General features: G+C 45.0%; 1 protein-coding gene and 1 long non-coding RNA gene across 6 annotated transcripts in view; both read left to right on the plus strand.

Annotated features, from left to right (window-relative positions):
* The window catches only part of LOC125183058 (uncharacterized), a 17,276-nt gene extending 16,802 nt beyond the window's left edge, over positions 1-474 (plus strand). Inside the window, exon 4 of the long non-coding RNA XR_007164136.2 lies at positions 1-474. This exon is cut by the window's left edge and continues 1,434 nt beyond it. This is a non-coding gene — a long non-coding RNA (uncharacterized lncRNA).
* A 53,656-nt stretch (positions 475-54,130) lies between these two features.
* On the plus strand, positions 54,131-120,644 carry DDHD1 (DDHD domain containing 1). Of its 5 annotated transcripts, none has more exons than XM_066998619.1 (14): positions 54,133-54,978; positions 57,714-57,824; positions 69,220-69,393; positions 76,615-76,731; positions 81,801-81,929; positions 83,768-83,915; positions 94,543-94,649; positions 94,792-94,898; positions 106,621-106,883; positions 109,132-109,207; positions 113,774-113,923; positions 115,231-115,483; positions 116,786-116,968; positions 119,613-120,644. In XM_066998619.1, the coding sequence occupies exons 1-14, from the start codon at positions 54,249-54,251 to the stop codon at positions 119,792-119,794; spliced, it is 2,730 nt and encodes a 909-aa protein (XP_066854720.1). In that variant the 5' UTR covers positions 54,133-54,248; the 3' UTR covers positions 119,795-120,644. The 5 variants fall into 5 exon arrangements, with proteins under 5 accessions (XP_066854725.1, XP_066854720.1, XP_066854721.1 ...); XM_066998620.1 differs by having other exon boundaries at positions 76,630-76,731; XM_066998624.1 differs by lacking the exon at positions 113,774-113,923 and having other exon boundaries at positions 54,131-54,978.
* Positions 120,645-124,916: the final 4,272 nt, after the last annotated feature.

Here is a 124,916-nt window from a genome sequence, read left to right on the forward strand (position 1 = left end):
GTCAGAAACAAGAGCATATACTGTGTGTCTACCCAGCGACATGGAAGAAAAGACACTGCAAAAGCTTATCATGAAGAGTGTGTACCTTTTCTCCCAACAAACACCGAGGTAACTATGTGCTCAGATCAACCAAGAGAGAAGATGGGGAGTTTCCCCACTCACAAATGGAGATACATGAATTATTTACAGGGGGTGCACCTTATATTGCAGGTTCCCTAGAAAGCAAGCTCCTATTCTACAAAAGAAAAATCTCTTTTTTTTTTTTTTAACTTTATGAGATATCAAGTAGAATGAAGCACTGGGACAAAAGTTTCAAACACAATAGCTGTTACTATTGCTTTTGTTTGCTCAGAGGAGCAATCATACACAGCAGTGTCCAGAACAGGGTGCCTGTCAGTGAAGTCATCATGGGAAGAGATAGAGTTTACCTCTTTAACATGGGCTGAAAGGAATCTTCTTCTACCAATGCCTCTTCTTGCAGTTCTTTTTTGCTGATGACCTTTTGGATAGTAATAAACTGATCTTCAGCAGTTGTCTGGAAGATTTTCTTCTATGATTTCAAGCAAGTGATTTGAATTCTTTCTATTTTCTGATCTACAGAATAGAACTCCTATAATTTTATGGAGCTGTTACAAAGATAATTAATTTGTGTGAGACAGTCACGTATTAGGACTGTGAATCAAGTAAGTGTCCAGATAGACTCAAGGGAAGAGAAAAAAACATTCTTAGATTTCTAAGAAGCATTACTGTGAATGCACACAATAAAGCAAAGAGGTCAACAATACCCACATGACGAACATCCTACAAATGTTGGTGAACAGCAGGTACCTTTGCAGACACAGAAAACAATTCATAGATGAGTAGACAATGAGTTTTTCCAGGCAGCAGACCTGGAAGCTGACAAGAGGTTTGCAGATCCCTGAAATAATCACCAGTGAAACACAGAAGGGGAAGAACAGCAGCACAGCCCTGCTTAGTGCGATCCCAAAGTCATGACTAAGGTCACAACCATGAGTCCTGACCCCAAGTAGCCAAGGGTAACATCCATTCCACCCTAAGGCTCCTTCCTTCATTCAGAGAATGTGACCATTCACACATGCTATAACCTTTAGGCAGGATTGCACCTTTCCAAGATTATCCCCAGATCCTGATTTCCCACCCCATGGTGCTCTTTCCCTACCAGGTGCCTTCAGTCTGCAAAACAGACTTGTGCCGAGTGTGATGTTATAAGAGTCAGCCACTACACTTAAGCAAACTTTCATTGCCTCTAAGCTCACAGATATAAATAGGGGCTTTCATAAGGTGGTGCCCGCAGAAGAAGTTCTGGCACAAACAATTTTTAACATTTTGAATGAGTGGGGTTTGATGAGAAGCCCGCTGCCAGCCTGGCTTGGCAAGCTCTGCAAACCTTTTTGGGTTGAAACATACAGATATCCAGCAGGATGAACTGTTAGCCTGGCTGAGACCATTTCAGCTTATTTCATAAGTGACTTAGACAGATGTTTAACGGATTTATGTAAGGTTGGCTGAAGTCAAACACAGGTGTAAGAGATGAAAGGGGAATGGGAAAAATGCACTGTGATGATCATTTTTCCATTTCTGTATTTTTTTTTCCCCTGGCTGTTGATTCTAGTGCCCTTTCCATGCAATGTCTGTGCTGTGAGTCACTGAGAAAAAAAGAAACAAAAAACACTATTTTTATTTACTACCAGAAAGGAATGAAGTTTTACACAAAGCTGTGCTGTAGCTGTACTCACTCCTCCTATTTCAGCTTTCCAGTTTATTTTTGCTCTAGCTCAGCTGCTTTTTGCTCACAAGATGTGCTGAGCAGACATTGCCACTCTGAGGAAGGGGAGAAAATGAAACGTGTAGATGCAGCCTGCTCATTATTTGATTTCCCCAGCTTGTTTTACACGACATTTTCATGCATGCCTGTGCCAGCCTGGATTTGGGATGTCTCCAGCAGAGAAAGCATAAACTCTCACCTCCTGTAGTGCAGTTCTGCTGCTCAAAGGTGGGTCGAGGTGTGGTCCTTTAGAAGTCTTCACCAGCTAAACTTTTGACTGTGGAAGCAGAACACAGCCTTGCACCATGTCCTCTGCCCCCACCCCGAACAATGGGTGCTCACCACTGGGGAGATTTGGTGGAGAGAGGTAGAAAGTAAGAGTTGTGGGGGCCCTGGGGCAGACCAAAGTGGGTGCTCAGGGGTCCCACACTGCTGGAGCCTGTCCACATCCCAGCCTGCTCATGGCCACCCCAGTTGACAGAGGGGCTCTCTGCTGACCCTAGAGTTCCCTTGGGATTAAGCCTTAAAAAGCACGCCACAAGCACCCTGTGAGCTTCTGCAAACCCATCTGAAAATTGCAGGCTCTCCTGGCTCTCTGGGTGCACAAGGCAACGCTCCGTGGTGTGCTTCAGACACATGATTTAGGCACGGGTCAGGTCTGTAGGGGGGATGGGCATTTCTAGGGGTGTCTCATCTGCTGAACCATAACACAGCAGGTGAAGGCAAAGGCCAGTGCACGCACTTCTCTGGGTAAGCCACTGAAAAGTGCTAGCTGAGGGTGCTGAGAGGGTGTCTTTAGCCCTGGATGGCCAAGGGATGGCATTTTCCTCTTTACAACCCCTGTTCATACAGCTCCCCTTTGCAATCTGCTCTTTGCATTTGATGGTGCAAAGCGCAAAGAGGGAGGTGGAGGGGATGATGGTGGAGGGAACGACGGTCCTGGAAAGGCTTGGAGGAGAAGCACAGGAATAAATGAGACCTGGGGACAAATCCCCAGTGGTCTTTCCCCCTCGTTAACTGTGGGGTCGTGCCCCAAACCCACAGGTGGAGGCAGAGCAGCCCCACACACAGCAGGGCCCCGCAGTGCACCGGGGGCTGGCTGCAGAGGCGGTGGCAGAGCCAGGAGCTGAGCTCACATCTCCCAGCTCCCCAGCCAGTCCCCGACCCACGGGGCCATTTTTTCCTCTCCATTCTGCCTCATTAGCACCAGTAAGCACTTCTGTCATCGGGGACACGCACACTCTGGTGGGGAGTGTAACAGCAATGCCTATTAATAAATGATATAATACTTTCCAGTTTTCAAGGCTCTCCGCGGCATCCACTTAGCAGCCCTGGCTGAGTCAGGCTCTTTTATTTACACCCTCAGCACTGCCAAACCTGTTGTTTGCCACAGCCGGGGCTTGCCCAGAGGCTGCCAAAGGATTGCCTCAAGCTGGCCACACAGACAGGGACCGGGATGCCAGCGATGCTGGCGGTGGGGCAGGCATGGATGGAGCGGGAGCTGGTGCGGGAGGGTCCCTGGGCTGTGCTGCATGGGAGGAGAGGGGCAGCTTTGGAACAAATGTTTCCTATTAGCCCCAAAAGCCTCCAGCTCAGGGCTGGGGATGCATCTGCAAGCATGGAGCTGGGGCAGGCACTCGCCCGGAGCGTCCCAGAGTTATTGCTTCATTCTGCTCACAACAATGTCGCACGACGGGATGTGTTTTATGGGGACATTAATCCACGCAGCAATGGCCTTAATGCATCTCACCACCCGAGGTGTGTATTAGCTGCCTCTATAACATATATCCCAGTGGATTTTATTGCTGCTGCAGCATAAATCCTGAGGTTTTGAGCCTTTTAAACCTCTCCTGTTGAGCTCTGCACTTCCAGGGCCCAATCCAGAAGACGGTGGAAAAAGACCCAAACCCTCACCCTTACCCCTTCTCTCAGCTGACACAGCAGTTGGTTGGGAAGCTGGAGACAACAGAGCTATTCTCCTGTATTTCCATAGGGAAGCAATGATAATGAGGGACTTCAGTATGTTCTTTCTTCTCTTCTATTCATGCTACAGATACTCAGATGCTGAGTACAATGCTTTTCTGGTGTCTGCCGGGATCCCCAGTGCCATATCTAAGATCTGCCTGCCACCAACACCCCATTTACTGTCACCCTTCTCATCCTTGAAAGTCATCTGGAAGCAGCTCCCCTCTCTCTGTCTAGTCCTTGCTGAATTTATTCCTATGAGAACAGGGGCAAGCATAGAGGAAAAGGGTGGTATTTATTTTTGCAAGCCAGAAAAAAGGCAAAACCCCCAAAACTAATATTCTGGCTGTAGAAACAGTGATCAGAGGCTCTCCCCTGGCCCACGTACCATCCATGCAGCGTTATCATGCCCCAGAAGCATATTGCCATAATCCAGGGCTCCAAAGCCACGGCTTTTTGGCTGCAACTGCAAAAATCCCTCAAGGGCTGTCTTCCTCCAATTTCTAATCCTTGTGCTTTGAACCAAACTCCTCAGTCCCCTGTGTGAGGACCAGATAGAGCCTTGTGTTTGCCATCAGAGGGTCCCTGGGCTATTGCCCCCCATGCCCAGCCATCTCCTTTTGGGAAGGCGATGCACGATGGCCGCAGGAGGCTGTATTTTGATGCCCTTGTATGCTTCCCATGCTTGTCCCACACACCTGGGTTCATCCACCCTTGCCAAAAAAAACAACCCAGCACATTCCTCACACCAGAGACCTCCCAGCTGAAAAGCCATTTCCTTGCTGAGACCCAAATTGTTTTAACTCATTAAGCCTGCACACCTTGACCCAGCTGCCACTCTTGAAAGGGCCCGCACTTAACATCAGACAGGAATGCCGGTAATTTAGACGCTTAATGAGGTTGGGGAAGGGCTTGTCACTCCAACCACACGAAGGGCTAAGGGCTCTGTCCCTCTGCATCCAGGCCAACGCCACCACACAGGACACTGCCCTGTCCCCGCGGTGAAGAGCAATAGTGGCACTGGCCACACAGCAAAGGCAGGTTTGAAGGTAAGGATGAGGGAATTGAGGCTGGTTTTGGAGGATTTGGCAGGTTGGACCCATTCTGCCCTGGACTCCCTACATGAGCAGGGCAGCCTCTTGACATCATGTTGTAATTAAATCTTCACTATTCTTTCTCACACACACACACACACAAAAAGCTTTAAGAAACAAGATTTTACCAATTAAACAAATCACCTGGCAACCCTGACAGCAGATATTTTTGTCTAGGACAGGCATTAACTAATCTCCCAATGTTTACATTTAGGCTGGTGGCCACTTGGCTCAGAGAGGCCAACTCAAAATGTCAGAAAGCCATAAATTTCTGGATGATCTGTTTTTCGTGTTTAAGAGAACACCATGGCCCGGGATTAATTCTCTCTTGGGCTGCATCCACAGAGGAATATGGTTTCTTTCCTAGGACTTTCCATCCAGGGAGGACAGGGACTCGGCGCCCGTACATGGGGGGCTGTGGTAGACTGGCTCACAGGGGAGGCAGCCAGCAGCCCAGCTGGGGGTTACATTTTGTACCACCAGCCCCAGTACTGCTGACCCTAAGGGTGCTAAAGTGGTGGGAAGAAATCCCAAAGAAGGACTTTTTGGAGCAGGAATTAGAAGCCAGACAAACTCACCTGTTCTGGCTGGCATGGCTGACTAAGGGTAGCAAGAGAACTTCCTCTGGCATTTTACTTGAGGCATAAGCTACATTAATATAAACACCTTTACGCAAACACTTACTGGATTTCCAATAACCAGTTCACAGGGAGCTTTCCTGAATATGGAAACTGGATTCAACCAAATAACACCACCCAGCTGTCTCCATCAGTTTTAAGAGATGTTGTTTGAGGACCCCATCACACAGAGAGAACCTGAATTTGCATCTGTATGAAAGCTACCATCAGACTTCCCTCCAGATGCTAGAAAGCCTTACTCTGTATTTAACTCTTATTTAACAGTCCTCCCATGGAGTTGAGTAGCAGAGAACTTTTCCCATCTATTCTTGAACGGGTTGTAATTGCCAGCATCATGGAGAGATGTCCCACCAGCTTATGAGTACATGCTAAAGAGGGAACCCAACACAATAGTATGCGAGGAATGAGAACATTTCTCCCACTGCTTCCCCTTGGGATACAGAGGAGTCACCATACTAAATGCAATTCTTTTCTGACTGGAAAAAAAAATCCTGAGCAACTGCAAGACAATAGACAGCCGGGCCTGGTTGTCTCTCCTTGCTTGCAGGAGACGTGCGGTAGATATGTAAGGCTATTCTTGCTGCACGCTGAACTGGCAGTGTCACAGAGAGATGATTTCTCCTCTGCTTTGTGTCCAAAGATGATTTTGGAAGCTGAAATTTCACTGTAGCCATGAATGAAAACAATTCTTGAAGGCCAGCTTGCTGTATCGCTGGGTTACTGGAGATATGTGTGCTTATCTGTTTTGGCTATCAGAGTGGCATAGTTTCCTTCTCTGTCATGGAAACTCCTTGACCAAGCAGGAAGGAATGGAAGCTGTAGCTGACCAATGAAGTGGTTTGCATGTCTCCGCTTCCCACTATTTTGGACTTGGTCACTGACCTCACACAGCGACTGGGAAGATGAAACTGCCCCGGCATTCCCACGCGGGCTCACACGAGCCATCGCAGCCCGGTGCACCCTTGCATCCCACTCCCATACGGCCACGTCATGAGTGTTGCCCTCAGTATTTTTCCAGGTTTTCTAAATACAGTCCAGAATAACTGTAGAGAAAAATAGCTTCAAAGAGCCTGATTCTACTCAGAAAGTGTTGTGTCTGGTTTCTGACATCAAAAAAAAACCCTCCAAGAGGTAGGAGAAAATGACTTATATCCAAAGTTTGGACAAAAAGGAACTTTAGGCCTTGAGGTATAATAAAAGATGTTGTAGTATCTTTAAAGGGCAGCAGATCTGTGCAAGAAGAGTACTGGAGCCAGGGGTGTAGGACTGAATCTGGCTTATCTTTGTAGATTTCTTCCACCTTCCATTGTCACACTACCTACAGCTTTCAGTGGGGAGGACATCATAGCTCTTTTGCTCTCCTTGCATAAGTCCTCCTCCAAGCCTTGAACAAAAGAGCCAGCACATGGGAAATGCAAGGATATATCCGAATTAATGAAATTTCTAACCTTTTGCTGCAAGGGGAAGGTCCCATCTCACAGCACAACTGGCATCACACCAGCAGATGCAGCTGCTCACCCAGTGGGGGAAGAAGAGTCACTCGAGGGATGTGCTACCCGTGAGCATTCCCAGGTCTGCTCATGATGGGGTATAAGGAGCCTGTGCACCAGACAGAACTGAAATCTTAGCAAGAGGGAGGAAGCAGGTGGTTAAATACAGAGACTGGACGACGTGACATAAAGGCAGGCTTGAAGCCATGTTTGCTGGCACGAAAGGCCAACCTGTGAGCAGACCCCAAGACTTTCAGGGTTTTCCAGCATGACCCAAACCCAAGGTCATCCCAGCATGTCACTGAAGACCTTTGTGCAGAAGAAGCAAGGAGTGTGGGATCAGCCCTTCTCCTTTATCAGCAGGTTTTTTGCCTCTTGCCAAAGCCTGGCTAGGTAGCAGGGAGCTGAGCCAGGGCATATTTTGGTTCAGGGCTGGCTGTGACTGCAGCTCAAGCCCTAGCCATCCCAGCCAGAGTTCAGCAGCATTCAAAGTCCAGGTTTGGCTGGGCTGTGGCTCAAGAAAGAAAGTCAATGCTCCAACGGGTTGTGCTTCCTGCGGGATGAGGCTACTCCATGCACAGTGCATGAGATTGCATGGGAAGAAGGAGAGGATCTGGGGGGCACTCGTCTATGAAGGAAGGACTGCATAGTTTTTGTTTAGTCTAGTTATAAATGTCATACGTTATATATCCTTCACCATTTCCTCGTTAAGACCACTTCGCTAATGGCTATCTGCAGCAGGAAACTTTTGTGGCTAGACAGCCAAAATTTTACCTTCTTCACTTTCAGCCCTTCCTTATAACTCTGTAATTCCTCAGGATTTATGTCATTCCAATATTTGTTTCATTCTCCCTCAGTTGCTGCTAGCCAAGCCAGTGATATTTCATGTATTTTAATCTTTCTTCCAGAACTTCCATTTTTCCAAGCTGAATCTTTGTGCCTTTTTTTTTAAACTTGATGTTCATCTCATATGCCAGGGAAGAGCTAAGGCAATATTGTATTATATCCAAAATTAAAATTATTTCATTAGGGTAGCCAACTGGGCTAAAAGAAGAACTTGTCTTAACTAGAGCTGATAATCCTCTTTGCCTTTTATCTTTGATAACAGTGACAATGACAGAGACCTAAGTTGCTAACTCACATTGCTGATGGATTTCTCTTCACATAATTCCTATAAATAAATAAAGGCATTTGGGGTGGGTTTTTTTTTTTTTTTTGGTATTGCTTAAACTACTCTTACATAAGCACTAACTGTGTCACATAACACAGAGAAATAATAATGAGAAGGTATTTTTGTCAGCAACACTTAGATCAGTTACATATATTTTTCTAGTCATTACTGTGTATATACCATTTTTGTGTATACAGAATTTAAACTTTGCATTTTGTTGCCCCGTGTGCAGAGGAACACATGGCTGAATAAATCCGAGAAACTGTTACACAAGTGAACAGATCCCACAAAGATCAGCAGCAGGCAATTACTAAATATTGAGGGAAATTGTTTCATATATCAGCTGATATGTCATGTTATTTTAACATTAAAGAGAAAAAAAAAAGCCGTTTGCATAAGTGTGTGGCCATATCAATAAATTATTTTTTTGTTGCTTCCAAATCCACTTGTACTAGCCTTTTTCCAGAGGATAAGACTTTACTTCGAATTTTGCTGTAGTATTGGCCAATAGTGCTTGCTTGCAAAATCTTTGAATGGCAGAAGAAAAGGCAAAAGTCAAATGATAGTTATGCTCTTTAGTTTGCATTTAACAAACAAACAAACAAAAATCAAGTTATTTACAATATTTGAAGGAATAAACAGAGTTTACTAGTTCTCTATAAAATTTTCTTTTTCCTTATATGGCTCATCTTGCTCCCTGGAAGCTACAGTTTCTATAACGCATATTTTTCTGTAAACAAAATATTCAAACCTAATCTTGATAGTATTCGTGAAAAAAAAAAAAAACAGATAAATTAGCATAATGTAGGTCTCTTGTAAGCCACAGAAAAAGTTTTCTGTTTTCTAAAATAAGTTTTACCTTTTTGAGCAACAATATGACAACAACTATTTTTTTTTAGAAAGAGATCAGTCAAGAACGTTCATGTTGCATCATTTAGAAACTGGCTGAGTGACGGGACAGAAACTCCTCAGAAAAAAGTATTGACTAGAAAGTGCCTCAGTTATCTTTACCTATTGATTAAGTGCATTTGTCCTTTCTTCTTTACATAAGATGTCGTGACTTTGGGACTCATAGTGGGTGTAGTAGAGCTGCCCCAAGATGCATATACCCACTCAGGAGGATGAACCAATATTCCATAACAGGGGAAGGAGAGGGGCGATGTCTTGGCAGAGCAGCCCTTGATTTCTGGTGCCTGTGGTGTCACAGCTGTGGTAGCGCTGCTCAGAACTTCCTCTGGTGGTGGCTCAGGGTGGGAGATGCATGCATGGTTCCCTGAGCGCTGCTCTCCGTGGCTGCCCAAAGCCGTGCGTGTGATTTTCCATCTCGTTCACCCTTGGGAACGGAGCCATTTATCTTTATGATGCTGAAGGCTCCACAGCCCTTCCCTGCTGGTGAAGGGGCCCTACACACACCCCCCTCACGGGTCCTGCAGACTTCCCCCGTCCCCTCGCCCCTGACCACAGTTTCCCCCAACATTCTTCTCATCAACCCAGCAGCCCCCTTCTCTCCCCATGGCTCCAGCCCCTTTCATCTCCCGCTTCTCCTTAATTCATGGGCTACCTTTGATTTTCAAATGCTCATATTCCAGTCCCTCCTTCTCTGGTGGAAACTTTAACAAATGCACCAACATCTGCTATAGTTAGTCATCACACTTAATGTACAGGATATTCCAGCTGGCTTCACTCTCCTTTTATTATGTATTGGAAAGAGGTTTCATCTGTGCTCCTCTGGCTTGGCCAGACACATGCCCAGACTCACCTCCACGTGCCGTGGACACAGCTGGGGTGCCATGGGGTGCTGCTTGGCTGGGCGCCCATGGCACGTCCCCACACCAGGACCCCTCTGCACCCCACCTGCCCGTACAGCCAAGGTGGGACATTCTTGGGCTGTGGAGGAGACATGGTGATCCTTGAAGGCAGCCAGAGTCAGAGCAGCTGGTAGATAGGTAGATACCCCCAGCTCAAGCATTTTCTCAGGGCTGGAGAGATGACCCCATACCCTCACTACCTGTGCAATCACCAGCCTGCATTACAAGGCTGCCTGGCTTGTGGCTGGATACACAGGTATGGGACATCTGCAGGATTTGCAGGTAAATCATTAAAAGCTTGTGTTTGCCTTCCAGGCAATCAATGCCTTTGCTGAAGATGAAGACTGAGCAGTCACCTCCATCCTTGACCCCAGGAAAGGGGCTCAGCTGCTTGGCAGAAGAAGGGAGCTGAAAGAACGATGGAAATCCCAGCCCAACGCCCTCATCTCATGGAAAGCATGAGACAGAATGACATCCCACACCATCACACGGGCTTCATCCACAGCAGCCTGAAAGTGTGAAGGCTGAACGGCTGCAAGGTTTGGAGGTGAAGGTATCTAGAGCAGAAAACAGTTGCGGGCAGACAAGGAGGTGAGGGCAATGAACTGGGCAAGGACTTGGGGGAAAGGAGAGCAAATCTGTTGAAAATAAAGAAATGATTTTGTTAAAAAAAAATTGAAAAATTGATGTTTGGGTGCAAAATTGCATGCCATCCTTTTCCTTTCAGCAAGTGTCCATCAGTTTTCTTACAGCACTCTGGTCTTCAACCAGCTGGGTTGGTCAAGCGTTGGCAGTCACCGGCTGTTCCTGGATGGCATGACTTTTGTTCAGAAAGATAGGCTATGAAAAGAAGTGGTCACAAAGTTATTGCACAAAGCAAAAATAAAAACGTGAAAAAGGACTTCTTGGATTTTAAAACTTCAAGGTGCACATGTTGAAGCGGTGGCCTGGCTGGAAAGCGAGCAACTGCAGAGCGTTTGAAGCATGTTAGTCACATCAAGTGTGTGGTGAAGAAAAACACAACTACAAGAGAAACACATTGAGGCCACGTATATCCCGAAACAGGTCTTGTGGCTGACTTCACACATGATCTGTGTCCTCGGGAGTTTCCATTTAATTCCCTTTGCAAGACAAGTGGTTTATTTGCTTTCCTAGATAAATACAGACCCACGTCATGCACTTGTTCCCCCGACAACACTTTACAAAGGAGCATTTTTCTGAAACGTTTGATCGTCTTCAGAAAAGAAATAGCAGATGGTTAACACAGTTGTCAGTTTTCTCTAATTGTAGGTGAAACTCCCAGGTCAGGAGGATTTCCAGCTGCTAATGTATTTTCCTCATTGTTGGTGTGAAATGAGTAAATGTAGAAACTGTGCTCCTGAACTCTGAGACTTTGATATGCCTCAGTTCTGGGGTCTTCTGGTAAATGTTATTCAGGGTGAATAAAAGCTGCCTAGGACAGCTGTGCAAATTTCAATAGATTTGATGGCAAATACATTAAATCCAAATAAAAACCTTCTTTGCCTATTTTCCCCTTCATTGCAAAAGACTTTCCCATCTTTTTCAGAGACCAGCTGTTTTCACATTAAAGACCAGAGACGAAGGTGACCTGAAAGCATTGTGGTTTCTTACCAGATGCAATGACATCTGTTCCAAACCAAGCAGACAAAAGATGGGTTGCGGGCAGATTGCACACAGGGGTGTGTGTCTTGGACCTGCCTTGGACTCTGGGGAGTGATGGAGAGGTGTGAAGGAAGGGTCTCCTGGCTGAGCCCAAGGTGAGCCATGCAAAAAGGAGCCTGGAGGAAAGCTTGTTTCCTTCTTTCAGAAGGCTGAGACTGTGGGATAACAAAATGGTAGACCTTATCTATGTGATCGATGATAAAGAAATCCAAGTGGAATCTATTTAAGGCTAAGTTTGGTACTTTCAATTTGAAATATTGACAATAAGTGGAGGAGTCATTCCCCTTAAAGAGAGTGACATCATCACAAATGGAGCTATAGATGCGCTTCATAAATTTCCCTGACGTTACTGCAGGTGACAGACAGTGTCTTCTAGGAAATGGAGAATGTTCAAGGAAGCAATAAATAACCTCTGCACTGCTATAACCATAAAATTGGACTTGACAAAATATAAAAGAATCCCAAGAAATTTGTTGGGAAATGGCTGATTTACCAGTGAAGAACGCAAGAAGAACACACTTTCCAAAGAGTAGATCATGAAAATATTGGAAATAGGTAGTGTTAGAGAAATAATTACGTGAGAGAAATTTCTACATGGCTAAAAAGGTGTGGGCAAATGAAGACAGATAACTCCACCAGAGGAAAGGTTTATCCTTTCCTGAATTCATGAACCCAGTGGCCTGCTGTTGTGAGCATCATCTGAGACTTTAAATTTGGTAAATGCTCAACTATCATCCAATTTATTTTGGAAAATCCAGGAAATGATTAATGCAGGTGCACTAGCTGTAGCGTCTTAGATGCCTGGATGTGCTTTACTTCAGGCATCTACTGTTTTATTTTAATGCTGGAATTTCCAGAAAAAAAAAATGCAAAGAGAGTTTTATTTTTACTTAATTACATACTTGAAAATAGGTTGCAGCCTAAATACCAGGTAGCAAAACTGTACATATTTTTAAAGAATAATCTCAATATGCTGTAACATGAGTACTGTGTCATTGCATAAGCTCTGGCATATGGGAGAGCAAATCCCAAATATATGAATATTTGCAATGGAGTCTTCCTTAAAAAAAATAGGAAATTGGTAAAGTCATGATAACTGTTGACATGAGTCTGCCAAAACATATGTTGATTTTAGCCTTGTTCCTCTCTAAAAAGAAACGTTAAATTTTACATACAAGGAAAACATGGCTATTTTTAAAAAAGGGTGCAATACTTAGCACTATACCATAAATTTCTTCTTTTAGAAAAAACAACCCGGTGAAGCCTGGAGTAGTGGCAAAACCTCCCAGGTTCAGAGGGGCAGCAATGAAACGGGCAGGGCTCTGCTGATAGAAATCAGAACAGCCCCGCCGATCCCCACCAGCTTCTGCCCTTCGTCCTGCAAGGCCATTGTTTGAATGGCCAGGCTGTAATTTAAGCCAATATGTTACTGTAATTAAAAAAATACACAAATGACAGAATTTGACTCGAAACCCACCATCCTTCATGGTTTACATTTCCTACAGAGGGAGTTAACTGGTAAGATGTACATGTTTATTGGTTTCCTTCTTTGTGCTTTTACAAGTATTTTTCTCTTTGATGATCTAAACCATATGTCGAGGTACTTTGGAGGATTATTTTATCAGTTCCTCTACAGTATGAGAGAAACACCAGGGCAGAGCCCATAGGTTTGCACACATACACGCTACTAAATCATTCCTGGTTCCTGAGCAGCCAAGCTGCCATATTGATAAATAGTCCATGTCACATTAATTTAATTCTGAATCACTCTGAGACATCGTTTGGTTACAAATATAAATTTTGTGGTGTAATGGAATGTGTTAAGCCTTTAACAAATGAACATTTAATGGCTGCTCATGAAAAAACATAAATAATCAGAAATAAAATTAGCGGGATTGGTAATGAGCATATGGAGCAGGGCAGTGCGGCCCTGCTTCCCCAGGGCAGGGGACAGGTGGGAGCAGCATCCAAGTTCTTTCCTCTCTTTGGTGGCTTCAACTGGGATATATAAATATATAAACTTGACCTAGAAAGCGTTAGTTTTTTTTTTTTTCCTTTTTTGATAAACCAAAACTGAAGAAATAATCCTTTGGGCTATTTTTTTTTTTTTTTGTAATAACAACAACAAGGCTGGCAACTTCACTGCACCTGTCCTTCCCTCCATTCCTCTCTACCTTTGCTTTATTACTCTTATTTCCAGGTAGCCTTTCACTTATTCTCTTCCACACCCAGCTGAACCCCACTGATGTCCCACGCTCAGAAAAAGAACTCATTTTCTCGTCATTGCCTCTTTGCTAGCTCTTTTTATGTCTCATCTTTGTGTCAACATTTGCACAATGCTGGGCATGGCCAGCAGATTTTTGTATTATTTGTGTATATATATATATATATATAAAAAAATACATATATATATATATATGAAGGATATTTATATATATATATATACATATATATACTTTTTTTTTTTCTTTTTTCACTGAACCCCAGCTGTCAGGGCCTGTTAGAGACAGCAGCTTGTGAGGGTGCTCTGGCCTTGCTGGGGTTGTCTGTGCACCAATTTTTGGAGAACCATGCAAGGATGGGGATCCATTAGTCCCTGGGTCAACTCCAGGGCAAGATGTTAAGCACAAAGGTGTTGTGTGATTAGTGGCAGTCACTGGAAAGAAGTTTTAGTATCTGTGACTATAGGCAGTTGGTGGACTTCAGCCAAAAGGTTCTCTTTAAATATCAAAAAGTATCCCTAAAATTGCAAGCCTTTTGAGACCACGCGACTCTGCACGCTGCCAAGAAAAACAACACGTAGCACATAAATCTGAAACAATCACTTCTTCCAGCTATGAAGGGACCAAATGACAAAACACTTACCTAAATGCTTTTTATTTGCATTAACTTTTATTCCGAAACGAGCTGAAAGCCTGGGTTGTTTCGCCTCTGCGTGTCCATGCAGGGCTGCTGTGCGAGAATTCCCATCCCTGGGGCAGTGGCTGAGCTCCCTCGCACCCCTTGTGCAAGGCTGAGGGTGGACATAACTCCCCCTGTGCACCCCTTGATTTCTCTCTGCTGCTTCCCCTTCCTTTGGACACGGGATGGTAATTTGTGTGTGGCTAAAGCGCTTCCCCTGGCCCCAGCCCAAGCACCGGGGGCTTTGCTCCCCATGTCCCCATCTGTGCCACTGCACAGCGGGTCCTCCTGGCTGTCCCTACCGACTGGTAACAGCCCCGGCTCCTGTTCTGTGTTTTCCCCATCCGAGGCACGGGATGGTGATATGTTCTCAAGGTCCACTGTAAATCAGCGAATCTCTCTCCCTAGGATTTGCTCACGATTTGAAAAGCTGACTTGAAACAATTGCCTTTCCCCTAGGGCACCATATGCAACTTCAATATATTAGTGGCGAAGGAAAATATGCTGTGCTTGGCGTTTACAATTCCCACTCTAATTTACCAGACAGGTGTTTTTGAGGAACAGCTCATCTGGCCAGGAGAAAGAGGGTCGCTGGGTTGAGGTTTTTTTTCCCTTCCTCTTATTTTCATTAAAGGGGCAGACTTGCACACAGCTCGTAGACGGGATCGCTCAGGGGAGCGTCGTCCCCCCCACATTGACATCCATGGGGGAGCAGGTCAGGAAAAGATAGCTACAATAGCTTGGGTCGAGCCTAAAACCATGATTTTGTATGAAATCGATCCCTGATTATCAAAGGTGGCTGATGAGCTAGACTGCCTCCACTGAGACCTCAGCCCAGGAGGGCACCAGGAGGTTCCCATTTTCCTGAGAAACAGCCATTTTCTGAGACTTTGTATGGGACGAGTACCAACTTCACTGGTCCTGAAACTTGTGACTTGCATTCCTGTCAGCCAGCCAGCAACTTCTTCCTTAGAGAGGAAAAAAAAGTAATAAAAAAAAAAAGAGGAGAAGAAGAAAAAATAAATTAAGCTAAACTAAATTAATCCTGTTCTCAGAGCTAAATATGGTCAGGACATCTGTGACCTCCCCCGACTTCGCCCTGGCTGAGCGGGGACAATAGCTGCCATGTGCCACCCTTTATTGTTGAGCCTGGAAAAGATTTCTAATCCCGGAATAATGTGCGCGTGCACCCATGCACGTAGGCACACACACACACACACGCACACAAACTCTGTTAAACTCGCATTTTACATCCAAAAGGGAACAGTTGGCAGCAGGGCTGCCCTCGCAGTGTTGGAGGGATAAAAGAGCCCCCCTCGGCTTCATAAAATCCGTGTGTACACAAGGGTTTTTCTTTCGTCTACAGATGTCCATTTCTAGTGTTACAAGGTGCAAATTCCGAGGTTCGGCAGGCGCTGGGAGCTGTGTTCTCGTGTTGAAATGCCGGTATGTGGTCCGCGTGTCTCTGATCTCCAGAGCTTCCTAGCATGACATCTTTCATCATCATCATCAAGTCGGAGGACGTAGATACATGTGGCCACCAGATTCCCTTCCAGCGGGAAGACGGGCCGCATCCTGTAACGCGCCTCGCTCTCCTCTTACCGGCGATGCTTTAAAGTCGCTCCCGCCCGGCTCCGCGGGACGCCTGGCCTCGCAGCACCCAGCCAGGCCAAGTCCCTTGAACCAGGGCACGAGCCCAAGGAGGAGCCTGGGGCCCTCTCTGCAGCCAGCGATGCCCCAAGCTCTTCCCCCAGCTCTTTGAAGGCACCGGCGAGGGTCACCCTGCCGTCCCCCACCGCTCTGCTCCTCTCGCCCTGCACCGAGCCTGGGATGTCAGGAAGCGGTGGCCTTTTGTGTTTTTTTGGAAGGAAGTGGTTAACTCTTCCTTCACCGCCCCGCGACGGGGCTTATTGGCAAACACGCTCTTCAGTCAAGAGAGAAAGAGACCACAGAGCTGGCTTGCGCGGGAGGGGAACGGGGCTGGGTGAGAAGCCTGTGAGGACTGACCATGGCCGCCCACCATGGAGGGCCCCCTTCCCTGGGCACCCCCCTGTCAAAGCCATCTCGGCCACCCCATCGCACAGGTCCCACCGGCTCCCCATCGGAGATGTCCCTCCAGGGCCACCGCTCGCGTTTGGTGGATGTTTCTCATTCACATCAAAGTGGAAGCTGCAGCAAGTGTGCGTCAAGTCAGCTCTGGCAAGTCTTGTGGCCCTCCCTATTTTTTTTTCCCTTTTTTTCCCTTCCTTTTTCTTGTTGCTGCTCAGCCCTGCAGAATGTAATTAGAAAATGAGCCATTTATAAAACAAATGTTTCCGGGAGAAACTCCCCTGAACACCCGTGTCATAAAATTATTGAACGCAGCATCTGAGAGCATTCAGGATCCAAAACTTCCTCGGGGCTCACCCCTATCCATTATCCTGTCGCTCCTTCAGCTGGGCGGTGACATTTTACTGGCGGCACCCTGTTCCCCTCCAAAAGAAGTTGGCCTCCTGGCTGTTCTGCTAATAAACCAACGCACCGCTCCATTGGTGTCCTCCTCCATCTATTAAAAACCGTGGTGGGGATGTGGCGAGCCCCAGCTCACCTCCTGGGGTGGGCTTTGCTCCCCCATCCAGCACATCCCTGGGGACAAAGCGGGGTGATGTCCCCGACCCTGTGTCCTGGTGGTGTGCTGAGCAAAGCAGTGTGGTTTCCAGAGCTGGGATGTCCCTTCCTTCTAGAAACGCCCATAGCTTTCGCTCAAGGTAAGCACTTTGGGAGGGAACGTCCCGTCTTTCACCCTCCGCTGCGACTGGCTTTGCCCAAGGACTCAGCTCCCACCGGAGCGCCGTGCAGCTCGCCAGACTTTCCAACACACTCAGAACCTACAAAGTGCTTTGAGATCCCTGCCAGCTCCCTCTCTGGTCTTCTGGCGTGGTTCGAGAGGCAGATATTAATCTTAACAGCTACATGCTGGCCGGGCCCTGGTTGCCTAAGAGATTCTCCCTGAATTTATTTATTTGGATTTATACAAAAGAGCATAAAAAGGAACACTCCTCCCAGACTCCAGGCTCACCAGCCATAAATTACAAAAACAACTACAATGAAACCACCCACGGTACCTCCCGCCTCTGACACGACTGTTTTCCTCCAACACCCGGCTCCGCAGCAGCAACGTCCAGCGTCTCTGCATGCCTTGGCATTCCTCGTGGAGCCGTCAACTGCAGCTGGCCCACGGCTCGGCGCTCTGGGAAGCCCTGTCCTCGCTCCTTCCTCGGAGCTGCTGGGGTTGGCGCTCGTGTGAGAAGTGGCCGAAGCAGTGGATGGGATTTCCAGCAGGGTGGCACTCTTCACAGTCCACGTGGACAAGGCTAAAGTGGCTCAGCTTCTGAATTCGCCTAGGACAGACATGGCCAGAGAGACCTCAAGAGGTCTTCTAGTCCCCATGGGTCTTCTCATCCACCTAGCCTGCCCTGACACATAGCTAAGTAATTTCTTCTTGAAAACCTCCAGTGATGGAGTTTCCACCACCTCCCACACAAGGAATCCCAGTTCTCACCCTCGGAAAATGTTTCCTAAAGCCTGACCTCAGCCACCCTTGCCCTTAACCTAATCACTTTATGTGCTATCCCCAGCAGGCACCGAGGGCTGCTTCCTATCTCCTATCCAGTGAGGAAAGTCAAAATACTTGAAGGCTGTTATCATGTTTTCCCTCAGTTTTTTCCTCTCTAGACTAAACAACCCCAATTTTCTCAGTGTCTCCTTGCAGGTCATGTTTTCTAGAGCTCCGTTCCTCTTTGTTCTTCTCCTCTGGACCCTCTCCAAGGAGTCCGCATCTTTTCTCAAGTGCAGTGCCAAAAGCTGGATTCAATATCCAGCCGAGGTCTTCCTGGGGCTGTGTGGAGCAGATGGATAACTTTGCATGTCTTCCGCATAGCACTGCTAGTCTGATGTCTGTTTTGCTTGCAAAAGGCAGAGCACTGGTGACTCCTCTCCAGTCTGTGATACACTATTCCCTCCCCAAATGCACCAGAGCCCCAGAGAGGGTCTCTCCTTATCAGCAAAGTCTTCTCTGATTGAAGGTTGTTTGGCTTTGCTTTCCAGCTCGTTTTGCTGCTCATGCTGAGTTTTGGCAATTTTAGCAAAGTAGAAGCAAGCCCTTGAGCTTTGGGTGCCCCAGGGCCATGATCCTGCTGAGGGAAGGAAGACAGCCTATAGCTCCTTACACATATTGCCATGAATTCACATTCTCACCCCCTCACTTTGCTTCAGAGCCCAGGGGTCTGTCTCAGGAAGGTGGAAAGTCTCCCAGGGCTTGCTTCCTTCCCTGGTGCAGCTGTGCCCCAGCCCCACCAGGATGCCATGGATGCTGTGCTGAGCTGATTATTGAGGCCATGCCCATCCAGCCCAAGTTTTCCATCCCACACCAGCACATCATAAAAAATACCTTCTGCCCCGTGATGTTATTCCTTATTATTCTGCCTTGTTATTCCTTGCAGGTCTGTCTCTGCTGTAGGCTGCAGCAAAGGGCAGAAGAGAGAAGGAGGAAGCAAAGGGATTCCTACCAGTGTGGGCACCCTGATCTTGGGGCTCAGCTATCCAGGCATGTTCCCAGCACATGGTGAGGTTGGGGCCAGGAGGACGAACTTCTTGCACTCCCTGTGCCAGACTGCACCACATCGAGGGACTGAGCTAGTGCATCAGCTGCAGGTGGCCACATCGTCTAGGAAATGACCTGATAAACACAAGTGCTGTAGAATCACAGCTAACTCAGGCTGGAAGAAGAATCTGTGGGTCTCTAATCCAATGTCTGAGCTCAGAGCAGGACGCCCAGAGCTTTATCCAGTTCAACTTTGAAAACCTGCTCCAATAGTTGACTGCCCTCAACACGAAAAATTTTTCCTTATATCCAGAAGTCACACTCAGGGATCACACTTGGTATTTTCTATCCGCACATTTGTTCCAATTCTAAGCTCTAGACATAGTCTTAAACCAGTCCTAAGACCTTAGTTATACCTTTACTGCCTCTTTTGCCCTTAGTGTAGTCACAGAACGGGATTGAGTGACAAATGGGGGTGCACGTGGTGCTGTAGGATCCAAGTCACTGTGTTAGCAGGAGGGTGAAGCAAAAAGAATGCGCTGAAGGCAGCAGGTGAATCTCAGCTCATGCCCAGGGCCTCCCCACAAAATGTAGCCATGAGTCTTTTGAGCTGAAACCACCTCGTTGGTAGGCGTTGGTGTAAATTCTTGCACAATGGGATCTGGTCCTGGAGGGGGTCTTCAGATACCGCTCCAATTTCACAAAATACGCAGTCTCAGACAGACACGCAGGCTGGAGTGGAGGCTGCAGGTGGAGTAACACCATTACAGAGCTGTTGGACGCATCCCAAGCCCCAGGAGCTAGGGTCAGAAGAATCAGAATTAAATTGAAATGGGAAAGAAATCCAAACCAGTCCAGGGTGTGTTCATTCAGGATATTCTTTCTTTCACTCTGCCCTACAGTCAAGAAATAATGACGCAGTTATAATTCAAGCATGGTTATGTTTGTAGCCCTTGATTAGATTCAACTAATTAGATTCAGCAAAGATTTTTCTTTCTCTCTTCTGTTTTCCTTTATGCTCTTCAAAGTTGTGGTGTCATTTTGGGTGGGTGAAGGCTGCCAAACAGTTAACAAACTAACCAGCAAATTCCCAGAAAGATCGGCTTATTCTGCCCCGTGCCCCCAGCATGCCGAGGAGAAGTACTGGGGAAAACTGGGCTTCAGCTTGCTGTCGGCATTGCCCAGTCCCTTGGGACTGTGTTTGAGCTAACAGTGAACCTAGAAAAACTGTAACTGTGACAGTGCAGGAAGGCTGGTGGGTCATTTGTGGGCTTTGTTTTGGTTTTTTTTTGTGTGTTTTTTTCACTGCTATGCTATGTTATGATCCATTTTTTTGTGCCCTAGCCCAAGGGAGGATAGGGCTGGAAATCCCAGTCCCACTGGATCCAAATGCAGAAATCACCTGGCTCCATCAGAGCAGGATTTCACACCAGTGGAAGCAAATTCTCCCTTCCAAGACATCCTTCCCTTCAGTAATCGAACTGACAAACCATTAGCTGTCGGGTAGGAGGGAAAGTGGTGCTGTCACAAGAAAGCCCCTTCAGCAAGCAGGGCTGCATGCTGTACTCAGGGAAAAGAGTAAGCTTCAGAAGAAAATAAAAACACCTAAAGGTTTTGCCTTGGCTGATCAAAGACATCTGGGAGCACCATGCATAGCTTTAGAAGAAACCCCAGCAAGTTGCTGCTGCACAAACAAAAAAGCAACAGATGAAAAAAAAAAAAAAAAAAAAGAAAAAAAAAAGGATTAATGCAGAGCAATTTTCTTGGGCTTGGAGTCAGCCAGGAAATGGCAGAATAGCAGAGAAGGGAGACATCTCGGGCTGTCCAGACCCCATGGTGGGCTCTGACAAAGCCACAAATCGGATCGCAAAGTGGTCTGGCAAGGAGAGGGAAGGCAAACGCTAACAAAAGTCAGGAGGCCCCATGGGGGCTGGTGGGCTGCTATGGGTACTGAGTGCCAGCACAGCATCTGCCCCTGCTAGGTCTGTAATCCAGCATGGACGGGGGGCACCAGCACAAGATCAACAAGTTACAGGAGGCAGAAACAAGTTGAAGCTGCATAAATCGAGCTTCTCAGTCTCACTGGAAGGTGCGACAGCCAGAGGTTTCCACTTAAGGACTCACGGGAAGAATTGCTAGATTTGCTAAATGGCAAGTTGAATTTTTGAAGGGTTAAGGCCACCAAGTCCTCTGGAGGTAATGCAGATGTATTTGGACTTGCACCTCTTTCAGGTACCTGCATCTCTGGTGGTCCCCACAGGCGTTATAACCGCTAGGAAGAAATGGGCAAATTGAATTTTTGGTCTGCTCCAAAAAAAGGTCTGGCTCCACCGTGCCCTGCGCTGCCCTCTCCCCGCAGATGTTACCTTGCTACTAAAATTACACTTTCTCAGCATAACCTGCCTCATTTAAAATCAGGGCCAGCTCCCTGTAACACTCACTCAAAAACCAGTATACCTAAAAAAATAAATAAATATTTTTTGTTCTTTATATTTTCTGAGTCTTGGAGGTGTCTCAGGTTTCACACCTTATTTGAGAAAACTTTTTGAACAAACCCTGAAATTCTCACTTCGTCACATGACGCCAAGCACTGGGACTTAAGAAACACCACAGAGCTGGCAGTAAAATCCCACGAGTTGGCAGCTCTGCCTGTCTTTAGGCTTTGCTCAGAACAATCAAGTTCAGATCTGCAGTTCCTAAAAATACCAGAAAAATCAAAGCACTGCCCAAGCGAATGCAGAAAAAAGCTTCATCCCTCTGCAAAATATGGACAACGCAGCCCGTGTTTCCTCCAGCCTTTGCTTCTCTGCAGGAAAATCTCCCTCAGCCAAGGCAGCAGTCAGCACATTGGCACCACCAAAACCTCCAGGAAGGACCTTTGGCCAACTTGTGCATCTGGTGCTGAGAAAAACATAGAATCACAGAATGGTTTGGGACCGTAAAAGATCATCTCATTCCAGCCCCTGCCATGGGCAGGGCCCCCTGCCCCCAGCACAGGCTGCCCCCAGCCCCATCCAGCCTGGCCTTGGGCACTGCCAGGGATGGGACAGCCACAGCTCCTCTGGACAGCCTCGGGATTTTGGCAGAGAGGCAAGACCACTGTCCTGGGTGATGTCTGTTGTGGATAGGCTTTGGGACCTCCCTGATCCCCCTGAATCATTATACACATTGTTGTCAGATTGATTTGGCTGCGATGGATCCGGGTGCTGGCTCAAGACATGCATGAACATACCCGCACCCAGCCTCGCTCCAAACACAGCACATTGGGACAAGGGGACAGTCCCTAAATGACAGGGGGCAGGAAGGGGGGGAGCTGGCACTGATTAACCCATTTTCACAGGAAGAGCAGCGAGGGGGTTCCCTGAGCCGGGACCAGCCATGGGGTGGGACCCATGGGTACCGGCAGGGCGAGCGGGTAGACGCAGGCGAGAGGCGTCACGCATTCCTCCAAGCATCTCTCACCTACAGCTGGGCTGGAGGAGGAGGTGGCCAGCTCGCCGCAGAAGGGAAGGGTGTGTTAGAGCTGCGTCCCAGCTCCCCTGTGAGCCAAACTACCGTTTGATTAATCAATCGTTCGATCCAGCTCCCTGCCTCCCTCTGCGTGCAACAAGCATGAGCCGAGCAGCACGCACTTGTGGCCTTCAAGGGCTGGCTTAGGCAGCCCCTGATAGTGCTGTTTATACAGCTTCCCGATGGAAACAATGTGGATTTTATTAAACGATCCCATTAATGTTTCTCCATGTTGTCATTGCAGACTTCAAACGATGATTTATGTTGGCTCGTCGATCTTTGTCCTCGCAGCCGCACCGCGAGCAGCATCCAAGGACAAAGTGTTCCGGGACGGGACGGTGGGAGCCCTGCTGCTCCTGCTGCTCCTGCTGCTCCGGCTGCACGGCTGGGATGAGCTCTGCTCCACCAGTGCCACACGCCGGGGAACAAAGGGGACCGCCGAGGACAGCCACGGGGCCACCTGGGACCACCCTTCGTGCCGCAGGGTGCTGTTGGTCTCCAGGAGGTGAGAGCTGGGCAGAGGAGCCCGCAGAGCTGCAGGTGATTTTGTTACCCTATTTGTAGTGGCACAGCTTCTTGTATCCCAGAAAAATTGTACCTCTTTGTCCCTCACTAGTTCTTAGTCCTAAATACTACATTTATACTGCCAGGTCACTTTTCCACTGTTTGCCTCTTTTCCTCCCCATCATGCCATGACTGACTCTAGCCCAGAAACTATTTCGCTTTCTTGCTGCCTGTTTTGCATATATGCCAGTTTGCACCTCGGGTGTGAACCAAATAAGCCACTCAGCAGTGAAAAGCCAGATATAGAGCAGAAAACCATCCTTTTGGAGACCTACAAGCCACAGATCGTCACTCATGGCCGAGGTGCCACATGGCAATTGCTGGGGAGAGTGAGCAGTCAGTGTGGATGGAGCCAGGAGGGCCACATACCCAGGCCAGCTGTCAATATGCACCGTGGGAGGTGTTAAAAGCACTGCAGAGTTCACTTTCTTCAATACTCACCTGCATCACTCTGGTCTGATCCAGGGGCAGAATTCAGGTCCTCAGGCTGTGGGATTGAAGCATCCCCAAGACACAGCTTCCCATCCGAAAATAAACGGGGCTTTCACAGCGGGCACCGTTTTTGTATCCATGCATGAGGGCTTTGCTCACCCTGAACAGCTTCTGGATGATCTTTGTCACTCGGTCTTCCTGCCAGTGAGCAAAGAGCTCACCACCCTCAGTCGGACCACTCCAAGGGCATGGTTTGAGATGAGTGCTCTGGGCGGAGGTCACAAAAACGCATCCAGCAACTGCAGGACTAAAGCTCAGGCAAGGAAGTCTGCAGCTAAGCTGCCTTTCCCGCGCCTGGGACAGCAGCACGAGTCTGCTCCTGACCCTCCTGCTTCAGAACGGGTACTGAGAAAAGGCTCAAGCCTGCTCTGTCTCACACACGTAATGTCATGTAACTACCATAAAGCAGAGCTCCTGGGCTGCTGCAGTATAGGCTGTGACTTTGCCACTGATTTTGTCAGCACCTGCATGCACCAAAGGTTTTCACCCCCAGTGCTGTTACACCAGGGACTGCAGGGTGATGTTGTATAGAGGATAATTGAGGGAGTTTGTGCAGAATAGCGAAGGTGCATATTTTTTCTTTAAAAATCACTAAAAAGCTGAAAGAAAAAGGCAGAGCCAGACTAAAGAAAAAAGCCTCTTGCCGTTGTCCATGGGTGAATCTACGATCCCTGCAGCACCAACAGGCAAGGACAAGCCTGGCTTTGGCGAGCTCTTGTCTGGGACATGGTCATCACCAGGCACACGAGGTCACCTTGCAGGGGACAGCAGGGAGATGTTTCTCCTGAGCTGTCTCCATTTCCACAGCCTAACAAAAGCCCTGCAAAAGTCAAATAAAGCCGAAGGGAAGACTATATTGGGAAGGGACTCATATGGCTGGCTGGGAAACGCAGGGCTTTGAACGGGGCTGGGGCGGGACAGGAAGAACATTCCTTTCTCACTACAAACGCCCGAGCAGCTTGGGAAACATCCGACGGGGCCGCCCGCTCGCACCCTGGGGCCGGCGGCGCGGGCCCCGCTCGCCAGCAGATGCGGAGCCGCGGCAGATCCCAGACCACCACCATAGCCGGGGGCCGAGGTGCCCGGGAGGAGGCAGCCTGAGCCCCAGATGCTTTGGGTGGAAGCCACCAGGTGGCTGCATGCACCAGGCTCTCATCTCTCATCGCTGCACGCGTGGAAGAGGAGGGCGAGGGGACATGTTTTGCAGCTCCACATGGCGCTCGCGCCCCGATGCCTTCCCTCGTTCCTGGGAAGCAGGGGAGGGGTGCAGGTGTTCTCTGCTTTCACCCCAAACAGGGCTTTAATGGACCCTTTCCCTCTTTTCTGGGGGGCACGGATGGTTGGGAGCAACTTTGGGGCAGATCTCCGCAACCTTGCTCCTCGTTGCTCTGCCCCTGCCTCTTCTCTGTCCCGCTGTTTAACTGGGTTGTCTGTCCTTCCCCAAATTTCTCATCTGTTGTCAACAGCAGGGTCTGTAGATACATGGAAGGGAAGAAGTTACCCAACCCTGCATCTCCATGCTGACAAAGTCGTCGCTTGAGACATCAAGGCCACCCAAAATGGCCAGATGAGAAGAGCAACTGCTGAGCTAGCCTCAGGCTCCCTCCATCCCCATTGTGTGGACCTCTTAGACACCCAGGGCAAGAGGCGAGGACAGTGGCCCCAGCCCTGCTCCCCCACTGCTGCATGTGATGCCACCAAAACCGGTGTCTGAAGATACCCGGTCCTGCAGTGTTTTTTTGTGTATTTTTTTTTCCTTATTTACAAAGGGCTGGCTTTTCCTTTTGATAACTATCAACCGCACTGATGTGCTTTTGTTCCCTTTGAAGTCGCTTGTGTCTCAACACATGTTTGCTGCTCCTTTGAGACACGTTTTTGTCCCAAACTGCTGAGGACACCCATGAAGAGTCACAGTAGGGAAGCGGCCCCACCCCAGGGAAGCTCTCTGCTCCTTCCCAAGCAGATTCTTCTTTCCCACCAAGTGCCAAGAGCTCGCCTCCTGCAGGTGTGTGATTGTGTGAGCTACTCCCGTAGAGAAACCCATAACATCTGTATTTCCTTCTGATCAGCTGGCTGATGGCACAGCGTTTGGCATTTTGAAATTCACTGTCCTGGGCATGTTTTGTTCCACAGTTTTGAGTGCCTCGGTGACACGCAGCATGAGGCCAGGCACGACAGGAGCCCAGGGGGACCTGGAAGGGAGAAAAAGCCTTGGGTGCAGCTGGGGTTGCTCAGGTCGGGGCCAGGCAGAGCCCAGCATCCCAGAGCCCAGCCTTTCCCTCGCCGCAGAAAGGCAGAGCACATCCCTCCCGCGGCGGTTACAGAGCAGAATTCCCCCCTTTATTTTCTCTTCCCAAGGAGAAAGGAAGGTTTTTGGAGCTGCTGAGAGAGGCGTGATAGTTCAAATCAACAGTTTGCTGTTAGCGCTGAAGAAGCCCGCTCCGCACATTAGCCGGTAAACAAACCGCTCCAAGAAAGAAAGGCCTGTTTATAAAAGCTCCTCTTGACATTCGCCTCCTCAAACATAGCAAAGCATGTGCTAGAAATAGATGCATGAATGATCGAGTCTGTTTTGAGTCTCCTCTCTTCAACAACCAAGGAAATCCCTATGTACAAACATTTAAACTGTAACATCTGGAGCGCAGTAATTTTATCTTGAAGATCCACATCAAACAAACCTGCAGCTCAGCCCAAGAAGATATACAAATACTTCCCCAAGGAGAGCCCGGTCTTACAGCTTGGGTACCAGGAGACGTGTGATTTAAAAGAAAGATAATTCAGCATCCCTTTATCCACGCCTGACAACTATGCCTTCAGAGGGCATTAGCATGAAATTATCGCTCTTAATCATACCCAAAGTAAAAGAGATTTGTCCCAATTATTCAGTGCAGGCCTCGAATAACCCAGTTTAAAATTTATAACCTGAGAAACCCTATGCATCATTTGCAGCTAGAGCTTTACCCAAGAAATTTCACTTTGGTTACACTATTTTCTGTTCAGCTGAATTGCTAAAATAAGCACCCAGCCATATATAGCACAGTACGTTGGCACTCACAGCAGTGGGGAACGACTGGATTCAATTTTCCATGGAAGATGACAATTAAAATTGCTTTCTTTGGTATATCCCATCCTTTCTGTTGTTTTTCTGTGCTCTCCAAGTGCAGAGCAAATTTAGGACGCCGAGCTCCTTTTCCTTCAAAATCTCACTTCCAGTTTCCATCTTATTAAAGACATGACTTAACTTTAATGTGTGTAACATAAACGGTATCATAAAGAGGAAGAATTAAAACAGCATGGGAACATTTGTAGTTTCAAGAGGGGGAAATGGCACAGCTTATTTCCTTTTTGGTTGTTGTTGTTTATCCAGCGGATAAACCTTGGCGTTCCTCTCCTACCGAATGCTTAGCCTCTCTTGCAATAATTGGGAATTCCACGTTTTGCAAAGTTATTATATTATATCCACAAATAATCCATCTTGTCAAGTCCATCTCGTACATCGAAGATAAAGTTGGAGCTGAGTCACTGCAGACATCTGGAGAAGGTTCATTACTTGTAATTGCGAGCCCCTCTGTTAATGCACCCCATGAGAAAGGAGCTGACAGGCTGCATATTTCTGCAAACTGTTCCCAGAAAGAACCAATTTCCTGACTTCCATGTGGTGTCAATAATATAGGCATGAGATGGAGCAGTGCTTATGAAATATTAAATCTGCTTACAGGACCCAGCTATAAGCAAATGCAGACCACCTGGGAGATGGAGGCTTGCGCTGGGTAAGCAGAGTTTGGCACTCACCTGGTACACGAGACCGACGGGCTCTGATCGATGCATTTTGGCTTATTTGCCCCAAAACTTCCTGACAGGAGGGGAGGGGAGGGGGGAGCGAGGCAGCGGATGGAAGGGGTAAAACACATTTCTTCACGTTTAGGATTCAAACCTTTCAAATCACTGACATTATTAAATTTACAATCACGAGCAGCCAGAGATCTTATTATTCATCGGCGAAAAAAAGGCTGATATTTCATGGCTTTTGAGTTAGATCATTTTGCTTCGTGCCAATGAAAACAAAGCATTAGTGTTTTGATGTTTTAATATAATGATTTAATTCTCTCATTGATATTAGAACCCAGAAACCCAACAAATGCAAAGACCCCTTTAAAATGCTCGAGTCGGGGCAAAGGCTCTTAAATCACTTCGGCGCCCCGACCTCCCGTTTCACAGCGTGTATTTTATGCCAGGGCCTTTGCGACAAGGGCATCCTTGTTGTCACAAACGTGCAGTTTGGTATTGCTAACCTGCATTTGGCGAGCCTGCCTGTGCAGACTGAGAAACATCTGGGCTCTTTTTGCTGGCAGTTCCCTGACCCCGGAGCAGATCCGGCAACATGAGCAGCAGCGCAGTTCTTTCACTGGCTTTTCCCCAGTTTCCCATCTTTTGTGCTCTGCCCCCAGAAGACAACCCAGCACCCAGGGCTGGGAGCATGTGGAGACGTGGCACCATGGGCATGGGGAGAAACCGTTTCTAACAGCATCGTGCCACCGCCTACGCTGAACTCCCTGGTGTTCGGAGCTGGGGATGAGGAGTTGTCTCCATTTTCCCAAGCTGGAGATAAAAGAGTGGAGATAAAAGATGAGGGGAAGAAGGATGGGAGAAGCAGGCTTCTTGGAGAGCAATAGCAAGATGCCAGCAAGCCTAACGAAAACTCCTCCCATTAAATTTTGCTCTGTGCTGCATAGAAAACAGAGACAAAATATTGCACGGGGCTTATTAGCTACACCTACCTGCAGAAGATGTCACCTGTGCCGGTGGGGACAGGCACTGAAGGCGGTGGAGGATGAGAGCTGCACGTGGTCCAGCAGAGCAGGAGCTGCCCCAGCCCCAGGTGGGTGTAGGGACGGAGGCTCAGGCCAGGCTGGCACCTCTCTGCCCTGGCCACCCCACATCCACCCCACTGCTGGGGGGCGGCGGGGTGTCCCCCCGGCCCCGGTCTGGCCCTGTGCTCTTGAACTGTGCAGCACAGCCCAGGACATGGAGATTTGGGTGCAAATCTCTCCTCCAGACTGCATTGGGGCTGAGAGCATCCAGCAGGGCTGGCTCGAGGCACGGGTGAATTTGGCCCCCCAGGCCCTGGCTGTAGCAGGGCACTGCAAGGCCTCAGGCTCCTGGTGCCAGTGGAGAGCTGGAGGTGTGTGTGTCGCTGCCTGTCCTGGCAGCACCCGAAGAAGCACATTTCAGATCTTCTCCCACTCCGCTTCCTTGTCCTGAGCCTCCTCCCGAGGTCTGATGAGCACAGGCTGAGAAGCTCTGAGCTGGCTTTGACCCCTGTTACGTGGCTTAGACCTAAGGGATCTGATGCTGCAAAGGGCTTCCTTGTGTTTCCTGCTGTGTCCACATCCTGCATCCTCCTGCCATAGGTCACTTCTGGATGCAAAGTCTATCTGAGGATGGGCAACCCCATGGCCAACCAGCCATTGTGTGCTTGTGTTGAGGCTCAGATCTCTCCCACGCCATGCAGGCAGAGTCTGGGATGTGACCACAGCGATGCCCTGGTGCTGACAGACAAGGGCTGAGCTGGCACAGGACTTTGTCCAGCCCCTCGACCATGCAGAGGGCAGGCTCCAGTGGGTCAGTCTGGTCCCCTGGGCTCAAGGCGATGCTGGAGTGAGCAGCTGCAGCCCTTTAATCATGGGGATGCTCTTCCTGCTTGCCTTGTCTCTGGGTTCCCATGGGGACACCGCTGACATATCCACACAGGACCAGCGTCACTGCCTGCAGCCTGGAACGGGTGCATCAAAATCACAAAAAAAAAAAAAAAAAATGTCTTCCAGCCTGTATCAAGCCAAATGTGAAAAAACAAATGCAAAATTTTGCTTCTTTTTATGTCTTTTATATACAGTCCACATATACAAGCAAAATTGTTTTTACCTGCCAGGGAAGATCTGCTGTGGCTGTGCAGTGCTGGTCTCCTGTCTGCCGCTGGACATCACTGGAGGACGTGAGCCTCTGGCTGCCACGTCCCTGAGCCTCCCTAAGGATATTTACCAGCATTTCCAGCTAGTTACAGATGCCACACTCTGGCAATATGCAATGTTTCATGCTTCTCATGCAATGGGTGTCCTGAACTACCCAAACAAGACAAATTGAAAATGAGAATGAAATAAACAAGAGAGGCTCTTTGTGCTCCTCAAAAGAAAAAAAAAAAAAAAAAAAAAAAGGCTCTGGTTTAATGAGGGATGGAGTCTGTTGCTCCTGACAGCAAAGACTCGTATTAAGGGCCTGTTTTGAAGAAGGCTCATCCCAGCTGCTGGCGGTACGAGGCAGCATTGCCCACCCACTGATGGTTTCTCACTTGTCAGCATTTCCACAGACAGCTGTCGATGCACAGCCCGATAAGATGCCATGCGTTCAGAAGGCCAAGCAAGCACCCGTGGGGAGGGGTTACAGCCTGCTTCCAGGACACCTACCAGCCTCAGCAGTTTCCTTTTACACCTTCTCTTCTCCCAGCAAAGACCTGACACTCACAACACGCATGGGATCAGGACCTCTCTTTGAAGATTGCTGCCCTGAGCACCGTGGCATCCATCCACCCATCCCAGCACACTGTGGTGCGGCTCAGTCTCCCCTCCTGGCACTAGTGGGGCAGGGCTGTATTTTGGGCTTGTGAGGGTTTGGGACACCTCAGCTGCTCTGTCTGGCTGCCCATCCCAGCTCTCAGCCCCCACATCCTTCCACCCTGGGCCCCATCCTGCCTGGCGCAGGGCGCAGAAGAAGAGCAGACAAAGACAGGGACATGCAGCACTGAATCTCACCAGCCGCTTATCACCTGGGCGAGAAGAGCCTGGTAACAGGCTGTTATCTTTAGCAGAAAGCAGCAGCAGAAAGGAGACACCAGGACTCGTTCCCCAGCCCCAGGTCACCTCCCTGGCCCATGCTGCTATCAGTTATCGGTGTCTGCAGCTCTCCAGCTGCTCAGTGAGCAGAGATACTCCTCACCACCTGCAGATCGCCTTACCCACCCACCCACATCCCAAATCAGATGGGTGCCCAGGACTTTCAGTGCACCTCAAGTCTTCTGCAAGCAGAGGTTTGAGCTGCAACTCCCTAACCTATGCTGATTTACCCCAAAACAGGCCTGTTCCCTCTGCACTGTAATGGGGCCCTACGTGCCTACGTGTCACATCACCCCCAGCCTCCCCTCTGCTTGTTCCTGATGGATTGTAGGGACTTTTTCAACACGTTTCCTGGAGTATTATAAAGCGTTATCTGAATGGGCCTCTTGCAAAAAAACACCATAAACCAAAGCAATTCGGGTAACGATGGCCTTTTAGTCCAGTTTATCCCACACCAAACTCCATAAATGGCAACTTTGAAAGTTTCCCAGACCTTCACAGTAGACCTTGGAACTGTCTGCCTGATTTATCAGTTGTTTCACGACACATACATCTCCCCTATATAATCCTAGTGTTTTACTTATAAGCCGTATTATAACTGGGAATCAATCTTCTTTATTTGAACACTTAGGACAGATTCACACATCATTTCACCATTAATTAGGATAGACTCAGCCTCGCAGATCCTTGGGGTTTCAAGCCTGGCTGTGGTGTTTCACTTCTTTGCCCTGCTCACATCACGTCCAAGACTCGCGGACTTCGGGGCTTTCTGCGGCGGCTTGAAGAAGAACACAGGTTGTTTCACTGCTGGTTATGAGACACGCTACCCGGCTCATTAATTCACAACAGCTCTTGTTTTCTCTGCCTTTTTCATGCTGATCCGATGCGTTTGTGAAGTCTGGGGTTGTACTGCAAGTGATTAATGCTGCAGTAAAGTCTAATAAACTGAGATTCCAACAAAAAGTGTGAAAAATGTAATCTCTAATGTTCTGAAAGCTTACATATGACAAAACCCATAAATCACCCTAGAAGTAGTCATTATGGTGAGTTACTAACTAGATTATACAGCTGCATTTGTCATAATTTCCCATTACGTAGAGAATAAACCTATCAGCCTGATTTATGGCAGAGGCCTTCACAATATGGGAACTGGGACCTGTGCTGTTCTGTGGCAAACGAAGAGAAATGTTGTGTCTGCTCAACGGGAGGATGGAAAAGGCGGGAGGGGAGATCTTCCTTTAGCTCATTATCACCTGAAAGCACTGACTCGGGGTCGATGAGGCCATGGAGTGGACTTGGGTCTGTGTCTATGGGATGGCAAGAGCAAGCAGCCAGCAGCCTGTCCCAGCACCAGCAGCAGCAGCAGGACATGCTCTCCACGTGTGTGGGGAGGGCAGGAGCTTGGAAGGCTTCTGGGGCAGCCAGAGTTGGTTATAGGGAAAGTGTGAGCCTGTCCACTGTTACAGAGCCTGTCCACAAACAGAATTTGGCCAATTCAAAGAAATGGCCTTGTGCCCGAGGACAGGCTGCATTTCTCCAGAGGTCCAGTGCCTTTTTCAGACCACTGCAGACCACTTACATGCTCCTACAGTGACCTACATGTTGCCATGCCACTCCGGATTGCACGAGAATTTCTGCAGTGATTTGAGATAATTCCCTGTCCCTCTACAGAGGCGAACGTCGAGCTGAAGTGGCTGATTTACTAGCGAGCACAGCTGATGAAGGCAACATCAATAAGGACACTTGGCAAGCCCGGCTCCGCACAACCAGAGCCTGCCTGTCTGTGGTGGCACAGCCTGTAATTTGCTAACACTCATCTGCTATATGCAGCGAGGATAAATATTGACAAACTTTCCAAGGGTCTCCGCTTATTCGGCAGCTGCTGAAAGCACCAGGTGGTTCGGTAGCCGGGTGCATCTGCCTGCCACCGCAAGCTGCCACCCACCCCTGCGCCAGCTCAGAGCCGGGAGCAAGGACGAGGCTGCTCGTGTCCTCTCCTTCCAGTTAAATATCACAGGGGCCAGTAACGCCAGCACAAGGCTCAGAGCAGCAGTGTGAACCCCTCCTTGAATCAGTTTGCCGCTAGGGTTTGCACATCGCAGATGTGATGGAAAAATCAGAGACCACAAAGGTGCTGGGGATCCCCAGGGGCTGCAACCCAGAAAACTCCACTGTCCCACCTTTCTCATGGGTCAGGTGGCTTGATAAAAAGCAAGACAGCGTGTTTTTTGGTTATTTATGGAGAACTCCCCCCTCTGCGCCACTTTCTGAGGGCGGAAGAAGCACAAAGGTCCTTAAGAAACACTGGACAAAGGCAGGTAGAGGTGAGACCATGCTGCCACCCCTTTAAAAATGAGGGGCAGGTCTTCTGAGAGCAGTCCCCGAAGCCAGCACACGTAATTTGTGCTTGCTCCAGTGCTGGCAATGGGGTAAGTGTAACCTGAGCAACATGCCATACCTCTGCGACACCTGGAAGGCGACCTGCTGGTAGTTATTGCTGAACAATTCTTTGATCTACCAGGTGGGAGCAAAAGGAACAGATCCCACGTGCTTCTCGGGAGGCTTCGCCCCTCTGAGCTCTCCCAGCCCATCTGAGTCCATCCAGCTCTGCCTCGGATTCCCACCCCAGCAAAGCACCTGTGGAGCTGAAATCTACCTTGAAAAAGAACCCCCCCAAAAAAAAATAGAAATCAAACAATCAAACAGGAGAGGAAACTTTCTTTAGTGGCAGCCCGGAGAGCTGTGCTTTGGCCAGGCAGCAGAGCCCTCTTCAGTCCAGCAGCCGGTAGTGAAGAGCTGCTTGAACCAAAGTGACCTTGCAGGCACTGGCAAGCTCCCAGTTGGGCCAAGCTGGGATTTAACTGGTGCTTGGGTCCAGTGGCAGGAGACAACCAAATGCACCCAGTGCACCGAAGCTCTCACCATAGATAGAAGACAAGCATCTGCCAAAACCAGAGGGTGGGAAATGCATCGTATAATTACAAATTACAATTCGAGAAGGAAGCATTATTTCACAGAGAAATCTTGGGGCGGAGGAGGTAAAAAGGGGAGAATGGGAATAAACCCACATTCTGAAGCTAATAAACAAAAAAAGTGATTTAACAAAACATGTCGTCATGTGACAAGGTAGTTTTTCTTGCAAGCAGGTGCACCGCAGTTTTAGAAATATTAAATCTTAAGAGGTTTGCATTGCACAATAGATGGCAGCCAGAAAGCATGTTGATGTTTTTTGGCAGTGTTTCAGATGTCATGGTATTTTTTTTCTTTAAAGATTCCATCAGCAGGAGGGAAAGCCGTGCCAAGGAAAAGGAATCAAATCTGGATGCAGCAAGACTCACATTCAGACGGAGGCTCCCTGCCAGATGCTACAGGGCCAAATCGGAAACAACCACATTGAGTTCATTACGGCAACTGCATAATCAAAAGCCTGCATAAAGGCAAAAGAAAAAATTAATCTGTTTAATACTTAGCTAAATTCTCAACTGTTGAAATAGATTTGAAGAAAAATTCATCACGATCCCCTCTTCCTGTGGAGAAATTCCTCTCTGTTCTCCGAGACGTCCATGAGGTGGCAGGAGCGCACTCTCCTCTGATGGCCAAAGGGACCGTGACAGGGGTCCCATTTCCACACCGGGAACCTTGCTCCAGCTGCAGGCACTGCTGAGAAAGCACCACTTTATCCTCCTACTTACTCCTGCTAGAAAGAGATGGAGGAGCAGCACCGAAGGGCACAGCTTCAGAAAAGGAAGCGACTGATACCTCCTTCCCAGAGAGGTGGGAATGGCTCCATTTGCTCCTCTCACTTTCAGCCCCCCTACGCCTCTTCGGGGAACACATCCCTGCTCAGTGCAGACCCTGGCTCTGTGTGTTCGTCCCATGCCATGCCTGGAAATTTGTGTACAGGCACTCAGAAACTGAGAGTGCACAACGAGAGAAGGACCCGGACACTCGCCAGGAAGAAATTTCTAAATCACAGCCCTGGCGTGCACAGCTGGGGATCACTGTGGAAACAAACCCTCAGGGATGCCCCAGTTTTCAGCCCTGTTTATGATCCTGAAGCCTCCGCCCAACGGGGCACAGCTGTTCTGGTTGAGCATGGCCCAGAGCAGCCCAGCTTCTGTGCCCTGGGACAGAGGATGGGCTGGTAGTTCTGCAAGCCTTTGGCCAGCTGCAGAAGCGACATCCCAACCCAAGGCTGCCACTAGTGGCTGCAAACAGCTGTACTGCGGGGCAATACTGCCCTCTGCAATGACCAAGGGTTATGCTGGTTAACTTTTCTCTACATCTCCTTTAATCCTCACGTGATGGAAACCTCTGTTATCTCCTGTCCATTGAATTCTTTACTTCTGTACCTTCTTTAACCGCCTCCTGGCTTATGATCTTTGTGTTTCACCATCCCTGATGTGATCTGCAAGATCACTTTCCTATTCTCTTAATTCCTTGTTTGTTCTGCGTGGTACATTAATTGGTATCTTAGCGTTTGGTTGCAGAACGAGTTTCATAAGGAGATACACAGGCACAATGCATCAGATTGCACAAGTAAATCATCCCAAGGAGATGATGTTTGCTCGTGCCCATGGATAATTAGCTTTGTGGCTATGGATAATGCTCAGAAACCAGTGGAACAGGAGCAGTGTGAATCCACCAGCATATGAGCTCTGTGACTTGGCTCCTCAGAGCCCCAGGGACAGCAAAGGGATGTCACTGGGCTACAACAGCTTTGAAGACGAGGAGAGAGTAGAGCAGGAATCATCCCTGTCTCATGAGGACCACATAATTCCCAAGGTTAGTGCCCCGTTACATACAAAATGCAAATCCACAAGACTTGGTGCTCAAGAAAGCTCTAAGCCAGTCTTGAATGCTCAACCTGACTTGAATCATTGCTGCTCTCTCCAGTGTTTAAATACAGTACTAGAAAATCTCTGCCAAATGCATAAACCCCATCCCAGTGCCCCCTGATGTCAGAGGGAAGGTGCCTGCTAACATTGCTGGTCTTCGGACAGGGCCTCAGACGAGCAGCTGTAAGATATTAACCGGCAGGCTCAGAAATTCATCTTTGCTTTAACGAAGTCTAAACCTTTGTAAATAACTCACGGTAGGTCAGGGAAAAAAAGCTAGCAGCTCCTATCTGGCTGTGTTCCCCTGTCCTGTAAAATAAGCTTACACTCTTAAGAAAGAGGAGAGCTCTCTCCACAAATTCACCCCGAGCAGTGGCAGTTCCCATTTCACAAGCCAAACCATTCGAGAAGTGCAAAAATTGCTGTGATGCTTCCTCACCTTTTTCTGCGGCCGATAACAATTTCCTCCTTGTTCTGCTCGGCGTCCCCACCACGGCCGTTTCCTACCACTCCCGACTGCCAAGAAATCCCTCCCGCTGCGGCGAGAAGCGTGACAGCTCCGAGGAGCTATCTGCTCGTGGCACGTACGAGCACAATGGAGCAGGGAGGAGGAGCAGGTACCTCTGCCTCCGGCAGGAGATGTGCGGGGCCAGCTGGGGGTACCCGGTACAGGGGGCAGCTCTGCCCTAGCCTTGGGGTGTGGGTCCGTCCCACCTTCCTCTAGCTCCAGTTGTGTGAACCGTGACACAGATCATAACTGAATATATTTTCTTTTTCAAGGTGTTTCTGAAGCAGCAGGTGCTCATCTGTTATCGGTCGGTGCTGCAGCAGTCCGCAGCATGATTATTATCACCACCTCAGCTGGGAAAACACCAGCTCAATGAGGAAATACTGGATTGGGTCGAAGACGGGCAGCAATAGCTTCACAGTGCATGGAGATCTCACCAAAATGTGGAAATATTAGTGTATTTTCCATTATGCAAATAACAGGATACCCATGTCACACTGGCATATGCTCAGCAGCCAAGAGAGGCTGGGATCGAGCGTACCATGCTGTCACTTGTGGGGAAAGCAGCCAAAGGCACGGGCACTTTTCTTGCAGATTGGCTCTCGACCAAATGGCTTTACAGCAGGACTTCCAAACCAGTACCTTGACCACCACATATGCTTTCTCTATGGTCTTACGATCCACCCATGTAAAGGCTCCTACCAGGATCTCCCCATCCCTGGAGGCATTCAAGGCCAGGCTGGATGCGGCTCTGGGCAGCCTGCTCTAGTGGTTGGCAACCCTGCCCAGAGCAGGGGGTGTTGAAACTAGATGATCTTTAAGGTCCTTTTCAACTCAGGCCGTTCTGTGATTGTACGATCATTCATTTCTGCCCTAACCCTTTTTTCCAGTTGACGTTTCTCTGGTCTCTGTGAGGACCCAAACAAGGCCGAGAGACCTCAGGCCTGGCTCTGCTCAGCACGACAGGCCTGCACAGAGCCCAAGCCCTGCTGGGCCAACTTGCAGGGACAAAGGGCATCCTAGGGCTGGTTTAAAGTGCAGCTGAAAGAAAGGTGGTCTCTTCTGCAATAAGGCCCCATCTCCCTTTAAAACACACACAGCTGGCCATTTAACACAGCGAGTGGAAGAGCACAGCTTTGGGAGAAACTCCAGACAGAAGTGGTCGTAGCATGAAGTGGGCAGAGCACCTGGCTGCAGATTTCCGTTGAATTAGGCTTTGTAGTAAACTAAATCATAACACAGTGTACTACCAGAGGCACTGCTGTTTTCCTATCAACAGGGATTACATTGGTTAAACCATTTTTTTATACTGACTAATTGAGGGAGGCTCGGAGGAGCCAGGAAATGAAAGGGGTAATCAGATATTCCGGAGCTCACACACTCCGAGCACACATGCGAAATGTTCAAAGCGGAGCAGTGCAGGTGCATATTCCCAAATGCAGACTCGTGTCGGGCGATTTAAAACTGGGCTGGCAAATGAGGGAGTTTTCTGTGGGAGCTACTGTGCCTTCATGCAACTTCCAGGCTCCAGCTGCCATCTCGTGGCCATATGAGACATCTTCCTCTTTCTGCCTTCTGATCTACCTAGCGCAGCCCAAACTACTTTTCCAGGATTGGAAACATCAAAAAATTCTGGGAAATGTTTTCCTCAGGAAAGCCCTAGTTGGAAGCCCCGTATTCCCAAATGGCAGCAGTTTTGACCTTTTCACCACGCATTAGAGAGGGTACTTTATTTTCCACCAAGTGACACTTGAAAAAGGTGGAATCCAAGTAGGGGGAGTTAACATCGCTTGTCACCCTTGAAAGCTGCAGGGATGTTGAAGCAGTGCTCAGCGATATGCTCAGGCCTGAACTCCCCTGACTGCTGGTTAACACCCGCTGGCTTCAGAAAGCTGCAGGGTCTGGGAAGCCAGCGGGCCATGCCACAGCTCACCACGGCCCCGCTCAGCCAGGGACACTGCATGTGCAGGCCCCTTCCCCTGAGCTCTTGCTCCAGCCCCGCTCTGTGCAGCAGGTCTCAGAGCCCATCTGCTGCCCCAGGAAAGCCAGCGAAGCTCTGAACAAAACCAGAGGTCAGTCTGCACAGAACAGTTTGCAGGACGTTGAGTCCTGAGGGAAGCTAGTGAGAGTTTGGCTGTTTTTGTGAGGTTTTTTTGTTTGTTTGGTTTTGGTTTTGCTTCAACAGAACCAAGATTTTATCCCTCTTCTCTTTTCCAAGCTCATTCAATGTGATTCAGCGTGTCAGTGGGACTTACAGGTGCTCACGGGGCTGCTCTGCTCTGGTGTAGCTATTAGCTGATGTGTAAAACCACAATGTTCTACCCATGTCCTGCTGAATGTCATCCTGGCCAGCAACTACCCTACTCCAGGGCCTGCCCAATTCAATCTGCTCATACTTAATGGCATCTGTGCAGTCTCCATTTTAAAGCCCAGGGTTCGTCATACATTGCACACTGATAAGCATATAATAAATAAATACATGGTACATGTGCGTTGACACGAGATGTAGTTGGAACAGCCACTTGAGAGATAGCCATCAATGGCATCACGGTTGAAGTTAGTTAAGAAAAATGCTTCAGGCTTCAAAACCAGACTTCTTTGCTGCTGGAGGCTGTAGGCCAAGGTTGGATGGTGCTTTGTCAGAGATGCTTGCACAGCACCACAAGTCATAAGCCAGGATGTGACAGCTCCCATCTGGTATTTGCTGCCCCTTGTTTTGCAAGACTTGAGTTAATCAGAAATCTTCAGTTGAAAAACAAACAGCTGATGGCCCACAAAACACTTCCTTCATCTGGTTCTTTTTGGAGGCAACTGCAAAGGGGACACAAGTCATATGCATGGTCCATGGGCCCTAATACAACTCATATATCCTGCTTCCCACCATCATTTCTCATCTATCTTTGGTCTGTTGGCTGTAGACCTGTACCAGTGCTGTGACAGAGATTGTTTGGCAAAGCTTGTGTCCCATGCCAGGTACCTGAGTAGTCCTAGAGGCAGCAGGCTGCTCCACGTCATGTTGTCCCAACAGCAGCATTGCATAGTATAGGATATGCAGAGTTGATACTCTTAGCAGAAATGCTGCGTTTTCTACAGAGGAACATGACTTGAGCAGTAGGTCCTTCCCTAACACTGACAAATCCTGAAGTCCAGAAAAAAGCTTGCGTGCCATCAGATTAAGGTGCCTAACTATTCTTTTCAAACTTGAAGTCCACACATCAACCAGTAACTTTCTTTGGTTCATAGGAAAGGAATCCTGCTTGCAAAATTATTTTATGGATGTTTAGAGATGGGCTTGCCTTAGCTGACTGCACTGAGATGAATGTGGCACACCAGTAATTCAAGAAATAAGCCAAGATAGGGTGTTTCTGTCACGTCTTAAAGAAGTAAAGCCAGTGAGAAACAGAAATTGCCTGGTGATCTCAGGGGGTTTTTTTTTGGCTTGGTTTGGTTGGTTGGGTTGGTTTGGTTGGTTTGGTTTTTTGTTTGTTTTTTTTTTTTTCAAGGATTTTGCCTTGCTTCATTAAGTACAGCTGGATGGTGGTGCATACCCACACGTAACACCACCCCAGGTGCCACTTAACTCCTTGGGCAAGACTGATCTCTGATGCAGATGCCTAGGGGCAGGCACCAAATTTAAGTTCGAGACCTGCATCACCCTGTAGCTGGTCCAGGCCTACTACAAAACATCCTCAAAAGGACAATTTTATTTTGAGTGTCTCCAAAGTAAAGCAAAGGTCATGTCCCTGCTGGACCTTTGAACCAGTCGTTACTGTAAAATGATCATGGCTGCATTATGAAAGGACCTAATATCAGAAGAGGCAACTTTCCTTTTACAAGTCTGTCGTTTGGAGGAATTATGGATTGAGCCTTCACATCATATGACAATAAAAAAATCCAGAAGTTTTCCCCTGAAAAACTGGGATCTACAAACAGCAAAATTAACAGGACCTAACAGCTGAAATAAAGCAGTAAATGTGTAAGGAGGAAAACAATCTCTTAAACTGCCTTCTAACGCCCCAGAGAACTACCCTCTGTTACCAGTCAACAGTACTAGGTCAAATTTCATTACCCAGCTCATGGGGACTAGAGTAAGTGAGATGATGGAAAAATTGAAGTAATGTAGAACCCACTGTGTAGATTCACACTGACCCACCCCAAAATATCTGCTCTGTGCTACAGGAGCCCGCAAGCAAGCACCCAGAGCAGACAGTCCTGGGCTGAGCAGCGTATCTGCATGGCACACCAGGTCCCTGGTGGGCACTGGAAGAAAAGGAGTCTGGGAGCTCATAAACACTTCCCTGCAAAAGGTTTCATCACACCCCCAGCAAACCAGGTGCACCAAATATTTTGGGGTGAGCCCTGATTATTGCCTCTCACGGGCTCAATCAGCCAACTCGTTGTTTGTGCAGGATTGATGCAACGCTCCTGTAATCTCTCCATCTCACAATGGCCAACCAGTTCCTTCTCTGCTCAGCCTGCCTCCAGATCAGATGAAAGCATATGTCATGTACTTTGCTCAACTCAGAGATAAAAGTCACTGGTAAGAAAGGATGTCAGCTGTCAGGTAAGCTGGTTTTGTAGAAGCATTTTTTTGCAGGAATGATTAAAAAACGTTTGTGACCATTTTGGTGAACTTGGCTTCAGGATAATAACTAAAGGGATGAGCTTCAAAACATGAAATATCAGCAAAGATTTGGCAAGGAAGTTCTGCCCTTCAGTCTCTTTGTTTTGCCATTGGTCTTGGCCCTGAGATCACATCCTCTGCTAGTCACAACCACAACTCCACAATACCTGACCTACCCTTCTGCAGAGCTGTGGGGACCGTCTCTTAATACGTGGGTACATGTCTCATCAGCACATGTTTACCTTTGTACATCCAGAATTTGGAGCCCAAAAAAGTTGTGTGCTCCTGAAAATGGCACTCAGATGTGGAGAAGGGAAATCTGCCCTTTCCCATTCTCCATCTGGATTTGGTGTGAAGGTTTAATCAAGTTCAGTTCTCTTGTGGTGCACAGAGTCGATGCCAAGTCTAGGCACAGGCTGGATAAATAGTTGCTGAGCACCCCTGCACGTTTCCGAGCAGAGTTGTGCAATGGATCTGATGTATTTCAGCGATAACAGTGGGGATCCTCTGCCTTTCTCAGGGCAAAATAGGCTTTGCTAACACGTTAGCTAAGATTTTATTGTAAAACCATGGCAAAATGAGCCATGTGATCCATGCTGTATGAATGAAATTCCAGTCTGTAACTGCTCGGGCTGCAGACTCCCCACCCTGGTTTACAAGCTGTCCTACACCATGCTCGGCTCTGGCTCGTGCTGGCAGATGGCAAGGCTGGGGCCACACTCAGTTTACTACTCCAGGCTCTGGTATGTAAACCCTGTCCTCTCCAAAGGGTTTTTGCAGCAAGCTTGGTCTTGCCAGGTGCCACGCACTCCCGGTTCCCATGAATTTCAGAGGAAGCACTTGGCAGTTTGCAGGGCTTGGCTCATACCATACGAAGGAATGTCTCAGCATCTGTGGCACTTGGATTAGCAGGCTTCATGCTGCCAAGCAGAGCTGAAGCCGACTCCTCACATCTTTGATTAGATCAGCCTCAATCATTAACATTGCCTAATACAAAAAATTTCAGTTTACGGTCATTGACCTTCAAGAAATCACATGTGATTCAAGTTTTGCAGTGAAAGTACGGTATCTGCTGTGTGCAGAGCAAGGGTTTGGGTGCAGTTCCAGTTCCTCAGGACTTCTATGTACAGTCTTATACGCTGCAGATGATGTCTTGAGGATGTTGATTGTCTTACAAAGAAAACATCCTGCAAAAAGAAGGGTTCTAATTGCTTAAACATTTCCTTTCTTCTGTCAAAGCCGCTAGATTCCTGCAGAGACCAGAATTGCATCTGAAAAGCACAAATTTTGTGTGAGAGACTCAGATAAGTGCTGGTTTATTGTAATTAGACTTATTACTACTTATTACTAAAATTTCTAAATCACTTATTGTATTATTTCCTGGTGGTATTCCACAGAAGCTACATGACATGAAAAACCAGCACTTTGCCAGCAGCGATGAAGGGCTGGGTTTCCATGAGCTGCTGGTGAGTAAATCTGGACATGAAAATGTGGAGACAAGATGGGGAAAAGACAAAAAAAAAGTATCTCATCATTGCAGGGTAAATTTGAAAAGATCACTTTCAATGTTGCTTGTAAGGAGCCACAGGAGGTAGGAAGTTTAACTCTCTGATCCCCCTATCACGTCCTTTTGGATAATGCTGGATGCTCAGTTGCTGCAGATGGGCTCCAAATGCTTGGGACGGTCTTGCTGTGGAAAAGCTAGCAAACTCCAGTGAAAAAAAAAAAAAAAGGAAAGAAAAAAAAAAAGAAAAAAAAAGTCTCCTAAGGCACTTATTTAAATACTTGGCAGATTTTTATCAATCAACTCACAAACAACATTTATCTAGCACAGAAATGCAGCCAGCTTAGCTGTACTTAAAAATGTCTGGACTTGCCTATCACAGAGCATGGACCCAGTTGTGCCTTCCTGGAGCTGGGTGAAATGTCTGCACTAATGTCTTCTCTCCCCAGCACCACCTCCCTCCTTCTGCCAAGAGAGGAGCAGGATGGGCCAGGAACGGGGCTGCAGGGGACGCGAGCCTCAGCCCTTTCATGCAGTGCTGCTTTCATCACAGAGAAATTTCCCCGCTCCTTCTTTAAGAGGCGCCCTAAGGACAGAAGGAAGAGAAGGAACAGCTGCTGTTTGAACAAAGTTTGCACTGCCAGAAAGCTCAGAGAGCAACCAGATACCTTCTGAGCTGGGTTCATGTCCAGACCCTACAAAAGACCCCTGTGTCTTCCACAAGCCATGCCATCATTCAATACTTTCGCTTTACCCTCTGCCAATAGCATAGTAGAGATTGCACATTTTGGGGACAAACATGGTTGCACCTCTTTGTTTGGCACCACACATAGCACTGTGGTGCTCTGATTTGTCTAAGGCCTTTAAATCATTCATAATCATGTTTATTAAGAGCCACTAAAGCCTCTGGGACATGGTAGGTACATTCCAACCTGACCAGGCATTTCTGGGTTTCCAGCTGTGCTTTTGCTAAAAGACAGGGGAAGCATGATCTGAAATAAATGAATATCATCAACTTCAAATCAAAGCATGATCGAAAAACCATTTCAGAGCTTAAAGAACAATTAACTGAGTAATGTTTCACCTGCTGGGCTGAAATCAGCCCAGAAGGAAGCTTGAACTCCCCAAACTTGTTACCTAGAGTGATCTTTCCAGACACATTAAGGCAGTCTCTGTTACTCTGTTGGGTGGCCGTGGGGTGAAGGAAGGAGCAGGTTGCACGGAGCAGGAGCAGGGTGGCGAGAGGGCTGGGCTGCTCGGTGTGGGGCGACCCTTCCACCAGCCTCATGCCTCGGGGTCAGTGGATAGGGGCTGGCTGCAAAGAGACTGCCCTGACTTTTGCTGCACAGACAGAGGAAAACCCACTGCAGGGCTGGGTGAAGGGGACAGAAAAGCTCCCTCGGGGTATAGAGGGCAGCTAGAGGGGCCTCAGGTGCCAAGGTCTGAGTAAAATGAGTAAACCATGAGGGGCTGGTCCCAAAGCACATGCAAGCCCCTGGAAAGGCTCCTGCTGACTTGACTGAACCAAACCCTTAGAGAAGCTCGCTAATGAATTCATGTAAAGTCGAAGAGTCCTTCCACTCGAGCACTATTGACTGATTTATAACAGGCACCAGCATCCAGAGGTGAAAACAAGGAGCTTCTGCTGGCTGCTCCGAGCACAGCATTTTTGAGCTGACCTGATGGAGTGGAACCCAAGGAAGGGGCGAGCTTCACGTAGGAGGAAGGGGGCACTGCTGAAAACACGAGTGGAAGCCAAGGCCGGTGGGAGCTGAGCTGCGTGGGGAGTGTTTTGTTCAGGGACACAGAGCTGGGTATTGTTTGCCAGTATGTCCAGAAGCCAAAGAGCCCTCAAGTCCCATAAAAAGAAAAAGCTGGATGTGAGAGAAAGGGAGGCAGCATGGCACTAAGAAAAAGACACAGGGCAGGGGGTTGTTTTTTGTAAGTATAGCATTGCTACTAATTTAGATGGAATAAATGAGCAGGAGCATACCACAGAAATAAGGGAAACCACCTGGAGAAGGCCTTTCACACTGGTGATTGCCATGGGGTGACTGATAAAGGAGAAGGGATTGCACGTTTGCAGTGTCTGCGTTTGCTTGTGTAGATGTATCCAAAACCATGGCCGAGAGCCCACTGCTGGGACACCATAGCTTAGAGGATTTTCAACAGTCCTCATCCTAAAAGCACACGGTGAAGGTGCTCAGACTCTTTTCAAAGCAAGGATGTTTAATGATCAGGGCAACAAGGGGAAAAAGCAATCTAATACTTTGATCCAGATGAGGTGATCACATCAGACAACAAAATCCTACAGAAGTCTGATTGTCAGGGAGAGCCCATCCTGTAGGCATTTATTCTGCCACCATCCCCAAAGGGGATGCTGATGTCCTTGCTTCTGGTTTTGGTCCCACCATGTGCCACAAAAAAAGCCAAGATCTCTGGCTTTCTGCAAGCAATATAAGAGATAGGCTCTTGCTTTCTTTTTACAAAAAGATACAATGAATGCAAAGTAAAGTAGAGAGAAATGACCGATAAAAAGTAGAAATTACTGCTTGACTTTGACTCTCATTTGTGATTTGGCTGCTGGAGAAACAGACACTTTCCTCATCTTAGCAGCAGCCCTCAAACCTAACACATTTTTGCTAGCTTTGGGCTCTCTCCTTGGATATTGCTTTCCCAGCATCAGACTTACAACAGTTGCAAAATATGGATTCTTGGTTAACTCTGCCAGGTTAGAAAAGGAAAGAAGGAAAGCAGATGCTATTGATGGAGAAGGAAAAGGAAAACAAAATTCACAAAATAGTAGGAGCAGCGGAAGTTGTCCCTCATTTTGAGCGGTTTTCAGGGCATAGCAAAAAGCAGCAGGAAGGACAGTCACCTTCTCTGGGCTACTCTCACTGAGGTCTGTCTCAGACACAAGGCAACGAAAGCTCCAGTACCAGCATCCTGACACTTGCATGGGTCCCAGGACTTCAAGGATGTGGATAAAGCCAAGTCCCTGCCATCCAGATACCTTCCCTCCTCAAAAATGTTCTTCTCTTCATCTGTTGAGAACCAGAACAGAAAGTGACAAACACACAGACCGTCTGCTGGCAGTTTTGTCAAGGTTTAATTGCAGCATGCCCATTTTGTCTGATGGGGCTTTACCTTCCCAAGTTGTGATCTGCAGTGCGGGCTGCCCACTCAGGCCAGGGCAGGTTGCACTACAGAATGTGCTTCTGATTTTATTCCCCCCACCAGGAAAAGCTGATTTATAATCCCTGTAAAAAGAGAATGGGGCACGGGATGTTGCCATCTGAGTATGGACGTTTGTGTCATTAAACCTGTCATTACTCGTGCTACTCAGCAAGGCAGTTGTAGCGCTGACGCCAGCTTTGGACATGTGCCTCTATTACCAGAATCTCCCTTACGAAGTACATATCCCGTGTAATATTCAGGTGATAAAGACCCATAGGAAAGCCAACCCTTTGATGAGGGTGTGGAATCAGATATAGTGAGAGTGACACAAATCATTTGCTCATCCCTCACCCACCCCAAATCCCAGACTTGCACCTAGATAATTGGAGAGGGCAGGCGCCTGTTTTCCAGTGCAAGTGCCTGTGTGGGGAACAGGGCACGGATCATAACAAGCACCACTGTTTTGCAGATCCACCCATTACAGCTTGCTTTACAAGCATGATGTAAAAGCAGGACTGTAGGCTGCTAGTCATTCACAAAGTTCACCTGGGCATGAGAGGGCTGCAGTGAGCTGGGACTTTTAAAACCAATTTGCTTTTCCCTAAGTTTCTGGAAACTGATATGATTAAACCTAATGAAGATGGGAAAATATTCTGAAAGAGTTCAATTACTTCATTTACACCAGATCCACAAGTCAGAAGCAGGAGGAATCCAGTCCCTGGAGCATCCGCACAGTGTCCCCATCCACACAGCCCAGGCAGGGGATGCTGGACATGCTGTTATATGTCACCATGCTCTATATGAATGGGAAATGTTTGGACAGCAGGCTGATGTAAAAGAACACAAATCGATGGGAAGCAAAAGGTGTGTTTTGCGATTAGGTGGTTGTCTACCTCTGCAAAGAAATGGGGAGGAAATCTGTTCACGTGGCCTTTCAAACAACCTGAGTCCTTGGAAAAATTCTGGAAAATTTCCACTGCAGTTGGATTTCCTGACACAGTCAGATTTTCTACCAGAGGCAGATTTTCCATGTCAGATGCTTGTTCCTTCCCTTTTTGATCCCCCTGTGCCATATGAGTACAGGCTGTCTCATTTCAGCCTGTAAGGCAAGAGCGATCTTGGATAACGTGAAGGCTAAACGAGTTTAACCGGGGAGAGCTCACTCTCAAGGCCCCTTTCTTCCTTTCCTTGCCAGGCCCTGTGTTCCTGGCTATAGCAAGACTTCCACCACAAACAGAGAGGAGATCTCCTGCCTGCACACCACAGGAGCAGTTGGCCTTCAGTCCCTCTCAGGCTTGCAGAACCACAGTCCAGCCCACCTGCCAGGCACGACGTGGAGGAGGAGACCTTTTAGCAGCACGTCGGAGGAGAAGCGAATACTGGCAACGGAGACAGAACAAAGGAGCTGGAACATTCAGCAAAGAGCAAAATTAGAGTGTCCTGAGGATTGCAGGAGTTGGAGGCTCCTGAAGAAAGCACTTCCACGTAATGAATACAGAGCGGTGTATTTATAGCTGGCATCAGGCCTGGCCCTAGCTGTCACCTGACGGGCAAACATCTCCGGCCAGATGATCACACAGGGACATTGCACGCTACCATAGCAGCTTTCCACAACCCTCCTGCACATTTCCACACGTGCTACGGCCACACACGGCAAAGATCCCATCTTACCTACTGAAAAACTAGTCATAAGGACATTCCTATCAGAGCAATACGAAGAAGATGATCCAGGGTCACTTGCCTACTATCTGGTGTCATCTCACCAAGACGTAGTGTTTGCATCTCTGCAAATAGGTGCAGGCTTAAAGGGCTTCTGAATCAGACTGCTTCAGTAAGGTATTTAAGACAGTATCTGACTTTACATGAGTGTTTCCATCACAGTTCTCATGCTTGAAGTCAAATATGCCCTTTAGGACCTCTATCAAGGATGCAGTGATGAGCGTTGCTACTATGCTTTCCTAGAACAGCGTGTGCTGTGAGGACTAGGTAATGCATTTTGCATCTCTTATGATTCATCGTGCCTAACAGTTATCTTAAGTTTGAGCCAGAAATACAGCCAGCGGATTGTGATCAATTGACATTAATAAACGCTTGGGAGGGGAAAGGATGAGCCACGGAGAGCAGCTGAAACTTTAACCCTGGCACTACCCATGTAGGTCCCAGTGAAGCCAGGATTTCACACCCCATCACACTGACAGTGACCCCAAATGCACTCCTAGTGCCAAGTGTTCCCAAGGTCCTGGCACTCCAGCGACATTTTCTGGTGTTATTACGAGACAGAACATCTGTGTGTAACCCTCGAGACCTTGTGACTCCGGCACAGAGGGCTTTAAAGCTTCCTCATTCCCCAGCTGACCCTACTCCCGAGATCCTCAGCTGTGACCGCTAGCACACCCCCACGAAATCCTCCTAGCTCCCAGCCCTGGCAAACCCACTCCCAAATGAATGAGTTTGTTTTGTTTTGGTTTGTTTTGTTTTGTTTTAATTTGTTCCTTTACAACCCCTACGTGCAGGAGTTTTGGACAACTTGCAATCACCTCTTGTTCTTTACTTTTCAGCCGCTCACCAACCTGGTTTTATATGCAGCAAAAAGGATTATTTTTGTTTGTTTGTTTTTGGTTTTGTTTTATTATTTCCTCCCTGTTTCTAGTGGCATTTCCAGCTTGTGCTGTGTGTATCTTTCCAACTGCAAGGTGCAAGACATGTGGGACAGACAGTGGCCTCCTACTCTTTATTTCAGTGCCTACAGACAGGAACCAGGTCTCCATTTTCCCACAGGTCTGTGATGGTTTCCTCCAGAGGATCTTTGTGCTTTGTCTCTTGGCCTAGTGGTTGGCACAGTATGAAAACAGAGCCCTTGTTTTCAGCCTCAGTCTGGTCAAGTCCACTGTCAATGCTTACCACAAAGTTACACAACACCCACTCCCCACTTCCCCCAAAATAAATCTTTGTCAGAAATATATTTGTCAACTTTATTGTTCTTCGAGATAAAAAAACCACTTGTCTCCCATGTGCCCACACTTTGGGCACTTTCTGCATCCTGGTATAACTGGTGAAAAAACACCACCAAGTTACCTTTTCTACATTACCCATTTACTCACCATCTCTAGCGACGAAGAAAGAAATTCAGAGTGACCCCACTAACACTGGCAACAGCCCAAATCCCAGAGCAAAGGAACATGTGGCAAAACAAACTTTCTTGGAAGAATATTCCAGGAGGAAGGGAAATATCCTAGAAATGAGATGGCAACATTTACGGGACAGCATGTACACGGAGGTAGCTGTTGGCAGCCGTGGAGCTGGGCTACATCAGTGCTCTGTGAGGGATCATAGAATCATCTAGGTTGGAAAAGACCTTCAAGATCACCAAGTCCAAAGATCCAGGAGGAGAAGCTGGGTTTGAAAGGCTCTCTCTGGTGCAGGACATGCGTCTGGATTGCAATCACATTTCTGGGAGAGGTCTTTTATCCACCTCTATGAGCACAGGATGGTTTGGGTTGGATGGGTCCTTAAAGATCATCTCATTCCAGTCCCCTGACGTGTGCAGGGACACCACCTACCAGCCCAGGCTGCCCCCAGCCCCATCCTTGGGCACTGCCAGGGATGGGGCACTCACCCTGCTCTGATTCACTCCTGTATGGAGGGCAAAATCTGTACCCCTGAAGAAGAGACAAGGAGGAGGCAGGAGGAGATGTAGCCGCTGAGCTCAGGCACAGCTCATGTTCAGCCTTTTCTTTGCAAGCGCTGCCAGCAATCTGCCTGTGCAGGGTTTTCTGTGAGTCTCACCAATGCACAGGTGAGCACTTAACGTTCAGCATGCACTAGGACTTCGCCAGAACAAAGTCTGGAAGGGTAAATACTTCTGCCAGTGGTCATTACTTTGCTTTCTTCCTTTTGTTTACCCTGGAACAAAGGCAAAAGAAAAAAAAAAGGCAATACAATTGAACAATGCTGCATTGAGAGGGACAGTGTCTGATATCTCAGAAATGACCCTCTCCTTGCCCCCTAATCCTTGTCTTTTACAGCTAGCAGGATATTCTGCTGCTGCTTGCAGTAGGGCAAAAAGGGACATGGAGCCGTGGCCTTGGAAGAACATTTCAGATCTAGAGAAAGGCACATTTGACCTTGGCATAGGAGCTGTACCAAACCCGCTGCTGTTCAAGGAAAAGATAAACATAAAGAGACAAGCCTCCTGCGTCTGATAGTAGGACAAAACTCTTGCCAGGGGGATTTTTAGCTCAGTTGACCAACGTCCCTTCTAAAGGAGCCAGAGAGTTAATGTCCCCTGTGCAGATAATATCATGTTGTAAGCAAAGATTTTTTGGAAGCCTGCTTAATTTGATGAACAATATTTTAGCAGAGTCCAATTACTAACACTCTCAGTGTATCCAAATATATTTGGATAGCTGTGAAACTGAAAAAGCAGAAGTGTTTGATAAATATTTCCTGCCTGCATTTGGGACAAAGTTGAATGCCGTTTCCACATTATATAATGATGATGAAATGCTTCCCAGGCAAGCAACTTAAAAAAGAACATTAAACAGCACAACTGACATTTTAAAAGCAGCAGGTCTAGAGGACTTGCACGTCAGGGTTTTAAGAGCTGGCTCTTCAGGCGACTGTTCTCACACAGGGTGGGAATGTGAGAGTTTAGAAATGGGCCAGAAGAGCATTTCTAAGATGAAAATCAATATTTGAAGTGTGTGACTGAGGCAAGCCCACGTAATTTCATGTTGGTTTGCCTGACACCTCTCCTGACCTAGGTATAATGAAGTGGTGTGTACCAATTAATAAGGAGATGGAGAGTGGGGATGTAATGAAAAGGTAATCATCAGTTTTCATGGGAAATGGTTCCTGTCAAAGAACAAATTTCACCTTGTTCCTTAATAAAATCATGGATACAGTTGATAGCAGTAACTGTGTTGACTCAGTGCTGCACTGTATCCAGATTTGAAGAAAAAAATATATACAAAATCAATATGAGTGCATAATAAATGGCTTAAAAATAGCTAATGGAAAGACCTTAAAATGGCTTTGTTATAAAGGATTCATCAATGAATAAAGACTGTTTCTAATGGACTCTTGCAAGCACTTGGACTTGTGCTATTCATTGTATTTTATTTAGGATCTGGAAGAAAATAGAGGATGATTGCATCATTTGTGAACCGTGATAATTTCAAAACTGACTACGCTGTTTAAAGTTGCATTAACAGGAGTAGCTTGTCAGGAAAACAAAGACAGCAGAGTGACAAAAGCAGTCCAAGCTACCTGGTAAAATGAGGTTAGTTAAAGGAAATCTTAGGACAGGCAAGTGCAAAGTCATACGCCTAGGAACAATTATCCAGCACAGTGCAGGACCATGTAGACCTAATCTGTAAATTCAGAAGTACTTCTTGTTTAGTCTGTACCCTGGAAAGCAGCAGTGTATGTGACTCTTGTTTTTAGTGGAGCTGATGGTGAAATTCAAAGTCCAGTTCTTGTGTGCATATTTTTTAAAGTAATTTTTTAAAATTGGAGGATATTCAGAGGTGATTTGCAGTGTTTTATGCTTTCAATGGAAATTGCCAACTGTATGAACTCTGCAGAAAGAAAATATGTATGCATATACAGTCTGCAGAAGCCTTCTTTGAAGGTCCCATGATACAGTGAACACACCATCCACTGGTTTTAGTCTGCATGGAAATTCACAGTGTTATACAAATCACACTTCAAAATTAATGCACCTTTGCTTTAAAACTTCCATATAGACAGATACATTCTTCCACTACATTTATTCCACTATAAGGAAACCTATGTCCTCTCGTGATAAAGGAAGTTTATACATTTATTCTTTATTTCATGTAGATCTGTGGTGATGGAAGTTGAGTCCTGTGTCATGTCAGAAGCTTTCACGCTACTCTACGCTTGTGAGCTGAGAGTTGCACACAGCATAAAGAGGAAAATAATCCTCTTTTGAGCTCAGATAAGAGAGGTTTGAGCTCTCAACTCCAATTCGCACCAGCCTACCCCTGCAAGACCTTCCCCACAAATTCAAAGTGAACGATAATGGGACTTTTGTGTGTGTCTTTGACGGCACTTTGATAAACCAGTTTTCAGGCCATGTATCTCCATAGATCTCCAAGATGGCTGTAATGGAAAAGTCAAATTGCAACTCTCGATGCTGTGGTTCAGCTTGATGATGACAAAGTCTTTTTGCCTACTGTCTACAGAGACACTAGGCACAAGAAAATAGAGTCCGCATAGGGAGAGCAGACATACACCTCCAGAAATGCACATCAGGAAATAAACCACGGAATCACAGATCAAATCATCTGAAAGAATTATATCAATAAGGTGAAGAACATTTAATGTGCCCTTGCTCGTTTGGGCAATCTTTCCTTGTTGTCTCAGACAAGAAGCAAAAAGAGGGAGAATTTGAGTAGGATGACATAAGAAGAGTGAAACACTTGTTGAATGACAAAAGATGGTAAAATCCCACTGGCTTTGGCAGAAAAAAGGATGAAAAGAGAGAATCCTATGAGATGTGTCTTCAAAACAATCTACAAGGTAACTAGCATTACCCTCTTCTTCCCCACTGCAGAGGAAAATCTGGGAGAGATTTCAGGGAGAGCTTACCTTGTGGAGTTTGTTAGAAATGCAGACGGTAAGTTAAACAAACATCATATCCCTGTAGCTAGAGCGATGGGAAGTCAAATGCCCTAGCACAACTTCCTCTGGTGACTTCTTGCTTGTACCTTGTTTATCTCCTCTCTTTCCTCTTTCCCCATCTGAGAAGGTAGAACAAGCACGCACAAAGCTCCTGTGGTGGAGGCTCCTGAACGCTAACAAAATTCTTGGAGCTTTTAGGATAGAAAAGTGTTGCCAATGCATTTCAAGATGCATTCACCCGCAGTGAACATTTTTAAAAGCTTCAACCGTCCTTCCTGAACTTAATCTGGCCTCTCTTTGTTTTATCGCACTCCATTAACAGGATTCCCTTGCTGACAGCGGATGTAGGAGGTAGGGCACAAGCCTATTTTGGGAGATACAATGCCACGCAATACACAGAAGTTCCCTTGTTGCTGCAGAAGACTGTAGGATGGAGCCAAGCAGAAGGGAATGCTGTATTAAGCATGTGAAATCCCATTTCCAGTAGGAGATGGGGGAATCAGGGAACACATGTACTGTACCCTGTTTTTCCACAACCGATGTGCAGGGCTATGAGAGGTTTTGCTGTAAATCAAGACGGGGAATGACACACGCAGAGATTTAGGGCTGGGGGCACGGAGATGTATGCGAAACTCTGCCAACTACTTTCCTGCCTGCACACTGGCTGCGTGTACACACGTACACACACATACACCAGCATTTGTTTTTTAGGGGGGTAGTTCTTGACTGACTGCAGGGAGCAGAGGGCTGGAGGCTGCAGACCAACACGGTGACCTGCTGGCTGTAATGCCTGGGTGGGTGTGTAAGGCAGCGGGGATGCTGTGCACACAGGTGTGACAACAGCACAGGTATCAGCTCCCTCCTCCTCTGAGGTGTAGGTGAGATAGGAGTATCGCTCACATACCCTCGCACCACCTCGTTGCTCCCGGGTGTGTTGCGAAAAGGGGGTTTTCTCGTAAACAGGTGACCCCACCCCAGTAAGCTGGGGTGTGTTTCTGGGAGTCTCGCCCTTCCCCACCCACACAATGGCCATGAGAAAGGATGGGGGGGGACTTGCACACAGAGAAGTGATCCAACCATGGGTGTGTGTTGGGGGCCGCGAGTCGTCTCAGACAGGCGTGAAGCCCTGGCACCCTCCCTCATCCTTGTTCCTGACACAGGCTGCCAGGTGTTTTATCATGCAGCACCCATATACATCTGGACCCCTCTCCGGCTGACCGTGAGGGGCGTACTGGGGGCACACCAATGAGCGCAGGTAAGCCCCAACGCCTCCCATTTTCGGGGTCATCACTAGCGTTTGGAGGACTGGGGCCTTGCACGAAGGTGACCCCCGGTTGCACATGCATCCCCCATGAGGACACTTCACGCAGCATTTCCCTGAGCGTGGCTGTCACCCATTCGCCTGCAAGGTCTGGCTGCTGCCACAGGGTGCGACCCCCCCAGGCACACACAGAGGTGAACACCCCATTAGATATGGGTGGGGAGGGTCCTCACACAAATCATAGAATTACAGAATCACTAAGGTTGGAAAAGCCCTCCAAGACCATCTGGTCCAACCATCCCCCTACCACCAATGTCACCACCAAACCACGTCCCCAAGCACCACGTCCAACCTCTCCTTGAACACCCCCAGGGACGGTGACTCCACCACCTCCCTGGGCAACCCGTCCCAACGCCTGACTGCTCTTGCTGAGCAGAAATGTCTCCTCACTGCCAACCTGAACCTCCCCTGGCACAACTTGAGGCCATTCCCTCTAGTCCTATCACTAGTTACCTGCGAGAAGAGGCCGACCCCCAGCTCCCCACACCTTCCTTTCAGGTAGTTGTAGAGAGCAATAAGGTCTCCCCTCAGCCTCCTGACTAAACACCCCCAGTTCCCTCAGCTGCTCCTCATAGGACTTGTGCTCCAGGCCCTTCACCAGCTTCGTAGCCCTTCTCTGGACACGCTCCAGGGCCTCGAAAAACATACACTGTCCCCCCCAACAGACACAGGGCAAACACCAGCAAGCAGTAGGGAGCCCCACAGCCCACCCCCAGGCTGCCAGCTGCCCCTCACACCCCCTGACGCGGGTGGCAGAATTGCTCCACGGGCACCCGGCCGCGCAGAGGCACCGCCTGCAGAGCCTGGGGCCAGCGGGCGCCTGAGGGCAGCGCCGCCCCGCGGCCCCCATAGCCGAGCCCGGTGCTCCCCGCTCCGCCTCAGGCCTCCGCCCGCCCCCGGCCGCGTCGCCGCACGCGTGACGATGCGGAGCCGCCCCCGGACGGACGGAGCCGGAGCCGGAGCCGGCGGCGGCGGCTGCGGCAGCCGCGAGCCGGGCGGCGCGGGGGCGGCCGAGGTGAGGCGAGGAGAAGAAGAAGCGAGGCGAGCGCCGGGCGGCATGGATTACCCCGAGCCGCAGGGCGCCTGGGACCTGCCCGGGGAAGGCGGCGGCGGCGGCGGCGGCTGCTACGGGCGGCCGGCCCGCGGCGAGGAGGAGGAAGAAGAAGAGGAGGAGGAGGCGGCGGCGGCGGAGAGCCGCGGCGGGGAGCATCCCCTGGCCCGCCCGCCCCGCCGCCACCACCACCACCACCGCCAGCAGCAGCAGCAGCAGCAGCAGCAGCGGCCGCTCCGCGCCGCGCTCTCCACCTCGTCCTCCGAGGGGGAGCCGGAGGCCGCCCCTCCGCGGCAGCTCAGCCTGAGCGACTCGGCCGGCGGCGGCGAGTTCGACTCGGCCGAGTCCGGCGCCTCGCTGCGCTACTCCACGGGCACCGGAGGCGAGGGCAGCGAGGGAGCGGGGCTGGCGAGCAGCGAGAGCGGCGGCAGCGGCTTCTCCCCGGCGGCCTCGGCGCTGCCCGAGAGGAAGCGGCCGCGCTCGGCGGCGGGAGGCGGGCGGCCCCGCTACGAGGTGGTGCGGGAGCTGGGAGCCGAGGAGGTGCGCTGGTTCTACCGGGAGGACCGCAAGACGTGGAAGCCCTTCATCGGCTACGACTCGCTGCGGATCGAGCTGGCCTTCCGCGCCCTCGGCCCCGAGCCCCGGGAGGGCGAGGCGGTGGAGCCGGTGTGTGTGCGGAGCGGGCTCTACGAGGTGGACGTGGCCAACGCCGAGTGCTACCCCGTCTACTGGAACCGTGAGTGCGGCCGGGACCGGCCCGGGGTCCCCCCTGTCACCGGGGGGGGGACGGGGCCCTCACGGGGTTCCCCTCACGCAGGCCTTTATGTGGGGGCTGTCACCGTGTGTCCCCCACAGAGACCGGTGGGGGTCCCCAGGTGTCCTCACACACACGGGCCAGGTGTCCTCACGGAGGGGACACCTCGCACACAGACCCCGCGGGTGCCCCTTGGGGGTGGGGGACGCAGCGGAGACGTAGCCCCCTCACCCCCATGCGCGTTTTGGGGAGCCACAGACCCTTCACCGGGGGCGCCACAGACCCTTCGCCACCCCAAGAGACACCACATGGAGCAAGAGCTGTGCCCCTCTGCCCCACACCTGAGGAAGCGAGGTGACAGGGCTGCCTCTGCCCGCTGCCCTCCCCAAAAAGGGACGCCCTGCCCGCACGGGGGCACTGGGTTTACCAGGTGGCCCTTCTGTCCCCACAACACACGCACGTAGGTGAATGGGGGGTCTGAGTGCTCCCTGTCACGCAAGGAAGGGGAATGGGTGCTGCTCGATACCCACGTGCATTTGGGGACAAGGGGATGGGGGGGAAAGGACCACTCTGTCCCACAGATAGTGGGGCGAGGAGGTCAAGTCTCAGACATCCAGCAGCGCTGGGCATCTTGCCCTCGTGGACACACACTGCGGAGGGCGGGATGCCCCTGGAAATTGGGTACCACTCAACATAGACTCGAGAGAGGGGGCACTGGATCCCCCTAAAGCACCCAGAGGGCAGGAGGCACTGGGTGCCCCCCATGCCGCATGCAAACTCATGGGGGAGAGGGGGCACTGGGAGCTTTTCCATACACTTCCATCTGAAAAGGGATCCGGGGATCTTTCCCTCTCTTTCCCCACTGTGCACACGCATCTGAAGGAAAGGGGGATCTGCGCATGCACACCCTGGCATACAGAGATGGTGGAATGGGAGATCTGAGCATCCTCTTGTTTCTTGACACGTACGGAAGAAAGTGGGAGGGAAGGTGACTGTGAACCTTCCGGTTTATGCTTCCCATTTCCTAAACGGGAATGGGTGAGTGAGGGTGGAAATTTGCCATCGCTACTCCCCCCATCCTTCAATATGCGTGCCCGCTCTTCAGATGGAGCTGGGTAAAAATGAGCAATTGTTTGTCCAGTCTCCCCGCCACATGCATGCTTCTGATCCCTCTTCTTTGATGAAGAATGATGGAAGAGACACCTGGCTTCTCTACTGCTCTCATCCTCTCTGCTAGGAAAGTAACGGTATTGTGCTTCGTCTCCCCCAAGCGCATCGTTCTGCAGGGAGCATGAGGTGGGACTTCTCCTTTCTGCTTCAAGGGGATGCAACAGGCATCTCAGATGCACAGTTCTTATTTCTTATCTTTCCAACAGAGGGGTGTTTGCTTTACCACCTCAGCTTCAAAAGGAGGTGGTGATGTACGCCTTCTGTCACGCTTCCTCGAGAGGCACTGTCCCTTGCATTCATCTGTCGCCTTTGCTGGAGGAGGGGGGACCTAGGGGAACAGGTGAATGAGCAGGCACCTCAGCTCTTTGGCCTCTTCCTTTGGAAGGAATGTGTCCTGAGGTCTTGCTGGACGAGCATGCATCTGCTCTCCTGGAGCAGATGAGCAGTGACACCGCTTACCCTCTGTCCCTGAGTCACAGCTGGACTTGCTTTCCAACTGCGTTCCTTCCAGGCCAAGGGAAATGTTAAGGAGTAGGGTGAGAGATGCGGACTGGCCGAATAGACATTGTCCTGGCATGGACTTGGAAGCAGGCAAGGCAGTTTTCTCTGGTCCCCTCTGCATATTCACAGGAGAATCACAGAGGAGCAGCAGAACTGCTTCAAAGGTGCAGATCTGAAAACCAGGGCTTTTGGTTGTTTTCCTTCTTTCTCAGCGTCTTTACAGAAGGAAGACCATAAAAGACAATACCAGGTGGCACAATTCACTTGCGGTGTGTGACGCTTTTGCCTTTCAAATCATTGCCCCAGCAGATGGATAATGAGCTCAAGGAGCGAGCAGGGCTCCCAGTGCATGCATGTTTTGAGTTAAAAAAGAGCCCGGGCACAGCTCCTTGTTTGGAAAGTGCAGCTTTTTTCTGTGTTACCGCCCTGAAGTCCCAACTGTTGGTGCTTGCTGCATCTGCCACGTAGTTACTGGGAAAAGGTGATGCAGATAATCCAGGGGATGAAGAAACTGCTGCTGTCCCCCTTGCTGGCTGTGCCACAGGGACAGAGGGGAGCGAGCGAGCAGAGCCGTCAGGTGAGGCAGGATTGCTCCCGGTAATGAGAGCAAGAGGCTGTACTCAGCAGCAGCTTAAAGGTTTAATTTCTTGACCCTGTGCTTCGTCCATTTTGGAAGCTGATTCAGTCTCCTTAAGCCCGAGGAGCAGATGTTTCAAGTAATAACATGTGCTGTGCAGAGGCGATGCTTGGAAGCAGAGATCCCCAAAGGCTAGCACCAGAAGCAGTGCTAGGCAGGAGAGAAACAAACTCCTGGTGCCGAGAAGACTAACGAAGGGGATGTTTTTTAGTCCTCGGAAAGCTGATTAAAGAGTGCTCAAGTCTTTTCTTCTTATCGGGTCCGCTCATTTGCAAGGCTGAGATAAACTTCTGGTGTTTCAGGGATCTGTCAGCGTCTTCTGGCCTAACTCCTCCTTTGCTCGCACGTTTCCTTGCCTCTGCCCTGTATATGTGAGAGTTCTCGCCTTTCTCCCGTTCTCTCCTCCCAGGTGAGGCGCTGCGTGCCCCCGTAGGCAGCTGGCCAGCGTGGCTCTGCTGCGCTGCTGCCTGGTGCTCTCTGCCTGGTTCTCTGCTGCGCCCAGGCCCGAGAAGACGGCAAGGTCAGATCCCAAGGATTCTGTCTCATCTCGCGCTTCTGAAGACCTCGGTGTGGCTGTTATTCCCCAATGGCTCCCCTTTGATATTGTGCATGCAGTTTTGGATCCAAAGGGTAGCTCCTACGTTGGTTCCCTGTGATACGGGCGGGAGGTGCTGATGGCATAACCAGATCTCACGCTAGACAAGACTGCGAGTAAAGGAGGAGGAACACGCTCTCTGGTTGCACGAGCATGAAAAACAATGAGTACAACTGACTTAAAATACGCTGAGGTGCACGCTAAAGGGTACAGAAACCGCTCTCTGGTTTTGCTGATTCACATTTTCGGTTCAGAGCAAAGGTCAAAAGCTTTTATCTTTGTACTTGCCCGTTTTGTTGTTCTGTTTCACATACGTACCGTACTTCAGGGAGGGCTGCTATCTCTCAGCAACAATATTGGATGCCCTGACAATTCCATTGTGTCGTCTCAGTGACAGGAAGATGTTGATTCTAGCTGGGCATTTGCTGAAGCATTTTTTTCACTCTTCAGAAATCTTCAGCTCGTCACAGGATTCGTTTGTAACATCAGGAATATCAGACTGAGTTACAACTTGAGCAGATTAATTACTGAGAATTTTATCCTTACCTTGTGACCTCTGGGATTTATTTAATTAGCATTGTAAAACTTGCAAAGACAGCACAGGAGGACTGAAATTATTACTGTAGGCTTCCAGATAAGTGAGCAGCTTGGAGTTGGACTTCTTGTTTTCTGCGGATATAAGTGATATTTTATATGAGGGTCTTCTGTGTGAATCATCTTACGTTATCCAGACCTCTTCTGCCCTCCCAGTTGAAGAGGGCTGCTTTACACCGGTTTTTATGTAGATTTACGTAGCCTGGGTGAGTCTGTTTAATCCACAAACTGAGGACTTTTGGGTGTCTCCGTCCTGTCCTTGGCTCACAAGTTTGTCCCATGCGGCTGTTGCCCTGTCTGGTAGTTGCTTTCCCCTTGCTTTTTGATGGTTACGTTGTCAAGTTGCATGTATTTAGTTCTGGCAGTGTTTTCTTATAAATTAGTCCGCTTTCACTCTCCAGGTAGTCGTCTCCATCCCAGCGTGTTCTCCAGTTTGAATTCTGACTGTGCTGGGGACACCCATCACCTCGGCTGATGTCTGTCATGCAGTGGTACCTTTTAAAATTGAAGTAGGACTTCTGTCCAAATCTGTCGGTATGTGGGGAGAAGCAACAACCAAATGTGTATCTCTACAGCCATTTGGGGATTCTTTGGATGATTTTTTTTACCTTGCACGCAGGTTTGGTAAGGGATTTGTTTGTTATTTTTTATAGCATGCATGTTTTCATACCTAATAGTTGCAGAAGAAGTCTATTAAATAACATAACCACTTACTGTATTAAAAAAAAAAAGGTATACTGTATATAAAGGTATACTGTATATAAAAAAAAAAAGGTCCACGAGGATCGTCCCTGACTGGAGATATAAGAGTAACTTTGTTGTACTGATTAAACAGAGATTTTACAGGGCTTAGCCCCTCTGTGAGTGCTGGGGGGGGTCATTTGGTCTTGATTTTAAAATCTGTATACTTAGTCTGGAATTGGGCAGGCTAAAAACTGTTTCAGATGCCTTTGAGCTTGTGCGGAAAGAAATTTCTGAGAACTGTATACTTCTGTGAGCTCTCTCTGAGCTGCTCTATAAATTGGAAGAAGAGGTAGTGGTTCGCAGGTTGTAAAAAGCCTCTGCCAGTTGAGCTTTTTGCAAAATGAGATGTGAACGCCAGGGAAGCGTTATCGTCCCTCTGAACCTAGAATCAGGATCACTGAAAAATCTTGGAGTACAGTAGCTAAAGCTTGGCGTTGGATGATTGCAAAAGGCTGTTCTGTTAGCAGATTTTTTTGATGTGCTTGTTTTGATGGTGGAAGTAGAGGTCAGCAGCAAGATACGAACCTTTTTGTACCTCAGCTGCTGGTCGTTGTTAGGACTGCGCTGCCAAGGCTAAAAATCATGCTGGAGCTGCGAGGTGCTTCTCTGCTGCCTGCTCTGGGCAGGAGCGCCGGGTGCCGTGCCTTCCCTCGGCAGCACAAATTTCCACACTGGCAACCCTGAACCCATCCTGTGGCACGGGTCCCATTAGACCGCTTGCCTGGCTACTTCAATCAACGCCTGCTGTTCTGAGGCTGTGTCGTTGGTTTATGGGTTTTGTCTTCTATTCCGAAACACAGAAAAAGTATTAAAACAGATTTATGAGGCAAGATGAAAATTGAGGGTTTGGAACCAAGAGTGGTTCATATCAGTACGTGGTTTTTATTTTTTAGTCTGTTTTTAGCAGCTGAACGCTTTTTTAGTTGCTTTATAGCATGCTTAGAACATTGCTTTTGGTGTCTTGGCCAGCTGAAGTTGGCTGCTGTTTCCTTTATGTAAAGGACCTTTTCATTTGAAGGGTGAATACGTGAATACTATTATCTTGCTTTTCTCCCCAGGTATGTTACTCTTCACTTGCTAATAAAATACTGATAGTGTCCATGGCAAGGTAAAGCTCTACTTTTGCTGATCAAAATCTTTCCTGGGTTCTACTCTTCTGCCTTTTTTCTTCATTCCACCTTCCTTCCAAAAGTTTTTGTTAGCTTAGGTCCAGCCAGCTTCTTCCTGCCCAGAAGGCCTAACACATGCTGATGAAACACTGCAGATCTGAAATTTGTATCAAATCACAAAGTACGTTTGTGTGTACATATGCTCTGGTTTCTGGTGCCTTCCCTGGTTTCAAAAGGGGTAACTTGGGGCTTCGAGGATGCTTCTCTAAAAAAGGTGGGAGATGTTGGCACTTCGCTTGGATGTGTCTTTGAGAACAAGCTACGTTTGTGTCTGCAGCTTTTATTTTTGTGATTTGCAAGCATTGTTTAAACAAAAATCTGTTCTCTTACTCCCATAAATGACCAGAACCGCTCTCTGGTGGATGGTATCAACTACAGCTGAGTAGTTAAGGATGGACTCAGCTTACAGAGTGAGTTGTGCTTGCCCTTCAGTGCTGTTCATCACTTTTCCTCCAGCAGGAAGGCAGAGATGCTGGGAATGCATTGGTTAGAAGTTCTCGGTGAAGGACAGAAGGGTGTTATCCACTGTAACTGAGAAAGCAGAACACGTTTCTAGGATGAGAAGGATCAGGAGTTCCGTTCTGACTTCATTTGGGTTTGAGTACTGACTCAACTGCGGAGATACCAAAGAAATAAGGTGGGACCTAATTTGGAGGTGCCAGGACCAGATTAAAAATGGATTGAATTTCTGTGTGTATGTCTGTGAGAGGGAGAGGCTGTTCAGGGAGAAAAAATACGTTGAGGGGAAAAAGAACTTGGACAGAGCTCATTTTTTGTTCTATCACAGAATTGAAGGGGTTGGAAGGGAGCTTGAAAGATCGTCGGGTCCAAACCCCCTGCCAAAGCAGGTTCCTTAGAGCAGGCTGCCCAGGTAGGCGTCCAGACGGGCCTTGAATATCTCCAGAGAAGGAGACTCCACAGCCTCCCTGGGCAGCCTGCTGCAGTTCTTGACAGGAGCAAGAGAATATCTGTAGGATCTGACAGTATAGAAGTTGATAAGCAGAAGAACTGATGGAAGAAAAATTTGCAGAAGAGCGAGAAATAAAAATTAGAAGCATGAGCAATTCTGTCAGTGGTACGTAAGGCTGAAAAAGGTATAGGTAAAGTAATGGTTGGCCAGAGAGAAGGTCAGTAGGGTGGTGTGAGGTATTTGAGTGTGGGTTGCAAGTAGCTGAAGCCATGCTGGAGTGTGCTTGGCATGGAGATGCACAGAGACTGTAAAATTTCTAAATTGCATGGCAAGTGGGCTCTGAGATGAAGGAAAATCCCTGCAGAGGAGGAAGAGGGAAGGAACTGAGAGAAAGGGTTAGCGTGCCCTTGAATACGTTCGGCTCGTGCATTAGTGGTACTGGTAGGTCTCAGGCACGCACAGGAAAAATCTTAATGTTGTTTTTTTAAAGATATTCCTGTACAGGAACGTTCTTGCTCAAACTGTACGTACATAATCATTGCTGCTTGGTGCTAGAGAGCTTGCTAACAAAGACCGACTGAAGAGCACCTCCCAGGAGAGCACGTACACTTAGAGCTGAGGGTGCGATTGTGCAAAAGTCCCGTGACTTTCAGTGGGATTCGAGCATGTGATCAGGTTTTCGGAGTTACTCCCATGTTTGTCATGTGGCACAGTCATTCTTCTGCGGTTCAGTTTAGCTTTCACCTCGTGCTGTTTCAAAAAATGCAAGCTGCTGTGGGTTAGAAAAGGGCTGGTAAGGGACCAGCTCCTACAACTTACTGACTGCAGCAACAAATGCTGCTGGTGGAAGCGCCTCACTTCAGAGTATCAGCACTGAAATTTGGTAAGCTATAATAATAGATTAGGATTCAATAAAAATAAGACCCTGAACTTCCAACTGCAACCCTGTTTCACATTTCAACAGTCCAAATTTTTTTGATGAGTGTTTCCTGCACGTCTTTGACATGGCTACTGAGGTGGCTTTTAGGATTTCGTATTAAGCCATTGGGTTCAAGTTTGTGTAAAGAGTGATTGCAGAGATGATGATGAAACTATACAAAAACAGAAAAGTCCTTCCTGAAAAACATGGTACACGCTATAGTTTGGGGTAATATACAGCGATCGAGATGAGAAGTGACTTTGAAAGTATTCATCTCTTTCTGAGGGGTTTCTTCTGTACTTCTTGCTGTTTGAACCAGCCCCAAAATCAGCCTTTCTTTTTTGTTTTGGGTTGCTCAGTAGTGTAAACCGATTAAAAATGGTTCAGGGTAAAGCAACTACAAGCTGTTGCTTGAGTACTTCGTGTGGTCCTGATAAAACAGCGGTGATTTCACGTTCACAGCTGAGCAAAATACATGTTCCTCTCTAGCAGAGCCTGACATTGAAGCAAGTGCAGAGGCTTGCATGTGTAGCTGCTCTGCAGATCAGAGTCGGGAAAGAAAATCCCTTCTATGCCAATCAGATTGCTCTTAATATGTTTAGTCTCTGTGAAACTCAAAAGTAACTTCCACCTGTAATCTTGAAATAGGCTCCGTAAAGCAATTTAGAATTATTTGATGGACCAGCAGAATAATATCCTTTACGACTCTGCAAATGAAGTCTCGTTTGATCTGGAGGCTCAGTAAAATTCTGTCTCTGTAAATTCGTGTAGCTACATCTATTAAGTCTTCTGAGGCCAGGATTTTACCCTTGAATTCCTCTTTAGGTTATGTTGTTACTTCTGGAAGAGCAGAGCAGATTGCTGTGTTTGGAGTTAAACAAAAGAAGGTCATCCTGGCCGTGATTAAAGAATGGTTCCGTTTATTTAAATATCAGGAACCTGCTCTGTTCTGAAATGATATACTGGGAAATAGCTAGAAAGCTATAGAACACTAAGCTGTAGCAAAAAGTCCCTTACCTAGCGATTATGGAAATAATAAAATTTTATTTTTTTGTCCTTTATTACATCTGTTTGTTCACCCCGTGTGCACAGTCTGGTCACCAGCAGTAAAACACAGGGCTCTTCCATCTCATGAGCAGTTTCTGTAACCATCTGTTCTCCTAATAAAGCTTCCTGTTCTCATTATATATATATATTTATTTTTTCTTCAGGAGAACTAAGTAAGAGGAACAGCTACTATCCCGCAAACTGTGCTCTGTGCATTTGCATTAGCAAAAGTAGGACCTGCACATCATTACTGCTGGAGAGGCAGTCGTGGCGAGGGCTGTTGGGTGGGTAGGATGCATGCTGGTGCTGCTTGGGTAATACCAGAGCTTATCCTTTCACACTAGTGAGAAGTCTTATGGGCTGTGCAATAGTTAATGTGCCTAAAATATATTTCTAAGGCCCGATAAAGTAGGAATGAATAGCAAATACTAAAAAGTCCAGAATAGCATCGTGGATGCTGTTGTAGAATACATTTATTTCAGTGGCTCGTGTCAACGTGCAGGTTCCTGTATGTATTACATTGCAAGTCTTGGAGTGCAGCACTCCCAGCAATGTTCAGCACTCGTTAGAAGAACTTTTAGTAGCAAACAAACAAAACCAAAACCAACCAAACAAAAAACACATTCTTGGCCCTTTTTCCCTCCTTAGTGTGTGGGCACCTCCCTTCATTATTTCAGTCGCTTTCAGCTGAGATGTCACGCATTGTAGCCTCACAGTTACATTCAGTTTGCGCAGATATGATCCTCGTGCACTGCAGGTTGTTCACAACTGTGGTAGCAAGGAAGCCAAATTGGAGGAACAGAAATTACTGCGCTGGAAAGCAGAAGTCCTGTATATCAAGCTGACCACGCTTCATGAACTTGTGTTGCTTATCCAACCCTTCGGCTTTGTCTTATTCAGCAGAATGTAAATTTTGATTTTTGAGACTTTGAAGGTTATATTAACCTTTTAGATCTCATTTGTGGGTAAATTGTTACAGCTGGCTGGAGCCTGGTGTGTAGATGGAGCTAGAAGTGCCTTGACTTTGCCATCAGACCTGAACAAGTTGCTTCGAAGCAACAAAACAAAGCTCACTGCATCTTGCTTTCTTCTGATTTCATTCCATCTGTGCATCTCCAGGTTGTGTGCTGGCTTGTATTGATAATTCTGGAACAGACCTCCTCTTGTTTTCCTTTTTAAGCTCTGTAAGCTTTTAGTTATAAGCTTGTCTGGTCTTAGTTCTGCAGGTTTTCTTGGCTCTCATCAGGTGAGGTGAAAGAGCTTTATGAGCCAAAGTTCATGCTGTACGCTATTTAAATTTAGGTATTTTTTACTATTTTGCCATTTTAAGCAATACAAATGGTCATGTTCATGTAGAAGTAGTACAAAAAGAAAAAAGCAGGCAAAATCTGCTCCATTATTACTTTTCCTACTGTATCCTGAAGGATTTACATAGCTTTTTTCATGCAATTGATATTTGGGTGGTGGTCACACAATTCAAAGATCTTCACAAAAAAGAATAGCTGGCGTATAACGTATATAGATTACTGCACGTGTACTGTGTGTTGCATGTAGTTTTTATTTTCACACGCTTTTGTTCTTAAGAGGATTTAGGTGATTCTCAGGGTGTAAATTGCATGTGTTCTTGTCTCTTCACATAATTACAGCTCTTGTATTTGGCTTTTCAGGAAAAAAAGGACTCGTTTAAAAATGTATAAATCCTTTGTTGCAGTCACTTAAACTATTTTTCTCTAGAAGTGGTAAAATATGTATGACTAATTAAAATAAAGGGCTTTTCATTAGCTCCTAATCTCTGCCATTCAAACTTCTTTAGGACTCCTTGTGTAAATACGCCCTGGAAGTGTCTAACCAGCCAAACATATCAGTATCTTTCAGTTTGGAGCGTCGCCAGCTGCAGATTATATGGCGTAAGACTTAAGGCAGTAAAGAAATCAAGGCAAATCCTTTCCTAGGGATCAAGGTTGTAGGGACAAAGATAAATAACACTTCCTCTTACAGATTTTGAATTCTGTATTGGTGGGGGGAAAAAAATCGTATTATGATGTAAATAGCCGTGTATTTCATTCACTTCATTCTTCCGTAAAAGAAAAAAATACTGAGAGACGTTAGCTTAAGCTTTCTAAAATCATCTGAATATTGAAGACAGGAATGAATTTATGGAGGGTGGATAGGAATGAGTGAAACTGGGTCTCAAACCGGCTATTTTGGTACATCGCTTTTTAATGGTGATTAATGTAATAGCCTGCGTTGAGTTCACTGGCTGAATCAGAGTAATCTTTAAATAACAGCACCTGTCCAAGATGAAGCAGCGTTGTTTACCAAGGCGCACCTTTGCCATTTCCCACAGCCAAGCAGCTGATAGCGAGCAGTCTCTGCTGTGTTGTAACCGCCTCCTTTCCCCACCCGAGCCAGGGCATGCAACGGGATTGCCTTTAGCACAGTGCTCGTGCTTTGTAGCTCACGTGCCCCTTACTTAGTTTGACCCGAACCGAAATCCAGCGTTACTCTCGTGGTATAGCCATCGTTGCTCAGTTTTCAAAACCCAGATATTAATGGGAAGTTGTTCTTCCCTATTTCTAACGAAAGGTAATATACGGCACAGTTCGTTATCGTCTGTGATAAATTTGGTGATTCCGGTTCTGAAAGACAGTGACCAAGCCGTGCTCCTGATGGAAGGAAGCGTCGTTCGCTTGCCTCCGGCACCCAGAGGTTTTCCTGCGGAGGTTTCCCAGCAGGAGAGCAGAGATCAAACCTGCCACCCAGCCAGAGCCACGGAACGAGGCACGAGGCGCCGTGGCTGCGGGTGCAGGGTGGGACAGTTCAAAGGCTGTGGGGCAGCAGCTCCTGGGTCTCCCTGAAATCCCACTGAGCTTTGGACTGCGGAATAACCTTACTCAGCTTTTAAAGCCCTGGTCTGAAAACAAAGCTCCCTAATAATCTGTCTTTGGATCTGAGGGTGATTTATAGATGAAGTGTTTTCCAGATAAATGCCCTTTCCAGCCCTAGAGCCAGATACATTAGTTTATTCCTAAACTAAATTATACTGTAAAGATTTTACAATAAATTCTTTCTAATTTCAATCATGCCTTTTTTTTTTTCCTGGCTGAGCCTTTCTGGAGGAGGCCCTTGCCCATCTATTATTTGAGAGTTGCTGTTGAATGCTGCCATCTACTCTTTTTTACAGAACCATTGTGGGAAAGTTTCTTGGGCAGAAATAACCTGAAAATGTTTATTTTAATTGCTAATGCTTAGAATTTTAGAAATCTGGAGGTGGAAATTCCCACGTGAAAACCTTGAAACCCTTCAAAAATGAAAAAGAGGCGTCTTGTATTCATTCGGTGCCGAGTATAAAATAGTATTCATGTGGCTTTTAAAAAAAATCTTTCTATGGATTCAATGAATGGAGCCTCGTAGAATGCTTAGTCAAGAATTAAGGAACTGCTCGCAGATTTTCCCAGTAAGGATCAACATCTGACATGGCTGTGTCATTGGTTCAGCAACAATGGGATCCTTTATATGCGCTCGCATCCTATGTGCGTTTCATTTCTTGCTACAGACAGCGCTTTGTTGTACGAGCAGCCTAACTGGATGTGTGTGTGTTAGCTCCGCTGAAGAATGCGGATATCTGACAGGTGTAAAATGTAGGGGGACACAGCAAAGGTTAAGACAAGCACACGATGAGCAGCTACTGTTTAAACTCATTTTTTGTTCTTGGTGCAGCTCAATGTAACGTCGCTGTGGCTAAAGCTTTCACGTCGAGAAAGCTCATTTCAAATACTGACATTTCACACTTCATCGAGGTAGGTTCCAAAACCAGTTTAAGTTTTCATAGACAATTGAAATTTGTGTCATTTGTAGTGACTCAATTTCGGCAGTTTAAAGCCACCTCTTGTTTTTCTGGCAGTTTGGATTCGTTTTCATTAACCATGCCCTTTGAGCACCCCGTCCTTTTTATTCACCTGGTTGGACCATCGGTATATGAAAATTAGAAATTCAGTGTTAGAAATTCAGGGCGTAACAATTCAGCCCTATCGGGAAGAGCTATTTTAGCTGGAGGAACAGAAGTTGAATGGCAGAACCGGGTCCTGTGCTGCTTCTGGTTGTGTTTTGGTCAGGCCAACCAGTCTGTGGTCTGTGTTGTATGCGCAGAGCTGGTGATGCGGGGAGGTCAAAACATTTGAACAGCATTTGGAGAAATGCTGTTTGCCTGTAAATCTTTTACGGGAAAGGTTTTGAAACCGCCTTTGGAACATTCGGAGCATTCCTGCCATGTGGGGAGATTATTGCAAGGAGATTTTCCTGTTGCTTTCGTAGGTTGTAGATGCAGTGGTCCAAGGGACGAAGAGTTCGGAACAATTCAGAGGTTCCAAGTAAATAAGGGAGGTGCTTGCAAATCTCTGCTACTTACACATTCTCACCTGTGAGCAGCTGGCATGAAAAATACTTGAAATACTTGTGCTGTATATTAGCGTCCATGGGCACAAGGCATGCTAGGGGTATATCTGTATCAGAGGGCAGTGCAGAAGCTCCCGAACCTGCATCCAGCCTAGTGGGACGTGGCCCATCCCAGCGTGGTGCTCAGGCGGTGAGAGATCTGCTGGCAGCTCTGCTGAGCCCTGCTGTGCTCCTGCCAGCCTGGTGCCAGGTCAGGCATCTCTGCTTTCTGTCCTTTGCTCAGGAACCATGAAGTCTTTGTGCTTTGTATTGACTTTTTTCGTTGGTTGGTTGGGTTTTTGATTTTTGTTTGCATTTTACCCAGCTAATGTTCCTTTACTTTTTTTTTTTGCATCTATTGTTTCTCTCTCAGCTGTTACCAGCTGTACTCACACCTTCCAAGTAGGAACAGTTCTTGGGCAGTAAAGCCTAGCTTTTTTTCCCCCATCCCCTTTTCTAAGCTTCTCCTTTTGTGGTTGAGTACTTCTTTGGAGAGCTGAGCTTCTGCATTAGTCTGTACACACACTAAATGTTTGCGTTTGGCTGAGTCTCCCTTTATATCTGAGGGATGCAGCAGCACACGTGAGTGTGCGCTGGAAATCGGTGGTGGGATCACCCAGGGGTCTTGGCCAGCCCCCTGGGTTTCTGTGCCAGTCCCACGAGGCTGGAGGTACATGGCCATGGTGCAAACACCCTGTGCTTCTGCTCTATTTTCCAGGTATAGGAGGAGAAATTCTGAGCTGAGCTAGCTAAAATGGATAGTATTGTCTCAAAATGCTTGCAGGGAGCCGTGTAATAGGAGAATTCTTGCTCCCTGCAGCCCCGGTATTTAGTTTGGGCATCAGTCATGGTTTGGTGAAGAATAGATACCAGGACGTGTTTTTTGAGAGACTTCTGTCTTGTCACGTGGACAGCAAATGCTTGGCACCCAGCTTCCTTGTTCAGAGTGCTGAAAATGAAACTAGAGTGACAGGGACTGAAATCCACCCTCACTGAAAGACTGATTTTCATCAAGAAATAACTTGAAATGCATCCTTTATGTTAAGTGATACGCAAACTGAGTTATTTTAAGTGCAATTCCCAAAGGAAACAAAGCTCTATGCAGTCAGGGTAAGCTGTGTGGTTTTGTCTCCTCGTTCTGCATCATCCTTATGACTTCGAAACCATTGGTTCGTATCAGTCAAATTGTGTAGGGAAACATTTTAAATACGGGGCAACTGGGTACAGAGGAGTATAATCCCATTAAAGTTGGGCTGTTGTTTGAACTTAACCCTGAATAAATTTTGCAGAATGTACATCTTTCTGGCCATCCTTCCCATCCTCAAACACCCTCAGCCCCGTGGGAAGAAGTGGTGTTTCTCAAGGCAGTTGTGGTTACCTTGTTAGGGGTCCCAGCAGAGGGAGTGTAACTTTTTCATCAAAACACCACCGAGTTCCCTTTCCCTTTTATCTGCTCTCAGTTTGTGATCTGTAGCATTAAAGAACCTCTCGTTTGATTTTTAGAAACAGAAAAGATTCCTGTAATGCGTGGACAATGGTTTATTGACGGTACGTGGCAACCTCTGGAAGAGGAGGAAAGTAACCTAATAGAGCAGGAGCATCTCAACCGCTTCAGAGGCCAGCAGCTGCAAGAGAGCTTTGATATGGAAGTATCAAAACCTGTTGATGGAAAGGAAGGTAAGATCACTTTTGTAGTATGTTTTCTGGACAGCTGGGGTCTTATATAAGAGCATGATCTGTGATGGTTTTTCCGTCCTATGTAATGAGCAGTGTTATAGACTTCAGTTTGCGGTCCCCTTCTCCAGTGCATCTTAATGTTGTAGGATTTCCTTCTAGCACATTTGTTGAACACTGTAAAATTATATTCATGGATAAACTTCTTGCTCCCACTTTGCTTAATGTTTCGTATCTTTGGTTAGTGTTTGAAATCTTACTTCAAACTGAAATCTCTTTATGGGCCAAGAAGAGTGTCAGTGTCTGAATGCAGACTGGCTCTTAGCTCTCTGGCCCGTGTTCCTAATTCTGCCCTAAAGGGAGCATCAGTTTTACAGATCACATTTGCAGATCATTTTCCGTTCTAGTTCAATCTGTGACTTTATTAGAGTAGTTTTCAGCTATAGAAGATCTTAGGCATTCATGCTGTTATGGAAGTCCTTATACTTTAATGACCAGGCTGAGGATGCCCAGTTCTTGGGAAATCTCAGTCAAATGCATTTAACATTTTTAAGAATAGTGTTCTGAAATTACTGTCTGTCTATTGCATGCAGTTGAACTGGTTGCTCTGGGTAAGTGTAGCACAGCAAAAGCTCAGTATTTTTGCTTTCACACTTTGCTTTTGTGTTTTGGTTGTCACTTGTTCCACTTCCACAAAAAAAAAAAGAGCTGCAAGTACAGAGCCCTTCCAGTACACTTTAGTAGCATTTTTGGTTGTGTTATTCTTTACAAAGCAGCTTTATGTTTAAGCTTCTTTAAACTACAACTTTGTACAAAATGTTTAGAGAATGGAGGAGTGGCCATGTTTTGGCCATGAATATGGAGGAGTTCTGTGGGAACTGTGTGACCACTCAAGGAAAACCTTGTTAATAATTTAGAAGCAAGATAGTATTCAGGGTTCTTCTGTAATAACTGTGGGAAAAACCAGAAGTGCGTTTTTTGACTTACAGAGATTTGTTAGTAATGCAGAAAGCAGTTAAGTTCCTAACTCCCCTCAAAGCTAGCAAAAACTCTGAATTATTTTTTTCTATTTGTACCACTTTCAAAATTCTTTCCCTCTGGCCAAGTCTGCAGTAGCCTTCTGCTTTAACAGCTCTGTCAGGTAGGTACATGAAATTGTGTGACCCCTGAGCCACAGAACTGTGCCAGCAAAAACCCTCTTTTGAAGGGCACTGTTACCTGTTTTCAAACGTGCTAATATTTGTTGTTTCACTGCACTGAAACAAAGCTCAGCTTTGCTATTACAGCTGTACCCTCCGTGTGAGTGCAGTGCTGTTCTGGTAGGGCAGTATGCTTTCGCTTGGAAAGCACATCTTTATGGCTGCTGAGTGCTTCCAGCCTTTGGTAGCTTAACTTCTGATGGGAGGAAGGAATAATGTCTGTTTGCACTTGGGTGCACCTCACTGTGTAAGGAATGGAGCCCAGGTGGGCTTTTTTCAGCAAAAGTCTGGCTTATGGAACAGAAATTTTCAGATTTGAGGTAGAAGAGATTGAGGAAAGGAGTGAGAAAGATACAGTCCCTGTTATTTACGAAAATATAAAAGACCAGAGAAAGACTCCAGCCACCAGAGCCTTTTGTAATACTAAAGTAAAAAATAATAGCTCTGAATGGAGTCACTTGAAAATAGAATACGTGTAACATCACCAAAACCTTTCAATAGATTTTTTGTAGTAATAGGGGAGGGAGTTGCAGAAAAATTATTAAACAATAAGTGTGAAAAGTGATTTTGTCATGATGATGTACCTCTAAAAACATCTCTGGTCAGCTGGCATCTGTGATTGCCATCTGCACACAGCACTGGGAGAAGCTTTGTGACTTGCATGGTCTTTGGTGAAGTAAACGTAACTAGTTTACTAGTTAATAGTGCTGAATTCAGCTTAAATTCCTTAAATTGCATCCTGTATTAAACACATTTGGTCCCACCAAATTTTCCAGGTAGCTGTTATGAGCTGTTATGACTAATGAAAGTTAGAATAGATCTGTAAATATCACTGGGAGGCAAAATGGCTGTTCACAATGCTGTGATAAACCATTGTAAATGGTGAAAAAACAGCAATCTTACGTGACTCCTCAGCAAAAGCGAAGGCAATCTGTTGTAACAAAGCCTCTTATTACTTACACATAATTACTTTATTATTTGAACATGCCACTTTGCATCATAATGAAAAGCTAGCTTGTCAGTGAGAACGGTGTTGATACTCAGCTGATAAACTTGGTGGTTCCTGATTTTTCCCCCAGTTTTTGCCGTAACCAACGGCAGCAGGCTGAGAAGCTAGGAGCAGGTTCCCGTTTTGCTGCTCCTGCTTTGGATAACTTTGATAATCCTTTTCAGCCTACTATGTTGGGGCAGCATACAATATCCTGTAAGCTAGCATCTAAGATTCAGTGTACAGTTCGTTTGCATATTTTTTTTTTTGTGCTCTGAAATCCCTTCCTGGAGAAAAGAGGACTGTGAGCAAGTTTAGCGGGTGTTCAGCACCCTCAGCTTTTCAGTAGCCTGCTAGCACATCGCTGGCAGTGGAATGACCCCATTTAAGCGCAGGTTGAGTGGTGCCGCTTCCCTTGTTCGCGTGGAATCAGCCGTACAGATGAGTTCAGCTTTGCAAAAAGTGGCAATGAGCAACTATGCGTGTTACCTGCGCTTGTTTGTTGGCGTTGTCCAAGTAGATTAATGGGACCTTTAGTTTTGCCGTATCCAGTCGGCCTGGATTTGGCTCCCAGAAAGTTATGTTCTGTGGGAGTTTGTAGGTGAGGTTCCCAGGTACCAGAGCTCTTCCTGTTGCTTATAGAAATGAGACAAATTCCTGAGATTTCTGGAGGGATGCTTAGCCCTGAATGTGTTAGCACCTGTAATGCCTGAAGAGGCCAGTTACCGGAGATCTCTGAAGTGCAGCGTGCATGTGAGGAGTGGGGATGTGACAGCAGATTCCCCAGGCACCACAGACCAGGCAGATGTGTGCATGTTGAGGAGGAATGGTGAGGGCACGAGCCTCTCTCTCCTCCTTGGCTATGCAGGATGTTCTGCCCCCTGAGATGCCTCAAACCAGGCCAGGGGAATGCTACCAGAATACCAGTGGAAGCAAATGCTGCAAGGGCATCACCTCCCTCCTCCACAGCTTGACTGCCCTCTCTTTCACATCTCATCACCCTGGAGCCTGCTTCGATCCTGGCCGAACTCCAGATGTGTTTTTCAGTTTTAAGGGTTGGTTTAATAGTTGATAGATTCAGGAAGGGGCATTGCTATTCTGTCTTGTAAGGCAGGGTAACCGATACAGCTACAGGAAAAGAGAAAATGCCAAATTATATACAGAACATAAATACAATACAGCTAGAGGAAACCACACGAAGGATGAGCACCAGAGGTTTGGCTGCATTTCTGTGTCAATTCTATTGTGAAGGCAAATGTCTGCAGCCTGTGTTGGAGTTGATGCAAATCACAAATATAATATCAGCAGATTCAGGAAAGGATCTTCTGGCTTCTCATTACTTTAAGGAATTTTATATATTTTTTTTGAGTAGCTGTCGTTTAGTAGTTGTAGTGGGGAGTAGAGCTTGCTGTTTGATACTCAACAATTTGCTAAAAGTGATTGAGTCTAACACATTACACCCCTAAATGAGATGCTGCATTGCTGAAACAGTATATGTAGGCTTCCAGGTCTGATTTGTTGTCTTGCCTCTCTGTTGATAGGCAGACGATGTTTGGCTCTCAAATTCATTTATCTAGTACTTGTTTTGTTTTTGTTTTTTTTTTTTTTTTTCATCCAGGTAACACTAGGCTCTCTTATATATTGGCTTTGCATATCTTTCTTAAGGAAGATTCGTTCTTCAAACTTCCAACTCAAGTCAATTAACTTTACTTCTAAAAATGTTTAAAAACATCAAACAGATGTAAATTAATACCAGCACAAGATGTAAGGTGATGTTTTGATCTAAATTCTTCGGTTCAAAATTCAAAATGTAAATATCGACACTTAAAATATGAAAATATCTGGGGTGTTTATTTGATCACACTGAGAATGGATAGATACCTCTGTCTTTCTGCAGTAATACAGACCTTTCTTGTACTGCATATACCCAGTTGTAATACTTAAACATATTACTGTTGTAAAATAATTCTATAAATATTTCTGAGATAAATATTATATTCTAATATTATAACACTTGTTCTGCAAAGCAGTAACTGAGATGAAAGCATCTAGAAGGGAATCCAAAAAGGGTATCATAATACCTTGTTAGCAGTCAGTAAACTTAAAATGCACAGAATAATGTAACATTTAGAAGCTGCTTTTTGTGCGTGCTCAGGCAGCTGATGAGTTCAGGACTTCTCCAAAGAAGGAGAGGAGCAGCATTCTCTGGTGACTTCGTGATATCAAGTCCATTGAAAGAGAAAGCAAAACCATGCACTTGGATCGTGGCAGGTTCTCAAAGCTTCTTAGACTACATGTTCTGCTAACAGCATCCAACCACAGTAAAGGCAGTGATGTTCTGCAACTTAAGCATTGATTTTCCTGCCTTGCTGTGTGGGCAGAGCACACGTGCCCCTCGCTATGAGCTCCCAGGGCACAGAGGAGCTGTCAGCAGGCAGCCCACTGCCCGGGTGCAGGGAGGTGATCGGGGATGGAAGAGCAGCTTCTGTGACACAAAGCAGGCTGACCTTGAGCCAGAGGTATGGTCTGTGGGACCCACTGCTGCCTGGTACGTGGTAAAGCTGCAGTCTTTGCTGCACAGTGGGGACGGTGCTGGACAGCAGGTGCTCAGCAAGAACAAGGGGAAAGAAGAGCAGGCATTGCTTCCTGCTGCACTAGGTTAGCGTGGCAGCTAATTCTGATTCTTCCATTCAAGGCCACTGAGCAGTGCTTCTAAGGGTGCATCATAGACTGGTCCCTAATATAAATAATATTCTCTAGCAGCTTTAAGGTTTGCTACCTATATTTAAAGAATATTTGATCAGCTGTTACCGTCAGGTACAGTTATGTACCTATCATCTTCAGATGTATTCATTTAATTAGGATGAAGTGAAGCCGAAAGTTTCATGTATGTGATAGTGAGATAGGAATAGGTGTAGATGATTATATTTGCACAGAGAGGCTGTGGAATAGCCATCCATAAAGATGCTCAGAATTCAGCTGGAAATCTCCAGAGCAACCGGAGCAAAATTTGAAATTGGATTAAACTTAAAAGTTGATCCTGTCTGTGGGGTATTGGAGCAGACAACCCCCAGCGAGTCCTTTCCATGGAAGTTACTCTGTGATCGATTCTATGTTAGGTTATAAGAAACGTAGAAAAAAAATCCCATGAGTCATAATCAGAACAAATTCTATAGTGCATTGATTTTGAAAGTGCCTAAGTTTATTGTGTTTTGTTATGGATTTCCAGTGTGTGGTTAGATGCCACGAAAAATAGAAAAATTGCATTTGGAGTAGTTGCTCCGTTCTGCCTTAGATTTCAAATATGCTTTTCCCTGTTCATAAAAAATAAAAAAAAAAAAAAAAAAAAAAGCATTTTTTTTGTTGTTGCAGCTGACTAAGTTAACCTTTACAAGGGAAAGTCTTGTTCATAGAGCCAAAGTCGTCAAGATCAGAAGATCTGTGGAGATCTAGTCCAACCCCCTCAACCCCCTTGCTCAAAGCAGCGGGGCTGATGAGGGCAGGCTGCTCAGAGCGTTTCCAGTGGGGTTTTGATCATCTCCATCTAAGGAAGCTGTGGGCAGTCTGCGCCAATGTTTTACCACTGTCACCATAAAAAAAAAAAAAAAAAAAAACCTTTCTTATACTTGACTTGAATTTCCTGTGAATATACCTCTTGTGAGTTGTATTGCAAGAGCAAGTAAAATACTCTGTAGACTAAATTAATCCATCAGGTCCCAAGTGCAGTAACTATGAGCCTAGTTTTCTTCTCCTGTAGAAAACAGATGTGCAACAGCAATATACTTAACCTGCATCTGTATTAAGGCATCTGCTGACAGAGCTGTTAGCTGAGGGTAGGAAGAAGCTTGGGAAGCCCTTGACACAAGCATGGAATATCACCCACTGGCACTGGCATTAGCTACTGGGCTACAGAGTACCAATTACTCCTGGTGTTTTTAAGGGCAGATGTCGTTGCAGTTGCAATTTCCCTATTCTCCAGCAGGCTGACTGATTTCCAACCGTTGCAGCTTTAGTGACTTCATGGATTCAGAAGCCCAACTGGAAACTCTGATTTCTCATTGGATTTAAGCACACCCTCTTGACTACATTAGGTTTTTGAGGCTAGAGCATTTTCAAACTACTTGGTTTGCTTAGGATGTAAGGCTATTTGTATGAGGGATCCCAGAGCATTAGCACAGAAGAGTTAGATTTGTAGGACCTCACTGTCAGCTTTGCTCAGGAAGCACCCAAGATGTAAAAGGTATCTGTTATAACTGAGGACTTTTCTCCTGTTGTGTAAGTGCCAAAAGAAGCAGCTTCCTGACCACATAATTTTACCTGTGCAGCAGCAGCTTTCACTTACATTAAACTATTTCTTCCATAATCACACAGCACCGATGTGAAGGTAAGTCCATGAAAATGAATCTTCTGGTCTGCTATGCAGTATTTCAGTATTCTTGGTGAAATAAGACAATTGAAAGTCTAATAAAAGTTATGGACTTGCCTTACCATCAAGGGGAAGCTCCTGTTCGCAGATGGGAGGGCTGTCGGAGGCAAAGTGCATGCTGTTGCATTTCACTGCTGAAGGCAGCTTCTTGAGGACTTACAAAACAGGGACAGTAGGATTTTTTTGTCTAATCTGACTTTTAATGATCCTCTTACACTCTTTGGGGAAAATAATAGAGCTGTGCTTAAAATTGAGTTGTTTTTGTTTTGTTTGTTTTTAAATGCTTAGAGTATACTTCAGGGTTTTTGTGTTCTACCCTGTACCAAATAGTGTGTTTCTGCTTTTGTACGTGTTAATGCAAAGGCACTCAGGGAGACTGCTTGTGCTGTGTCACAGCTTTCTTTTACTAATGCCTTTAGCTTTGTTGTGATGTTGTAACCATTTATGAAGAGTGACAAAACTGAGTTTGGCTAATGTGACCTGACAATTTTGCTACAAAACCAGTTTAAATGTATATACTTTTTCAATAAATGCACCAACTTTTTTTCTAAAAATGTTAACACTAATGAAAAAAATGACACCCCTTTTAAAAATTTTACTTTGAAGCTCAGTGTTTTTACTTTTAGTTCTCTACTACCTCCCTCCCTTCTCCCTCCCTTCTTTGTTCAAATGGAGAGGATATAAGGAGAATTCAGATGCTGCATGTCTTAAGCGAAAGCGTTCCCAAGGTACAGTAATTGTAGATTTTTATTTTTTTTTCTTGTAGTACTCCTGGTTTAGGAAGCTTTAAATTCTAGTTTGTTCGTATCAGTGAAATGTGTTAGAATTACATGCTTCAATGTCTTGAGCTGTGCTCATGCCATTTCCTTCAAAAGGGAAGGAAAAAGCATCATGAGTCTTAGAAGAAAAGCAGCAGCATTGTGAATCGTAGAGAAAGTAGATGCTAGCAGTATGATGCTGTAACCTTTATTATAATTGCTTGTGATTGATAAAAACTATAAACTTTTATGCTCTTACTATGTGGTTTGGCTTTTTCAATAACCTACAAGCAACTTTCTTGAGAATCTCTACAGGCCTGGTGTTAAGGTAAATTATGTCAGAGAAGGAATGGGGGATTTAACTGGATAAAGAGTTTTATACTAGATAATATTTTGTTTGCCACTTTTTGAATAATGCATGCGTCTTTAATTTTGTGTTGTAAATTGTTTTTACTGCAGCTTTTGTATACTGAAATGAAATAAGACTTTGGACACATGATATAAAAAAGGGAGGCTGTACAGGATACATGATCAAGGCTGCTGTGTCACAGAACTGTGAACTTTGCAGCAGCTGATGTGCAAATTTGTTTCAGAAGGTGGGAGTAGAGCCATTAATGATTGCAGAAGGCTCAAAAGTACCTGTCGCTGATCTTTCTCCGGCACCGTTAAATCATGGTAATGCTTAAACTAAGATTAAACTCTTAGTGACTGTGGAAATAGACTTCTGAAAACTGCACCTTCGATTTAAAATGTAAATGCACATGGTAGGTTTAGAAATATTCTTGTCATACTATATATTCTTTTAGTTCCTAGGAATATATTGAAGGATGAGAACTTATTTTGATATGCATTAATACTTGCCATTTGACTTCCTATAATGATATTTTTTGGTAACTGAGTCCAAATGCAAATGCCTGAAATCCAAACGGTGCATAGTCAACTTTTTCCTGCCTCTTCTCACACATGGAACTCAGATCTGTTAAAGGTGAAAAGCATAACTTCTGTCTTAAACAGTAAGAAAAGACTTCTGCCTTTCAGTTTGTCGTTGTAGTTTTGAAATTATTCTATGTATTTTTCACCAAATCATGTTCAGTTGTATTGTTGGATGGGCTTGAATTAAAGTTGCCTTTATAGCAATTAGTGATGTTCATGAATTAGGAGGTGGTAAAGTGCCATAGAAAAAGGACAGCAATGTGAAACAGCCCAATTTGATTAAAAGCAACAGCCTTTTTCATGTGCCTTTGTGTATCGAATGAAAAGAATGATTTAAAGTCCACAACTGTACCTCAGGTTTACATACCAGAGCTTCAAAGTTGTTTAAAAAACCAACAACAGTGGCCAAATTGTGCTTTCAGCTATGTGTATGATCTGGCCAGTTTTTGTGCAGAAACTGAGGCTGATTGCAACACGGATTTACTTAAAAATAAATTTGGAGGAGGAGGGAAGGCAGGAAAGGATTTCAGACAGTGTGTATCCCTTCTCTGGTCTTTAGCCCTGACTGGAATGACAGTGCCTTTGTGGAGCTCTTAGCACTTCAAAGATGCTTTTCTCTATTGATTTTGACGTGAGCATAGAAACTGGTAGAAAAGAATCACCCCGTGCTTTGGTCTTGGCAGGTAGATGAAAGCACCGAGTGAAAACCAGGTGCTTACCTTAAAAGATATTTAATTTAAAACTCTTGGCTCTGTGAAACGCCATCTTCTAGTGCCTGTCTGCCAGTGCTTTCTGCTGGAAGCCTTCAGCTCCTCGAGCACTGGAGCCAGGTGGCTGTTTGCACTGGCAGTGCACGTGCAGTGTGCACGTCCCCAGCTTCTCCATGGACTTTGTGCTATTGGCATGAAAAAAACAGTGCAAGCTTCCTGCTCCTCAGTTATTCTCCTGCTATTTTGGCTCCAGATGAGTTTCTGCTGTCTAATTGAGACCAGGTTCTTCAAGGCTGTAGGCGTATGTACTTTGTATTTTCTTTTTTTTTGTTTCTCCATTTTTATATTTAAACTTTGTAGAGGGGTTTTTCCATCTATGTTCATCTGTCTTGGTGAAACTGGAGATTTGTATGATAGGAAACAGTGATATTTTCAGCTGGGAGAAGACCTTTCTTAATCCATCTCCCTTCACCTTTTCTTCTCTCTGTCTAGCAGCAGCCTGTCTTGCATCTGCAGTGGGGCTGTGCCTTCTGTGTATTCAAACTCTAGGTGTCTGTCTTGCTTGGTATTCCTGAAAAAACAGTTTTGTTTCCGGCTACAGAGGAAACCAAAACTTGGTCTCATTTCTATGGACTCAGTCTTTTTACCAAACCAGAAAACTGAGCAGCGTGGAGATTGCTTAGGGGTTTTGCCACCTGGGGAAGGTGCATCTACAGCGACTCCTGCTAAGGAAGCTGTGCATCTTCTTAGTGTCAGCGAAGTAGCTCATGTGAAAACAAAACTGCAAGAAGTCAGATCCAGAGGGAGGTTCCTGCCCTGTGGTTTTACAAGGAGATCCTTCGTCTTCTGTGCCTGCCTTTCAGAGATGCCTTAGCCACAGTCAGATCTCAGTGAAGCTCAGCAACATCCTAACCTGGTGCCCTGGAATGAAGCCACAAACACAGCAAGCATGCTGCTGGAGGACCAGAAGGCAGAGGAATGAGCATGAAGAGCATTCCCCTGTGCTGTACTCACTGCCTAATCTGAATTCTGCAGCTTGATACCCTCTGCTTCCTCAGGCAAACTGTGACATGCCTTGGTGACTTTCTGACACTCTGTGACATTTCTTGGTGTGAACAGCTCCGGAGTTGTCACTTTAACTACCTCTGCAGCATGCAAGAGGTTTACATCGCAGTCAACCTTTGTGTCTGAAAACAAAATGTAAATCAGTGTTATCTCGTCTTCAGAAAAAGAATTCTCTCTTACCCATGTTCAGGTTCAAAATAGCGATGGCAGCCCTTGGTATCCTATACCTGGGAAGCATGGTTTGCATCTTTTTTCTCTCTTTTTTTTTTTTTTTTAAGAATCATTATTTTCATAATAATTTGATTTTCAAGACAAAACAGCTTTTAAAACGTTATTTTTGATGTTAGATGGAAAGGAAGGATACATAGTCCAAGTAGTGTAAAAAAAAAAAAAAAAAAGGGAAAAAAAAAAAACAAACCAGCCCTGACTGCAGACAGCATTTAAGGATCACTCCTCCTCAAACCACTGCCTTTCCAGTGGTGATAATAAGCAATTCAGTCACAGGCTTCTCTGCTTCTTGCTGGGCATGGTTTGGACCTTGAACACAGTGATCTCCAAAGGCATCATGCTTCCAGCCCTCCTCTGTCAGCTTCCCCAGGAACATACTGCGTGATTTCATAGAATGTGAGCAGAACAAGCTTGTTAAAGACCTGCTCGATGATGCATAAGAAGTCTGCAGCAATCGTGGATTTGGGGATAGAGGAGTTTGCAGATAGATCTGCAAGGAAGTCACTTTGCCACTGGACTCCCTGCCTCTCAGGACATCACAGACTGATGCATTGACTCCCAAGCCTGAAAGAAGAAGTTTTATTGGGAATTTCCTTTCCTTTCCAGTTCTAAACTGAGATTTCTGGACGTGGACTCATCTCTTTGCCTGTAGGGGTGTTTAGGAAACAGTTTGCTCGTTCATTGAGCTCTCACTAGATTGCTTCTTGCTCTGGCCAGTCATCAGCCTGAGCTGACGTGTCTGCTCTGCAAAGTCAGGCTGTTTTCCCTTCCTCTTTGCTCTGCCAGTGTCAAACAGCCATGTAGTTCTAGTTACTTTTTGTGTATCAGTTATTTACTGTGGCAAAAGGGGTCATCCTTTTCTAATCCCCTTGTTTCCTAGAGACTTGATTTAGTTTTTCATCAGACTGTTAGTTCTGTCTGCCTAGGCAAAGAAAAATACTATAGGAGAAAGGTCGCAACATTTAGTTTAATGTGGCTGGTTTGTGCTGCAAGAGAGTTAAAATATGAAACCATGATGGCTCAAGTTTTCTCAGAATGTTTTTAGAGTACAAATAATACGAGTAACTTCAAGTAGGGGACAGGCTAGAGCTCCACTTGTTATGGAAAAAAATAAAATAAAATCCCTCTGGGTGTTTTCCATGCCTTTGGACTTTTTAGCAAGACCAATGACATAGTTAAATAACACTTTCTTGTCAGAGGGCTATTGCTGTTAGTTGTCAGCTTTCCAAGTATTGCATATCCCACATTAAATGAGATCTAAGCAGCAGATTTCCAAACCTAGGTGAAATCTGCAGTGCTAGTAATAGAGCTGTGATACGGTTTTGCTCACTCGAGCTCCAAGCTCAGCTGAGAGTTTCTGCCTTGCATTATAACATGCCTGCTGTGCTTAATCCGACAATCAGGCAGTGTGTCATGAGGTTGGTCCCAGAGTTCAATCGGTTCCAAATCTGGAAAACACAGGAACTGCACAAATGCTCTATAGAGCTCTTAGTGGCCTTTGAAAGAGCTAGATTCTGTTCGGTGCCAGAAATTACTCATTCAGAGGCTTTCTCATTGAACTGCATTTCCATCTCCTAGACGTTTCTGAAAGGCTAGCAGATGCAGTGGAGCCTTCTAGTAACAGAGCCTTGAAAGCCTCTGTGTTGCTGTAGGGCTCTGTAACCTTGGTCAAAACCAGGGATCCCACTGAGCAGTCACAGGACAGAGAAAATAGGAGTGCAGCTGAGCTTTTCTAGCAAGAGTGCATGGGGCAGCTACCTGGTCATCACAGCAGCCATCAGTATTTTTGGGGTGCATCTCCCTGCCCCCCCACCCCGTTCTTTGTTTTCAGTTAAGGATATATTTTGGAAGCCTAACAGCCCAAACTGAGGGTGGCAGGAGAATAATGTGAAACGTCCTCAGAGCGGGTCTCCTAATTGCTGTTTGTCTTGGTGAGATTAATCCAAAATGTAAAAACCGTTCAAGGTAAGAAGTAGTGTGAATGTAGGTATAATAGAGATCTAGATTTTAAAGTGTGTGTGAATTACCCTTTTTTCTGTGTTTGAATGGGTTTTTGTTTTCCCTTTATCCATCTAAATTAAATATTGTTCCTTTTTGCTGCAGCTATTCATAGTCTAAAGTTGAGTCGCAACCATGTGGACTGGCACAGTGTGGATGAAGTGTATCTTTACAGTGATGCAACAACATCTAAAATTGCAAGAACTGTTACACAAAAGTTGGGGTTTTCCAAAGGTAATATTTCTCGGGGTTTGTAAAGAATACTTTAAATACCGGTATTTTAAGATTGTTGCTTTAAGACTAGAAGGAGACTTCCAGTTTGAAGTTACAATATGTGACTGGCCCATTTTTGCTGTTGGAGTTTTTGCAGAAGAGTGTAATAGGTGCCTTGGGTTGTTGTGCATAATTGTAATTATACATTAATAGTCTGTGGCATATTTGTATTACATTTCTTATTATTATTTTAGAAGCAGCAGTTTTCATATGCTTACTACTCTAATACAACAGTGGCAGTGACTAGCAGACACAATATAAGAATCACAGTTCCCTTTGCAATCTTAACTTTGCCATTGTGTTACTTGCATACTGTGATGCATTCCTTAATAACATGATCATAGCTTCCCCTCTTGCCAGTTCTTGCCTTTTTCAGTTCATTAGACAGACCTATGAACTGCGAGGAGGGGTGAGCAGTTAAACCTGGACAGAAGGTATTTTCAGTACAAATCCAAGCTAATTTAGCTCAAAATTACCAGTTATAAAGCCAGTGAGACTGAGAAGGTTGGAAGAGAAGATGTTCCCCCTTAAAGGAAAGGCAGATTGTTGCCAATCTAGAAATCTGGAACTTGTCCTCTCTGCAGTAGCGTTCTTGTGTAGTGCTGGACAGCTACAAAAACAAGAAAATACACAAATTCCTTTTGTTTTCTTCCTTTGTCTCTGAAGAGACAAGATCAAGTAATAGGTATGGCTTTAATCTCGTGTCTCTGTTCTGTAATTAATGCCCTCTTAACCCACAGGGCTCTTGGGTGGATACTTAATTAATGTTTGCCAAGAATTAATATAATTCAATGCTGTTGCACAAAATTACAGAAGAAATGAAATAGTCTGTATCCAGAACACGATTTGGGCAGTGTGTAATAAATAATAAACAACCTCTGTCCTAAGCAGTTTGGGGTAAGAAATATGAAATAGAAGCCCACTTTATAAGTCCGTCCTGTGTAAAAACCGCCCTTAGCATTTTTGTTATGTTTTTCTCCTCCTTAAAAGAAAACCAAGTTCTTCCTTTCAGATTTTCACGTGACGAATGATGCTTTCTTCCTCTGTATGGCCATCTGCAGGGCTTGCTGGATTCATACTTCTCTCCCATCGCACAGCCAGCGTTCACACGAGGCTGTTGCCTTCTATATGGGTCTGTCACTAGAGGGGGATGAAGCCACGCTGTGCCAGTGGGTTTCACAAGCCATCAGCAGGACAGCAAGAGGATGCCCATATCTGCCAGCATAATTGATTTTTGGTTTGGCTACTGACCTGGGGAATGAGTGAGGAAATCTGAGGATGGATGGGCTTGGAATAAAATGTAGATTTTTTCCTGTCAGCGTGAAAAATTGTAAAGCGTTTCAGCCAGTTCTCTTAATGGGGTCGGATAAAGAGTGACAACGCATATCAATTGTCTGGCAAGACATTTCAATGATCAGTTCACACTGTAGAAGTAAGGTGGAAATACAAGGAAGTTTAATGGTTGAGGTACATAGAAGAAGAGCATTGTGTTGTGAAAATGGATGGACAATTATACAAATGTTTTCCCAAAGCTGTTTTTGAAAACAGCTCTGAAATTGGTTGTCTTTTCAGTGGAAATAGCCTAATATGTTGAGTGATACAGTTAATTGCACCTAGTTGCTCAAATCTCTCAGGAGTTTAAAACTGCAGATTATTAAAAAGTACATGCTAATTCTTTATGTATAATTGTATTTTCAGAATACTTTAATGTATTGGTCTGAGACAAGTTAAGCATCTGTCATGTAAGACCATTGCACTTCATAGAATGTAACTGATCCAGGATAATGTTTTTTCTACAGCTTCAAGTAGTGGGACAAGGCTACATAGAGGCTATGTAGAAGAAGCTACGTTAGAAGACAAGCCACCACAAACTAGTCACATTGTGTTTGTTGTGCATGGTATTGGGCAGAAAATGGACCAAGGAAGGATCATCAAAAATACAGCTATGTGAGTCCTTCATACTATTTGCAGTAGCAACTCTAGCCTGAATGAATCGCTGACATTATAAATGACAGCAGACTCTTCGATTTAAGCTGTATCTCTTCCTGTTTCCTTTCCCCCCCTCTTTCCCTCAGTCATTAGTCTTTATGTTGTGGGTGCACTACTTCGTATGTCAGTTCAACTGTATGGGCCTAGTGAGAGTAGGTGCAAGCCAGAAGAGCAAAGATGCATCCAGTTTTCATGAGCAGTGCTTATGACTTTCAGAGGACCGGTCAGTGAATTTCTAGCACTGGTGCTCAGTGACTTTGCCAACTGGGTGGGGAGAGATTTTCATTTGATCAAAAAGAAGTGGAATCTCCATTGCTCCTGCTGGTTGTCAGAACACTGAGCAAGTGAAATGCATGCTGGTAAGAGAGGGAAAATGAGGAACTAGAACGAATGTTGGCATTCCTACCAGTGCCGAGTTACTTAATACAGTGGGAAGCTCCTGCTGAGAGTCTACTCACTGAGTTCTGAACACAGAAGTCTGATGAAAAGTACGACATAATTAAATGCTTACGGGATCTTTTCATTAGAAGTCTTTTGTGAAGCTTGGTTTGCAAATGTTTTTTGATTTGACGTCCGAGCTAATTCAGAAGGCCACTCAGAGTGCTGCTGAATAGGAGGAGAAACTCCCAAGTTATTGAGAATGCTGTCCCTGAAAATACCTTTGTTGAATATTAGAAGGAGTTGTAAAGTCTTGATGACAGCGCTGTGGGAACAAGGTAGTGTTAAGGAATGCTTCATTAGCTGAAAGAGGAGGCTAGAAGTGTTAACTGCAGATCTCTGTTGTGCAGGTGGTTTAGTATGTGTGCCCCAAATAGTTCCACTTTCCATCAAAGTCAACAGCAATAGTAACACACCCAGTGACTCCTGTGAAGGCACGTGTAGAGCTAGGATTGCTGATTTCGTGGCAATGAACAACTATGTAGGTCAGTACTCATGCAAGTGACAGAGGTGCCGTTTCTCTAGTGTGTGCCATCGTGTCAGCAGGCTCTTGTGTTCATTCAGCTCATTGTTCCACTCGTGTCCTCTGGTACAGTAGATTAGGCCTCTTGATTTCACTGCTGTGTCATTTGTCATCTCAAAGCAACAACCTGCTACTCCCTACTCTCCTTGTGTAGCACTTCGCTTCTCTTACATTTGTGGTGTTTAAGAGCAAGGAAGCAAAACCGGAGAGAGAAACCTTTTTTGATAAAAATCTGAAACTAGTCACCAAGATAAAAGTAAAAACTTACATTTTTGTAGGAGCCAATTACACTGGTAATGCAAACGTCCTAAATATAAGTTGTTGTTTTAACAGCTACCAGAAATAAAACTTCCACCTTGGAGTCATTTTGTCTTTTTCTTTCCTCCTACCCCATTTTGCATTGAAAATACATACAGGGTTTGTATGTGTGGATTAATTTCAGCTCAGGACACAGTGCATGGGTGTCCATTCCATAAGAAGTCCCACTTTAATTGGCAGCCCATTTTATGAAATATTTTCTCTAAAAGGGAAGCAAGACTCTTTGTGCTTCAGTAAATTCCACTCTGGTCTCAGATACCCTCAAGAAATACCAGACAGCACTGCATATTCTTTTAAAATTCTAATTATTGGCATAAATTGTGTAGTCTGTACAAAATCTGCAAATGAAAGCATCATGTTAGATTGAAATCTTTTTTTCTAATAGCTTAAAACTTATCGGTGGAGAAGATCCCATATGTTCTAGGAAGAGATTTTAGAAGAAATGTCTGCCAGGCCGACACAGTGGCAGTTCTCACAAGCCGTACTAACACTTTCTGTTAGCACTTTCGTCTGTGATGTGTGTGTTTTTCTTTTTAACTTTTTTTTTTAATGTTCTTTTGCATTAGGGACACAAGAAGTCAAATGTTGCCTTTTGAAAAAGGATAAGAAGGACAGGCAGAAGTATTCTTTGACCCTTTAAAGTAGAATCTAAAGAGAAAAAAATTCAGTGTTGCTTCAAGTAGGCAGACTTTCATGGGAAGCCTGTAGTTGCAGCCATGCTAAATCTGGAACTTAAGCCTTAGGTCTGCCCATTAGTGTCACCATCCCTCCTTTCTTCTTTCACCAATACCTGGGTACCACCAGCAGTGGCAGAAAGCATTAGCAGCCCCCAGAGCTCATCACTGTCTTGGGCTGCACGCAGCTTTGTGTGTCGCTTGAGAAATGGATGTTACCTGTGTGGGAACCCTGGGGTAGTCGTCGTGTGTCCCTTGGAAATAGAAAGCTGCTTTTGCTCTAGGCTGTCTGGTGTCTTTGATAAGCAAGTAAATGTAGAGCCTGCTGTAAACTATGTTATTTTAGTCTGATGGGTAGAAAGAGGAGGCAAACTCCACAACACCTTGCATTTTTTTGGTATGGTGCTTGGAGGGACTGGAGGATCTCTGGATGGGGATTGATTGCTCGGGTTCGTTCCTTTCCTCCCACCCTTAAAAACCTCTCTTCTGCATTTCATCTTTGCCATGTACATATATTGTTGCTTCCTTTTGGTTCGATCTACCCTGGTATAAAACTTTTGCATTTATTTCAGCCTGTGTGAGAGCAACACTTCAGTTCATAGCATAAAACCATAGTCACACTTGAACAAGTGGTATTAAAAGAAGGAGAAAAGAAAGAGAACCCAGACACGGAATACTCTCTCTGTAACCCAGGTGGGTTGAGAGACCCTACCAGAGCTCACTTGATACGCTGTCCTCATATTACTGCCTCAAGAAGGAATTGGTACAGCTCATGATGTATCTGCATCATTAGGCAGATACTGTTGGTCACAGACTTGAAAACAGAACCCTGCTTCCAGGGTAATTTAAAATTGCATGCGCTAATTTCATTAAGAAATGGAGTTCAGTCTACTCATTAATGTGGTTCGATGCTAGGGTTGCAGGGTGTCCTCTAAGTAGGTAAATGGAAAAGATGCGTTTTATCAATGTTTGAATGAACAGGTCTTTAAAAGATGTGACATGATTTTGTTTCTTCACAGTAAAGTTAAACACATTTATTATCTAAATGTAGCACAGCAGCTGGTACAACAAGCTGCTCCTGTCAGTGCTGATATTAACAGCAGAACTCGTCTGAGAAGAGACAGTACCTCCTCCAGGCTGGATCAATGATTCAGCTGAGCTAACATGGACAGAATAATGCTCTGTGAGATGCTGCAGAAGAAAAGGAATTATTACATCTTCTTCCATAAAAAAAATTATTCTGTATTTCTATGTAATATAAAAAGTTTTTTTGATTTGCCATCAGATGCAGTATTCTGACATTAGATTTCTGGTATGGTACAATGTTAACTTTAAAAAGATGATAATTTGAAGATAATCTTTTAATTGTACATACTTTCACACTTAATGGAGTATTTTTGCACTGAAGCCTCGTCTCTCATGTTGTTGAAGTTGTGCTTTAAGGTTGTGTGTATTGGGAGGGGTGGAGAGGGGTGTCCTTAAATATACTAAATAGAATTTAGGAATGTTGCTATCCATGTTTCCAACCTTTAAAAAAAAATCCTCTTGTTTTATCAGAAGCTGACCCTCTCAATTTTATAAACTCCTGTGCTTAAAAAATGAATGGAGTAACTGTTCTGTGTATTTCCATAATAGCTGTAATGTTGTGCTGCTTCTTGGCTGCTCTTTCTCCAACCCTGGTATCTGTCTGCCTCTGTCTGAATCTTCTGTTTTGATTCAAAATTTGTATTTGCCTGTGCTGCTGCTCGTAGCACAAAAATTGCTGTCTGCACAAGCACATCATCTTGGCGTTCCATAATCACCAATTACATTTTTATTGCAAGCCCCATTAGAAAGCTTTTTAATTGTGGATTATCATTATAATTACCTCAGAATAGCTGTTTTGGTAAATTTCCAGTGGTACACAAGCCCTTGCAGAGCCTCTTAGAGGCCTTTGAATGCATTTAATATTTGCTGCTTGAATCTTAAATCAAGATTTCCTAGTAGAACGTTTTCAATGTTTTTAGCTTTTCACGTATTGGGTAGTTTTGCTTATTTTCCATTTAAGGGCTAGCATTTCATTACATACATATTACGTGTTTGTCTTCCATTCTTCGGTGCTGGCAATAATTGCACGTTCCTCTGAAGTTAAGCATGCAGGTGGTAACTGTTGTTGTACCGGTTTCAACTTGAGCTTTCTTTGGAAGGTAAATGGGTTCAGCCCAAGAGGTAAAAGGTGATGGTTAGGGTATTAATACTCTTGTAAGAGCTTGTTCTGTGTATGTTTATTAATTATCTAACACGACTGCATATTGGACCAAAGGTACAATAGCCTGCTTGGGACTTACGCACATCTCTGCATTTGTTCCTGCTCCCTTCCTCTCCCCAGCCCTCTTTTCTGCCCAGCATTACACGTTCCCTACCCACAGCAGCACAACTGACTGTACGGCCCCATCGTAATCCCGATCACTGCAGTTACCCAAAGACCCAGAACCCCATCTGGAAGATGGGAGGGACAGGCGAGGAGGCAGGGTATGGCAGCGGGAACAGGGAGTGCCTGATCTGCTTCACTGCCAAAGGCAGCATCTCACCGACGGACATCCCTGCTGCTGTTTGGCAAGCTGTGCTGCTGGGTAGGGGGGAACCTGCATTTGGAGGACCTGGACCTCCGCAGTCTTGTCCTGGCGATCCCATAGTCGTAACCAAGAAGGCTGGGTTCCTTTGGTCATCCAGAGTCCCATTATTCTTGAAGAGCATGAAGCGTGAATCATGGTTATGTTCATTCTGGTTGCCTCCTAGAATTTTCATCTTTCCTCTGAAGTAAAATGAGTCTCCGTATACCCTAGAGCAGCGGTCTGAATAAGTTAAGGCCCGAGAGCAGATGAATCCCTGACGAACAGGGGCAGAAGACAACACGTGTCTTGCAGGTGCTCTTTGAAATCTGCCTTGAATAAAACTCGAGTTTGCATTTCTGAGACGCGGCTGAGCTTTTGAACACAGCGTCCCTTTCATTTCCTCTGGCTTGAGCTAAACTCAGTTTTTATTACTCATGCCCACTACTCGCTTCGATTTACCAAATTTAGTTCAACCCAGCCTCAAGTGTCCTCAAAAACTCGTGATATTATTTCCTCAAAGAGGCAGGGAGTGCTGTGCTCTGTTGTGCTGAGCTCCAGAGTAATGAAACCAGTATGGGAATGCTTTTGAGCTTAATTTACCAGGTATGTGACCCATGAATGGCTTTAGTTTGCTTTGTTTCTGGGTTAGCAGCAGAACAAATACTTTACGGGGATCTCTGCCCTGGATAAACAAGAAATGCGAAGTGTAACATTTTGGGAGTAAAGGGTTTTTTGTGAAATTTTCATAAAAGTATGTATTCAATTATGTATTATTCCCACTGTACTTTGAGTACATGCATTTAGAGCATGGATTTCCTTCACATTGAGAAGAGGAAAGAAAACTGTTCAAGGTTTTTCTTTTCCCAGCCATTCGCCCATTGCCCTAGCTCCTAAATCAAGAGTTCAGAGTAAGAAGCTGGCTGGTGTAAGCTTCTTGAATTCAGGAGCGTTCCCTCATTCTCGGCTTTAGATTTTCTGCCTGAAGAGAGTTTGCGAAGATGACTTGGAAATAAAACGAGTAACACTTTCAACCCTTCAGTTATTTTTCTCCGTTACCAGATATCAAAGTGATTTTATAAAGTTTGTGAACTGGATGAAGCTAACTTGTTTGTAGCTCTCCAATTTCTTCAATTTCTTATGTACTATTTGAATGCTACAGAGCAGTAAAATGAGTAGCGTAAGAGTTTAAAAAGAAAAAAAAGGCAATAATTGTAAATATGTTAGTTCACCCTTGGATTATACTTATACAAGGATGGATACTATGAAAATATGGGAGTATTAGTACATTGCTTTAATCAGAGATAGGCAGCCAAACACATTTTATTTATCGTGAGTCTCAAAGTATTTCCAGACCATTACTTCCTGCATGCAAAATAGCAATAGGTCATAACGCTTTCCAAGGCATGCACTGCATCTGTGCTCGAATGGTTTTTCTCTTAGAAAAATCGTAAATTTTAGTTGTTACCATGCATTTGGATGTATATATTTAAGTAATTGTTGCTCTGGGGTCAATATTTCAAATTCTGTTTGTATTGGAAAGCGGAATAATTCTCTGCCTGTTTAGATGAGGTTTTATCACTTCGGTTCGTGTTAATTTAGCAAGTGGCTGGAGGGACTTGCCATCTAATAAAATAGCTGATTTTTTTTTTTAAGCCAGAAGAAGGTATTAAAAAAAAAAAAAAGACTTAATAGCAAAACAGATGTGCGTATATATAGCAGGTGTATATTCTGGTGTTTTGTATGTGAGCACAGCCACACTGCTTGGCAATTACACCACAGTTTTGGTCAAAATCTGAAATATAAAGCTGTTGATGAAAATCAGTGGGAGATGCCGTCTAGTGCCATTCCCTGTAAATGAGATGTGCTGCACTGGGAATTGTCCTGCTAATGTGTTCTAATGCCTCTGTGACTCTTGGGATCAGGAGACGGGTGTGATATTGCGGCTGTAAAATAATAGGGGAGAGAATAATTGCACCTCTTTCTGACAGTATTTGGCTAGCAATGCTGAACTGGATGGCATAGGAATTTTTAGTGGTAGGCAAAAACTGTTTTAGTAACCGTATAATTTGTAATCTGAAAACAGTCAGGACTTTGTAGTATTAACCAGCTCCTTAAGGCTAGCACGCAGTGCAGTGTGCCGCAGTGGAGGAGCACACCTGAACCAGCACTGAGATGGGATTGCTGAATGCTTGGTCTGACATCAGTGATGTGGCAGCTAACAGAAATCTGCTGGAATAGACCACCTCTTCTGCTAGAATGTGTTTTGCGAGACAGGAGGAAGATGCACACAGAGTTGCCTTTTGATTTTCTAGTATGCCCCAAGTGCATTTGAGTGTTTGTCCATAATCTGTTTTAGCCGAAGTTTGGAACCCTTCTGCCAAAGGATGCACCATGTCTGGGCAACCACAGCTGATGGAGGGGGAACCATCAAGATGTGGGAGGGTAAAAGTTAAAAATGCATTTTATATTTTGCTAAAGGACACAAAACTGGCCCAGTTTTTAGGGGAGACTTGAAGCTTTCCCAAAAGCTTTGGCAGAATTTCTTAGCTGCATCGTTTTTCCAAACTCTTATGTCTAGCTTAAGAAATAAGACTTTCAATTAAAAATCCTCCATCAGTTTTCCTGTGAACAGCTTTAGTAAGACCTGAGCCCGTTGGAACAGGAAGAAACTCCATGGCAAAGAGCTCCAGGGAACATTTTGTTTCCTGATAGAGGGTTCCAGTTTGCCCACCTCCTTGCTTTGGACGTGACACAGCTTGATGGTGACTTGTGCCATCCCGTAACCTCCTGAGGTTTGGGGGTTAATTACCTAACAGCTGCCCATCTGTGTTTAAAAACAAAACCTTCAAATCAGCAGATTAATAACCAGCAGGATAAAAGAAGGCCATCGTATTTGAAGCAGGGATTGTAAATAGCTCTAATAGCTATTTCTTCATAATGTTTATTGCAGCCAGTAATGGGTAAATAGTTCACATGTTTTTCCCTGGACTGTTAGGACCAAGTTACGCAGAAGTTCTTTCATTCAAAGTAATCACTGCAGTGTAGAAATCTGTGCTTTATTCATATAAAGTTCCTGTGCTTTTAGTGCTTTTAAGTCTAGCAGCTTTAGATTGCTGCTCATTTGCTGATCTACTGTTAAACTTGCTATTTCTGAATTCATGTTAGCTGGCCACTATCCTTCTTCTTGCACAGAAAATTTAGCAGATTTAGCAATACTAAAGAACTAACAACATTGCCAAATACTTTTCATGTGGATTTTAGGTCCCTAAGTTTCTCTGTATGAGCAATTATCTGATTTTATTCAAACAGGTGTGTTTTTCTTTTGTTTCGGTTACACGAGGACTCCATGAATGTTAATATATATATTTACTGAATTTTTATCTTCTTGATAATCTGTGCAGCTGAAGCTAGGCTCTCGAGAAAGTGTCCTCGGAGGCGTGTTGTGTGCGTGGTGGTGGGGCAGCTTGGTCTGTGCTTTGCAGGGCTGGGTCACTTTGTGCCTGTGTAGTCCCCACACACACCTGCACAGAAATGTTAACAATTCCCTTCCTAAGCCAGTACCAGTCACTCTCCCTGTACAAACACTGCTTGTAAGGCATGCTGGAATTGCTCGTGAGGAGTGCTGAAAGCTCTGTTTGGGGCAAAGCAGCACTGTTCCTTTATCCTTTTTAGGATCTACTCCCCTAGGTGAGGTTTGTCTCATTATTTCATCTGATGTACATAATCACCACTACATATGTGTGTGTATTTATATTATTTATTTATTGTTTGCTTGCTTTACATATGACATGCAAAAAATATTCAAAAAAGCTTACATAGCCCTAAGCAAAGAGGTTCATCGGCCCTGATTTAAGCAGGTCTTCTTGCTGTTTTTTTTTTTTCCCCATTATACAGAAAGGACATCCTGTGTGTAAACCTTTGCCATCTCATTGGACTAGATACTAGGAGATTAGGAGTGCAATCAAACCAGGCTTTAATAATAGAGATGTTGATTAGTTGCATTTCTTGACTGCTTGGTCAAGAGTTACGCCATCAGTAACTATTTTGAAACACAGTGTGCCAAAGGATACTCCCCTTTTTTTCCCTTCTTTCATAACCAACACCTACTTTTTGATGGGAAAATGTTTTTGGCTGCCCACTTCAATTAAAAATTTGGTATGTCACCAACCTGCCTTTTCTTAGCATAATGTGCTTTTCCTTATCCTGAGGAGAAGAAAAAAAAAAAAAAAGATGATTTAAAAAAAATAAGAATTATTTTTGTAGAAAATGTTTTTGCAAGGCATTGGCATTCAACCCTTCCTCGGTGAAGCGTGTTCTCCCACACTGTGAAGCTGATGAGGCTAAAGTTAAAAAGTAGAAAGTGTTTCGCCCAAAGCCACCGTGACATCCCTCTGCAGCCCTCACGAGCTGCTGGTAGGAGCTGAAATTCCTCTCTGCTTCCATTCCTCTGGCCACATCCACCTTCAACTTTCCTGCATGACATAAATCCTGTTACTGAGCCGGATCTGTGCAGGGCAACAGCTACAGAGGGAAATTCAGAATGACTTTTGTCAGTGCTTCTTCCTTTTCAACTGAATTGTCACCTCCTGTGGCAACCTTGTGGAAGAGATTTGGGCAGCTCCCGACTTCATGTCTCAGCTACCTGCTGTGTACTGCTGGCTTTATTTTAAAGAGGTAAGGATGGATTTAAACTCAGGACAGGAATTTGAGACGAGTTGTCCATACAGGATCCCTGCGTAGTGCTGATACCGTTTCAGAGCAGACAGTTTTGCCCATCAAACAGAGCAGCTGAAGCGATTACTGTCTCAGGTGCTGGTAGTGATTTAGGCTGAACTGTTGCATTTCTACTGAAGCAGAACAGGAGCACTCATATACTCAAGGAACGTGTCTCAGCCAGGGGGTGAAACTTACCTGAAGCACATTTGGATTTGTAGAAGATGGGAGATTAATGTCATCGTGCATTTGGTTGCAGCAATCATTAGAAGGGGGTTTGCTTTGAAAATAGAATAAAACATGTTGGAACTCTGGGTTTTGCCTCAAAACAAAATTCTGATTTTTAACTGGGAACCAGCTGCTGGAAACTCAGCATTGCTGCCCCTCGGTCAGATTTAGTTTGTTGTGCTCATCTTCAGAAATGCTAATGTCATTGGGACCTAAGTATAGTATAAAGGAAAGAAGGGAATATACAACACTTCCTCTGGTTGTTAAATGTGTTTGATAGAATGCATGGATTTTTCACTATCTTCTTCTAGAATTTCATGCTATTTTTCATCCATTGCTGATGGGTCTTTCATGCCTCAGTAGTAAAGTATCATTTTTAAAGGAATATAATATGCCAGTATTCCCCTTCTCCCCCAGACAGCAGAGAGGTTCAGATATATTTTGTTTTGAGGTATTTTTAAGTTTCTTATATTCCTTCAGAGAGATGTGTCCACCAACGTGCATGTTGAGATATCTTTTAAAAATTAAAAGTCATTTAAAAGCACAGTCTCTGCATCTGCTACTGTAAGTTGAAATCCTAGTGAGTGATCCTGTTTCTTGCTCTGAGAACTTTTAAAGCTTTCCAATTTGATATGAGAAATTAAAATTCTGACTTTTCAAGCAATATTGTTAATAGTTTTCATTGTGCTTAAAAGCACTGAATTGTCTTCCTTACATAATGGACTAAATGGTTGATTTCAGTGGATTCAGGATTTCAAGGCAGTGATAGAATTCTTAATTTTTAGATCACATTCTAGCCCAAATCAGCCAGCGTTAACAGACGTCTTTCAATTTAATTTGGACAGTTTATTAGGCTCATAGTAAAATACATTTAAAGTTCATAAATTCTTTTGAGCATGTAATACACATAATTTTCCATTATATGATAATTTAAGTACTTGAATTACTTCACCTCACAATTTTGTTTCACCTAGGTTAATAAGCATGCATTATAGTAAAAGTAGCAATGCGAGAAATGAGTGGATGCACTGACTTTCTTTGATAAGTGCACCAATAGTAGTCTTAACAGGAACATGTTCTTTCTTTCTTTTTGTAAGGATGCGAGATACTGCAAGAAAAATAGAAGAGAAGTATTTTTCCAATCTTGCAACCCATGTTGAATTTCTTCCGGTTGAGTGGAGGTCAAAACTTACCCTGGATGGAGGTACATTACTTGATTCTTTTGTTATTCCAGTAGCTGCAGTCTGCAAAATTGTCCCCCAGAAGTTTCATGCTGTGTTCTCTGCATGTGCCGTGTTTGGATTTTATCATTCTCCTGCATGTAACTCGAGTCTCTTTTCTTTCAGACACTGTGGACTCCATTACTCCAGATAAAGTACGAGGTTTAAGGGACATGCTGAACAGCAGTGCGATGGATATCATGTACTACACAAGTCCTCTTTATAGGGATGAAGTAAGTGTTTGCTTGTTTGTTTGCTTTCCTGAGACATTAAATAAAGAATACTAAAACTTTTCAAGTATAGATCACTTGTAGTTGCTGGTATTGCGTGGGCAGCAAGTGCAGCTCTCTGGGATCTTCTTTCTGTACCCATGACACTCCTCACTTATTGTTTCTGAGACAGGAAAAGTTTCCAGTTCAGTGCTGGCCTTGTATCCAAGGGGTAGGCAAAATTCAGGTTTGTTTTCCTGTTGGGAGCTATCTGTGAGAAGATAACCAGGATTTGGCAGAGTTCGTCCTAGGATTTGAGACAGGAGCAGACAGGCATCTATTTCAGATGAGCAATAGAAATGTCTTTTCTTATTCTACAGTAGAAAATAAGAAATATTACCATGTGTGCAAGCATATAATATTTTAGGGTTTTTTTTTAATATCATTGAGGAGTAATCAGCAGCTTCAAAATTTCTGAAAGACATGAGGCCTTAATTTTGTAAAATTAGGGATACTAGGTTCTCCTTTTGTCCTGTCAGTATGTGTGTAAAATACCTGGAAAACATCCAGCAGGATGATCCTCGTATATCCTTGCTGTTAAGGGACTCCTAAGTTTGGCATGTAATTTTGGAGAAATTATGAACATAAAAAAATAACATTTACACTTCAAGTAATCAAAATACAGAGTTTTAACAGAGAGAAAAGTAGAAAAACAGCAAAAACTTCAGTCAGTGTAGTTTGTTTAGAGCAGAAATCAGCAGCTTAGAAATGAGAGGGTTTTTTACAGTGTTTTCATACATCTGCACATTCTGAGCAATGGGACTCCATAGAGCTGAGTATCTTCTTACTTCTTGCAAAATCTGTGGACGTCATTTAATATCTGTCAAATGTGAAGTCAGATGGGGCCAGCAACATCTGTAAACATGCCCAAGCCAGTATTAATAGAGGTATACACTTGACCTTGCAAGAAAAGCAGGGCAGTTACCTGTTTGTTAGGTGAGTGTTCATATACTGGAAGCTGTTGTTTATTCTTGCCATGTCTGTGTAGGCATGTGAGCTTTCGTCTGTGTGGCCCCATTCATCAAATGGAGAAGCCTTGAATAAATGACAAAGTACCCTGTAAAACATATACAGTGCATCATCCCGTGAGCATCCTTTGTTTGCCACACGTCCTGGAAAAGCCCTGTAGGGAGGTTTTAGGATTACTTTCTATAGGAATTATAGTTTTTTCTTTATTGACTGCATTATATATGGAGCAATGGTAGTGTTTTTGCAGATTTCATGCTCAGTCTGCATGGTTAAACTAGGGGTTGTGGAAGATATCTTACCAGAGGACCTGATGCCACCTTTCATTAAAATTAAATACATTTAAGTATTTTAGACTGTCAACGTAATTGTAAAACCTAAACTTCCTAATAATAATAACTTTCCTGATAGCAGCAGTGGTTTTGAAATTGCTATGAGCCTTTTAAGCTTCCAACGCTAGAAATAAGTGTAATGAAAGCTGTGCTCTCTTGTTGCTTGGTAATGCAAAGTTCATTGTTCAGGGCTCCTGGGTTCTCAGCTGTGTATCAGGTTTCCTTGTCTGTTGTGGAACTGAGACCAGTGTGAACTTCTGTGGCAAGTGAAGAAAATTTCTCTGGCAGCTCAAAAATAGATTTTTAAAGTGCATTAGAGACTTGGCATGTCTACTGGCATCTTACGGGAAATGGATTAGCAAGTAAAGGTTAAGTATGCTGGCCAACAATGCATGAAAAATTGAATTCATTGCCCAGAAGAGCTGTAGTTTTGCAGGTATATTACCATCCCTCAGGTATGAGAATTGACAAATAACTGTGCTGTGGCTATACTTAGATCTGATTACAAAAGTTGTTTTCTTCACTAAATCGAGTGAATTTTTGGAGAATGAAGGACCACCCACTGTAGGAAAAGATCAGGTTCAAGACCCGCTAAGGAACCTGAAGATGCACAAGTCCATGGGATCTGATGAGATGCATCCACAGGTCCCGAAAGAACTGGCAGATGAAGTTGTTAAGCCATTATCCTTCATATTTGAGAAGTCGTGGCAGTCCAGTGAATTCCCCAGTGACTGGCAGAGGGGAAACGTAACCCTATAACCCATAAGGAATTGGCTGGATGGTCACACTCAAAAGAGTTACAGTCAATGGCTCGATGTCTAAGTGGAGACCAAGGACAAGTGGCATTCTTCAGGGGTCTGTATGGGGACCGGTACTGTTTAATATCTTTATTAATGACAGGGACAGTAGGACCAAGTGCACCCTCAGCACGTTTGTTGACGACACCAAGCTGTGTGGTGCCGGAGGGAAGGGATTTCATCCAGAGGGACCTTGGCAGGCCTGAAGGGTGCGCCTGTGAGAACCTCGTGAGGTTCAACAAGGCCAAGTGCAAGGTCCTGCATCTGGGCCAGGGTAACCCAAACCATCCTGTGATTCTATGAATTTTCTTGAAACATTTCACCCCAACAATACGCCCCGGTTGATCATTACCCTGCCTTATTCGGTCTGCATTGATAAATCGTACAGCGTTCTCAAAGCGAAGTTGTACACTCTGAATTGCGAGCATTTGTCCAAAAAGCACTATTTACAGGTGTAACGTTAAAACCTTGAAGAACAGGTTTCTGAAATGAATCTTTATTGTAGTCAAAATATTTGGATGCAGTTTTTCTTCTTCGCTCAGCTACAGAGTTCATGTGCTGCCACTGTGTTGCCAAGGATGTGACCTCTTGATCACATCCCTGCTCATTTAGCTAGGAGTTGTGGAAAACCCTAGTCATTAAATAGTTGTACGTCTTTGCACCTTTTATTTTGCCTTTAGCTACAGAAGTGAGACTTGTATTTTTTCAGTTACTCCTTCTTATCCCATTTTATTTCCTGTGACCTGACTTTGCACAGATTAAGGACAGTATTATCAAGCTGAGCATTCCTGTGGAAAACCAGCGTTGTGGTGTCCATCTCCCCACCATGTTCAGAGGTCACTCCGTTCAGAGTATTCATTCCAGCTCGGAAGCAAGCTTTGTCTTCAAGTATTCACTTAGTCCCATGTTGCTCAGAATTAGTATTCCTGCACACCACTTTATAACACCAACCTGAGTCTTTGGATGCTGTTGGTGCTCCTAAAGCTTTCCATCCGAACATCTTAGAAGTGTCTCAAAAGGAGCTAATTAAACTTTGCTGTGCCCCATGAAATGAATTGAACAATGCAGTGAGTTCACCCTAGAGAAGAACAAAAGCTGTTATCCACCTGACAACGCTTAACTATACTTTGATACTAATTTTATTTCTAATTCAAAGGATTTCTCCCCACATCTGGAAGTAATGTGGCCATTGCTTTAAAGCTTTTGACCGTTCTTTAAACCTCTTGCTGAGGGATATGCGAGTGGGTAACCACTGAAGGAAAGGAAAAAAAAAGGAAAAACCTTGTCATATCAGCTTTCATATGAGACAGCAGACAGCTGCTTCGGATGCAGCTGGATTGTTCAGTGAGGCATTACAGGAACCTGGTGGATAACCCCCTCTCTGATTGCAGGTATTGTTTCTTCTGCAGCATGGTAGGAAAATGTCAGAAGCACCTTTTGGATTTTTGACATGTAATGTGATACTAGACACGTATCAATAATTCAGTGAATGTCTCAGACAGCCTGGTCTCAGAGTTCAGTGTGGGGGCTGTTTGTAGCCCTCCCAGTTGGTTGTGGCATTTGTGTGAGGCTGCAAGTGAACTGTGCTACGCAGCTCCTCGTCTGTGTGGTGCTCCGTGATGAGGAAAGCGGAGTCCCTGTTTAAACATTACAGACATGATAACAGAAGAAATTAAGTTGATATTTTGATGCCCACGTGCCTATTTCTAAATGAACAGTCATTTCACACTGATTCTGATCTTGCTGGTGCTATTTATGGTAACGTAATGTGGGCTGTTAGCGTGTCCAGTGGGTGACGGTGTCACATCCGTGCTGCTGTAGTTCTGTGTTTCTTTAATAATAAATGGTTCTGACAGAGTTTAAAAAGCCTAATTGATGCATAGCAAATTTAGTGTTGTCACCTTCATTATATTGTTAAGTGCTTATTTTACTGATCTCCGCTGTGCTTACTTCCAGGCTAATTGTAATGCTGTGAATTATTGATATGTCTTGGCAGAAAGTGCCTGCAATACAGGCTTAATATTATCTGCATCCGTCACTGAAAGACCTTTAAAATGTTAGTTCAAATATTGCAATAGCCTCAGAAGATCAGTAGATGTTTATGGATTACTTCCGCCACAGCCGACGTGCAGGGGAAAGAATGCAGTGGGCATTGAATGTTTCTCACCAGCTGGCAAGAGGAAATGAAGGCTCAGGGACGTGGAGGAGTGTTACAGGCTTTAGGAGACCAGGGGATGCAGTGACATGCAGCCGACATAGCATTGCTCCCCTGGGCAGGCTGCACTGTCCACTTTGAAGTGGCTTGTCACTTTGCTCTTACACACATATGAAAGAAAGGGGATTAATGACTGTACTCTTCAAAGATGGAACTAGTATTAATTTTTACTAGAGATTTCATCCCTCTTTGAATGTTCTTCTCTGCTTCACTCCTTTCAGCAGTAAAAAGCATTTTTTTAACGTGTTTCAAAAGGAGAGGGATGTGAGGCAGGAGATTTTTAACTGGGACTATTTCAACACTGGTTTTGCTTATTCCCTTGAACCTAATAGGGAGCTGCTTGCCAGCACTTTCACAGCTTGCTTAATTCATTTGATTGTCAGCTTCATAAAGTGGTAGGTTACTGGATCTGCCAGAACCTAAACTTAGCTTTGACTACGGTGACTTGGCTAGAAATGGGTTGGGCTCGGCTTTTCAACAAAAAGAGGGGTAGTGAGAAAGAGACTGGGGTCTGGGCAGATCTGTGGATCCTTTATCTGTAACGTCACTAAGAAACGAAGCCGTTCCTGTCTTTTCACACAGTTAAGTCTCATTCTGGCCTCTCATCTGTTGTTGTGACACTCTTCTGGCATCCATCCGTGATGCCGCCAGGCAGCGTGACAACTTCTATGTTCTGGAGGGTCAGCAGCCTCCCCACCTCTGCGGTATGTGCTGGCATGTTTTTGTTCACGTGCAGCAAATGCTCCTTGCTTTTGTTTTCGTGTTCTTTTACAATCTGTCCTTGAGATTCACATTTTCATTGGCTTTTAAAGACCTTCTTCCACCTTCATTTGGCCCACACGCTTTCTTATTGCCTGTTTGCTGAATTTTGTACAAATCTGCACTTTCTTCTTGAAGTTCTCTTGACGTCTGGAGGGAGCTGCTCACAGAGCTCACAGTTCTCAGATCTGCTTCAGATTCCTTTCCCACGAAGCCTACAGAAACATTCATCATTCATGCTGTTCAAGCTGGAGTGGTGCAGAGGTCAGGTTTCCTGCACTCCCTTTTAATGTGTAGTTATCTGTTATCGTTTGTTGTGTTTTTTTTCCCTTGGGCTTCAAGCTGTTCATGTGAGAAGATGTCCAGTGGTGAGGGTCCCGTGGAGAGGACAGAAAGGCACTCCGAAAGTTTCACAAGGGGGTGCTCAGAGCTGAGAGCAGTGCCAGGAGAGGACAATCAGGAGAGCCCAAGAGAAGGGCAATTTTTTTGTTGTCTTTGACAGATCAAAGAGGTTGAGATTAGAGTGCTATATTCAATTTTCAGCCTCGAGCAGGCCATTGAGGATTTGAGTAAGAACAGTGCAATCTCTGTGTCACTTCTGTGCTCAGGGTGCCAGCAGAGGGTTTGTAGTCCTTATTCTCCTGGGAAAAAAAAAATAATAATTTCCTGAATATTGAGTGAAAGTGTCACTTTCTACCCTGGTACTTTTGGAATGCACTGAAAATCCCACTTTTACCCCAGCAATCTGCCCACTAGGACATGCAGGGGAGGTGAAGTTCTTCCTGCTGCCTCCTCCGGGTGGTCCAGGCCTACGTGTGTCTGCCACACACATAGCCGACTTCCTTCTGCTTTGCAAGAAATCGGCATGCTTATCTACACTTGGGTCTCGCAAGGCTTTTTTCCATCAGAAGAGGAATGAACAGCTGTTTCGGATGCTGGTGATGGGGATTTAGAGGCTTGTTTTTTTCCAGCTCAGCAAAGGACACTCTTAATGCCCTTCACAGAGGGGCTTCAGCTGAGACAGACAGCAGCTCTGCATGTCTCACTGCCTACACATTTACTTACTGCCCTTCGTGCTTCAGCAATCCAGGCGTACCCAAGTGTCCAAGAGACGATTAGAGACGTGATCCTTCTCCCCATACGGTCAGTCTTGCCACAGCTCCTTCCTCTGCCGGGATGGCAGTGGTGTGTCTTGTCTGGCCGAGGCTCCCATCTTGTGTTTACAAGCACATGCCTGTGCCACCAGGACTCCTGAAGGGTTGGGATGGGTTGTTTGGGTTTGGTTTGGTTTATGTGTTGGAAGTGATATGCCAGACAGGCATGTAATTGGAAAGCAGAAAAGCAGAGGGGATTTATGGCCAGATGAGAGCAGGCCCAGTGACCCATTCCCTGCCTTGATTGTCAGTCTCAGCCTTGTCTTCCCCTCAAATTGCATGACTGTCACTCTGGCTCTCAACACGTATGCAGAGAGACCATTCTTTGCTTGGCTTTTAATTAAGTTTGCGAAGGGTGAAGAGCAATTAACCTCAGTTTGTCAGCATATAGGCTGATGACTTCTGAGCAACTTGATCCTGTCAGCTTAAGTTTCCTACACGGAAGATATGCTGGCACAAGTTCAGCTGATAAAGGGTGCTCCAGGCAGCTAATAATCGATCTACTTTTCACGAAGCAAAAATAAAATAGTTTCCCAAAAGAGCCTTGCAGAGCGGTAGCAGCATGCGGCATCTGCTCAGTCATCCTGTGGTGTTTTTCTCCATTCACCCTGTGTTACTGAAATCTTCAACCACTGGAAATCAGGTCTCTCTCTTGCCTTTTGGGAGCAGAATAAAACATCTAGGAAATGCATCCATGACTTGGATACTGCTGTGTCAAACTGTGTCACAGGCTGTGTCTCAAGTGTCTGTATTTTTGCAGGTCTGAAAATGTAATGGCACATAAGGGTGCACTACCAAGTCTGAGGATTGTGGGTTGCTTAATTTGCCTGATTATGACTGCCCATAAAATCTGCCTTTGAAATTTGACTCTATTAAAGGCTTCAGGTGTTGTAAAGTCCTTCTTTATTTCTGTTTTATTTTCTCTGGTTATACGTGAGCATTTGCAGTGGTGCATCTGCAAGGTTCATAGCATTTTAATCCTGCACCAGTCTGCACTGAAACGATCAGTCTGCAAAATGTGCTCAGGTTTTTGTTCCCCAGAAATCAGAACAAAGAGAAAGGACTTTTCTGGAAAGGAAAATAGGAACATTGGAAGATTTTCTGTACCTTTCTTTCAAATATTGCAGTGTCCTCAGGCTGATGCTAAACTGATGTGGTGGAAGGTTCAGCTGGGATGAAGGGATTTGATGTGGCTGTTCATGAAGAAATAAGAAGCGTTCCCGTTGTTACAGTGGTTTGATCTGCTCATAGCAGACACGTAAGCCTGCTGCATTTCACTGGTCCCTCCTGGAAGAGCTGAGGGTAACGCAGAGCTTAGCAGCCAGCAGATTAGCAGTCAAAGCAGCCAGCAAGGTTTGTGGGAGCAGCTGCATGGAAAAAAATTGACTCACTTGGCTGCTGCCACATTTATCCTTTTGTGTGAGATATTTGAGCTTGTTTAGTCTGTGCAAGAAGCCTTTAGGAGATGGTGATATGGGTTGGGCAAAAACTCAAGGAAACTCTAGCCTTTTTGTGGGGAAAACCTTACTAAAAGCCCTTCTGGGGGGGCTGGCAAAGAACAGCAGTACTGCAGGGGCTGCAGAAATGGCTCTTTGTCAATGCTCAGTCTCACTGATCACCAAAATAAGGTGGAAATGGGGAGGGAGGAGGCAAGAGGGGAGATGGAAACAGAGAGGGGTCGGTTCATGCTGCATTCCACTATTCACCTTTTTTTTTTTTTTCCTGGATGATTCCTACTTTCCTGTTTTCAGGCAGAAACAGCAGGTGTTTCCTAAGCACGTAATGGATCCATGGAGCAGCAGGCAGGGAGGCTTAGGGTTGGCAGAAGCACAGGGGAAAGCAGAGGGCAAAGGGCTTCCTTGTTGGGAGGCCATCGGTTATAGCTCAAGGGTGAGCAGGAGAAGTTCTGCCAGCAGGAGACCAGGCTCTGGACCATGCACCCTCCGCTTACAACCTGACAGCGAGGTATAGACCATGCAGCAGCCACTCAGGTGTTGTGCTTTGCAGGGGGGGCTGGGTGAAAGGGGACCTGTTTTTTTTTTTTCTTTATTTTTTTCTTTTTTTCATTAAACAGATTCCTATAAACCATTTAAAGGGAGGAAAAAAACATGACAAGCTGTAGATGGGGGGGAAAAAGTCGGCTTTACAATGATGCAGTTTAGGAGAGAAAATTTAATAGGTGGCTGTGTTCGTGTTTAATTGCAATGAAATGTTGATTTTGATAAGGACAATTGATATTTATAGAAATCATTTTTAATGGTGGGTTAGGATACATTCAGGCTGTAACTACAAAACAGATCTGAAAGCACTTCATGTTATACTTGCCAGGCTAAAACCCTTTTCAAAACAAGCTTTTGTTTTACAGGTCAGGGTATTGTGTGCTTTTTAAGACTAAGAAAGCAGCTCAGGATTAAATAGTATCTTAACTTTATAGACTGCTTAACTAAATAATTTTGTAGCTGGGACTTAAAATGAATTTGCTTTTTCTTTTCCTTCTGTCGTTTTTTTTTTTTCTTACTGTGTATCAAAAGGATCAGTTGTCTGATCAGAGTTGTTCTTGTCATAGCAGGAAAATAAACCATTCATACATAGTGCTTCAAAACCTGGAGGCTTTACTACAGCAGATCTATTATACAACAACGTTAGGTAACCGGTGATTTGGAGTTTACAAACAATATCTGGCCGATGATCTAGTTTGAATTTAATACTTGTACTCTGGCTTGCAAACTTAAATATACTGCTATTTGGAAATCCTCGAACAGTTTCGTTGCTGTCCATGTTTTCGCCTATCTCCTCAGTAACGGCATGTTTTTAAGGAGCAGGACGGTCAAAAGCAAGGTTAGATATTGCGTCCGACCAGGACTTTCCAGGAATTTGCTGTATTACGCCTCAAAATGGCAAGAGAGCAAAACCTTTATAAAGAAATGCCATGATGCCAGCAGGTTACTTATGCTCACTGTGCCTATGGGCTGTGGGCAGGCTGACAGAAGATCCTTCCTGGAAGGTATCTGCTTTTCCTCTGAAATAAGACTACGGTAGAGGAGGGTAGGGTACAGGACTATTGAGTAAGCTGGGCAGTGCACTGGGAGCAACAGCTTTTATGCAACAAGCAACACAGGGAAGTAGTTGAGTTGTTATTTTTAACTTCCCATCAGAAAAAAAAAGTTGCATGCTGGCATGTATTGCTTAGGATTTTCAAGTTTAGGTGGTGTAGGATTTTTAAAATGAGATGGCATTAGTCGTCTCCCCCTATACGGACAGAGTGCCTGGAAGCCACGATGAGTCCAGCACCAGTCTGCTTGGCATTTCCATGCTGCCTGCTCTGAAACAAGGAGCCCATGCTCCAGGCAGAGCACCTGCTGTGTGGCTGGGGGTCCTGGGCTCCCTGCTGAGGTCCCCGATGGCAGGACAAAGTGTGTCGGCTCCCTCGGAGGATCACAACAGCCAGCCACACAGACACTGGAGAGCAGCATTCCCTCTTATCTCTGAGCTCCTGGCAACAATCCTGAACCGCTTTGATTTCAACAGATCTGTTATTTTGTTCTGGATTGTAATCAAAGCCTTTTTTTTTAAACGGAGAAAATGCCAGCCAGCCCAAGCTAGTCCTGATTTCTATTTTCAGCTCTGGCTAAAAACCTCTGCCTGTTTGTTCATGTGTGAAAGTAGCACCCAAAGTCTGCATAGTGCCAAACGCATCACAGTGAAAAGACTTGAAAATGGGAATGTTGATATTTTCCTCTCCGAGCTGTCGCAAGGCTTTGTTAATCGTTTCACAACGCTTTGAGGGATAGGGCTTGTGTGGTTTCTATCTCAGTAAAGAGTGCATCAGACACTGACAGTCCTAGTGCCATTCATATTTATATTCAGTAATGATTCAGACACTTGAAAAATCATGCTCAAATTACATGTTCTATAGCTCTAATTTCCTGTTGCTAACAAGGAAATGATTTGCAATTTCTTGTTTGTCCTCCTCTGTGCCACAGCCGGGAAGCATTTCTCAGTTACCATGTTGAATAGCACAAGTAAAGCTGCCTTTTTTTTTTTTTTTTTTGGTCAAATTTCTAAATCTTGTGGCTTTTTACATTTTTCTTTAAAAATTATTTCTGTGAATCTTAACATTTTTTTGCGTATGTACACTAGTATAGGATTTGAAGCAGATAAACCTCTGGGATATTCAATTAACTTAGGGCCAATATGTATTTATTTTGGTAGTATCGTAAGATTAGTTTATGATGTCTGAGAACTATGTTACATTCCTATTTTTCCTTCACAATCTCCCAAAAGCCTATAACCAGTAAATACCTACTCGGTTTCTCAGCATTGTTTATATCAAATGTTCAAATTCTGGCTCTGCCTGTCTCATTTGTGCTCTTTCTCCTCCCCTGTCTTCCTTTTGCCTGGGATGAGGCTTTTTGTTCTTTATCAGCATTATTTCTTTCTGATTCCTTTGGAAAAAATACACTGGGGGTAGTACGGTAGGAGTAGAAGATAGAAAGCCTACTTGTAGATAGGCAGTGGGCAGAATAATGAAAGACTGAATGAGACCAAGTATGCTTTACAAAGATCCAAAAGCAGTTTGGGATATTTTCCCAGAACCCATTTAGGCTGTCGCTTTAGTGTCTGAGCATATCAGTTTTAGTGGATTTATCTTCCCCATCCCTCACAACAAGGTAGGAATGCTGTTAGTTCGTTTTGATGAATAGAGAAGGGGGCATGGGTCTAGGGTTACGTGCAGGGCTTGTCGCAGAGATGCAAGCTGGTTCCAGATCGTATGGCCCAGGCTCCTTCCAGCCTCCTAAGTGAGAAAAGGAGCTGAACCTCTGACAGAGGAGAAACGTACTGCCGGGGGGGAGAAACAAGCAGTGAGGGAAATACAGGTGTGTTAGCAGTCACTGCTTTGCTAATGGACTGCTAGTGAAAACAGAGACCTAATGCTTATCTCATGGGGATGTTGCGGGGTAATTCAAGCACAGCTGTTACTCGTTTGAGAGTTTATTTCAGTATCACAGAGTGGGTTGTGAGGCATTGGATCAGGCTGCCCAGGGAAGTGGTTGAGTCACCATCCCTGCAGGTATGCAAAAGACACGTAGATGTGGTGTGTAGGGACGTGATGTGGTGCTAGGTTAACAGTTGGACTTGATGGTCTTTTCCAACCTAAAGGATTCTGTGATCACGCCTCGGGTTGTGCAGTGCAGCAGTTTTAGGGTTAGCACATGGCTTGGTGGTGCCCCTCAGGTTCATTTGTTCTGCTCTGCAGGTGGGCATTTTGAGGGCTGTTTCTAGAACAGCAACAGAGTTGAAGCAACCCTCAGGCTTTGTTCACCTCCTGAACCTATGCAAACAGACCATCGTGCTTGTTCTATCTGCATGCTCACGAAGCCGGTCTATGTAGCACTCAACATACATGAACAGGAGTGATGTGATGATGTTGTTAAACTTTCTTCCCCTGCTGTCTTAAAACAGCTTGTCAAGGGGCTGCAGCAGGAGCTGAACCGGCTCTACACGCTTTTCTGCTCTCGGAATCCAGAGTTTGAGGAGAAAGGAGGGAAAGTCTCGATCGTGTCCCACTCGCTGGGCTGTGTCATCACCTATGACATCATGACTGGCTGGAACCCCGTCAGGCTTTACGAGCAGTTGCTGCAGAAGGAGGAGGAGGAGCTCGAAGAGAGTTGGATGAGTTACGAGGAGCAACGTTTACTTGAAGAACTTTACATAACCAAACAACGGTAATGCATCCACTTCTGATTATGAAAGGAAAAAAAAAAAAAAAAAAAACCACCTCTCTAAATGATGTCCTTTGGGTGTTTCCAGAACCTACCATGGCTGTTATCTTCTGTGGCTGCTGTTCCTGTGATGATGCTGAATGGCAGTGATAAATGCTAAACTCAGGACTAAGCAGTCAGAGATAGCTGGCACTGCTAATAAGAGCTCTGAACCTATATCCTATGGGCTGTACCAAAACCAAACAAGTAGCTGCTGTGTACTGCCTGCATGCACTGGGAGCTGCTCCTAGCCGGGAGGGAAAGGAGAAGGTCAGGCCGTTAGCCCTTAAGAGACTTGAGAAACACAGCAAAGTAGCTCGCAGGTGGACAGTGAGCTGAAATACTCAGAACCTGAGTAGTGAAATTCCTGTGTTTCTAGAGAAAAATGAGAAGTTTTCTCCAAGGAAAGCTCAGCTTGGAAATTGAGCTCCACCAGCTGGATTACAGATGTTGTGATTACTGTGATTGGGCTTAATGGGATTACTGCTCTGCTGCGGATCATTTACCAGTTTCTGCATGCTACCATTTAGAAAGCTTAATGCAGTTCTGCATGCAAAGCAGCACTGCCTATTGTGGCAGATCGGATCTTGGTTTTGGTGCCTTACAAGTGTTGGTATGGATTCTCTGTATTAGGGGACGTTGTAAATCATCATGATGTCTCCACAGTGTTAAGGGCCCTTCCCTGTTCTGACCTGGATTTCAAGGTGCTGTGAGGCCCTTGTAAATAGAGAATCTAATAACAGGAGCTTGAGCTTCAGTCTTTCAGTGGGAAGGCGAGGATAAATCATGGTCACGGTACTTCTTGGTGCCTTATTGAAACCTATCTTAGTACTGGTGGCACTTGGGAAGCATTAATATAGTATCAGATCTCTTGGAGTGCTTGAAATCAGTATGCGTGTAATTAGAGATTGGTACAGAACATCTCTTAACAGCTGCAAGGCTGGATAAAGTGCAACCTTTCTGAGAGAAGGGATGTAAGAGACCAAATAATCTTGCCTAGTGGTAAAACAAGCTTTCGGGCATGTTACTGGCATGTGAGTAGTGAAAAATTACCATTTTCACACTTACAGCTCCTTAGGCGTTCACTGAAGTGTTTCAGGTTTCATCCGTGGTAATTCAAGTACCATTTCACACAGGCACTTCTGTAATAGATAAGAGTGGCTCTCCTGTCCATGAACCGCATTAGTGTCGTGCAGTCTTAACTGCTACAGGATGCCAGTTCTATATTTTCTGTCTTCTGGATTTCTAGTGTTGTAAGGTTCTCAAATATGTAATGGATTTCTGGAAATACTTATGCCTGAGTAGGGTGTGTGACAGCGTGTATAAATATTCTACGTTGTAGAATAACATACACAGAGCGTACGAGTTTGTTTATTGGAACCCTTCGACAGCAGTTCACAATAGTTAAGAATTCCACATGCCTTCTTTTTTTTTTTTAATGAATTAGTTTTTTTTAACAAATTTTTTGTTTTTTTAATGAATTGATATTCATTAAAGCATACTAACTTTTTTGAGAGTACCACTTTTCAGAAGGCTTTAGCTCCAGACTTGTTTGTTGTTTCTTCCTAATCAGGATGACAGAGGTTAAGCTTAATGTTTTTGTTTGTAAAATGCTTTAGGAGAACTTGAAGAGGTTTTTTTTCCTGCTCTGAAGAGGGCATAATGCTCTACCTATATAGGAGGTGTTTTATATTGTAGCTGCTCTTTTTTATTATTATTATTTTTGAATTTATGCTGACTAGAAGAACAAGTAAACAACCTTTTTTCATGATAGTTGAAAATGTGGGACGCTGTCCTCCGGATACTCCACCACAATATAGAACTCCATAATGCTTGGGCCATGGGGTTTCCTGTGGCTCTGGTTAAATGAAGCAAACAAACAAAAACCAGCTGATTTGGGTGCAAAACCACCAAGGAAGCAGGACGTGAGACACCTGCTCCTGAGGAGGGCAGATAGCCAAGTTCTTGGGGGTGATGAACAAGGAAACTGTCATGTCTTGATTGATTCCTCCTGTTGTCAGAGAAACAGGATTTCACAAGCATTGATCTTAATCGACTGGACTGCCTCAAAGGAAAAAACAAACAGCACGGTCACTCTCTTCCTAACAGACAAAACTGTTGGACCCTCCAGGAATGCCTGTTTGGATCAGAGAAGTTAGTGCTATTTTTTATTTTATTTTTTGTATCTCAGAAAGATCTTCTTATTTTCTAGGTTGAAAGAAATAGAGGAGAGGTTACAAGGCTTAAAGGCATCTACCATATCGAAAACACCTGTCTTAAAATTTAAGGTATGTATGTCTAGGTTTTTACTAAATGTTCTGCTTGCAGTAAAAGTGCACTTGAGTTATTCTACCTTTTTTTTTCCATGCCCATAGACATAATGTTGGTAAAAGAGTTTGAATGTGTATGGATGTGTGTAAACATGTTACTATATTCATATATTAAATTTTATTACAAATATGTATGTTTACATGTAAATACATAAGCCAACGTATAGATTGTTACATTACACACACGCACAACCATGTGGGAAGGTAAAAGTCATTTGGCAAATTACAACAATCATGTATCATAAAAATTTTCACTTTTATTTTGTCAACTAATCCATTTTCTTTGGGGACTACGTCTAACATGTCACACCTCTGAGCAAATCTGACTGAATTTCCTCCAGCAGTGGATTTTCCTTCCAAATTACTCTGGTCTGACAGTTAGGACAAGTTACTTTTAGTCTCATAAAATAGATTGCTTCCTAATCGGCTCTGTAAATTGCTAGGATTTCATGTCACCGGGAAAAGACATTTTCTAGCTTCTTCGTGGGATACACAACACTTTGTATTCGCTCTACTATATCCTAAAATATTATATTATAAAAATGTGACATGATAGATGAGAAGAAAATAGATCATTGTTCTTAACTTGCCATTTTTCTTTCCTTCTGAGTTCAGAAGCACTTCCAGAAGCCAAGGTCAATCCTGAGCCATGAAAAAGAGGAAACTAACCATAATTCAATTTGTCATAGCCTTCTCATTTTTATCACGGCTTAAAAACACATGTTGTGCTATTATCTCTACCATCAAAGAAGCTGGAGCCAGACTGATACTCCTTTAGCTCTGTGCAAAGATGACTCCTCACTCAGCTCTGCTTAAACTGAAGATTTCTTTGAACAGATGCTTTTTAGAGGGAGCAGGAAGGGAGGGGAAAAGAAAGGTGGAAGAAGAGAACACTGTATCAATCCAAATTGCTGCTAGGTATTTTTCCAACGCTATGCATCTTTTTTCTTACCCTTACTAAAAGAAAGGCATTTGACTTCTTTATGCTAGTGCTCCTAGTGTAAAGCAGTGCTTTACACTGGTGACTCCCATTGCTTGAGTACTGTGCTGGAGACAGACCTCAAGGGGAGGCGAGGAGACCTCCAGGAGAAGAAGGCGGCTTTCTATGAATCTGTGGCAAGGGGCCTCTGCCAAGGGAGGATTTCTACAGGATGACATTGAAAAATGATTGATTGCTCATGAGCAAGCTAGTCCAGCTAACTGAGGGTGACGACTAGCTTGTTGAAGGAGAAGGAACTGCTGTGGAGGTACTGACTAGTAAGCACCTTGGCTCTTTCGTGCCAGACCTGAGCTCTAGATGGTCATGAGTTACTACTATTCAGGGCAAATGCTTGATCCACAAATTACTTTGGTCTGTGCCATGCAGGCGACTGGATTCTTTGGTCCCTGATCTCCTTAGGCTGTATTGCACAACCAAATGGGTACATACGGTTGTAATGAAAAGGATTAGCCAGAAAATAAAAGCGTGGGGAATGGTGCAATACCTACCTCTTTATGACTCTGTGGTTCACGAAAATAACAGTGTTGTAGGGTGATTTTCAGTCACAATATGGAAGGGGAGAGCAGGATGTACCTCAGTTGCTCCCTAATACTGAGATGGAAATTAATTTAACTCTGGACTTGTTAGTGTGCTGGCCCAAAGCGATTCATGACTCCTTAGCACTTACAATTCACCTATGGTTACAGAAGCAGCTCCAGCTGGTACTTCACCCAGTGGTTTTTATGTAGCATCATCTGACAGTGATGTCAATGTTGACAAAAACAATCACAAATTTATGTAAGATACTAGTGTTTTACCACCTGTACAAGAATTATGAGTGTTTAATAGGATGCTGATGTGCAACCTTACTGGAGAGGAGGAAGACTTTATACTGAATATAAAAATGTGCCAGAGTAATTCAACACGCAACTGTCCAGTCAAATTCCCCATGTAATACTGATAAATTCTGTTCTCTTTGTTAAGGCTGCAGAATGTTCCCGCGCAAAGGAATGGGTAGAGACTGCTGGAGAGGTCTGTATTTCCTCTCTGTGGGAGGAAATTTGGGATCCTCCAGGCTAAAAGGCAGAACATAAACATAAACTGTAATTGCCTTCTGTCTCTTCCATTTTAACTTCACCACTGAACATGTTCATCTATCCCCCACACTCATTTATGCACAAAAGGGCTGCGCTGTCTCACTTCTGTTGTCTCATTCAGCTATTTTATTTTTCTTTTCGTTCTGAAAAAACGTCAGTCTTAAGTTGAATGGCTGAGTATTTGGCTCAGCTTCTGCTTAACATAAAAATTAATTATGACTTCTGCTTATGAATCATAACCGGCAGAAAAGTGCTATCCTGAAAGGTCATGTTCTTAAAAATTGCTCCTCTGCTCTTAAACATTTACAGTGAAGTATATGTGAAGTGCCTCACTCCTGCTTCGTGGAGAAGCATCAAAATTAATAGATGCTTTATAGAAAGATTTTAGTCCTCTGTTCCCAGCAGGTTTCATCAGATTGTGGTCTTCTCTTCAGCCACTTTGCAACAGTGCTAGGAGTCTAATGGCTGCAATTTAAAGGACTTTATTTTTGGAAGACTTACTTTCGATTTTTAGTGTGTGCTGCTTTGGTATTGATCTGTTGCCACCCCTTAAAGTACCCTCCGCTTGGTACTTTTGTCTTTGTAAACATTTCCAGAGGAAATGAGAGAGAGCTGGAAGATCACGTTGAAAGGCTTGCACATGTAAGAAAATACATAGCAAAGAACACTGTGGTCCAAGAAAATGTCATCTGTCTGTGGGTGCTGTTAATCTTCTGTTTACCAGTAGAAACAATGGAATAAAAGCCATGTACCTTGTAACCGTTGCAAATATTTACCTTCTGAGATTCTCACCTAGTCTGTACTTGCCTAAGGTGAATTCATGAAAACATCTTTAAAATATCTCCTAGCAAGCATTAAGGTGGCAGTCACTTCCTGATTTCTTTCTGAAGCAGAAAGACCGTAATCGTGTACTCCAAATGAGGTATACGGGCATATCAGATGGACAGGGTTAGAAGTTACTTGCTCAGTTTAAAGGATTACATAGTGAATGTCTGTTCCTATTGTATTTAAAGATGAGAAAGCTTTTTGTCCAAACTGCAAAAATGTAAGGCTCTTTGTAAAGTTTAATTAAAAGAAAGGAGAGCTGCTTTGAACTAGGCTAGAGTAATAATACAGATGACAATGAGCAGTGCTTTGCAGCATATGACATTGAATAGCTTTACTGAAGACCTAGATTTTTTTTCTATTGAATTGGGACTTGCGCGTTCTTTTGGATGGAAGAGGTGGAGTACCAGTGCCAAGTAAGAGGAGGAAGAATGTGTTGTTCGGGGCTGGAATCTGATAGATGAAACAGACCATTATTTCCACACCCTCGCTCCATGTGCTGACATACAGTGAAGGCGTGTGGGAATCCAAGTATTCTCCACGTGCGCTTAGCAGGAATTAAGTCATTTCTCTTGCCAGTTCAGCAGCAGTGCATTGATAGTTGCTTGGTTGTAGTGCCTTGCAAACTGGCACTACTGGGAAAGTTACAGTGAAGTTCTGATAATGGTAAAATTAATCTCTCGTATAAGAAAATATTCTAAAGGTTAAAAAGTATCTTTGACTTTTGAAAATACTTTTGACTACAGAGTTTTACATTTGATGTTTCTAGGAGACGATGTCTGAGGATTGGTAATGGGATACGAAGCCATTCACCTCTAGGTCACTGTTGAATCCCGGCCCAGGTTGGTAGTGACCAAAAGTCGTTACCACTGATGCATGTTCAGTGACCTTTGTCAGATGGGTTAGTGGTTGCAGTCCGGATTCACTCAGCTTGCCTCTCAGTGCTAAAGGCAGTCCTTTCGGAGCAAGTCGCGGTAGCTTTGGACAGCAGGGGAGTAGCCTGCAGGGTAACTCGGTGTGCTGTACCTAGGTAGTGGTTCCTAACGCGTGATGTGGTGGCACTTTTGACAAGCACCGTTCTGTTCACTGAACACCAGATATTTTTAAGAGGTTGTACCAGCCTGCACACGTGTGTGTGACTACCGTGAGAATTCTGTGTGTTGTCTCTAATACTCGGTTTAGCTTGCATTTCTACTTCCTTGATGCTGTATGTAGCAAAATGTGTCGTGGAATACTTGGTGAGGGTAAGATCGAGGAGCTGTGGTAGTCTTTGGAAAGAGAAATCAGACTTCAGTCTTGTGAAACTCATCACATTTCCTTAGTGTCTTCCAAATTCTTCTCACTTTACCCCTTCCAGTGTTGGTAGACTTGTTTTAGTTCAATTATCCAACTTGTTTTTCAGTTTTTGAACTATGCAGCACCACAACATGTAATAACTCTCTTCTGACAGCAAAGGGAAATGGGAAACATAACCTGTTATGTTACACTATGTATGTTATAGTGCTCTTCCCTGTTTTGAGTTACTAATACTGTACAAGTCTCTTGGTTGTGAAACAGAAATCAAATCCAGCCATGTTAGAAAGCATTATTTCCCTTATTAACGTAGATGAAATCTCTCCTTAGGTTGAGAATTTCTTCTGTATGGGATCTCCATTAGCAGTGTTTTTGGCATTGCGTGGCATCCGTCCAGGAAACAGCGGTAGTCAAGATCATATTCTGCCCAGAACAATTTGTAACCGCTTACTAAATATTTTTCATCCAACAGATCCAGTGGTGAGTTGTAATTGCAGTTGCAAGCTTTTGCCTTGAGTGTTTTTAAGCATCAGCTGTGTGATAATATGTGATCTTCAAAGCATGTGAATCAACGCAAGTATGTTACAGCACAGGAGTGTGTCTTTATTAGTATTGTATAACTGTTGAATATTTTCTACAAATAATTGCCTTAAATATCATGTACCTCTTTTTCATATTAATAAGGGTAAGATGTGAGAATACCCAACGTTTTTTGCAAAGACATGAAATTTCTCACTCTAGTTCCAACTTTTATTTAACTTACTGACTTCTATTAAACGTCATATGTCTTAAGAGACTACTGCTGTTAAAAGAAACGCACACAAGCAGTTTACAAGGTACTGAAGAAAATCAAAGACTGTTTTCCCAAGGGATCCTTGAATAATAACGGATTGTTAGAGGGTGGGATAGGACTTGGGAAGGAAGTATTGGTATAGCTTTACCATGTCCTTAAGCTCTTCTATAGGCAGACTGTATTCGCTGTTATCAAAGGCAGGATGTTGGGCTTCTGATCTGTATTGCCTCAGCAACTTCTTTGATGGTAGTCTGATTTGGGAGTTTCACGCTTGCTGTAGAATAGTAATTTGGGGATACTTTTGGTTTTAAACTCTACCTGAAGCTGGATATCTTTCAGCTCCAAACACGCTGGTTCTTGCTCATCTGATCTTGTTCAGCTCTAGCAACTCCAAAAACAGAATTTTCTTGGGACACCTAGGATGACTAGTCAGGATGCAGTCAGCAGGCCCACTCTGCAAGTAGTAACTCTGCTTAGTTCTAAGATAAATAAATGCAGAACCCTTTTCTATAGCTAAGTAAACAAGAAAAGTAAACAAAGAAAAACAAAGAATCAATAGAAAGTGACTTTTTAATAGGCATACAAATGCCATTCCAGTTCATGGTTTGCACAGGGATCAATGAAGATTTATCAAACAAAATGTTCACATAGTTGGTTTTCCACTCTGTTTCATTGTGCAGGATCAGTTTAACTTGTGTAAAGTTTGGTCTTTCTAAGCATAATGACAAACATCTGTTAATAGCAGTTTTTGTGTCAGTAAACGGGTAATAAAGCTGTTGCAGAAAAATATGCAAATGTGTGTGTATAAGCAATTGGGCAGCTAATGTATCTCCCATGAGGTGAAAATAAGTGAACCGGAATATAATGCCATTATTCTGTCATTTTCTAGGCTTTACTTGTTACAGATATTTTGGATTTGAGGTTGGTGAAGACTCTGTATGGGAATTTTCTTTAGTATTTTCTCAGAATTTTCTTTTCTGAATTGTTCTTGCAGGCCTATAGGTTAGAACCTTTAATTCTGAAACACTACAGCAACATTTCACCTGTCCAGATCCACTGGTACAACACTGCAAACCCTCTACCTTATGAGCATATGAAGCCAAGTTTTCTCAACCCAACAAAAGAACCTACCTCAGTAACTGACGGTGAAAGTGCTTCAACTGTACCAAGCCCAACTACTTCACCAGTCATGGTTCGACGCCACTATGGAGAGTCTATAACAAACATAGGCAAAGCCAGTATATTGGGTAATTGCTTTGTATGTTCTTTTTTAAATAGCATCTTCTTGTATAGCTTCACTGCTCTGTGGTGTGGTGTTTAAGGTGCAACTGTCAGCAAGCAATTCCTGGCTATTTTTAGTGTTTGTTCTGTGTAGGTGTATTGCTTGTTTTAATCCAAACTAACATTTACTTTGAAGTAAAGATAGTTTACATAATACACTGGAGTCAAGTCTTGCAGGGAGAGGATGTGGGTCAGGGAGTTTATGCTATTGCCGCCTTATTGTTGTCTGGCTTATTGAGGTAACATCCTGGGGGTTTAATAGTTTCCACTGTACTTCATGGAAAAATGTTTTAAAGCTTGTTTTGTGACTACATGTTCTGGTATTGACAAATAGGAGAAAAATCACTCCTTATAAAGTATCACAGTTCTATTTAATTCATGATTTTACCAAGGGAAATTCGGGCTGCTTAGTTATGAAGTCTCTCCCCTTCTGGCTTTCCGATTCAAAATAAGCTCTGATTTAGTTGAGATTAAATTCACTTTCACTGGAGCTTATATTTGAGCACACACTTGCAGTTTTTGTTGACTCAAGGACTTTCTTTAGCTCTCTATGTGAGATTTGGAAGAAGGTTAACATGACCTAGTGCAAGGAATCTTTCCAATCTAATAAACAGTGTATAAAAGCAGTTTAGTCCTTAAGTAAAAATACACAATGTTCCAAAGCAGTGTTCTCTCACAGTACACTGCTTTTTGCTGTTTTACTACAGTAACTTTAATGTCTTGTCCATAAGGTGGCAGCAAAGTCAGGAGAAAACAACACAGATTTGTTCTTAACTTTTATACCCTTCTTCCTGAGCAACCAAAATAGTCCTTCTGAAGGATGATGTAGCATTTCTAAATCTCTGTAAGGGTTATGTCCACATAAGACCCGTTAACGAAAGGAGTGTCTTAAATGTCCCGATGGGATCCTTATGTTCAGAAAGTACTACCATTGTTATAAAACATTTTTGTCTTAGTCTTCAACTTTTTATGAAAGAGGAATTACAACACATCCTTAAAAAGTTCAGAAGTGTTATTTTGTATTTTTGTTCCCTTAACTACAGTTTCCAAATTATAGCCTTTGCTTGCACACTAGATTAGTCTCATGGTAAGCAGTGTACGCTTAAGTCAGATAAGCTGTTCCCACCCTAGAAAAGCATGAATAGTGTTTTCCGTCATTCAACTCTAATTGATGGGTGCTACAGTGACTTTAATTTGCAGTTTGATTTAGCTGCTCTTATGCTTGTGTTTGTGTCTTGTTTTTTTTTTTCTCTCCGTGGTGAATGCAGGAGCTGCGAGCATCGGGAAGGGCCTTGGAGGGATGCTTTTTTCAAGATTTGGTCGATCTAGTACAACCACCTCACAGACACCTGAGGCCGGGAAAGATGGAGCAGAGGGGGACGACAAGAGGGCCACTACTGTTGGAACGCCGCCTTTCTCACAAAGCAGCTCAGGCTTTCTCGAACCCACATGTTAGTGACTAGTCCCCCTCACATACCCTGTGGGAACGAGGCCTTCAGTGGGCTGCGTGTGTGCGTTGTGGGAGGTTGGAAGTGCCATAACATATGCCTCTATTTAATTTTGTTGGTTTGCTCTAAAATGATAAAAATTAAGTCTGTTCTTTTTGAATCTCGTAAGACGGCAATGTGCGTTTGTTGCTAGGAAGGCTAATGGTTTCTTGGCTGCATGAGGCAAAGTATCTCCAGCAGGTCAGGAGAGGAGATCCTTGCCCCATGCCCAGCACTGGGGAGGCTGCCCCTGGAGTGCTGGGTCCTGTTCTGGGCCCCCCAGTACCAGAGAGACCCAGGCATGCTGGGGAGAGCCCATAGGGCCCCCGAGGTGCTGAGGGGCCTGGAGCATCTCCCTGTGAGGAGAGGCTGAGGGAGCTGGGGCTGCTTGGCCTGGAGAGGGGGAGGCTCGGGGGGATCCCAGCAATGTCCATGACCACCTGCAGGAGGGAGCCGAGAGGCCGGAGCCAGGCCTAGAGGCCGCGGGCCCAGCGCAGAGCCCCGGCGGCTCCCCCTGCCCCTCAGGCAGCACTGCTGGGCCAGGCGGGTGCCGGAGCCCTGGCACAGGCTGCCCAGAGGGGCTGGGGGCTCCTCGGGGACAGCTCCAGCAGCCGCCTGGCCGTGGGGGTGGGTACCCTGCTCGGGGGGCCCTGCTGGGGCTGGGTTACTCCATATGAACCCTGTCAGCCTCAGCCATGCCGTGATTCTGTGAAGGCTGTCCAAGGACTGACTTTGTTCTCCCTGTTATCTTTTTTCCTCTTAAAAGAGGTTTGTGTATTTGTGTCTGTTGTTTATACACACACATATATGTGTGTATGAGTTACAGCTGATGAGATCTGTACATCAGTAGTTCCTAGACTATCACTAGGGAAAGCAAAATAATTCCTGCAGAGAATCCCACTTACCATGTATCATGAAATGGATTTTATTTAAGCTTGCCCATATATTTGCAATTCTGAAGCAATCTATATTTAAAGGCATTTATGACTGGAAACAGAGGCTGTCCTTGTCCTAGCCTGAACCACCCGGAACATAGCGAGCAATTTTAGCAGATGCATTTTTTTGGAAAATATAGGTACTTCCTTTACCCTCATACTTGATTTTATTTTTAAACTTCTCATTGCAAGGCGGGGCTTTTTGCAATCTAAGCAGTCACAAGTATTAGCACTGTTGTATCTTGTGATAGCATTCACATGATACATTGCAGGCTGTTGATCGCTGCTACTTTCAACAGATAACCTTCCTGAGTCAGTATTGAGGACAGAAACTTCGTTTTAAACTTAAGGAAATTAAACCAACGTGACGGCGAGTATTGTGGAGCTGTTGATTAGGTCCTTCTGCGGGGGTGGCACTTCAGGGCCTTCTGCACAGTTCCTGCATCCCTCTCTGCTGCAGCCCCATCCCTGCTCCATAGAAGGAGAACGTGGAGCAGAGGCCAGCGAGGCTGCAAGCAGAATGATGCAATCCACGGCCAAAGTGTTCGCTTCTGAGAGAGCGGCCGCACGGCTTGCAGTGGGGTTTGGCTTCCTCCCAAGCTTCTGTAATGGAGACGGGGTTGGTTGGGGTGTTTTTTCTGCAGAGAGACTGATTTTGAATACACGCATCTTAGTGGAAATGACTGTGGTTGTCTCCTGGTATGCAAAGGCTCCGACTCCCTCTCCTTGCTGCGTTTGGAAGGCAGTGAAATGCTGCTGTGAAAATATGAAGGCCTGTCATTCCCTGATGCTGCTGTGCCATGACTGCGGAGGCAGCGCTTGTGTGACGCTCCATTTATGCGGTCTTGGAGCCAAGAATTAAAATTCCTTGAAATTGGCTTTGATAAATAGCTACATTTTTTACTCAATATGGGGTTTTGGCTTTTGTAGCTAAGCAGGCTTTTAGTTTTGTCCTTTTCATTCTATTGCTCCTTGTAGAGATTTTCTAACCACTAAAGTGCCTTCACAATAGGTTAGCCATTGGCCCAGTTAAACACGCAGTGAAAATTACTTTGAATGTGTTATTAATCAAAGCAGCCATTGAAATGAAAGGATAACTGCTGAAATGTATTTGGAATAATCTGGAAATTAAAAGGGCTAGTGCAATGTAGGAACTGCTCGATTTCAGAAAGGGCATGTAGTATTGCGTGTAGTCTCCCTGTACAGCTGCTAGAGATGCAGAAAATTTGTTTATTGCTGAAAGTTCTGAGCTATCCACATTCTGACAAAGTTTCCCAAGGGGGTCCCAACATTTCCTGGATACTTCAGTGTAGTTATCCTAAGGAGCGTAAATAAATGTATTTCCATCATTACTATGTGGAAAACAGACACTTAAAAAAAATACCAGATTTTTCCAAGCTTTTGGTTTGGTTTCTGTTTTGTTTTTGTTTTTTTTCCTGAACTACTCATAGGTCAGGTTTGTGCTACATGCATGTACGTTAAAATGTATGTATGTGTTTTTAAAAATTGCAGCTGATTTATATGAGCGTACTGTTAAATGTGAACACAGGGGTTGTGTGCATTTTATATACAGCAAGCAAAACCAGAACCTAAGTCTGAGAGAAAAATATGCAAGGACTTCTTCCACTGACATACAGTTCTAACGACATTTCTGTTTCTCGTTCAATTTCTAGTGGAACTGGAGCACAGGATTGATTTCGAGCTCAGGGAAGGTCTTGTGGAGAGCAGATACTGGTCTGCAGTCACATCACACACTGCCTATTGGTCATCTCTGGATATTGCTCTTTTCCTTCTAACCTTCATGTACAAGCACGACCAAGATGATACCGACAAATCCAATTTAGACGCTATTTGAATTTTTGACTGGGTATGGGGAGGGATGGGAAAGGAAATTTTAAAACGAATGGCACAAAACTGATGTCTTACTGTTAAACTGCAGTATGTATGGCATGGAGGTTTCAGGTTTAAGTGCATGTTTGGATTTTTTCCTGTTTCTAAAGAGCAAAAATGATTTGTATTTAAAAGCACTTTATAGTTTTAAACATTTTGCAGTGCTTAATTAGACCTGAAATTATTCCAAATTCTTGTTAACTTTGACTGTATAAAGAGCCGATACAATGTGTAGCATCACGTAAGCACAGTTGTGCAGTGTGCTTGGGTGACATACTTGTTAATGACCATAATTGCTGTTTAGTTCATTAAAGTATAAAAGATTAGTTGATTAAAAAACTAAATTAATTTCCATTAACAAAATATATGTTCCTTACAAACCTAAAACTGCCATGTTCTGATGTTTTATGTATCAGTAAATAACAAACGGTGGTGTCATTTTTCTAGGACTTTATTCAGCTCCACATCCTATTGTCCACGTTACCATTGAAAGACCATTCTGACTGCTGGCTTCTGAGGGCATATTATACGTGACACATTTAGAAACTAATGCTGAAAAAGCATGAAGCAAATATTTGAAAAACTGTAATTATAATTTATTATCTCTAACTGTTTCATTTTATTCCAGTGTATAAAACATTACTTTTTTACTGGTTTCTTTTGACATAATTTAAGAACCACATTTATTTTCTACAGTGTTAAGACTTTTTCTCAGAAATACATATCTTTGTACTACTATTCAAATGAATATATGGACACTGTGGCACACTTTAAGTATTTTTTCATTAAAATAAATATTTGTGGTTTCACACAAATGACATTAGTCACCTTCTTCTCAAAGGTAAGTAACTGCTTTGCTAGGCCTTTGCTTTTTAGGCTCCAAGCGTTTTTCCAGAATATATGAAGGTTTTGACCTCACATTAGCCTTGGTGTGCAGAGGATCCAGCTGTCTTTTGCCTGCCATTATTAAATGTACATATGTGTGTTTGTATAAAGTTGTATGCATATATGTGTGTATATATATGTACAAGGAACCTATCGAGAGGAAAGAGAGCAGCATAAAATAAACTTGGTGAGGCCTGAGAATACCAGAACTTAGATTAGATTTGTATCTGAAAGTAATTCAGGAGTTGTGAAGAGAGAAGTGTTGTGATGAAAGGAAATAATCTCCAAATGAAACACTAAAAGGTCGTTGCTGAGATTTTAAAAACATGCAAGGCTCTGGAGAAGAAGTGTCAGATATACGGCCTCAGAGCTGCCTCTGGCTCAGGTATTTATGATCTGTATGGCACATTTAGAAGCTGCAGAATCTAAACTAATGTTTAAAAAAAATGAGGCTGTGGTGTTAGTGAATAGCTGTGTTCTCAATGTAAACAGATGTGCTAACATCAGCCCAAAACAGCAGACAGCCTCAGCCAGCGGTTAAGAGATGTGGAAACCACCCAGGCTTCCCGTTCTGAAATCCAGGAGGGAGAGGGCGGCTCTTCTCCCAAATAATACTGCTCAGGCTGTTTCTTGCCCCAGGCCATGGTGCAGTAGGGAAGGAATTAGGCTTGTGTGTTGGGGGTATGGATTTAGGAATAATTATGAAGAGATAAAGACTAAAAGGGGAGGGGAAGGGGGGGAGAAGGTGACAGAAACAGCACTACGATAAATGCAGTGAAATAAAACTGAACAAAGGTGGGTGGTTGGGTGCTGTAAAGGACAAAGCATCAGTGTGGAACTCTGGAAAGAAATCCTTTTGGCCTCGGTGAATTGTAACTCCAGTGTCTGGCACGTTTACCTTGGTTGATGAGCAATCATTAAAAATTAAAACCAGCCCTTTAAGAGAGGGAAGATTGACACCTCTGCTCCAGAAAGCAGGCTTTTGTTTACATTACTGGTTTTCCAGATAAGTTGTTTAATTGACTCTTCCTAAATAGGAGAACTCGAACATAAAAGGAGAATCTCCTTTTATATTTAGAGCACGCAAAACATTTCCAAATGTGTACAGTCTGTGCTTCGGTACTTTGAGTTGGATAATGTCACTGCTGTGCTATCCCCTTATAGCGCTGCATCGACGTTAGATCTCTTTTTCAGTGCTGTAAACAAAAGGGGCTTAATTCCTGTAATTCTTGTGGTCTGTGCGAACTCTGCCGTTGTCCAGAACGTGTTGCAGATTTATGGGATAGCAGTTTCCCCCGCATCAGGACGTGCTGGTGCTTGCTCACTGCTCTCCCTGTAAGGGGTGAGGTCCCTGCGTGCCTGCTGTGCACCTCTGGGTAAAGCAGGGAGAAGTCCCCCAAAGTCCCCCACGAGCTGCTGCGAGAAGGCAGAGGAAGGACCAGGACCTGTTCATCGCGTTGCATTTTTTTCTGATTTAGTGGATTATGACTCTGTTCCAACTTGTGACTTCATGAAGCATCTACTAATCTCTGAGCTTAATTACAAAGAGAAAGCATACCTAAAGAATAAATGGGAATCTATTCTAAAGTGCATGCGAACACATTAAGCGTGCTGTAGGCAGGCTTTCATCTTTTTAATTCTCAGGAAAACATCTCTTATCCTCTTGCTAAGATGAAATGCTGTATGGTAATTGAATTTTGAAGTCGTTCGAAAAAAAGGTTGCCCCGTTTCTCTTCTGCGGTGCAACACATTCAAGTAGAGTCACGTCTCTGCATGCTAGAGTCTAAATTTCATGCTAAAAGCTTTCTGGTCAGATGGTCCGCAGCATAATATAGAGCTGGAATGTCCTGGCTTCCAATTACTGACTTGTTTTCATTTGCAAGAACGATGTTTAGCTTTACAAGCTGTGTTGACTGGTGCTTTTTCTTGAGAAACTAAGATAAGAGAAACACACTGCGTTGTTGTCCGTCTTCTGACAGATACTGAGCTGTTTTCCGAAAAGTGTCCTTGAGTTCTTTGTCCAAATTTGACACTTGGAGGGTTTTTTGCTACGAGGTCATTTTTGCAGATGGTCAGCGCGTTTTTTTTTTTTTTTTAGCGCTGGACTCCATCGCTTTCCTCCTAACTCTTCTGCCGTGGCTGTGCCCTAACTTCACATCCCCTGTATACGCTCCCCTTTCTTTGTTTGCCACTGTTTCTGGTGCCAGGGACCCTTTGTTTTATTTTCCCATGACAGTCTAGCTGGCCACCTTCAGCACTAGGCTCAACTGAAAGATGCGTCCCGTTCTCATGTCTATATCACACCTGGCTGCCGCCTCTTCCTCCTTTATGACTCGGTTGTCCTGGTGCTCCTTTCCCATGCCACTTGTCAGCAGAGCTGAATGTGCCCGTAGCTAAATGGGTGGGAATTATTTATTATTTTTTTTTCAGTTCATTAATCCCTGTCAACTCTTTGCAGTTAGATAGTTAATGTCTATCAGTGCGCCCTCTGCCTAGGGAATTTATTTCAAATTTCATTCCATTTCCCATTTTTCTGTTGGTAGCTCGGAGCTGAGGTTTCTGCCTTCACATTTTTCTGCTCGAGCCGGGCTGGAACCGAGCGGCGGTGGGGTCGGACAGGGCCATGTCCCTGCTGCTCACCATGTACCTTCAGCAATGGTGAGGGGTTCAGGAAGCTTTCACACACCAAGACCCGGTAACATGCTTCCATAACGTCATTTTCAGTTTTCCAAGCATTATCTTACTGGCTGCTCTTCATCTGCAGTCGTAGTGACCACTTTTGGTTATTTCACCAGGAGTCCACATCTATTGTCTTTGTTGACCTTGTGAAAAGCCTAAAAATCTTCCAAATGTCACCTGTGTGACAATTATTTTCTGGTTTATTGGATGGACGTCAGTCTGGCATTCTTTTTGTGCACTGCATTTGGACTAAATTTGATGATTATTTTCCACAAAAGCAAACTCTTCTGGTTTATTTTTTCCCTCCCTCTTCCGCCATTTTTTGTTCTGTTTGTTGTTGTTGTTGTTATTTTTTTGTTGGGCTTTTTAGGTTTGGGTTTTTTTTTTTTTAGTACAGCTTGTCTCCTACTCATTGCTCTCAAACCTCTTCAGAAGCCCTCCGTTTTCATTTCTGCTTCGATTTCAGTCCCCTGGAATCGAAGCTTGCTTCGAGGCAGTGCTTGTCTCGGCATGGCCTGTGCATCCTCTGGACTTAAAAGTGCCGTGGAAGCTTTGCAACGCGCTTGAAATCCCAGGGGCACGTATTGCTGTCATGATCTGGGAGGCTTCTCCGAAAGCCGAGCGTCAGCAGAGCCCAGATGGATGTGTTGAGCGTTCAGGATGGGTGTGCGCGTTCTCCCTCACCGTCACTGCCATCAGTCAGCTTCGCTCGGCGCCTGGCAGCATTTGTCCTCAGCGCATCACCAGTGAGCAGCAGGTCGAGGCTGGCCTCTCCAAAGAGGGGTTCCCCAGACTTGGTGGGATTCCCCTTTCCCCCTTGGGGCCCCCGTTTTGCTGTATAGATGTCACAGTTCTGTGTTGCTCCACGTGCTGTTACAGACCCACTTAGAAAGGCATGCGAGGCTTCTGATGCTGACAGTGCCTTGACACGGCCTCCTCTTCCCAGGAATAAGAGGAGGCGTCTAATATATGGGCAGAAATGCCTGGCTGTCAAGCTTTCGGGTCATCCTGGAGGCCAGTGCTCTCTGGGCCCTTTAGAAAGCAATTTCCAACGCCAGCCGTTTCCACTGCACTGCCCTATCTGCCGGGCTGCAGCTGCAGTCCTTTCTTTCCAAAAAGCCCCTGGGTCCCCAGAAAACCCCAGGAGTCCCAGGAGGCATCTTGTGGGTTTGAAAGCTTCAGTGACTTACCCAGAGAGTTCTCATTTGATAGTTCTGTGGGCATCTGCCGCAGATCTGCTCCTTAAATACGTCCTTATGTATTAAGGACATATATATAAGGACATATAAGACATATAAGGATATCAAATGTATATATATATAATATAAGATATATGTTTCGCTATACCCCTTGGTAAGAAGGTCTTTGACTTCCAGCTTAAAACAGGCTTTTCAAGCGTGTTTCTGCACCAGAACATCTCGATTTTGGGGGTTTAACTTCTTTCTGCAGTTTATACGAAGTCTCCCTTAGCTTGGTGTTTGAAATTTATAATATCTGTTTCAAGTAGAAATGACTTAATTTTA

This window comes from Anser cygnoides, chromosome 5 (assembly GCF_040182565.1).
Source record: "Anser cygnoides isolate HZ-2024a breed goose chromosome 5, Taihu_goose_T2T_genome, whole genome shotgun sequence".
NCBI lineage: Eukaryota > Metazoa > Chordata > Aves > Anseriformes > Anatidae > Anser > Anser cygnoides.

Coding starts and splice junctions, on each gene's coding strand:
- DDHD1 (XM_066998619.1), top strand. CDS start 54,249: ATGGATTACCCCGAGCCGCAGGGCGCCTGGGACCTGCCCGGGGAAGGC. Junction 54,979..57,713: donor CTACCCCGTCTACTGGAACC/GTGAGTGCGGCC, acceptor CTCTCCTCCCAG/GTGAGGCGCTGCGTGCCCCC. Junction 94,899..106,620: donor GTCCTCTTTATAGGGATGAA/GTAAGTGTTTGC, acceptor GTCTTAAAACAG/CTTGTCAAGGGGCTGCAGCA.